General features: G+C 42.0%; 1 protein-coding gene and 1 pseudogene across 1 annotated transcript; both read right to left on the bottom strand.

The window, feature by feature from the left end:
• Nucleotides 1-29031: 29031 nt before the first annotated feature.
• LOC149467991 (cysteine-rich protein 1-like) lies at nt 29032-89153 on the bottom strand. The gene is made up of 4 exons (XM_089670895.1): nt 89018-89153; nt 40627-40721; nt 38886-38940; nt 29032-34566 (listed from the first exon to the last, which is right to left on the bottom strand). Exons 1-4 carry the CDS (start codon nt 89058-89060, stop codon nt 34481-34483), a joined length of 279 nt encoding a protein of 92 aa, XP_089527021.1. The 5' UTR covers nt 89061-89153; the 3' UTR covers nt 29032-34480.
• Nucleotides 89154-141185: 52032 nt separating this feature from the next.
• On the bottom strand, nt 141186-141301 carry LOC149467990 (U2 spliceosomal RNA; annotated as a pseudogene).
• Nucleotides 141302-144179: the final 2878 nt, after the last annotated feature.

Here is a 144179-nt window from a genome sequence, read left to right as displayed (position 1 = left end):
TGCTGGGGTCTGAGGGCTGTATGAAAAAAAGAACTGAAAAATGTGCTGGGGTCTGAGGGCTGAATGAAAAAAAAAAGAACTGAAAAATGTGCTTGGATCTAAAGGCAGTATGAAAAAAAAAGAACTGAAAAATGTGATGGGGTCTGAGGGTTGTATGAAAAAAAAGAACTGAAAAATGTGCTTGGCTCTGAGGGCTGTATGAAAAAAGAACTGAAAAATGTGCTTGGATCTAAAGGCAGTATGAAAAAAAAGAACTGAAAAATGTGATGGGGTCTGAGGGCTGTATGAAAAAAAAGAACTGAAAAATGTGCTGGGCTCTGAGGGCTGTATGAAAAAAGAACTGAAAAATGTGCTTGGCTCTGAGGGCTGTATGAAAAAAAAGAACAGAAAAATGTGCTTGGCTCTGAGGGCTGTATGAAAAAAAGAACTGAAAAATGTGGAAGGGTCTGAGGGCTGTATGAAAAAAAAAGAACTGAAAAATGTGCTGGGGTCTGAGGAAGAAAAAAATGAACAAGGAATACCAATACCACTGTAGGGTTTTTTCAGTATTATAATAGGTTAATTGAAGAGTATAAGTATTTAAGTATTACATTTTTAAAGATAAAAGTTTTTTCTTATCTTATTGCATTCTCTGTATTAAGGTAAAAAACCTTCTAATAGCAGCTCTTCCAGCCCCTGCTTAAACACTTACCTGAGTTTTGTATCGATCCAGCCATGTGTCCAGCTTCAGTCCTTCTCTCCCCTCCCTTTACTCTTACAAGCTTGGTTGAAAGCAGAGGCGGACTGACCATTTGGAAACTCAGGCACTGCCCGAGGGCCCGAGGTCAGTAGGGGGCCCCATGAGATGCCCCTGGTACCTTTATCATAGGCTTTTTTGAGTTTGGGCAAGGACACAGGGGCCCAATGATCCCCTATTGCCCGGGGGCCCCATGAGTTGTCAGTCCGCCCCTGGTTGAAAGTAACTTGAGCCATTGACTCCTGCTGCTGTCAATCAAATCCAGTGAGGAGGGAGTGACAGTAAGGCTGAGCTGAGCTGCACTGTGCTCGTCTATAGACAAACACAATTCGGCTCGGGATCAAGATTCACTCAGTTCACCTATGTAAATTTTGTTTTTTTGTTTTGTTTTTATTAAACAAACACAAATAACTGCAAAAATCCACAGATTGAGAACTTTATTGTGAACCCCACTGAAGTCAATGAAAATCAAGTCGTGAAAATTAGTTCTCTCCATTTTTTAGAGCAATAGGCAAGGGATTGTCAAAAAAAAGGGCATGGAAGACCAAGGACTGTCAAGATGGACCAATTCCAAAAAACTGCCAGTTTGAAAAGGGAGCAGCTCTTTTAATACCTGCGTTCCTGCGATCCGACTTTTGCGCAGGCACGGGAGTCCATTCATTTGAATGGACTCCCGTGCCCTGGAACACGCAGAGAAGAAGTCCCTGCACTTCTTCTGAAATCGCAGCCCGCACGGGAACCTCGGTTCCCAGTACGGTTGCGATTTCCAGTGTGGGCGGCGTAATGGCACCTGCCCGCTGGTCCGCATTCTTCTGTGCGGGTGGTGCAGCTGCACGGATTTTCGTGCGGATCCGCAGTGGCAGCACCCACACAGATGTGAACCAAGCCTAAAGAATGACAATAAAAATATACAATTACTTTAAATACCATGTTTGAGGGTGCCTAAAACCAGCCTGCGAAGTAGAGCATCTGTAGGATTTACACAAGCAAAAATGACAAAAAAAAAATATTTAAATTGCCAGCTGCTAATAACATTTTCTGGCCACTTTTTGTATTTGTAAGCAAAGAAACCAAAAATATATTTCATATATTCCAGACCCTTGTCCTGGATGAAGGTCTGGTATATATTGTAGGGAAATCCTGCAACAACAAAAAACATGTTGAGCTCCCCCTACAATTTCATACCTGATCCTTATTGTTGATGAGGGTCTGGTATGGATTTTAAGGGGGGACCACACACAGAAAAAACAAACAAACAAAAGATAAGGCTTGGGATCCCCCCTGAAAATGTATTTCATACCTAAATTAACAAATATCCAGGCCTAAATTAGTAAACTGAATTCTATGTAAGCTGGCTCTAGTCCTTTGCTAAATAAACGCCAATACAAAGTGATGCCTGCTCTCACAATACATGTGTATCATGTGCACATTTGTTCAGCAGGCAATGGACCTTGATTTGGGAGGCTGTATGTGTGTGGTGGGTGTCTGTGCTCAAATCCTACATTCTGTGTATATAACCCATGAAGTATTAAGGGGGTGGTACCATAGTTAACACTAAAGATTCTGAATGAACCCTCTGCACACTGGTACACTGGTATACAGCTTATATGTAGCGCCCTCCAGTTTAGACAGGCTTTTTGTCTGTTAGTCAGAGGCTTGCTAGAAGCCTGGGATGAGTCAGCCTGGAAATGAAGCAGTGAGGTTACCTCAGGATCAGGATGGGAGGTTCTACAGGTCAGGGCTTCTGGAGTACTCCCATTCTTCTAGAAAGCTCTGGCACTTTCTAGAAGAGGGGCGGCCGAGGGGAGGAGGCCTGGATCTGCATGCTTGAGGGAACCTGGTCAATCCCAAGGCAGGAGGCCTGGTATGATGGCTAGGACAGCCCTTAAATATGGGAGAGCCTGCACAGCAGGGTAGTCAAGTGGAAAATGGAGTGAAGGAGGATACTGGTGTCTGGAGCCAGGGGGGTGGGGGGGCCCAGCAGAGGGGGCCTACCTACAGGCTGAAGCTGTACAGAAGGATCTCCGCTGTCACACAGTCTACTATTAAAGACAATCTGTCAGCAGGGAAGGAGCCAGCCCAGTGTGAGGTCTGAAAGCAGCTGTAACCCATTAAGCTACAGGAACAGGACAGTGTGAGAACTTCTCAGGGGCGGACTGACCATTTGAAAACTCAGGCACTGCCCGAGGGCCCGGGGTCAGTAGGGGGCCCCATGAGATGCCCCTGGTACCTTTTTCATAGGCTTTTTTTGAGCTTGGGCAAGGGCACAGGGGCTCCATGATCCCCTATTACCCGGGGGCCCCATGAGTTGTCAGTCCGCCCCTGGTACTTCTACACCCCCTGGGCCAAAGAAGGGAGAGGGTGAGATCAGGTGCAATACCTAAGCTAGTTCTCCCTGAGACTACCTCTTTGTAGATCTCGGGAAATCCCTTGCTTAGGGAAACCCTCAGGACAGCTGGTGGTTGACATTTTCATCTTGGGTTTCAGAAGTTCATCAAAGGGACCCAGTGCTCCTTACAGAGGTTGTTTGCTGATTTTTGTCCATTTTTGCAGAGATGTTTGTCCTCAAAGTTGTTCAGTTCCTTGGGCATCCCATATACCCCTAGAGCCCATCCAAATTGTTAAAGTGATACTAAAGGTTAAATTTTTTTTTTTTTTAACCAAACATGTTATATTTACCTGCTGTGTGCAGTGGTTTTACAGTGGTTTTGCATCCTCCTCTTCTTGGTTGGCTCCTGGCCGATCCCTCCTGTCGGATGCCCCCACAGCAAGCAGCTTGCTATAGGGGACCCACTTCTCCATGTGTCCATTCACACATGGAGCTATGGCCTGGCCCTGCCCCCCCTCTCTTCTCATTGGCTCACTGGCTGTGTCTCAGCCAATGGGGAGAGGGAGTCCCAGGATACTGAGACTCCAGTGCACATTGCTGGATCAATAGGGAGCTTAGGTGAGTATTAGAGGGGCTGGGGGGGGGGGCTGCTGCACAGAGAAGGGGTTTTGCCTTCATGCATTAAATACATGAAGATAAAAAACCTCCAGCCTTTACAACCACTTTAACCCCTAATAAAAACAACAAAACCAAGCTCAAGGACTGTTTTACTGATTTTGGATGACAGTGCTGGAAAATGTGTATTGCCTGTCTGTGCAGAGCTTCGGGGGCCCAACAACTCAGCAGCCCTCAAGAGGGTAGCGCTACATAAATATTTCAGGTAAACATTTGCAGCAAACGTTAATTAATATGTAGTTCCAATATAATGGAGACAAACAGTTGAGGGGGAAATACAGACTCAAGTCTGGTCACTGATTTGCACTAAAGTGTTACTAAACTCCGGACCCTGCATTCACTATATCTGTTCTCCCACAGTGCACAGAACATGGAAATGCAATTATTTTAGTAAAAATAAACTGCTAAATACCTTTTAGAGCAGTCTTGTGACTTCTATCAGTGTCCAGCAGATCACTGGTTAAAGCTTGTAAGAGGAGTTTTCATTCTGCTCTAGGAAGATGCAGGACCCTGACTTCTGTCTGTACAGTGCTGATTGGCCCTCTGCTAATCACATGCACTCTCCCAAGATAAAAAAAAAAACAAAAACCTCTTTAGCAATACACACCAAACTGAGCATGTGCAGAGTGACTCCAAACGATATGTATTATCAGGAGATAAAAGGGGGGCACTGGAAGAAGGGGAGGATCATAGTAGTCAGGATCAAACAGTATTTTAACACAATGCATATGATAAACCCCTTAGGTTCCACAGTGAGTATAACAAGCATGTTGTACTGCATATATAGACTGATTTTACTGCTGTAGGTTTAGTAACACTTAAGGATGGGGCATTTTTAGGTGAATGATGTCACCAGCATCCCTGCCCCTTTGTGTGTATTCAGCTGTGGGGCATGTCCAGGCTGCAGTAGATCAAATGGCATAGAGTGAGAGTGACAGCTTCCTTCCAGATTTGGTCTGAACCAGGAAGCATGAAACCTGGGCTCATCTCATAATCTGCCCTACACTATGTAATAGAAATGGAGAGATTCATGTGATCAAATCAACAAAGCTTATCCCTAATTTTGGTGTGCATACATTGTGAAGGGGGTATTTGCGCCTTAAAAAACTAAAAGCACATTTCAGTTGTTTCTTGATCTCCACTGTGCAATATTTAATAATTAAAATCACAATTTTAGAAACAGACCTCATTTGTTACACAGCTCAAAATGTCAACTTTTCTTGCAGCTAAACTATTGCCTTTAAATGACAGTTCAGATCCACAGCATGTTTCTGATTGTAAATAAAGGGTCTGGGAGATCCCAGGTGATGTCACTGACCAAATATGACCATGAATATATTTGGTAAATAACATCATCCAGCATCCCCTGCTGGTTTGCTGTCATTCAGCAGCAAATTGAGCAACTGTCATTTGCATCTCTAGAAGGAAAAGACTGTTGGCAAGGGCATTGTGTTTGTGTTGGCGGGCCGTCAGAGCATTGTTTATTGTGATTGATGAGAGATCATGATTGCTGGACAATGTAATTGATATTGGATTAACATTGACATGTTTTTTTTTTTAATAAAATAATTTTTGTGTTTATGTGTTTATTTTGGTGTCTGTGTTTTATTTATCTTCTAGTTCTTTGTGAATTTCATTCACATGGAGTAGAAGGGCCGTTATTTTAAAAGGAGCTTCATCACACTGATCCGCACACAATTCACATGTGATTTGCACAGGAATGCGGTGTGGTTCTTGTGCGAATCACATACAATGTACTGAGTTTCATATACGTGAGCTCGGGCTCAAGATTCGAATAATCTACCCCCACTGTACCCCACATCTCCTGGATCAGGGATAAGGCCCTTGTCCTCATCAATGTGTACCTTCCCTATTGTGGTCTGGTATGGTTATGGTTCAAGGCACGGAGGGGTGCGATGCCAGGGTAAAGGCTTGGTGTGAATTTTGGGGTTGTCACCCAACGTTTTTTTTTTAATAGCCACCCCCTCAAAATCCATACTAGCCCCAATCCAAGATAAGTGTCTGGTTTGGATTTGGTGGGGAACCTCATGCCATTTTTTGTTTTTTGCATGGGCCCCCTCAAATTCTATGGCAAAATCCTATTCAAGCATGAAGGTAAGGGAAGGGCAGTGAGCATGCACCCCAACTGAACCATACCAGGCAACATGCCCTAAACATGGGGTATATATAAATATGTGTAATAGTGATGCTGGGTGCAAATACTAAAAACATGCACACAATCAACATGCAATCGTGCAAGTACTTTTAATCAGCATTTAAACCATTACATGTTCTACGCATTGTGAAAGACAAACTACCCAATGAATACCTGCCCTGGCACATCATAGCATTCACCTGGCACTTCAAGAAATAACAGAATCCACCTGCAATCCAACTGCAATATTCTTGCAATGTCAAAACCTCCACTATAATTATCATGTGACACACAGGAGGATATATCTTATAGTCATCACAATCTGCATAACACACACCAATAATAATGTGAGCATTACAGCATGAAATAGACACATCATTTGACAGCGTCACAGCATAGAATTAATACATTAACGAAGCTATGTGGAAGCTGGGAGGAACAAATCCCATCAGAACCAAGCTGTCCAGGGGGTCATGGAGAAGCCATAGGCGCGATCAGTCAATTAGCCCATATAGCTTTGGTAAAAATTCCAGCGTCAGAGCATCCTCTGGCCACTAGGGGAGCTTCCACTGGTCTTGCCCGGACCTTCACCTTATAAACCCTTTTTCTGGAAGCGGTCCAATAGTAAGTGGCACCACACCCACCACAGGAGGGGCTAGCAGAAAGCTTCCGCTAGGATTATAGTCATGTTCAACCACCATATTCGTTATCTGAAAAGTCACACTTTTGCTTCTTAGCTACCCCAAAACCTCTTTTCATCTCCCCCAGACTTAAGGATTTCTAACTTAGATGTCCTTATACAGGTTTTATCTCCTAATGTGAAGTTACTAGATGTCATAAACACGGTTCATTCCATAAACAAGGTTTTATCTTGCTCTCAGCAGAATATCTTGTGACTTTGTTCCTTTGGCTAAAGAAATGACATCATCACTTCTCATGCCCCTGGCACTTGGGTGACAATGTTTTAGAGTAAAAATTACCCAAGAAACAAAGGGTCCAAGGCCAACACATTTCATAGGCATTACAGGATGGTACTTGCTGATGGGGGACAAAGGCCTCACTCCACATGTCGGGCGCTGTGGATGTGGGGGATCTGTGAGGGGAGGAGATTAATTGGAATCTGGGCTCACCTTAAGGGAGCCCCCAAATATTTTCCTTTCCTCACATGAATGAATAGGAGGTACATATTACCCCTTGTCTCTCATTCCCCCCAAAAAATTACAAAGTAATTAAACACACAGACATCATAGAAAAAGTTCCCAGATGTAAATTCAATGTTAATTACATCATCCAGTGATGCAAGCTGTAATACCACCACTACTTATTGATTTGACTGCTGCATGTTCAAAAAAGGAGCAAAAACGAACATTTACTTTAGGAAATAACATACAATTATGTAGTTGCCTGCTAGTAAAAGCAACACACAATAATGGTCACTATAGGCTGCTTAGCATGATATACATTAAATACAATTCACATAGGTAAAACACCAGGTTATAAGTATAGCTATTTTTTTTAAGTCTTTTTTTTTAGCTGAGTACAATAAGCTTGGAATATTACAGTCACATGGTTAAATTCAAGAGCATTATCCCTCAAGCTTGATGAATGGCATTATAGAATTGGCCAGGTCACATAATGCAGTAGTATTTTGCTGTATGCCAAAGAGTGAAGATTAAGATCCGCACTCTGATAAAGACAAGCTCTTTAATGGTAGGGCAAGACATAATTTACTATCAGGCAGACAACTGCTAGAAGGGTATTACTCATCAGGTTACAACCCTCTCCTCTAGGCAAAGATTTCTGTCTGAAAAATGGAACGAAAGGAGAACACTCGAATGTAATTAGAAAAGGTTGTGTTTTATATATATATATATATATATATATATATATATATATATATATATATATATATATATTTCATGTTATATGGGACATTTAGCTTGTGGAATTGTGACTTTACTGCTCTTGAAAAACATATTCCAAAACTTAACTAACCTAGAACAAAAAAAGGAAAAAAATTACACTCTACAGAAAAAAAGCAGAAATTGTTCTTTTATAAACATGCCCAGAATAGGCCTCATGCACACAGTCCTCAAGTGCAAAAAATGTGCTTTTAGGACTGTCTGGCATTTTTTTTCTGCCTCAAAATGCTCCTCCATGTTAGCCCAAGGGTCCATGCACACACAGACTTTTAGAGATATTTAGACTCAGGGGGGATTAGAGACAGAAAAATTAAACATTTCCAGAGCTTCCAGGAGCAGCAGCATTTTGGCAGAAAAATTGCTTGTAAACACGTTACCACTAGGGGCGTAACACACTTGACCATTAATTTATTTTAATGGCCAGAATAATAATTTATGAATTATATGAATTAACGCCCAAATGCTCACTTGCCTAAACATGCCAAAATGCATTTACACATGCCAAGCGCTTTTTCCTGGCAAAACCCTGATGCCAAGAGGAAGGGCTTTTAGGAGAGCTGGGCAATGCCCTGTGTGTATGACGTGTTAATGACAAATTAAAAAAAAAACAAAACAGAAACACGATATAAACATTTTTTTAAAGCCAAACAAAAATATTTATACATCATAACACTAGAAAACACCAGTGCTGACCCCACCAACCAAAAAGACTAAGTGATTAATGCCCCGTACACACGATAAGAAAATCGGACGAAAAATTTTGCAGAACCACTGATCGAACAATTTTCTCTTCGTTGATGAGCAGGATGATTTAACCGATAACAATATTGTGAACGAAAAAATCCGGTTGAACAATAGTGAAAAATTTTGGCGTTTTGCATACGAACTACCGATTTTCTATGCGGTGGTATGACGGTCGTACGAAAAAAATCTATCAAGCGCTATCACGCATGAGTGGAAACAGAAGATGACCCGGATGTTTATGTCCAAGGAATCTTCGTAAACACGAACAAAAAATCCAAATGTTAAAAGCAGATTGGCCTAATGAGATAATGAAAGCAGAATTCTGCATATTATATTTTTATGTATCACTATTTATGTATATAGGTAATGTAATAAACTATATTATACTCATTGCTGTTAATTATTGTGTATATCGCTCGTTCTGTCCGGAAGAGCATGGCTACAATGTCACACGCACACTGCATCACTTCCACTTGTATGGAAGACATCAACACTACATATTGCCCGACTAATGATTTTTTTAGATTGGTTAATGTGTGCCACGATTTTGACCAACGAACGAACGCCTCTCGGTCGTAGGATGACCGATTGGTTGATTTTCTAATCGTGTATTCCCACCTTAAGGGTCCATGCACACACAGACTTTTAGGCTCCATGTACACGAGACGTTTGGAAGACACTTCTGAACGATGGAAACTGACTGCTGGAAAACGTAGGTTAAAAAATGTCTGTTTAGCTGCGTTTGCATATCGCGCTTATGTACATTTATGTGCATTTATGACATTTGCGTTTAGAAACGTTTTTCAAAGATAACCTCAGGAGACCTTCCAAAATGCCCAGAATGCACTGAAAAACAGTAAACAATTAACTATTTCAAACATTTTGAGAGGAATAGAGAGAGCAGAAGCAGAGAGAGCAGTATTTGTTGAGATTTGTTGTCTTTTTCTTTTTTTTTGTGGTGTTTGGATGTGTTCCAGCTCATTTCTGTGCAGAAATTATTACAGCAGTGTCTAACATATTTTCTTTCATGCGAAACCTCAAAGTATGGTGTACCAGGTCCATTTGAGTACCGGGAAAACGCTTTGCATGCACTTTTCATGGTGAAAAAAGGCTCTGGACAGCATCTGGAAATGGAAGAGTTAAAAAATGCATTTGGCGTTTGAAATGCTGATAAAATCTACTCCTGAACGCAAGTTTTTTGCGTTCAAAAACGACTGTAAACTCAACTGCCTGTAAATGACTGTAAATGTGTACATGGACACATAGGAAAACATTAGGGAGAGTTCAGGGGCTGCTGAAAAAAACACAGAAAAGCTCCTAAACGTGTTTATCAGCTGCAATGTACATGAGCCTTAGACTCGGGGGTTTAGAGACAGAAAAAAAAACATTGCCAGAGCATCCAGGAGCAGCAGCATTTTGGCAGAAAAATTGCTTTTAAACACGTGCTACCACTAAGGGTGTAACACACTTGAGCGTTAATTTATTTTAATGGCCAGAATAATAATTTTTTTGAATTAATGCCTAAATTCTTACTTGCCTAAACATGCCTAGATGCGTTTACACATGCCAAGCGTTTTTTCTGCCAAAACCCTGCTGCCAAGAAGAAGGGCTTTTAGGAGAGCTGGGCAATGCCCTGTGTGTGTGAGGTGTTAATGACAAATTAAACAAAAAAAAATAACTGAAACACGATATAAACATTCTTTTAAAACCAAACAAAAATATTCATACACCATAACACTAGAAAACACCAGTTTTGACCTTTATGCAGGCCATAGATGGGTCGAAAATCGGCCGATTTTTCGGCCGAAAAAAAAATTGGCCGATTTTCGCACCGTTAGTGGGTTAATTGGTCGGCTGTTTTTTGTGGTTTTGGCACTTTTTTTAATCAGTAAAGTTGCAAAAAAATTGGCTGATTTTGCCAATCGGCCTATTTTCCCGCCAATGATGGGCAAATCGGCTGATCGTTTTACCGATAAAAAATCTGCACATGAGCCGTGACCTGCAAGAAGAAGAAAAAAAGCAGAAGAAGAAAAAGAAGAAGAAGAAGAAGAAGAAGAGGGAGAAGAAGAAAAGGAAGAAGAAAAAGAAGAATTCCAGTCCGCTATTATATTTTATATGAAAAGTATTGTGGTTGCAACAATGGGGGGCACAGTCTCTGATGGGGTGCGGCTTCAGATTGAGTGCGGCTTCGAACGAGTGCATAGAAGAAGCAGTTAAACGCAGCAATCTAATTATGCCTTCTCTACTTTCACAGGTAAATGCTCCTTTCTCCTACCTCCACTCTTAACTCCAAAACGCATTGACTCCTGCTGCCTTCCTCCTGGGTAAATGCTCCTTTCTCCTACCTCCACTCTTAACTCCAAAACGCATTGACTCCTGCTGCCTTCCTCCTGGGTAAATGCTCCTTTCTCCTACCTCCACTCTTAACTCCAAAACGCATTGACTCCTGCTGCCTTCCTCCTGGGTAAATGCTCCTTTCTCCTACCTCCACTCTTAACTCCAAAACGCATTGACTCCTGCTGCCTTCCTCCTGGGTAAATGCTCCTTTCTCCTACCTCCACTCTTAACTCCAAAACGCATTGACTCCTGCTGCCTTCCTCCTGGGTAAATGCTCCTTTCTCCTACCTCCACTCTTAACTCCAAAACGCATTGACTCCTGCTATATTCAGAACAAATGGTGTATTTATATTTTTGTATATGTTGATCAGCTCTCACCTTCAGTTGCACCCTTTTACGACTGGTGTCTGTTTCCTGAGAGAATCATCCCCCACTCCTCATGTGATCTTTATCAGCTTCTAATTGGGGTGGAGTTGAATGCTCATTTGAGCATCTCCCTATAAATTTAGATCAGCTCATGGGGGAGATCTCTGATGGGGGGCACAGTCTCTGATGGGGTGCGGCTTCAGATTGAGTGCATAGAAGAAGCAGTTAAACGCAGCAGTTGAACTAAAGCAGGAGAATTCAAGCAGCAGGAAGACACAACAACAGCAAGAAGCTCTCCTGCACGCTGGAAGACTGCAAGCAAACACCCTGGGAAACCTCATACATGCCTGAGACCCACTCTGTGTACCTTTATATAATACACCCCTCTTCTCATCATATTACTACCCTCTGTTCCCAAATCTCATTTCCCTACCCCTCTGCTCCACCCCACAACCTGTACATCTCCCCCTCACTGCTATCATCTACCTACTACTGCTCTCTTCACCTCCCCAAAATGTCTCTTCCACTCCTCCTTCTCATTTTCCTCTCCTCCGTTCCCAAAATCCATTTACTATATCCCTCTGCCCCTCCCAAACATTTGTATATCGTGTCCTCACTGCTTCCCTCACCCCTCTATGGCACCCACCACCTCCTCCTATTACTCCTCTCTCCCACTGACCCCAACACCTCCACTAGGAGTTTCTCACGCTCCTGCACATCCTGCTCCCATGCCACCTTTCTCACCCTTCTCCTCCTCCTAGCCGCGGGGGACATCTCCCCGAATCCTGGCCCTCCACCTCCCTCACCCGCTCAACACCCTCCCACCTCCACGTCCTACTGCAACCCCCGCAACTTAGTATCTGTCCCCCTGCTCCCTAAAATCTCCCCCCCGTTTTCATGTGCACTCCTGAACGCCCGTTCGGTGTGCAACAAGCTTACCGCCATCCACGACCTCTTTGTTTCCCGCTCCCTCAACCTCTTAGCGATTACGGAAACCTGGATCCAGCCCACTGATTCTACCTCCCCTGCTGCACTCTCCTACGGAGGTCTCACCTGGACCCACTCACCCAGGCCTAACGGTCGTAAAGGTGGTGGGGTTGGTCTGCTCCTGTCACCGTAGAGCACCTTCCGAGTCCTCCCAAACCCCCCCTCCCTATCCTTCTCCTCCTTCGAGGCCCACTGCCTCCGACTATTCTCCCCAACCCCCCTGAAGATTGCTGTGATATACCGGCCTCCTGGATCCATACCCCGCTTCCTAGATGACTTCTCCTCCTGGCTACCCTTCTTCCTCTCCTCTGAGCTACCCACCATAATTCTTGGGGATTTCAACATCCCTGTCAACCTCGACAACCCGGACACAGCCCGTCTCCTCCACCTAACCTCCTCCTTTGCACTTGCACAGTGCATACAATCCACCACCCACTCCGACGGAAATATCCTTGATCTTGTCTTCTCCAACCGATGCGCTCCCCACAACCTCACTAACACCCCCTTCCCTCTCTCTGACCACAACCTGATAACCTTCTCTATCTCCTCGTCCTCCAACGCCTACCCCTCCAAATGTCACACTACTACCAGCCGTAACCTCCGCAACCTTAATCCTGCCTCCCTCCACTCTGCAGCTGATCAACTCCACGACCGCATCCTCCCCCTGTCCTGCCCCGACTTGGCTTTGACCGCCTACAACAACGCGCTCTCAACAGCCCTTGACTCACTAGCGCCTTTAACCACACGCAACATCAGACCCTGACCGCTCCAGCCCTGGCAGACTGATCACACCAAAACCCTCAAACGACAAAGTCGTGCCCTGGAGCGACTATGGCGCAAAACCAAATCCAAACAAGCCTTCACCCGCTACAAATCTGCCTTCCGCACCTACACCTCCTCCCTCCATGCTGCCAAACAGGCCTACTTCTTGACCCTCATCAAGGCCCTCTCCTCCAATCCTCGCCGACTCTTCTCTGCCTTCAACTCTCTACTCTCTCCACCCCCACCTCCACCCAGCACCTCACTCACTGCCCTTGAGATTGCCAATCACTTCAAAAACAAAATTGACACAATTCGCAAGGACATTGCCGCAACTCACACGCCCTCTCAACCTGTCCCCTCTCACACAGCTACCCCCTTATCCCCACTCCCCCTCGACTTAACCCGCAGGGATTTCGTCACTGCTCAAACTCTCTCCAACCCCCTTCACCCTCACTCAGCTACCCCCTCATCACCCCTCTCCCACGGCCCCACCACTGCTCTGACCTCCTCTTCCACCCCACCCTACATTCCTCATACTGAAGCTCCCCCAACACTCCGCACCTTTGACCTTACTACCATCGAGGAAGTCTCCAAGATCCTCTCTGATGCCCGCCTCACCACCTGCCCCCTCGACCCTATCCCCTCACAACTCCTACGACCTTCCTCCTCCTCCATCCTACGCTCCCTCACCCACATCTTCAATCTCTCCCTCTCCTCAGGCACTTTCCCCTCCCCTCTGAAACATGCACACATCACCCCCATACTTAAAAAGCCCTCCCTGGACCCCAATGACCCGAACAACCTCAGACCCATCTCCCTGCTCCCATTTACATCTAAACTCCTCGAGCGCCTAGTCTACACCCGCCTATGCTCTCACCTCAACGACAACAACCTCCTCGATCCCCTACAGTCCGGCTTCCGTCCCCTACACTCCACCGAAACTGCCTTACTCAAACTCTCCAACGACCTGCTAACCGCCAAAGCTAATGGCCACTATTCAGTGCTCCTACTCCTTGACCTCTCTGCGGCCTTCGACACAGTCGACCACCCCCTCCTCCTCAAAAAACTACACTCCCTCGGCCTCAGAGATTCTGTTCTCTCCTGGCTCTCATCCTACCTGTCACAACGCTCCTTCAGCGTTACCTATAATGCTACCACCTCCCCCTCACTCCCCCTCTCTGTTGGGGTCCCTCAAGGCTCTGTCCTCGGGCCCCTTCTCTTCTCCATCTATACCTCCTCCCTTGGCCAACTCATACACTCTCACGGCTTCAACTACCACCTCTATGCCGACGACACACAAATCTATCTCTCAACCCCCCACCTCACCCCCTTGGTCTCAGCCCGAATCACACACCTACTGAGCGACATATCAGACTGGATGTCGCTCCACTTCCTTAAATTGAACCTCTCCAAAACCGAGTTTCTTGTCTTCCCCCCAGCCCGGACACCACCCCCCATTGATTTCTCCATCACATCCAACAACGCTACCATCAAACCCGCCCCGCAGGCCAGAGTACTGGGTGTCATTCTGGACTCCAACCTATCCTTCCAGCCCCAAGTCCAATCTTTAACAAACTCGTGCAGACTCCACCTCCGCAACATCGCCAAAATCCGCACGTTCCTAACCCCAGAAACCACTAAACAGCTCATCCACTCCCTCATCATATCACGACTCGACTACTGCAACTCCCTCCTCACTGGCCTGCCTCACCGCTGGCTATCCCCTCTTCAGTCCATCCTGAACACGGCTGCCAGACTCATTCACCTTTCCAACCGCTCTGTCTCCGCCACCCCCCTCTGCCAATCTCTCCACTGGCTTCCGATTGCGCAACGGATCAAATTCAAAATCCTAACGCTGACGTACAAAGCTGTCCACCATACTGCCCCGTACTACATCTCTGACCTAATATCCAAGTACCGCCCAACACGCACACTCCGCTCCTCACAAGACCTCCTTCTCTCTAGTTCCCTGGTCTCCTCCTCCCATGCCCGCCTCCAGGACTTCTCCAGGGTGTCACCATCCTCTGGAACTCCCTGCCCCAACCCATCAGATTATCACCTACTCTCCTCTCCTTTAGGCGCACCCTGAAAACCCATCTCTTCAGGGAAGCCTACCCCACCCCCTGCTAACTTGCCGACCTCCTCCACTCTTCCTACCACTCCATCCCCCACAGCTATCTCCTCCTGTGCCACCACCCCCTCCCTCCTAGATTGTAAGCTCGAAAGAGCAGGGCCCTCGATCCCCTCATGTTTTGCATTGTATTGGTATTGTTCTGTCACATGTTCTGTCTCCCTTTGTAATGTACAGCGCTGAGCGAACTATTGGCGCTTTATAAATACTGTATAATAATAATAATAATAAAATAATAATATTTGTATCCGAATAAAAACACCTGTATCCGAAATGGATACAAATGGATACATTGTTGCAACCGCAAGACTTTTTCATGTCAAATATAATAGCGGAGCTCTCTGCAAGGGACAGAAGTAATTAAATGCCGGCCGTAGACAGGGTGAAAATTGGCCGATTTTTTTTACCATTGGTGGTAACGTCCGCCTATTGAACGACCAATTTTTTTTTTTTTTTAAAACGGACGGTTTTCGACCTGTCTATGGCCTGCATTACCAACCAAAAAGATGAAGTGGTTAAGTCCTGAAGGGATTCATAGAAAACAGCTGTGAGCAGGATTAAGTGTTTAGGCTAGTTTCACACTGCTGCAATCCAATTTCAATCTGATTTTTAGGCGATATTATGTAGTGCAACTTGGATGCAACTTACAGCAACCTTTTCCAAAATCGCCCAGCGCTGAATTGCTTTGATATGAATAGGCATAATTAAAAACAATGTGATTTCCATTGTCATGCGATTCTGTGCAACTCAAGTCACATCTGAAATGACAAGTGTGGACAGAGCTATAAACTTAAGAAGTTAAACACTAAAGCAATAGAAATTGTTACACGCAACCTCCCTTCTGTACTTATAGGCAAATATACTACAACACAGTTAAAACGTATCTAAACCCAAAAACAGAATTGTAATATATTGCATCTTACCAGTTCTTCAATGTGGCAGCTGCATTACTTTCTTAGTCTTTTTTTTTCTTTATTTTCACCTACTGCTGCAGTAATTCCTGGTACACAAATTCAATTTTTTTGTTCAATCCAACAGGCTGAACGAAAAAAAAAAATAGATCGCAGTACTAACACAAGTGATGTCACTGCAACAATTTCTCGTGCTGTGCCTTTGTGTTCTGAAAGGGGGACTACCCCCTGCCAGAACATATTAACAGTGGTCCCAGCTATTGGCTGAGAGTGCTGCTCAGATGCTGGTTTTCCAGCATGTCCCTTCAACAAAAGCCAATCCTTAGAACAGCTTCTGTCGGAAGGACATGTGTACACATGGTCCAAATATTAGATGGTTCCTGCTGAACTGGCTGATATTCGGACAGTGTGTATCCAGCTTGAGTCTGTTGTTTTTCAATTTCCTTTGACACACCAAGCTATCTAACAAAAATGGCGATAGGATGGTTCAAACAAACAATTCAAAACTGGAGACACTTACAATGGTCAGATAATATATATATATATATATATATATATATATATATATACATATATTAGTTAAACCTTTATCCCAAAAGGACACCATTCCATTATATGCTGCTTTGCTACACACATCCACAGCCAAATACATTTTGGTACTGTGTTTAGCTAGCTTCTCTTCTTTTTTTTTATTTTTGTCAAGTGTTCATGATACTTTGCTGTAGTACATCCTATAGAAACTCCACTTCACATGCAGGTTTAGGGTATCCCTCAAGCATGCTGTTTAAAGGAATAAAGCATTCTTTTCCGCATTTCAGCATCATTAACCATTTGCCCTCCGGCAGATTTACCCCTCTTTATTACAAGCCAATTTTTTGCTATACGGCACTGCACTACTTTAACTGGCAATTGTAAGCTCCAAGGAGCAGGGCCCTCCTAACCCTCTTGTATTGAACTGTATTGTTGCTATATTGTCTCCCTTTATTTTGTAAAGCACTGAGCAAACTGCTGGCGCTATATAAATCCTGTATTATAACAATAATATTAATTGCACAGTCATGCAACAATGTACACAATATATATCTATATTTTTTTTTTCAAACAAACAGAGCTTTCTCTTGGTGGTATTTGAGTATCACAGTTTTTTTTATTTTTTGTGCTATAAATGAAAAAAAAGTTTAAAAAAAACAATATTTTTTACTTTTTGCTATAAAACATATCAAATAGTAAAGTAAATAAAAATAAATTTTATTCATAAATTTAGGCCAAAATGTTTTCTGTTGCATTTCTTAAGTGTAAAATAATCAGTTTGCATGAAAGTTATAGCATCTACAAATGGTGGTATATATGCTGGAATTTTTTTTTATATACTAGTAATGGCGGCAATCAGCGACTTATAGTGGGACTGCAGCAGGCATTCTGACACTAACTGATGGGATGTGGGACCCAGTGATTAACCTCTTTCCGCCCGGACTCTGGCCGAATGGTGGCCGCCAAAAACCCTTACCTTTCCGGGTGGACCCCATATGGCGTCCTTTCGGGCATGCGCAGATTGCGCACCTGCAAAGCCGCGCAGCGGTGCGATCTGTCACCGGCTGTGTACTTCGGACACGGCCGATGACAGATCTGAGTACCGGCCCCGTTGCCGGTACCATGTGACCTGCTGTGACCAATCACAGCAGGTCACATGACAGTTGTATACAATGGATGGCTTCATTCATGCCATCCATTGTATACTAGTGTGTCTAGCTGTGAATGGTCACAGCGATCACATGCACAAGCTGGGCCAATCACAGCCCAGCTGTGTCATGTGATTAGCCGTGGCCAAATCATAGCTAAGCACAAAAAAAAAAACCCTGAATGAATCGATGTCATTCAGGTAAATACTTGCTTATAGCAAAGTAATTATTTGCTATAAGCAAATTGTGCAAAAAAAACCCCAAAAAAAAACTGATCACTTCCCCAAAGTAGTACAATGTTACTATGGTAACATTGTACTACTTTGGTCATAGTGAAATATGAAAATAAAATCTTAAAAAAAGAAAAAAAAGTAATAAAAAATTAAAAATAATAATAAAAAAAAAATATATATATTTTTTTTCATAGTCACCAGTTAGTGTCCCTGATCACCGCCATCCCAGTTATATGATGACGCTGTACTGCACTGGTGACAATATGTAAAAAGGAAATAGTGAAAATAATTTTTTACATTTTTTCATTTTCCGAGAAAGTATGACAAAAAAATACAACTTAAAAAACTCGCCATTCCTCTTATTAAGTACGTCAGACTGTCTACTCTGCAAAAAGGGGTCATTTGGGGATATCTGTACTGTTCTGACATTCTTGGACCTCAAGAAATTAGATTGGCTGTCAGTACTTCAGGATTGATCAATATTCAGATATATCCCATAGTTTGTGAACTCTGTAGCTTTCCTACAAACTAAAAAATACATCCTAATTTGGGTTATTTTCACCAAAGACATGTAGCAGAATACATCTTGGTCTAAATTTATGAAGAACAATTATTTATTTGCAAACTTTTATAACAGAAACAAAAGAAAAACGTGTTTTTTTCAACATTTTTGGTCTTTTTTTGTTAATTTAGCAAAAAATAAAAACCCCAGTGGTGATTAAATACCACCAAAAGCAAGCTCTAGTTGTGTGAAGAAAATGATAAAAGTTTAGTTTGGGTACAATGTTGTATGACCGCGCAATTGTCATTCAAAATGTGAGAGCGCTGAAACCTGAAAATTGGCCTGGGCAGGAAGGGGGTAAAAGTGCCTCTTATGGAAGAGGTTAACATCTTCGAGAGCCAATGATGGTGTGGGAAGGGCCGCTCCCCCTACCCAGAAATACAAAATTATGTAGTGTATATTTACGTGATTTTGCGCAGAGCAGCCACCTTGTAGCAGTAAAACTTCTATAAAGTGGCCAAGAAGTAATTAAAGAGCTGCTACATGCTGAAAGAAATTTAAAAAAGGAAAAACATTTTTTTTACTTTGGTACTTGTCCCTCAGGGGAGTGCCCAGCTCCCCATTGCCTGCTTTGACAATCCTTTGAATATTAGCCCTGAAAATGGCCAGAATTAAAGATTCTGCTCACATTGACTTAAAAGGGATTCAGATTAACATTCAAACCTGGAAATAACATTATGGAAATGAGAATGTGAAGTGTCAGAATGAGTTAATTCTATATTTGTTCTAGGTAAGTACACCGCATTGATGCTAAAGCATCAGAATATCCATCAGAGATGAAGCTGTTACTAAAGAAATGCTGTAATGTCAGCCTCTATATTTCTACCAAGAGGACATGCATCTCAAGCAAACTTGACAAAGAATCTAGGTATTTCACCATGGACAAGCATTAAGGATGATGTAAAATTGCAGGCTTGTTACCAGGGGCGGACTGACCATTTGGAAACTTGGGCACTGCCCGAGGGCCCGGGGTCAGTAGGGGGCCCCATGAGATGCCCCTGGTACCTTTTTCATAGGCTTTTTTGAGTTTGGGCAAGGACACAGGGGCCCCATGATCCCCTATTGCCCGGGGGCCCCATGAGTTGTCAGTCCGCCCTTGCTTGTTACCACATGTGCATGTGGCCACTCTTCCATCTTGCCTTCTTTCGTGATTCTGTTGGGTACTGTTGGATTCCAGTCTGTTGGTCATAATTTAAGACTAAAAAGTACTTTAATTTACCTGTTTGCCTATCAATCTTCTGAAAAGCAACCAGTCCAGGGGCGGGCTGACAACTCATGGGGCCCCCGGGCAATAAGGGATCATAGGGCCCCTATGTCCTCGCCCACACCCAAAAAAGCCTAGTAAAAAGCCAATGAAAGGTACCAGGGGCATCTTCATGGGCCCCCTACTGACCCCGGGCCCTCAGGCAGTGCCCGAGTGCTCGAATGGTCAGTCCATCCCTGGCATATACACTCCGTTTTAAGAAGTAGAGCACTATTGTATTATTAGAAACCACAGGCATGTTCCAAACTGCAGTCATGAATTTAGCATTTCCACCCCAAGTTTCTATGCCGTGTTGTCAACAGCCATACAGAGCTTCATCAATGGGGCAATATGGTCATTTAGATGTCTGCAAGTTAGTGCAGCCTTGAGGGACTTACAACAGCAGTAGTAAATCAGGCCCAATGGCACAGATCACTTTGCTACAAACTGTTACAAAGACTAAAACATCCTTGTAAGGCTAGGTTCACACATGTGAGGGTGGTGCCGTTGCGGATCCGCACAAAAATCCGTGCAGCCGCACGGAAAAATGCGGACCCACTGGCGGGTACCATTAGTTTTAATGGCATACCACCTGCACTGGAAATCCAAAACGCACTGGGAACCGAGGTTCCCGTGCAGGCTGTGGTTTCCAAAGAAGTGCAGGGGCTGCTTCCCTGCGTGTCCCGGGGCACGGGAGTCCATTCAAATGAATGGGCTCTCGTGACCGTGCAAAATGCGGCCCACACGGCCGCATATATGTGAACTAGGGGTAAATCTTTACTAAGCAAACTAGCCCAATCCGAGTCAAATCTAAAACTTGGCAGATTCCTTTGTCTCTAGTATTAGTGTTACTGTTACTCTTACTACCTTCTGCATGATTTCACTTAACTAGGCATGAGCTTGTTTATGCAATATTTAAAGGTGCATTTTAGGTCTAGATGAATAGAATTGAATGTAAAGCTTCTCTATGCACTTTAACAAATGCACATTAAAAAAAAAACTCAATCAGATAATGTTGGAGTAAAAGCTACAATTTTGGCTGTTAGCAGAGCATGATTCTTTCTCTAAAAACTTGCCTGTCAGCATCCATCCTCCGCTCTCCCTCCCTTTAAGCATTTTGCTGCCATGGAAACTTTTAAGCATCAAAGCATTGCAGCAATTAACTTCACTTTCTGGCACAGTGCAAGACATTTTCTTACCCACTACAGACACTAATCAGTGTTTTTCAAATGTACTGTACATCCACCGATAACTTCATTTTTTCTTGCAATTTCAAATTGTACATTACTTCAGTGTAGTCTATACAATATCTTAATTTAAAGATAATTTTTATTTATCCAAGTGCTTTAGCTTTCAGGATATAATAAACACTAATATTTTGTACTTATAAAATTGGGTGGGTAAATTGATTACTTAGTGATTTATTAAATGCTATGGAAGTAGATCTATACATATAAAGGTATTTACTCAATGCACAAAATTGACATTGATTTATTTTCCATAGGTTTACATTTTGCATTGCTACTTTAAAACATATCTAAACCCAAAACAAAAATTTTATATACTGTATTATCAGCTTATGAATCCTTAGATGTGTCACCTGCATTCGTTTTCTTTTTTATGCATTTTATCAATTATTTTCTCCTGGTGACAGGTAACACACATCCTGTCTTAGGAGGGCTACATTCACTCTTCCAATATACAGTACCTATAGAGCAGTAAAAAAGCCACCCATAGACAGCAGCACTGTCAGCCTGTGAAGAGGGTAATATTATATAGACAAGTAGATTTACATGGTCTTTTCAAAAGTGACTAACTAAAGCCTAACTAAATAGCAAGGAAGGCACCTCTAAGTGCAGTATGCAGCAGTTTATAGAGTAATAAAGGTTAAAAGCACTGACAAGATAGCAGTCAGATAAAAGCTCATCCGGTATAATGCCAGGAAGACACACAGTGAGCTGACCAGCGGTAGTGAGTGTGGTGGAACACACGGGCAAGATGGCCGCTGTACTTCCAGGAGAGGCGTGGAACACACACGCCAGAAGTAACTAGTTTTGGGCTTGAGTTTGCTATAGGCCACTTTGCCTTTAATATTGTGTGCTTTTCTATATGCAAATTAAGGTTTACATGGTAATTGGTGTTCGAGATGTGGATCCTGCAATAATAGGGGCAAGTGTTTCCTTAGAACACTTTCCATCTGTTTATGACAACTGTGAAATTGGGTAGCAAGCCGGATATCATTAGAAACAATATTCTTGGGCGGGTCCTCGTGTTCTTCTTTCTATCATGATAATTATTGACAAGTAATACTACAATAGTAAGTGGATGTGTTTATATTATGAGGCCATGTCGCATCCGCTTTTTTTCCCTGTGTTTGTATTTTTTTTCTAATTATTCTTATTTTTATTGTCAGTTAAAAAAGTTTATCTCACCTTATTATAGATACGTTTTTTATATATATTATGCACAGCCATTGTATGTATATTTATATGTACTCACTTAGTCTGTTTGTATATATACAGTATGTATGTATATATATTCTCTTTTTTTGCTCTTTACTTGTAATGCCAATGCAATTCTTTTGATGTCGGTGTGAGAACTATTTGGAGACCAATTAATTTCAATGTACCCATTTTGATTGGTTGCTTTGTTCATTATTACAGTTACCGACCCTACTTAGTAGTGGCTCCTATCTCGGGGGATCACGGTCTGAGGAAGGAGTGTCTGCACATGCTCCAAAATGCATTACCGCCCCCTTGATGTCACTTCCGGTGTGTGTTCCACGCCTCTCCTAGAAGTATGGCGGCCATCTTGCCCGTGCGTTCCACCACACTCACTACCGCTGGACGGCTCAGTGTGTCTCCCTGGTATTATACCTGATGAGCTTTTATCTGACTGCTATCTTGTAAGTGCTTTTAACCTTTACTACTCAATAAACTGCTGCATACTGCACTTAGAGGTTCCTTCCTTTTAGAGGTTCCTTTCTTGCTATTTACTTTACTAGAGTCTGCTTCCACTCTTGAAGAGCTGCTCCAGTGCACAGCGTGCTCCCATGTCATCTGGTCTCCCTTCCCTCCACTGGATGCCCAAGATCCTTTTCTCCTGGAGGTCATACGATTGCAAAGCACCCTATGAACACCATTAACTAAAGCCTAACTGCAGCTGTTACAGCACGTTGTTTTTTTTTTCTTTTTTAGGATAAAGGTTTTAACTATATAAGTAAAAGCTGAACACTGTAAGCATCCCTAAAAGTGTTAAATGGCTACTAATGGCTACTTATGCTGGAAAGCTTGGCCTGTTAATGGAGGTTGAAAATAAACAGACTTATTAACCTGTACCTGTAGTGGTAGAGGAAGCCCTAGGACAACAAAGGATGCTTGACCATTGACCTTGATACCTTGACTGAGTTCCACTTTAAAAGAATTTTCAAGAACTGAGAACAAAGACGCTTGCTACAGATGTCTCACCTGAAATAAAATGAGAATAGTCATGCATTTGTATCAAAATCCTATTTAAATCCCATTATGACCAAACTGTCTCTTTGTTATGAAAAAGATCAACTAACTTTTAAATATGTAGCATCCTGAACTTTAAAAATGTGAAGAATTTGAATGCATTTCAAAAGCAGCTGTGATTACATTGGAAAGTCTAATGATTATGGGAACAAAGCCGAGGCATGACTTGGAAGCTAGAGTAGATACCCTTTATTTGCTGTATTAGAAATACAACTGATCTTTGTGTTAGTAGTGTTACACTTTTCATTACATGCTAAAAAAATGAACCTGTTATACTACATCTTCCCTTTTTAACAAATAGAAAGGTATGTTTAAATATAATTTATTTAAATGTGTGTTTTTTTTTAGGTTTTTCAGATAATAGCAGTTAACAAACAAGTGTATTTGTCTATCATAGACATGTCAGTATCAAAGAATATAAACATAATAATTACAAAGTTACAAAAAATATTGTAGCAATGATATGTCATTTATGAGCCCACATTTACACCAACAGGCACCTTAATTAGATAATCACGTTATTCCTGAGGCATCTTATCTGTAGCATGCATTGTCATTAGCATTCAATGTCAGTGCAGATGGGATTGTTCAGTGGGGTTACCAAAAAAGGTCTCAATCTGCATAAAAATAGGCTTATCCCCTTTGGTCAAAGTAGGGGTCCACCTTAAAGACAAAAGAGAAAAATGGGAAGAAGGTATTAAAAAAGAAAAGAACATAAGCATGAACAGAGATAATAGTCAAAAGAGGAAATAAAGAGAAAGGAGTTAATTCTCCTGAGCCTCTTATGAAGAATATTGGATTAATGGGTCCCATGTTTAGTTGAATTTCTTTTTTGACTTATGCAGGTCATAGACGGGACGTTTATCGACCGAGTTGTCGGCCGATAAACGAAAAATCGGTCGTTGCTTCCACCAATGCTGCCACCAATGCTTAGAAAAAATGTCAGTTTTTTACAGATTTTCCAGCATGACCGATAAGAAGAAACTAAAAGACCCACAAAAATTGGCCGACGACATTGCCGCACTAACGGCGTGAATATTGCACGATTTTTCGTTCGGATGAAAATGCGGCCGATAAATGTCCCGTCTATGGCCTGCATTACATGGCAAACTTTTCAGCTTGTCATTAATCATGATCCAACTCAGGCTTGGTTCACACTAGTGCACCACGCAGCCCGTGTTTGCATGGGCACGGTAGCTGTGTCCATGTTTCCAGCAAGAAAAAGGTGCACCTTTTCAAAAACGCATTCTCAGGAAAACAGCATGGTCTTTTTGGCCATGTGGTTTCCCTGTGGTTCCCACACCCATGATTGCGCTGTGAGCTGAGATGCATGGGGGTACTATTCGGAATGCAATTCAGCTGCAGGTGGTTGCACGTGTGGGAACAGATGTGATCAGGGGCGGACTGACAACTTATGGAGGCCCCGGGCAATAGGGGATCATGGGGCCCCTGTGTCCTTGCCCAAACTCAAAAAAGCCTATGAAAAAGGTACCAGGGGCATCTCATGGGGCCCCCTACTGACCCTGGGCCCTCGGGTAGTGCCCGAGTTTCGAAATGGTCAGTCCGCCCCTGGATGTGATTCCTGCAGCTTGCAGGCTAGTATGAACCTAGCCTAAGTTTCTGTTTGACAAATTCAATGGACACCATTACCCTTTTCCACCTTTGGACAGCCTTAAACATAAGGGGTTTATTTACTAAAGCTGAAGAGTGCAAAATCAAGATCACTTCTGCATAGAATTCAATATTCAATCAGCTTCCAGGTTTTTCTGCCAAAGCCTAATTGAGCAAGTTGAGGCTAGGACTTGACTGGTTCCTATGCATTTTTAATATTTAGGGGTTTCAAATCTCAGAAATAAAGCAGGTTCTGGTAACTCAGAAATATTCTTGCATAAATTGTTGGCATAACATTCAGATAAGATAAGTCACAAAAGTGACTTTTTTTTACAGGTTTGTGATTGCTAAATTGACAAAGGTCTCTGTGTTTGCTTATGTGGCAAGCAGTTGATGCTGGCATGCATTTCTGGAAACCAGGGAACTTCTTGAGAAACCATTACACTACTAGACATGTGCCAGGCAAAGGCAAGCTATATGCATATTTTTTCTCAGGCAAAAGTAGCCAGCAGGTTACTGCCTTTGACAAAAACAACCTTGCCTGACCGAAGATTGCATGGGGTGAGGTATGACTTGACCTTGGGCTGCATAGCTACTGGAACATTATATATGCTTTGGGGCTCATGAGGGGTTTACTGCTGGTTCTAAGGCATCAGAGAGTAAAGCCAATGGGGAGGGAGGGTAGGGGAGACTGCATTAGCACCATCAGACAAGAAATATGGCAACACCTCCAGCTCCAATGATGTGCCCTCTCCTGTATCCTTCTTGGATGCAAGAAAATTAAAGGATAAGTTCACCTTTTTACAAAAAATAATAAATGCACATTTTTGCAGGTAAAAAAATGTGCGTTTTCAATTTTTTGTTTCTGAAGCCTCTAAAGCCGGGGTATTGAATTAAAATTCATGGAGGTCCAGTCACTAATATTTTCTTCCAGCTGTGGTCCGAATTGCATGTTTGATTCTTAATGGCACCTTAAAACATCGTCAAATTCGGCATGTGCAGCGCAATTTAAAAAAAGGGTCAGGGACGTCTTTTTTTGCATTTCTGCATGCAAGACAGCCCATTGAAATGAATAGGCTGCCTACATGCAGAACATAGGTAACAATTATGTGAACCTACCCTCAGATCCTTTAAGTCACAATCCCGTTATTACAACAGTGTTCTTAGACCCCTACCGGGAACATCACAACTCCCCTTTTTACATCACAGTTCCATCCCCTTTACATCAACATCACTCCTTCGCATCAATCCCCCCATTAATATCACCTCACCTTCACATTCCTGTCCTCTGCCTCCCTTATATCAGCCCTCTACTCCTTCACATTACTGTCCTCAGCCCCACTTCGTATCACCCCCTTCAAATCCCTGTCGTCATTCCCCCCCCCTTTGTATCACCCCCACCTCCTCTTTCATATTTATGTCCTCTGCCCCGTTTTATTACAGCCTCCTCCTTTAAATTCCTGTCCTCACCCTCCTTCACATTCTTGTCCTCACTCATCCCCATTCCTGTCCTCAGCTCCTCCCCTCTATATCACCCCCCTCCTCCTCCAGATTCCTTTCCTCTGCCCCCTTTCACATTATCCTCGGCTTCCCCCAAATCCTTCACAGAAGTGACTGTAGTTCCCTTTCATCTCCTATCTACAAAGGGCAGAAGGTGGGGAGGCACTTCAGTATACAGCTGACATTGGAGGCACTACAGGTTCAGATGTACAGTGGGAGCTGCACAACTTTATCTGATAACCAGCAGGTGATTGGTTGCTTGCAACAAATTATCTGCTGTTTAACTTGAAATGTTAGCGTGACAGTTCCCGCCCTTCATCCAGAGCCTCCAATGTCTGTTGTAGACTGATGTGCCTCCCACCGTCCATCTGGAGCTGTTTTGCCTCCGATGTCAGCTGTACACTGATGTGCCTCCCGCCGTCCATTGGGAGCTGTCAGGCCTCCGATGCCAGTTGGATGAGGATGACAGCAGTGATGGGAACTGAGCGGAAGAGTTGACTCTTAACTGTTGGGACTGCGGCTGGTCCAGAAGGGACAGTAACCTGGTCCGGATCCAGACCGCGGTCCACCATTTATTGATGTCTGCTCTAAGGCATTGCACCAGCAATCAGCAGCTCCAAACTTTTCAAACAAAGATCCAGTTTATTATCCTTCAGACTTTAGGGGGGCTAGATTGTGGCCAGTGGGGGTAGAAAACGGGTCCAGCATCAGTGAAAATAATCCTAGCCTCAGGGTTGGTGGTCAGTAGGAGGAAGAATAGTGTCCCATTATTGGTACTAATGGGTGGAATAGTGCCCCATCATTGGTATCTGTGGAAGAAATAGTGTCCTATTGTTGGCGTCAGTGGGAGTAAAAGTGCCTCATATCATTGTGTGAAATAGTGCCCCAAGGGCCAAATAGAGGCCAGCAAAGGGCCACATCTGGCCCTCAGGTCGCAGTTTGGAGTCCCTTGCTCTAAATAATATACTTTTCTTTTAGAAATTATAAAAAAAAATTTGAAAATAATGAAAAAAAGTTATTTTCTGTTGATGTTGACCATTTTACAAAAATGTAAAAGTCGAGGGGTAGTGTTCAATTTAAATTTTTTTAATTTGCCTAAAAATCAAAAAGTATATTTACCTGTTTGGTTTCCAAGTTATGGGGAAACATATACGTAGAAATTATGGCGTACATAATAGATTTTATTTACAAAGCTTTTTTCTCACACTATGACATGACACCAAAGGCCCCCAAAATATATTTAAAGACCTCAAAAAATTGCACCATTTTGAACAGAAAACTTAAGTATTAGATTGTAAATGTTTTGAACATTTGTAATTAATAGTTTTATATTAGAGTTACTTGAAATTAGAGAAAAAAAAAAAAATTGATGCTTCTAGTTTTTTTTTCAGGTTCCTATGAATATAAGTAGGTAATGATGCTATAAAAAACTTTATTCTACTACACCTATGCAGGGCCGCCATCAGGGGGGAGTCACCCGATACAAATGTAGGGGGCCCGAACATCCCGAGGGGCCCGGCCGCCCACAGGGCCAGGAGAAGGCAGGAGCGGGTGCAGGCAAGCAGTGTGGTGCACTGCAAGAGGAGAAGTCGGCAGCTGCTGCAGGTCTGTGTCAATGAGCTCACACATTGCCCAATTTTTGGCACTAAACTGCATTTACAGTGGTTCAGAAGTAGCAGGACTCGAGAAACTACCCTGAGGTGACTCTATTCTGTAAAGTAGATCCCTCAAAATTTTTGGTATAACGTATAATTTGGACTTTGAACTCTGAATTTTTCAGAATGCATTTGGCAGCAAAAAAAAGTGTAAAGGGAAAAAGTGTAAATAGAAAAACTTTCAAAACTTTCCGCTGACAGCTAAAAGAACCGAGCCTGAAGGTATCAGTTTCAGGTATCAGAGAATTTACACAAGTGCTGATTCTCGTGCAAATATTTAGTATCTGCACCGATAGTGGGACTGTGATTGTGTGGCAGGCAATCTGACAACTAACGCTGGGGGGGGGGGACTGACTAAATGACGCTCTCCAGTGACAATAATACAGTGATTTCTGCTAATAATATACACTGTCATTGTACTAATGACACTGGTTGGGAAGAGGTTTACAATTAGGAGCAATCAAAGGTTTAGATGTGTGCCTAATAATGTTTACTGTGTTTACTGTGTGGTGTTTTTACTAAGCAATGTGCCTGTTTTTTTTTTTTACTCCCTGCCTTGTGGGGAGAAAAAAAACAGCACATCACTGCTGTCCATAGAGAGTCCTGTGTTGTTTACCAACACAGATCTCTTCTGTCATTCACTCAGCTGATCAGCAGGTCCCGGCCATAAATCATTGGCCAGGACTCGCTGATCAGCATGTGCTGCAGCTAATGGCAGCACAGCTGGGGTTGCAGGCGCATGTGCATGTTCTCTACCTGGAAGAGCAAGATCACATTTGTGTACGTGATTCAGCACAGTGGGGCTGCTCTGCCGAAGTATATCTGTGGTAGGCGGTCACCAACTGGTTAAAAATGTCCTGAAAATTTGCTAAAATGCTAAATCCGTAAGGGCCAGTGACAGTCACATACCAGTTAGATTATAGTGCATGAGTTTAATAAAAATACAAATTAAAAAAAGTTGCTGAATGGATAGCAGTCCATGTTTTCCTATTTTATATATTTATTTAGCATTGACAAATCCTGCATCCATTTACAGAGTTGACCAATCATGTCAGCCCCTGCTCCAGAGGGAGTTCACAATCTATTGTCCATATTTGTACACAGGTCCTGTCATCAATATTTTCACCCAATGTTTACACAAGTGTCACCCAGGATATTTTTTAATCACATCCTCTGAGAATTCTGGGTGAAAATGATAGACTACCCCACCCAGAGTACTCTAAGACAGATACGGATGGAAGCAAATTAGCTAGCTTTATGTTTTTGAGAGGAGACAAGGGCATCAGACGGAATCTCATACAAACATATGAAGAGCATACACACTCCACTTAGAGTTCCATATATAAGTTGAATCAATTTTTCATTGCTATTTTAAAGTTGTAAAAAATTAAGTTTAATGGCAATTTTGTACTTAAAGGCCAACTCCAGCTTTTGCAACATGTTACATTACACCTGTATTTAGGGTCTAATATGTAACAAGTTGCAAAACATCCCCCAGAGTTCCCCCCCCTCAAGACAGCATGTAGGGGTTCTTCTCTCCAAAACAGATGTCACTTTTGGAATTGGCGCGCTACACACAGCTGCATCATTCAATCACAGAGATCTGTGAATAAATGAACTACAAAGACTTGTAGTTCTCAATGGAACATAAATGCAGTAATGTGCACTCATAGTTCATTGACATTTCCTCAGCTCAGTACCTGAAAGTCTGTACAGACGTGTGGAGCTAGAGGAAGAAATTGCAGGAGCCTAACATTGCACCCCACAATCCATTGATTGTGGGTGCAATGTTCTACAGGCTCCTGTGAAAAAAAAAATAATAAACACATTTTTTTCCCAGCGAAAAAATCTAAACTTAACCTTTAAGCATGCTAGTTCTGCAGCATTCTACATGTGTTTTTTCTTATTATGCTTTACATAAAAAAAATAAAGATATTAAAAATTACAAAAATGCCTTGATGATATAATGGCATGACAGTGTCGGCTTTGCAAATGGCCTTTGGATGTTAATTTTTTGAATATGTTTCTAAGCTTAGCACAAAGATTGTTATTAGCAATGTACAGTTGCCCATAGTAACTCTCAGAAGTTTCCAAAAGTCAGACTGTGATTTAAAAGATGTTCATGGGTTCCACCAGTACCCCACAAACAATGGTGTGAGATCATCTTGTGGATGTCACCTCCAATGATACTCTCTTGAGGCAGTCAGTACTTGTCTAACTGGATACTTCTTTCACGTAATAATACATAAACAAGAAACAAAACATTTGTCTTACTTATTTTATCTGCATATAAATATTTACATTTCTAAAGGATAAGTTACCTTTTAGACAAAAATAATAAATGCACATTTTTTGCAGGTAAAAAAATGTGCATTTATTATTTTTGTCTGCAGGAGCCTGGAAAGCATTGCACCAGCAATCAGTAGATCACTGATACCATGCAGGTCTCCTGCAGACCTGTCAGAATATCTGCTTGTCGGATGTATGAGCAAGCAGATATTCTGACGGGAAGATTCAATGAACTACCACAACACTCCATAGCGCCATGGTAGTTCACTGAAAACTACAAGCCCACAGCCGCTAAGGGTGCCAGGACTTGCAGTTCATTCACAGAAGTCTGTGAATGACTGATGCGATCATGTGGGTGGAGCCCCGCACGGCCGTGCTGTTTTCAAATTTGAGAGGTAGGTGTCCATTTTTGAAACTGAGAACAGCAACGAACCTGAGGATCACTGCTGATTTCAGTACATTAGTGGTTTATGAAACAGAGAAGATCAGCAGAGGACATGTTCTCTACTGATCTTCACTGCACTCAGAGAATCTGCAATCGACAGACACAGAAACGGCCAGTTTATGAAGGAGCGATGTCAGCCCTTCACTTGCTATCTGTGTGAAAATTCTCCATCCCTGATTGTCCAGCCGAGAGGTGTAATTTTTTGTGTGTGTGTGTGTGTATATATATATATATATATATATATATATATATAAATATATAATTTTTGTGTATGTACTGTGTATGTATGTATATATATATATATATACACGTGTTTGTGTGTGTGTGTATATGTCATTGTTGTGTATGCACTGTGTATACATATATATATATATATATATATATATACAGTATATATATAATTTTTTTAATTAGTGTGTACAGAGGAGAGCTGCCACCTCAGCAGAAGTAATTTCCCACTGCTTATTAAACTGACAGCTGTGTGTTTTACTGATCTCGTTACTGTGATCTCACTATATCTCGCAAGATTACAGCAATAACAGCCGTTTTCCAGAGTTCAAAGTGTTTTTAGATCGCATCTATCCATCTCTCCTCATCAGGAATATCGGTCTACACTGCTTCATAAACAGGCACTCAGAGGAGAGCTGTCTCCTCTGAGAATGCTGGAGAACATAGCAGCGTTCATTTACTGCTGCATGATAAATGTACACTGTAGTACAGGGAAACTATCTGTCAGAGGAGTGGGTGGTGGCTTGTGGCTATGGGAACATGTTACATGTTTCACCATATAAAAGGGTGGAACATGTAACATGTTCCCAAAGGTGAACTTATCCTTTAAGCCTAGATTCATATTGATGCAGTCTGATTTCGATCTGTTTTTCAGTGCGATTTTAGGAAGCAGTTTCAATACAATTGATGTGGTTCCAATGTGATTCTAATGGAATTTGGATGTGATATGGACACAAATTGAATGCAGCTGCATTTTCTTTGCTGTGTAAGGAGAGCAAAGACTGGGGAGAAAACATACTTGAATTCATATGTCAATATGACAGATAAGTGATCTGAAAGCATTTCCATTGAAGTCTGTGGCTCTCAGAATCACACTGCAATGCACCTAACTCACACAGGATCCTTTTTAACCTCTTTACGCCGGCCGAACACAAATGTGCGGCCTCCCAGCATCTGGGCCTAGATGCCGAGCAGCCGCACATTTGCGTTCTATTAAAAAAGGACATATGTGCCGAGAGCATGCGCCCTGTGCGCTCCCAGCACACATGTCCGGTACTCACGGAAAGGTCCCGATCTCCTCTTTCGATCGGGACCTTTCCCGATCCTGTGACCGTCATGATGGCATGTCACGGCGGTCACATGACCCTAAACCCCGCCCTGCCTCCCGGCTTCTGAAACTTTTCAAGGGCTGGGAGGCGCCGGCGTGAAGGGGTTAAAATTGGATTGCAGCCACACTGCATATGAACAGCCTCCATAGAAACTCATGTTATTTCACTTGTCATGTGGATTAATGTGATCTGAGCCACATTAGAAAGCACATCAGTGTGATCCAGGACTTAAAGTGAACTTCAGGCCAGGGGCGGACTGACGATTTGGAAACTCGGGCACTGCCCGAGGGCCCGGGGTCAGTAGGGGGCCCCATGAGATGCCCCTGGTACTTTTTTAATAGGCTTTTTTGAGTTTGTGCAAGGACACAGGGGCCCCATGATCCCCTATTGCCCGGGGGCCCCATGGGTTGTCAGTCTTCCCCTGCTTCAGTCAGATTTACAAGTCACAAATGAATGCAGCTCTGTAATCATTCAATGTATTTTTTTAAATGCAAGAAGTGTATGTACCTGAATTTGACTGTTGCATTCTACTGTGCAGTCTGTACTGCAGAAGGGGAGGGAGCAGCAGCAAAAGGAGTCAGTCAGGTGCAGGGGGTACCACCAGTCCTCCTGTATGGAGCCCAGGTCTGCAGGGGGGCCCAGGCAGCTGTGTGAATTGGATGTGGGCAGGAAGGGTGAACAGGGCAATTACTGGAACCAATCCCCTGTATGGCTCTCCCTGCAGTATCTCCCTGCAGCAGCTGAAAACTGGGTTCTTCTCCTCCCCCCTGGCTGGCTTTCAGCTGCTGCAGAGAGAAACATACAGGGGATTGGTTCCAGTAATTTACCACCCCCTTTCCTTCCTGAATAAACAGAATTAGTGATCGGTACTGATTACTCACCGTGTTCATTCATAACTAGTAAACTGTTTTCTTTTTTTTGTGGGGATGGGGGGGCCTTGTTAGGTTGGCTGTATGGGGCCCTGTAGTTTGGGGGGGGGCTGTCAGGTTGGCTGTAAGGGGCCCTGTGGTTTCTAACAGCAGCCCTGGTCAGGTGTGCTAGAGTACAAAGAGCAGGCCAATGGGAGGAGAGAGCAGAGTGGCATGAAGATGAGCTCATAAGTGTGCTGTCTCCCCTTTTTTGCTCCAATCACAGGATGTGGGTGTAAGGGAAGCTTGTAAGTCAGACTGCAAGAGAGATCTGTTGTTAGACAGGACTGTGTTGTGGGAAAGAGCTATGTAAATCTCAGGACTGGATGTACAGAAATACATATCCTTTGACGGATACACTGCTCTCTTAAATATATTTCAACTGTGCATTGAGCCAGTAATTGCCAACTTACAGGGTATATGGGGTATCAGATATGGCCCCTAATATCATCAAAGGACCGCATACATTATTTATAATATGTATTGCTACAACAGACTGTCAAAGAGGAGATGGTCATAGGCTGTGCTACAGGGATTGTTGGAGACTGGAGTCAAGCTGTCAGAGACTGGGGTCATGTTACTTGAAACTGCTAGCGATCAGCCTGGGTTCACACTTGTGCGGTGCGGCATATCGCATGTGATTTGCACAGGAACCGCACCGCATTCAGATGACCTATATGACTGATGACCTATAGGGGCTTTTGAAGCTTCACCTATTGGAAATTATAGGATACTGAGGTTTGTTGGCATTTCACGGACACACAAATTCGAGGTTTGACATGTTGGGTATCTATTTACTCGGTGCTACCTCATCTTTTATTTTTTTACCAAACATTTGGGTAATTTATTGTGTGTTTGCCCAAAAATTTACTTTAATGTGTTTTTTACTGAAATTTTGCGTTTCCTAGGCCTTTGTGGTAATATCATGTGACATTACAAATTTGGAACTACCGCTGTTTTATATTCTAGGGTGTCTACATTCAGAAAATGTATAATGTTTGGGGTTTTTGTGTAACCTTCAGGTCTAAAATGATTTTTTAAACATGTGCAAAAAATGCAGAAACAGTTCTGGCAGCAAAAAGGTTAAGTGCAAAGAGTAGTTCCAAAACTGCAAGACACATTATTGTTTATATAATTGAAAATGTATTTATAGTCAAAATTCCACTTTTCCTTGCAAGTAGGTTAATAAAATATGAACTATTGTCTCCATGTATCTAAATTCTGAAACAACTTAGCAACATTTGAAACAAATGTCTTAGCAATAGAGCAATAACGACAGAATAATATGACATTTACAGCCAAATACTATAAAAAGGCTTATGTTTGTTATAGTTTACAAATGTCGTTCCCTGTTATGCCTTGTACATGTTATAAAACAGAATTTATTGATCAAGACACCAAAAAAACAAAAGGAGAAACATGCTCGAGATTAATATCACAATTCTTCATTATTTGCTCTGGTTTTCTTTAGCTATTGTCGAGGAGGAAGTAGATGCTTCTCTGCCATAAGGATTTCGAGATGCTGGACCACGAGCTATAGAAAAGAAATAAAAAATATATAGATTTCTGTAACAGGCATATTGTAAAAGGATGAATTTGCATTTTACATTTATAGATTGATTTCAGTTAATAAAATTTATATATAGATACCATATTTAGTGTGTGAAAGCTTAGTAATCTGCAAGTGTAACATACAGGAATTCATTGGGGTAGATTTACTAAAATTGGAGAGTGCAAAATCTGGTGCAGCTGTGCATGGTAGCCAATCAGCTTCTAACTTCAGCTTGTTCAGTTAAGCTTTGACAATAAGACCTGGAAGCTGATTGGTTTCTATGCAGAGCTGCACCAGATTTGTCACTTTCCAGTTTCCAGCATCTTTGACAATGTCTTCCATTGTCCGTATAGCATCCTCTTTACTAAGACATCATCTGGGGTCAGCATCTACTTGCTGGAGAAAAGTCACTCCCCTAGATGGCACAATTAACCACTTCCCGTCCAGCCCATGTACATAGACGGCCGGATGGGAGTAGTGCAGGAGCGGGTTGCCATTTATAAATGGCGCCCGTATTCACAACCTGCGCATGCTCCCTCGGAGTGCGCGGCACCGCGATCCAGTGCCCGCTGTGTCCAATCACTGTATGGGTCCTCTGTGTGAGGTCCCAATTCATGTGATCACTGATTGGCCAATCAGTGATCACATGAATAGTAGTAAGCAAGATGTCACTTCCTGACATCATTGCTTACTACTCGTGAAATCTGTGAATGATCACAGAGCTCACATGGTACAAGGCTATTCACAACATCCTTGTACCATGTGACAAGCTGTGACCAATCACAGCTCTCACAGTATTTATCAATGGCAGCAAGAATGCAGTCAGAGAGGAGAAATTATTGCTTTTAAAGCCTTTATGGGTGTAAAAGCAATCAGTGTAAAAAAAGAAAACAAAATCTTCATCACCCCCCACAAGTAGTACAGTGGTGACTGCTAGAGTGACAGTATGTTAACAAAATAAATAAATAAATAATAATATAGAAAAATAAAATACAAATGTAAAAAAAATTTGGAAAATTATAATTTTTGGTTATAAACTAATTTGGGTTATTTTTTTGCTAAAAAGATAACTAAATACATTTTGGCCAAGAATTATGAAGAAAGATTATTTATTTGCAAAATTTTATAAGAAGAAACACTTTCTTCACCAAAATAAAGTTTTATCTGTCTCAAAAAAATTAATATGGGTACAGTGTTGCATGACCGCGCAATTGTCATTCAAAGTGTTATAGCACTGAAAGCTGAAAATTGGCTTGGACAGGAAGGGGGTTAAGGTGTCCGGACTTAAAGTGGTTAAGGATGAGCTCAAATCCTAGTCCAAACACATTTGAGCTATTCTGCCAGGCAATTGCCATTGTGCGCCAAGCAAGTGCCATAGGTTTCCTTTGCTCCCCAGCTGCATGTATACAAAGGCACTCTGCCTGTCTTTGTACACCAACTTATAGTTGGTCCTAATTACCTCCAGTTACTTTATCTGCAAGCTGGAGGTAATTGTATTTGAATCTGGTAAAGTAATAGCACCACTTTTTAAAGAACTACCTGAATCCGATGCATGTGTTGGTAAAGCTACCAAAACGGGTGGCAAGGATTTTTGAATCTGGTGCAGGATCTGTTAAAGGGCCACTAGAGAAATATTATTAGGGCTTTATTGATTTCCCTCCAATGTTTTTAGTGTACTGCAAATGAGACTAAATCTCTGAGCAGCAAGAGATTAATACTGCCCAAGTATTCATAGTTGAAGGATTTTCCCATGTAGCAAAGTGTTGTTTCCTTCATACAGCCAGTCAGGTTACGAGAAAATCTCATAATACTTTATATTCTAATAGATTGTTGGAACTGACAGCAGATTGCTGCATACTTAGCAAGCCACTTCCTTTGTATGAAATAACATAAGGCTCTTTTCACATTAGAGCAATTTTAGATGTGATTTGAGTTGCAAGAATTGCATGGCAAGGGAAATCACATTGTTTTCAATGGTTCCCATTCACATCAATGCAACTCAGCAGGATGTGATTTTGGAAAATGTTCCTGATCTACTTTGGTGCGATTCCAGTGTGATTTTAGCCTCATAGAATATGCAAACCACATCCAATTTGCACTACCTAATCGGGCTAAAACTTGGATCAATATCAGATTGTAGAAGTATGAATCCAGCCTACAGCACAGGCCAGTAGTTTTGGGAATGACACAAATATTCATTTTCACAAAGTCTGCTGCTTCGGTTATTATGATGGCGATTTGCATATACTCCAGAATGTTATGAAGAGCGATCAGATCAATTGCAATTAATTACAAAGTCCCTCTTTGCCATGAAAATTAACTTAATCCCCCAAAAAACATTTCCACTGCATTTCAGCCCTGCCACAAACAGACCAACTGACATCATGTCAGTGATTCTCTTATTAACCACTTTCCTACTGGGCACTTATACCCCCTTTGCGCCTAGGCCAATTTTCATCTTTCAGTGCTGTCACACTTTGAATGACAATTGTGCAGTCATGCAACACTGTACTTATGACATTTTTATCTTTTGTTTTTCATAAATAGAGCTTTCTGTTAGTAATTTTAATCGCTACTGGGTGTTTTACTTTTTGCACTATAAACAGAAAAAGAGAAATTTGAAAAGTTTGTTTCTATTATAATATTTTGGAAACAGGTCATTTTTCTTCTTCACTGATGTGCATTGATGAGGCTGCACTGATGTGCAGCACTGATGGGCACTGATAGGCAGCACTGATGAGCACTGATGAGGTGGCACTGGTGGGCATTGATGAGGAGGCACTGATGATGCTGCACTGATTTGCAGCAATGATGGTCATTGATAGGCGGCTCTGATGGGCACCTATGGGCGACACTGATGGGTGGCACTGACTGACAGCCCTGACTGGCAGCATTGACTGATGGCACTGACTGGTGGCACTGACTGATGCCACTGACTGGTGGGCGCAACTGCTGGGCGGCACTTATGGTTGGCACTGCTGGGCACTAGTGGGAGGCACTGCTGGGTGGCACTGCAGGGCACTGATCATCAGTGTCGATCTGTTCTGTGACAGCTGCCTGTTATCGGCAGAACTTTCCTCATGCTGTGACAGAGAGAGAAAGTGCTGCCGTTAACCGGCAACTGTATTTACTCAGTGATCTGCTGTGCCATTGGACACAGCTGATCATGTGGTAAAAGGCTGCTCTGATTGGCCTTTTACCTCATCACGTAATCAGCTGTGTCCCTATGACAGCAGCAGCTGGCAAGAGAGGAAAGCTGGCAGCACTGGGGCGAGACAGGGGCGCACACAGCAGGGGGAACCAAATATAAGCAGGACAGGGGGGGGGTATCAGCACTGTGGGAGTGGGGACAATTACAACAACAATGCACTGTGTGTCTCTCCCTGCAGCAGCTGAAAGCTTATTGGAGAGAGGGGAAGAAACTGGCTTTCAGCTGCTGCAGGGAGAGACACACTGGGCATTGTTCCTGTAATTGCCCCCCAGATGCACCAATCCCTCTCCTTGTCTTGTCCATATCGGATTCCCCCTGCTGTCTGGGTCCCCTACAAGAGGATTGGTGGTACCCCCTTATCGGCGGCCCTGGTTCCAGGCCTGTAGACACAACAGCAAGTGAGAGGAAATCTCTTCAAAGTGGACAGCAGTCACCATAACAAATGTTCCCTTTGGAAGATTTCATCTCTATTTGCATTGTGGTCAAAAATGTGAATTTCCCATCATTTCCTGTATTAGAGACAGTAAGTCTTCTTCATAAGAACACTGGCAGCAAAAAAACTCACAGGGTTTCTCCCAATTCTCCCCTATTCTATCTCAAATTCAAAAAAAAGTTTTGGCTTTAGATAACACCTTAAATGACACCAATAAATGAATATACATTGACCTATTATATAATAAGATCAAAGCTAAAGTGCACACTAGAGCAACATGTAGGAACCATTACAATTTTATTTCAGTGAAATCTGGTCATTGAAAGTAGAATCTGATTGCTTCTTTGGGGTTATTACATTTAGTCTTGTTAAATACAGTCCATAGTAGTGCTCATTTGAATATTTCTAATTTTCATCAAAGAAGGTTATGAGAATGCATATAGTGAGTTATCATTACTATGCCATTTAAAACACCAGTGGAGCTCTTGAAGGAATCATCCACTAGAAGACGACATAGCTGATTGCTGTCATTCTCAATGGATGAGCAATGAGCTGATTTTAGAGGTCACTTACAGGTGTTTATATACAGAGCCACACATACACTATCTCTACTGCAAGCTGTACTGTAGTATAGAATGAACAAAAATGGAATCTTACCTCGTGGTCCAAAATGCAAAAGATAGCAGTTGTTGCAATATGGCCTGTTATCATACTGAAATAAAGGTGAAAATTAGAATACATAGACAGAGCACTTTTTACATTTACATCTCAAACTGCTATCAACTTCCAACCATAGCCTGGTCCAGATTCAGATTAATTTGATCAAAAGAACCATACAACGAGAATAATGAGATCTGGCCAGGCTTTGATAACGTATATATATTCATCTACTGTTTTCAGAAGTAATTTTTTCTGAGCACATTCATTACGGCAAAGAGACATACTGCAGTACGATGTAAAACATATTTAAAGGCAAATCTATACTGAGAGAAATATGGAGCTGATATTGTTGACCACCTTCTAAAATATTAGTTGCGCCTGAAGTAATTCATTCAGCAAGTCATACGAAAGTCAGAACTCTTTATCTTCTAACTAATTCTAAGCATGTTACTTAAAAAAGAAGTGCAGGATTTAAAAAAAAAACAAAAACATACATACTCACCTAGATGACTGCACTATTGATCCGAGCTGTAGCTGTCCCCTACTGGCTCTACACTGAGAACTGAATGATCAAGAGCATTCAGATCACTGATTGCTCAATTATCAGGTCCACTCTGAGCACAGTGCACTGACTGCTCATCTCTCTGCTTTGCTCTGCTCCTCCAGCACTTACTGGAGCGCTGAACTATGAAGGGGCAGAAGCAGCTAGCTCAGGCTCTCAGCGGCACACTGAAAGGCTGAGCCAGCTGCCAACCAGGAATCTGGGCAGATCCCAGCATTATTGTTGGGATCCCTGCAGAGCCTTGACAGACTTTGTTTAGCATCTGACAGTGGACTTCAGCAGCTTGCTCTGGGGGGCACTCAGCAGGGGGGAGGGCCAGGACCACCAACCGGAAACCCGAGAAGAGGAGGATCAGTGTTGCACAGAGTAGGTACAACAAGTATGACGTTTGTTATTTAAAAAGAAAAAAAAAAGGCTGAACTTTTGGTATCACTCTAAACATGTCCCAACTCAACTTTCTAAAAAATACATTATGATTTTTCTAATGTAATAAATGTAGTATTTGCTGCAATAATCATCTTCTCCACAGCTTTGCCCACTGTGTCCAATAACTGTGGTTTCATTTCATGGTTAAATGACTTCTAGTATTACTTGACTTTAAGGTCAGCCACAGGCAGTCATGGCCACAAGCACCTGTAGGCCTCTGGACTACAGAAGGTGCAACCATCACCCAATCTGGGTGTACACACTGGATCGAAAGCCAAGGGAGGGTCAGAGGTCATGTGACCATTGCTTGGCATGGTTTAAAGATCTTCCAGCAACACTCATGCACCCTCATATAAAAAAATAAAATAAAAAAACAGCACCATGTGCAGGGAATTGGAGGGAAAGGGGTTAGCTGTTTTTGCCTGTGGTTGGAATTGGGCTTTAATGATTACATAAATGCAGCTTGCTGTTGTAATTCAAATGTCTGTCTTTGAACCAGGATTACAGATAAAAGCTAATAAACACAGTTCTAAATGTCCGAATGTAGTTTATCAGAGTAACAATGGCTGTAATTTGTTACTACCATGGTTACCAATCACCTATATATTATATGCCAGATTTTCCTCTCCAGCAAGCATAGATAATATCTGTAAAACTACAACATTTTATTGAAAATTCGAATTAACAAAAACTTTCATGAAATACGCATGTGGCTATCTTCTGAATAGAATTATCATCATGGTGACTTACCTCAGCATGTTGCCCTGCAGTAAGTTGTCTTTTACACTGAAAACATTTAAGGCAAAGGGGATGGTAATCTTTTCCTAAGGAACGCTTTCTTTCAGCTAATAGGGAAGAAAGCAGAAAATGTATGAAGTATATGAAACCATAATAATGACTAAGTTGTGCTCATAGTTAAAAAAGAAACATTAAAGTGGTGCTAATGGAAGAAACTTTTTACTTTAGCACATTTTCTGCATTAAGGTATAACCCTTCTGTATGAAGCTTCCCCCGCAGCCCCTCCTTATACTTACCTGAGCCTGATCTTTATCCACCGATGTGCTTGAGAACAGTGGCTCTCAGCCTCCTCATTGGCTCAGACACAGCAGTGGGAGCCATTGACTCCTGCTGCTGTCAATCACATCCAGTAAGGAGGGAGCAGGGGCTGGGCTGAGTCCCACTCTGTGTGTTTTATGGACAGACAGAGCCTGCTCACGAGCAAGCCTGCACAAGTTCCCCCATAGTATGTGGCTTGCAAAAGTGCACATTCAGTGAGGGAGGGTCCAGGAGCATCAGCGGGTTACCCCAGAAGAGGAGGATCAGGGCTGCTCTGTGTAAAACTATTGCACAGAGCAAGTAAGTATAACATGATTGTTATTTTTAACATCTAAAATCTAAACCTTTACAATCACTTTAACTTTTCTCATTCAAGACACGTTTACAGTATGTGGACAGAGCCCACTGCCACAGCCATGTATATTTACCCAGCCACAGTCCATCACCACCCCCATAGAATTCCTGGCAGTCAAAGTTCCTGTGTGGACTGGTGACACAGCCTAGATAGGGAATGATGCCATGGTCAAATCCCCCCATATATGACACTATTTGGCCTGGTGATTGACCACTCAGGCCCACTATATCAATTGTTAACAAGCTATACAATGTTAATTTCAAAAGGATGGGCCAATGGATCATAAAGCAAACCTAGAAAATGTTTGATCTGTTCGTCGTATGTCCCCCAAGTTACACACTAATCTTTATTGGTGCAAAGGAACATATAAAATATAATATACAAAAAAATCGACATCAGGCAACCCTTCTCAAATATGAATACCCAGATAAAATCATTTGAAATCAAATAAAAAAAAAACCTGCTCTAAGCTAAATAGCCATATCCAATTATCAAAATGCATATTCCCCCTCTGGATGTAAACCCAGGCCAAATATTTAATAATATATAAAACCAACAAAAACATATAAGAATACAAAAATGCTGCACTGTATTAGAAGTTGAGTATTGTAAAAAAAGAAGAAGTAGAAGTGTACTGATAGTTTCACAGAATAGAAATAGAGCAGTCAAGAAAAAATAAAAAAAAGGTGAAATTCAATGTGCAAGTGATATCTAGTACCCCAAATTAAACATGTAGAATATGCAAATGGCAAAACAATTCAGATATGCACACACAAATAAAAGAAGGTGTAAGAGATGCAGAAGGAGCAGTGACATGATTTAGAGATAAAAAAAGTAACACCCAAGATACTTAGCTTAATGTTAGACAAAGCCAGTAATAATGTGTAGGCTTCATGGGGACGTGATACCCAAGATCCTTAGCTTATTAGATGATAGCCAGTAATAAAGTGTAGGCAACATGGAGAAGTGATACCCAAGATACTTAGCTTATTGTTAGACAGAAGCCAGTAATAATGTGTAGACTACATCAAGACGTGACACCCAAGATACTTAGCTTAATGTTAGACAAAGCCAGTAATAATGTGTAGACTACATCATGAAGTGACACCCAAGATACTTAGCTTAATGTTAGACAAAGCCAGTAATAATGTGTAGGCTACATGGGGACGTGATACCCAAGATATTTAGCTTAATGTTAGACAAAGCCAGTAATAAAATGTAGGCAACATGGAGAAGTGATACCCCAGATACTTAGCTTATCCTTAGACAGAAACCAGTAATAATGTGTAGACTACATCAAGAAGTGACACCCAAGATACTTAGCTTAATGTTAGACAAAGCCAGTAATAATGTGTAGACTACATCAGAAAGTGACACCCAAGATACTTAGCTTAATGTTAGACAAAGCCAGTAATAATGTGTAGGCTACATGGGGACGTGATACCCAAGATACTTAGCTTAATGTTAGACAAAGCCAGTAATAATGTGTAGGCTACATGGGGACGTGATACCCAAGATCCTTAGCTTAATGTTAGACAAAGCCAGTAATAATGTGTAGGCTACATGGGGACGTGATACCCAAGATACTTAGCTTATTCTTAGATGAAATCCAGTAATAAAATGTAGGCAACACGGGGAAGTGATACCCAAGATACTTAGCTTATCTTTAGACAGAAGCCAGTAATAATGTGTAGAGTACATCGGGAAGTTACATCCAAGATACTTAGCTTAATGTAAGACAAAGCCACTAATAATGTGTAGGCTACATGGGGATGTGATACCCAAGATACGTAGCTTATTGTTAGATGAAATCCAGTAATAAAGTTTAGGCAACATGGGGAAGTGATACCCAAGATACTTAGCTTATTGTTAGACAGAAGCCAGTAATAATGTGTAGAGTACATCGGGAAGTTACATCCAAGATACTTAGCTTACTGTAAGACAAAGCCACTAATAATGTGTAGGCTACATGGGGATGTGATACCCAAGATACTTAGCTTATTGTTAGACAGTAGCCAGTAATAATTTGTAGACTAAACAAAGAACATCCTTTAAATGCTAAATGCATTTTCTGGCAAAGTCACTTCCTCAGAAGCAAAATGACCATGCACCATCACAACCTCCCCTTATAACATTCCTGCCTACCTAAGCTCCGGCAATGAAGCAATGATTGATATCAGAGCTTAGATATAATGAATATGCCCCCCCTTCATGAGGACACTGGCAATGTTGGGGGTTATGGTGAAATGTCATATTTCCTTATTAATATTGGCTCACAATATCTAAGAATGAATTATAAACCTGATTAAGGGTCCATATAAGGACATAAGTATGGCTTTACTTTAACTAATCTAATACTAAGTCAGAAATGTGCTATATTCCTTTAAAAGGTAATACTACTATTCAGAGTTTGTAATTGCTCAAATTCTACCCACTTGTCCTGTATATACTTCAGGTAAAACTTGTAAAAGTTGTTCCATCCCAGGGCTGCTTACATGCACGTACCTGGTTTTGATCATCTGTGCCAAGCCCCAAAGATGCAAGGACCCTTGGCAAAAAGGCATCTACAGCTAAGTAATATTGTGACATTTTCCAATATTACTACATTTGTTATATTCATGTGTCATTGCTTAATTAAATGTTATACATTTAAGTGTTTGTGTTATTTCTCTTTACACATCTCAAATAAAACCCCCAAAACGTACACTGTTATATAACCGTGATAAAACAGGGGCCAGTGGGAGTGCACGGCTTGGTAAGTATTCATGTCTGGGGGGGATAGGCTATGTGTAGACATTGTCACTGAATTTTGGACTGGATTTTACTCGGGTGTATAGTCCCAAACTACTCATATGATGGCAGCAGATAATATGAAAAAAATCTATACTTCCATGTATAAGGAGTGTACATATTTAGACAGATTTACTAAGAGATTTGAAAATGCTCACACAAAAAAAGAGTCAATAGTCACTTAAGTTATCCAATCATGTGAAAAGAAAACCTCTATTTACTTTTATCCGTACATAAACAGATAATTGATGTGAATCTACATGCATTTTATTGTGTGAACATTCTCAAATCCTTTACTAAATTAGCCTCATTGTGTATAAATGTTTCCTAAGTAACATTTATTAACATCAAAACAAAGTCTACCATTGCTGATCACCCTCTGACCAAAAGTCTAAAGACATGCTGGGCTGAGATTTACCTACTTACAGAAAAGCACTGAAGTTTAAACCTTTTTAGCATCCACACAGGACCACCTGGAGTCTGAAGCCCCCAAGCTTTTGCCTGTTCTGTTGCTATTATATTTAGCCACTGCAAAAACATTTGATGGCAGGGTCCTTTTAATTCATTTCATTGTGTTGTGTTCACAAATTGGCTGAAATTCATAGAAGATTTGTATTAATATAGCTTGAGAGTAGAGCATCTAGTGCAAAGATTACAATGTTCCAGAGACTGTTTCTGCCCAAATTTTTCCCACCTCTACTGAATTCTGTAACTGTAACTTGAATGTAAACTTCTAACCATTTAGGAAAGCATTACATATTTCACTCTCCAACTCCTACTAAAAAACTGAAATATAAAATATTTCTACATGAATTGTCGTACATTGTGTGCTAGCATAATTAATAGTTTCCGTGTGCTCTGGATTATAGTCTTGTAAATTAACGTGTGGGCTCAGCAGGCAGAAGTCTCAGGCAGAGATTATTAATGTATGCGCCTATAATTAGCTAATCGGTCAGGTTAGTAGGTTTTCTTTATTTTTCCTTTCAATAAAATTGTATTAAAATTTTAATATTATATAATGTAGGAAGAGAGCCACAATGGAAAAATCAACATACAAGTTTATTAACAATACATTGTGCATCTAATACAGCAGCAGAACCTAAACGTGTAAGATAAACCAGCGAGATACAAATGTTCAGTAATAGCAATTACTCTTATAGATACATAAACATGGATATCCTGAGTAGGGATAGGCAAATGTGCTTGGATTCAATTCATAGGTATGTTTAGCGTGCATCTGTCCAAAAATCTGCAAAATTACAAACATTAATGCAAACCTTATTGAAGGCAATATAAATGGTATTTAAAGTGCCGCGCTCCTATTATTGTGCATATATATCTCTAAATCCACTCTATACTTGTTAGACTCAATCAATGAGTATATAAATCAAGTGTAAATCATAATAATAATCATGAGTGATAAGCCATAAATTAATCAATGCGATAAAGTTATTACCAGTGAATTACCAATACACACATCATAACCTAGATGTGTGTAATGAAAATAGTGAAACCTTAATATAATGTGAATATTAAGTGAATATTTATAATACATATAATTAGTACCATTCTAATTATATACAATCAATCCAGTAATAATTGTGCAACTATACACTACCATGTGCACGTGCATAGGTGTAATAAGTAAATAAATTAATTAAATAAAAGTCTTTGTGAAAAAGTGCCAAAGTGAGGGTGATTCCTTGTTTCCTCTCGTCAGGTGCCTTATGGTCTTCCTATGCGCTCACCTTTATGTTTGCCTGAGAGAATTCAGGCAAATACGCTTTTTGATCCTTCCAGGATCGATGGATAAAAGCTCTGTGATATAGATGTGCCAAGGTGTGGATGTAGGTACTCCTGTACTCTCCTCTTTCTCCTTTATTCCACTGCTCATATGTCAATTGTGAGACCAGCTTTATCTCCTTATTCCCCTCCAGGGGTCATCTCCTTCTCATTTCCTCCTCTCACCCATATGCAATTTAGGGGTCAGATATAGAGAAAATAAAACAAACGATAGTGCCTTATCCTTTAAAATGATGGAAGTTTATTTCTGCCTGTAGCGGTATTACACAGCTAGATGCATTTCCTTGGTGGTACAGGGCGGCAAATAAATCATATAGAAATCTTGGGTGAGCAATGCTCAATCTCTGCTCTCCCTCCCTGCCTGCCTCTGTCTGCAGTCGGAATTACCGAGCCTCACCGTTACCACGTCGTGACGTCAGAGCCCCTCCCCTGGTAGTGTATAGTTGCACAATTATTACTGGATTGATTGTATATAATTAGAATGGTACTAATTATATGTATTATAAATATTCACTTAATATTCACATTATATTAAGGTTTCACTATTTTCATTACACACATCTAGGTTATGATGTGTGTATTGGTAATTCACTGGTAATAACTTTATCGCATTGATTAATTTATGGCTTATCACTCATGATTATTATTATGATTTACACTTGATTTATATACTCATTGATTGAGTCTAACAAGTATAGAGTGGATTTAGAGATATATATGCACAATAATAGGAGCGCGGCACTTTAAATACCATTTATATTGATTTGACACCACCAAGTGAGTTTGTGCAAGTGCCAGCGCACCATACATTAAAGATTAGTATATAATTATTATTTAAAACACCTATTGGATTCATAATAGCTCACAAGGATTCACACCATATAGCATACTTATTGAAGGCAATAGATGTAAAATCTTTAAACTCAATTTTCTCCATTTTCAAGACTAACAGACAAATAATTGTCAAACAAATGGCATGGGAAGCTGGGCAATGCCTTGGAGGGACATGTACCAATGAAAAAAATGTTTTTTTATTTGAATACTTTTATCAGGGCTTAAAGTAAAACATTAAACATTTACAATTTCTTTAAATAGCATGCTTGGGGAATGCCTTAAAGACTAATTTCAGCTTTAAGGGTGTAACATGTAATATGTTACCAAGCAACTCTCCTATATCCCACTTCCGAGGTCCCTGCTGTACTTACCTTCATGGGTGATGAGCTGTCAATGCCCTCACAGCAAGTGTAGCAGTGTAGAGGTTTTGGATCCTTGTCCTTTTACCCCTTTGTTCAGCAGGACTTCTGGGATGAATCACAGCATTTCTCTGTGCTGGTGCTGGCCAATCAGAATTGCTCTGCTCTGAAGAGGGTGTAGGGTGATAGTTTACTTTTTCTGAAAAGGTGAACTTGACCTTTAACCTATGCTATTTGAATACTGACAAGTTCATGGGGTTCTTATGCATCTTTAACAATTTTCTGATAACAATGTATAACTCTAGTAAATGCAAAGTTATATACACTGCTCAAATAAATAAAAGAACACTTTTAATCAGAGTATAACATCAAGTCAATTAAACACCTGCGATATTGATATGGTCAGTTAAGTAGCAGAGGGGGTTGTTAATCAGTTTCAACTGCTTTGGTGTTAAAGAAATTAACAACAGGTGTACTAGATGGGCAACAATGAGATGACCCCCAAAACAGGAATGGTTTTACAGGTGGAGGTCACTGACTTTTTTTCCCTACTCATCTTTTCTGTTTTTCACTAGTTTTGCATTTAGCTAGGATCAGTGTCACTACTGGTAGCATGAGGCGATACCTGGACCCTACAGAGGTTGCACAGGCAGTCCAACTTCTCCAGGATGGCACATCAATACATGCCATTGCCAGAAGGTTTGTTGTATCTCCCAGCACACTCTCAAGAGCATGGAAGAGATTCCAGGCAGCTACTCTAGGAGAGCTGGACAGGGCCGCAGAAGGACCTTACCCATCAGCAGTACTGGTATCTGCTCCTTTGTGCAAGGAGGAACAGGACTAGCGCTGCCAAAGCCCTACAAAATGACCTCCAGCAGGCCATTGGTGTGAGTGTCTCTGACAAACAATCAGAAAGACTTCATGAGGGTGGCCCGAGGGCCCGACTTCCTCTAATGGGCCCTGTGCTGACTGCCCTGTACCATAGAGCTCAATTGGCATTTTCCATTGAATGCCACTGGCACACTGTGCTTTTCACAGACAAGAACAGGTTCATCCTGAGCACATGTGACAGATGTGAAAGAGTCTGGAGAAGCAGTGGAGAACATTATGCTGTCTGTAACATCGTTCAGCGTGACCGCTTTGGTGGTGGGTCAGTGATGCTCTGGGGAGGTATATCTATGGAGGGACACACAGACCTCTACAGACCAGACAATGGCATCCTGACTGCCATTAGGTATCGGGGAGAAATCCTTGGACCCATTGTCCGACCCTACGCTGGTGCAGTGGGCCCTGGGTTCCTCTTGGTGCACAACAATGCCCGACCTCATGTGGCGTGAGAATGCACCAGATTCTCAGTGCACCAGTTTTAGTAAATCTGCCCCCAACTGTCAGCTTGATGAATTCCATGAAAACACAAAAAAGAGAAATATTGGTTTATCGAGTAATCCAAAATTCCCCACTTGGGAACCTGATTAACAGGCTTTGCACCTCTGCCCAAGGTACATATAGAAACAAAAATAAAAAAAAATCTCATACACATTTCCCCAAGTCCACAATGATGAGCAGAAAACAGAAGTAAAATATTCACTCTTCTGTCAGCAATTACACAGTCTGCTCTACATTCTCCTAACTGAATATGCTATTTAAATAGGCACTCGCTGATGTGCTTCTTACCCACAGGAGTCCTTCTATCAATTAAGTCAAATGCTTTAAAGTATTCAAGACAGAACTTTGGGAAACATGTGTCTGAAGTAGAACATGATCACACAGCATTTAAAGTCATGACCCCTGCAAATAATTGAAACGCTAAAAAAGAGAGAGAAATCGTTCAATTTGCACATAGTACGCCATGTCTTTCTTATGCTTGCATTTGACACAAAGATTTTTCAAATTATACAAAGGGGATTAATATGTACATGGGGATCTTTAGTGTGTGCATAACTAGAGCAGCAAATATTTTTTCATGGAAATCCATTGAATTAATATTAAAGCTCTCTTTACATAGAAAACTAGTTGAATGACCAACTGAGCCAATTAAAAGATCCTTTATGTTTTAAGCATTTAGCAAGAAAAATATAGACTAAGGCAGCCCACAGATGAGTCAGTTTTTTGTTCAACCAGGGGGTTGAACAAAAAACTCACTCCATCCTCTCATCCACATTCTTGATGTGGATGAGAGAATCCTCCCCTTTGAGATATTGTACTTTGACAATGAGGAGATTTCCCCACCATCAGAATACACTGATCAGCATTGCAGGCAATAGCCTGAAGAGCTGATTGATTGGGGAAAATCCAGCAGGGCGGTTGTCAGAAGTCGATCAGTAGATTGACTTTGTACAACCACAGTGCTCATACATCAATCAAAATTTGTCGTCTCTGCCGACCCAGCTGAATTTCGATCCATGTACGCCCGAATTACCTCTTGCCAAACGCGCTATAGCTGAATGATGGCTACAGAGTGGTTGTCCAGTGACGCCCTCCCAAAATATGCCCCTCCCTGCTCCCAGAGCGGCGCGCACCCAGAGAGCTCTGTGATTGCTGTGTCCTATGGACACAGCTGATCAGATGATGAGGTAAAAGGCCAATCACAGCGGCCTTTTACCACATGATAAGCTGTGTCCAATGACACAGCAGATCACGGAGTAAATACAGTTGCTGGTTATCGGCAGCACTTTCCTCACGCTGTCACTGTATGAGGAAAGTACTGCTGATAACTGGCAATTGTCATAGAACAGATCGGCACTGATCATCGGGGCTCTGATGATCAGTGCCCAGGAGCAATGCCCAGCAGTACCACCCAACAGTGCCCAGCAGAGTCACTCATCAGTGCCCCCCATCAGTGCCACTCATCAGTGCTGCCTAGCAGTTGTGCCCAGCAGTGCCACCAGTCAGTGCCTCTCATCAGTGTTGCCCATCAGTGCCACCTATCAGTGCCCATCATTGCAGCATCATCAGTGCCACCTCATCAGTGCCCATCAGTGCTGCCTATCCATGCCACCTCATCAGTGCCCATCAGTGCTGCCTATCAGTGCCCATCAGTGCAGCCTCACCAACGCACATCAGTGAAGGAGAAAAATTGCCTGTTTGTAAAATTTTATAATAGAAAAAAAAGAAAAACTGTGCTATTCCCCTCCTCTCAGCAAGGTCAGTGGTGCATTTGATTGACTATCTGTTATTTTCAAAAGTGTGGTGACCTGCAAAATTCCAAGGTGGTCTGATTAGGTTGTCTGTGTATTGGTTGGCTTCTGAAAGGAGTGGATTCCAGACAGAAAAGTCTAAAGAACAAAATACTCAATGAGGCTCTGGGAATGTTTAGATTTTGATGGGCACCCAACAGGAGCTTAAGGTTGTAGTAAACTCATTTTTTTTAATTTTAACTACAGGTAAGCTTATATTAAAGCTTACTTGTAGGTAAAATTAATATACTCTCTCTTTTCTAAAGTCGGCACATATGCTCTGAAGGAACGGCACACCCGTGCCATTCCTTCAGAGCTGTGTGCAGTGGCTCGGGACTCCCGCACGCATGCTAAGTGTATAGCTAAGTTAGATAGCATTCGTTTTTTATATACTTTTTACCATAGAATTTGGCAGCTTTCACTTAGCTATACACTGGTTGGAGATCCTTAATGGGAGAATTTCAGGCTGGTTTTCAAACTGTGATACAACATCCCTAATGGGCATATAAGAATAAGAACCATCTTGGTGGGTAATATACATTTTTATATAAGTTACTGAGGTTCTCTTTTTCATATATATGAGCTGATGTGCCCTACTACCTAAATTGCACTTAAGAATTGTTTAATTAATTTTTTCCCTTTATGCCTGTACCTAGGCATCCCAGTGTTTAGCCATAGGAGCCTATGGGTGTGATATTGCTGAGAAGCATACACATGGAAATGATGACCACTTCCATTGATTTTATGCTGTGACTGCAGGCTGTGTTGTTTCCATTCACCTATTGTATGTGAGTAATTTAACTTCTCTAGATGCATTGATTTGATATGTGAACCTGCTGTACACATTTTAAGCAAATATATACTTTTGGCTTCTTAGATGCTGCCATTCATCTGCAGAGTTGCTTTTCCCTGAGGAAGGAGTTGATTGACTTTGAAATGTGTTGGATTTGCTACAACAACTCTGCAAATGATTGACATGATGATGATGTAACAAAAGAGTAAATCTGTTGCAGCAACGGTGAAATTATTTATGTGATTGTGATTTAACCTAAACAGCCTTTTCTACATTACTTTTTTTATATTTTATGGTTTTATTATGTTACACAATAAAGATTTTTTAATTTATTAGTACTGTTAATGTCCCATTAAATTGGGGGGTTCTTCTATACACTTATCAAACTTTCATCATGGAGGAACAACCTGATAGCAATTGTTGAGCAACTGCACTCCAGAAAAGTCTAAAGGACTGAGTGGATTCATGACCATAGTGAGTCTACTGAATTTGTGTAATATGTTGAATGTTCACACAGAGTAAAGGTATATTGCAGTCTACAGTAAAAACTAAGCTTTGAGATGCATAGAGGGCATACTAGCTTACTCTCAGTATTCAGGTTTTCATTTTAATTCAGCTGTAATAAACCAATGGGACCACAGACATCAATAAAAACTAGATGGATATTCTAACCCTTTCCTACTCTATCCAAAACTGAAAAAAAGAAAACATTGCATTGATTTCTTCTTTAACCGCTTTCCTGCCGCCCTATAGAAGATATACTTCTATAGGGCTACAGGGGTGCGCAAAATCACACACACATATATATATATATATATATATATATATATATATACACGCACATATACACACGCACATATACACACACGTGATTTCACATTTCTGGGTAGGGGGCTCACACTGGCCTCATGCGTGCTCTACCCGCACACCTATTCACAGCCTCGGCTGTCAATCACTGGGTCCTGCCCGGTGATTACTCGCTGGCACCCGGTGAACGCCGAGTATTACCGATGGGGGAGAGAACTGTATGTAAACAATACAGATCTCTCTCCTGTCAGCTCCTGCACACTGCTCTGTATCCAAAGCAGTGTGATTACAGTGGAAAGCACACACACAGCGCACAGTAAAACACACACAGCAACCCTTTGATCACCCCAGATGTTAACCCCTTCCGGCCCAGTGTCCTTAGTACAGTGCCAGTGCTTTTTTATTAGCACTGATCACTGTATTGGTGTCACTGGGGATGTTAGTGACACCAAGTCAGTTCCCCCACCAGTGTCAGAATGCCGGCCGCAGTCCCACAGTCCTGCTATAAGTCGCTGATCACTGCCATTATTAGTAAAAAAAAATCCAGTATATATACCGCCATTTGTAGATGCTAGAACTTTCACATAAACCAATTAATTTACAGGTATTGGGATTTTTTTTTTAGCAAAGATATCATCTGACTACAGTAAATTGTAATCTGGTTGATACAGGTTAGTACACTATGCACATCATCTTTGTGTTTTCCACTTAAATAGGTTGAAAATAATGTCTTTATGTAGCATGCATGTCAATAGCACAGCTCTCATAGCATTATACTTTGAGAAACAACAGTACACTAAGAGAAAAAGAACTAGTGATGTTTCGTGACAGCAAGAGCATAAGGCAAGCCATAACATATCATCTACTGAAAACTGTCATATGAGCTAAAGGAGAGACTGTCTCCAATTACACTTGATAAATGTCACATAAAATCAACAAGGCATGTAATGCAGTGTATGAAAAAATACCATTATGCTGCAATGCAGTTTTGTAAATCTAAACACAAGGACAATCCCAAAGGACAAATATGTTCAGGCAGTATTATGAGTACATCTGTAGCCTGCCATACAACCTTGTTATGTGAAGCACTGAATATTCAGGTACTCTGTGTGCTACACTGCTTTTATTCCAATTACATTAGATTTATGTGTTTTTGTATTATCATGAATATCACATTACTTCATTTACACATAAATGATCTGTGTTGTTGTTCAATCTACGTGTATGAACAGTTTTTTTTATGCACAGAAAAAAAAATTATTTAGTTGCTTTACATTTCCTTTTATCAGCACCTTGTTTTTTCTGCTTTCTTGTACTATGCCATGTGCTTCAGAAAGAGTGTATATGTGTATTGCCGCCTTCTCCTCAGTTGTCATTTCATTAATTTTTTATTTTGTTAGGGTTGCATATTGCTTTTGGATTGTGTAGTGCATGTCTTCTTTTAAGTTGAGTGTACTGCAACCTACTATTCAACTATATTAATATATATTGTATTCCCTACTGAGCTCAACTGATCAATGAAAATAGGGAGCATGGGCAGAACACATTTAATGCCCATATGATTGTACCTATATACGATCTTCAAGTCTGTAAAATGCAAATAATAGGTTAGCCACAGACTGTAATGCAAATTGTATTTTATCAGATATTTTACCCCTACATCACCTCTGAATGTTTACAAATCCTGCCTATCCTCAGATTAAATAATTTACGTAATCATATTAATAAACATCTGCTTCCTTTTGGCAGTTTTTTCAATGTTAATTTTGTCTATAACCCATTCTCAACATCCCAGCTTACCCACAGGCATCCCAAAAACAAAAGGGGAGAACAAGGGGGAAAAAAAAATTCCCAGGTCTGCAATGGCAGATGCAATGATTACTTGCCTTCAGACAGTAGAGCAGAGGGCAGGAGGACACTAGGTGGGCTTTAGGGACGAAGCAGGGGATTTAGGAGAAAGGAAAGAACCCCAGGTCCACAGTCTCCCAATATCCATCATGCCACCTGACCAGATGGTGGTCCCAATCACAACATTTCCACAAAAGTAAAAGATCATTCAGATGCTGAGTTGAGCTGAGAGACCGAGAGGCTTTATGATCTATCTGCCAGTACTGTGTATGTTTACTAACAAATGCAGATTAATCACATAGCCCTAAAGTGCTGACTGTTCATTAACAAAAGTAAAAGATCATTCAGTGTTGACAGGCCTGTGTGATATATCTGTTGGCTGCTTTTAAACATACACAGCACCAGCAGATAGATCATACAGTTCCACAGCACTGACCGATCCTTCATTAGTGCTTGTGTAATGAATATAGCTGGCCCTGTCCCATATTATGCGAAAAGATGGCACCCATTTCCAGATTGTCCCTGTTGCAGTCCGTATTAGTTATTCGTCTCTTTGGCTAAGATCAAGTGTAGTATCTGTTCTTATCAGTTGTCCGGGATAGAACTCTGGCTCCTTTTGCTAGTTGGGGAGTCAGTTAGTAATCCCGGATGTAACTAGGTAGGAATGGTGAGAGTGGTGGGGGAGACTTTTCCTCCTGGGTTGATTCTGGCCTGCTGCACCAGGCTTGTCCCCAGTTGTAGGCAAGGCTTTCCCTAAGCTTTCTAAGTTCTGATGCCTTTCTGGTAGGGATGGGGCTGCCCTAGTCTGGCTGAGAAAGAAGCCCGTGGTGTATGTGCCCCTGGAGTGGCAGTCCAGGGGTGCCAAAATTCTCACGGTGAGGGACCTCACTGAGTTTTAGGCACCTTGGTCACTACACCAATCACGCTCTTTTTTGCACATTCCTCTAGGGCTGGGCCTTTTGGCCAGGACCAGAGGAATTGCTTCACTATGGCACTATAGCACTTTTCCACTTCCCCTCTCCCTTATTTTCTATGTTTGTTTGTCACTTGCACTTTTGCACAGCACTGTACACACTTTCACTTTTCCCGATTAGTAAGGTGTAGGTCCTCAGGCCTGTCCTGAAAGTCTTGGGGGGAGAGGCATATGGCTTTTTGGTCATGGGGTCTCCCTTGGGGGAGCCCCACTTAGTACTCGGGGTGGCCTCACTTTGATAGGCCTCTTGAAGAAAGGAGTTCGCCGATTTTCGGCCGGGTGGACCTAGTGAGTGCCTCAGTCCCCATCAGGAGCATTGCGCCCCGGGGGATCAGGGCTAGGGCCCTTTCTCTTTTTTGTTTCCTTGCTTGCTAGCTTAGGAACAGGGCCACCAATAAGAATGGGACCAAGTGCTCCATGCATTTAATAAAGATTTTTAATACTTGATGACTTTTCTTCTTTAACTGACTCCTCACTTACACATAAAGATCATATTAATTGAATGAAATAGTTATTTGGCATTGCCTGGAACTTAGTTACCCAGAAGCATCATTTTGGGGTTGATTTACTAAAGGAGCAGAGCATATTCACTTTGCAATTCTCACTTAGCTTAGTGTATGCGATAAAAATTAACTTTGCAAAGAATACCCAGTCATGCACAAGAAAAGGAAAACCTATTTTACTGTTTGAAGAACAACCAAACACATCTCTGTTTATCTCTTCAGCCATTGGACATCATTGATGATATAACTTGCCAGCATGTGTTCTCAAGTTACATTATCCCAACATTTGTTTGAATAATCTAGCTCCTGGCGATTTTCTTAATTTTTAAGTTCAGTTCAATTTAATGAATATGACTGGTGCTACTTTATTATTTAGAACAGAAATTCTAGAAGTAAATTTTGTACAATCTTGGTGCTTTTAACTTTTGCCTTCATGGTGGACACCACAAGTAGGTGTTTTCAACTGGGATGAAGGCTGAAAGAACGTTACTTGCCAATTCTCAGTAATCATATCTTTGTAAGTCAACATTTTTACTTGAATAATCTTACTTTCAATAGAGATTTACTCTGAAAATAAATGAGGTCTCTTATGTTAGTATCATTTAGTCCAAAAAAAATAATGTTAATGTGCACTGCCGTGTCACACACTTCATGGAGCCTGCCATCTCAGCTACAGGAGGTTCTGAGAGGAGGAGTTTCAGGAGGCAAAATCAGTACCGGAATCACAGCTTGCAGGCAGCAAGGTACCATTGAATATATAGCCATTAGAAATTGAAAGCAAACCAAAGGAATGAGCAAAGGAGAAGCTGCAATGCATGCAATATGTCCAGGAAGTGAAACAGACGGCAGAATTGACAACAAAAAATGAATTTTTTCAAGTAAACTTACGTTGGGCTGTCAAAAATAACTATCATTTGTATTGCTCTTTACATCTAAACTTGCAGAGTTCCTTTACACTGTGAGTGAGGACTCTGCAGCCGCTGATGTATAGGGAGAACTCTGGGGACTTTGATTTAAGGAAGAACACTGAGAATTCTGATTTAAGGAGGGGACTCTGATGTAAGGGGGAACACTGCAGAGTCTGGTGTAAAGGGTAAATCTGATATAAGGGGGTCTCTGGTAACCCTGTCGTACGGGCAGACAGTTTTAGACTGGCAGGAAGAATCAATGAACTACCACAGTGCTCTACTGTCGGTACTTGTAGTTCATTGATTCACAGGGAGCACTCTTTAACCCTTTTGCTGCCAGGTCTGTATGCTGCAGCCACGGGATTGTGTCTTTCAGACCCTGCATGTCTCATTAAAGAGAACCTGTCACTTTAAAACCATCACATAAGGGGATTTGTGTCCCCTATGTGATGAAAAAAAGTTAAGGAAAATATTTTTTTTATTGCAAAAAAAAAAAAGAAGTTACACCCAAGCACATGACATCCCCCCCAAAAAATGTTGAGGCCTCCCCAACCCCACAAACCTAAATGCACGTGTCTGGGTGGCTACGTATGGAAACGTCGATTGTGATACACATGTTACATATCACTGTGCATGCCAGAGTGAGAGCAATATTTATAGCACAATAATTCCTCCATAACACTAAACTGATGACCTGTAGAGGCTTTTTAAGCATCCCCTATAGAAAATACATGGTATTGATGTTTGTCATTTCACAGGGGCACACAAATTTAAAGGTATCTATTTAATTGGCACAAACTCATCTTTTATATTTTACCAAAAATTTGGGTAATTTATTGCATTTGTTTGAAGAAAAAGAACTACCACTATATTATTCTCTAGGGTGTCTTTTTACAGAAAATATATAATGTTTGATGGTGTTGTGTAATCTGTAGTCCTAAAATGATTTTTTAAACAAGTGCAAAAAAAAATGCAAAAAATTGCTCTGGCAGTGAAAGGGTTAAATTGTGTCCCCAGCTCACTGCAAAAAGGGGGGGGGGGTGGGGTGGTAATGATACTGCACATGTAACCCTAAATATGGGTGTAACATGAAACATGTTCAGAAAGGTGACCCTATCCTTTAGACTGGTCCAAGGTCATAATATAATGGATCATTAAACCTATTTTGCCATGAATATTCCATTAAATCCAAACCATCATAGCTAATTTGATCCCATATATTCATCCCCTGCTCCAATACTGTGCTGTATATACAGATTTTATCTCTCAGACACCATTGTCTGCACTCAGATACTTCTAAGTGCTATACCTGTCATAACATCCTTGCTTTTATTTCACCGTCTACTTAAAGGACCACTATATTTTAAATGAATAATCTTTATTGCATACTTTAGATTACACATGCATGTACAGAAATTGAGACACTTGATATTTTTTCAACAGCCCATTGTTTTATCAGTTTGATGACATCAAAATTATGTTCTATAGCTTTATTAAGCCAGAAATAAATTGCTTGAATGAATATATTTATCCCCACCGTATCACATTCATTTGGAATATTTTGTAGTTCAGTAATCTACTAAAATGTTTACATGTATCCATCTTGTAAATTCTGTTTACTATCTGTTTATTTCTTAGTTTCTCTAATATTATTATTATACAGTATTTACATAGCGCCAAAAAGTTTGCTCAGTGCTGTACATTATAGTGGGGGACAGGGGACATGAGACAATACAGTGACAATACAATACACGAGGGGTTTGAGGGCCCTGCTCTTTGGAGCTTACAATCTAGGAGGGAGGGGGTAGTGGTACAGGAGGAAGTGGCTGTGGGGGATGGAGTGGTAGGAGGAGTGGGGGAGATCAGCTGTTAGGTGAGGGCAGGGTAGGCTTTCCTGAAGAGATGGGTTTTCAGGGTGTGCCTAAAGGTGAGGAGGGTAGGTGACAGTCTGATGGATTGGGGTAGTGAGTTCCAGAGGATGGGGGAAGTCCTGGAGAAGTCCTGGAGTTGGGCATGGGAGGAGGAGACTAGGGAGCTAGAGAGTAGGAGGTCTTGTGAGGAGCGAAGAGTACGTGTTGGGTGCTATTTGGATATCAGGTCGGTGAGGTAGTTTGGGGCAGTATTATGAATAGCTTTGTATGTCAATGTTAGTAGTTTGAATTTAATGCGTTGGGCAATCGGAAGCTAATGGAGGGGCTGACAGAGGGGGGTTGCAGATACGGAGCGGTTGGTAAGGTGGATGAATCTGGCCGCTGAGTTCAGGATAGACTGGAGCGGGGATAGCCTGTGTTGGGGTAGGCCGGTGAGGAGGGAGTTACAGTAGTCAAGTCGTGATATAATAAGGGAGTGAATGAGTTGTTTAGTAGTGTCTGGGGTTAGGAACGTATGTATTTTGGAAATGTTGTGGAGGTGGAGCCTGCATGAATTTGCCAGCGATTGGACATGGGGTTGGAAGGACAGATTTGAGTCTAGAGTGACACCTAGAACTTTGGCTTGCGGGGTGGGACTGATGGTAGCGTTATTGGTCGTGATGGAGAGGATGGGGGGTGAGGGCTGGGGGGAAAACTAGGAGCTCGGTTTTGGAAAGGTTTAATTTGAGGAAGTGGAGTGACATCCAGTCTGATATGTCATTCAGTAGGCAGGTGATTCAGGCAGGAGAGACTGAAGGGGTCAGACGAGGGGTAGAGAGGTAGATTTGCATGTCATCGTGGGAGTGTATCAGTTGGCCAAGGGAGGAGGTGTAGATGGAGAAGAGAAGGGGCCCAAGGACAGAGCCTTGGGGGACCCCAACAGAGAGGGGGAGAGAGGGGGAGGTGGCAGCATTATAGGTAACACTGAAGATAACTCCAAGCCTCTTATCCTTACAATGCTAGCTGAATCTCTGTTCAGATACTAGTGTCCTGCTTCCACACCCAATCTTTACACTATGCTAATGTCTGCATCTTTGCCCCAGTCATACCCAGCAAAGAAACTTGTTAGGCTAAGGATAAGGGAAATGCATTTGCTTGTTAGTTTTTAAGTATGCAAGTACCAAGGCTGTCATCTTTATAATTTGGAACTTGGTGAGTCATCACCCTGGAAGCATATTTTGGATGTAGAACAAAGAAAAAGAGAACACCCTGGAGCACACAACTTTGAAAAAATGTCCCCAATTTTTATGAAGGCATTTCTATTCTGTTACGTTTCCTCTAAATCTACATTTTCATACTGCTGCAGTAGAAAGCTGGCCTTATGTGGTCAGATCTGACATACACTCTGATGGAGAAACCTTTCCAGTCCAGAATAGAAATTGACATAGGAGAAATAGGGTGTAAGTACAACCATCATATCTTCCATCCTGTCTGTTTGTAATCCAAAGGAAAATTGTCAGCTTTAAAAGACAAAATGTCTCTCATGCACTGCCTGATTATTGCTACATTAGATATAAAATGACCTGGCATATCTAATAATAGGTATATGTGTGAACATGATTTACGCTTACTAATGCTATGTTAGGTTTTGGCGTAGTCTAGTGGGCATAACAAGGAAATATTGTTACTACAAAGCTTTGTAATCTCTCACATATTATGTGTTAAGCAACAGCCCCAATGACTCCATATTCAAAGACTGAAACAATGTTGGCAATATTGTATTTGTATCTTTTCAACTTTATTTTTTCTTTCTTTACACCAATCCCCAGTTGGCCCCTTCTTTATTATTTATGATTCTGTACTATACTCTAACCTTCTGCCTGGGACCTCATTATATTTCTATCTATGCTTCCTCATAATATTTTCAAGGATACCTTATCCATAGTATCAGTTGGTGCTGTAGCATCCTCTAAAACCAAATTGAGAAGATATTCAATGTATTTATTTATTTAATGTTGTACATTATATTTTTCAAACAAGGTAAGCAGCCAGCAGCCATAACCAGACATGTTCAAAGCTTTTCTGCTGCCCAGGACTGCACATCATAGGTCTTTACACCTAAATATAAGCCTGATGAAGGGATTCTAAGCCAATGCCACCACACTGGTATATCAGTACAGCAATGTGATCAGTACAGTAGCATTAATTACATATAACTGCTGTTCTTGCATTCTGAGGAGGTATATGGAAACTGAGAAACCATTGTGAATTATTATAAAACTGCCTGATTTTGGAGGGCTCAGCCTCAACAAAAGCCTCTCTTTTGCCAAGCAAAAAACCATGGCCATAGAAAATCTGGCTAACCACCTTCTTACTTTTATGGTTTAACCTAAGCTACAGTTGCAAGAAAAAGTATGTGAACCCCTTGGGATTACGTGGAGTTTTGCATGAATTGGGCATAAAATGTGCTCTGAACGTCATCTAAGTCACAACAATAGAAGAACACAGTCTGCTGAACATAATACTACACAAACATTAGATGTTGCCATGGTTTAATTGCACATAACATGTAAACATTCACAGTGCAGGGAGGAAAAAGTATGTGAACCTTTGGACTTAATAACTGGTTGACCCTCCTTTGGCAGCAATAACCTCAACCAAACGTTTCCTGTAGTTGCAGATCAGACCTGCACAACGATCTGGAGTAATTTTGGACCACTCCTCTTTACAAAACTGTTTCAGTGTAGCAATCTTCTTGGGATGTCTGGTGTGAAGTACCCATCCTCTGCAGAGCTTCAGTTGGCGGACAGATGGTCGTACGTTTTCCTGCAAAATGTCTTGATAAACTCTGGAATTCATTTTCCCATTAATGACAACAATCCGTCCAGGCCCTGAGGCAGCAAAGCAGCCCCAAACCATGATGCTCCCTCCGCCATGTTTTACAGTGGGGATGAGGTTTTGATGTTGTTGTGCTGTGCCTTTTTTTCTCCACACATAGTGTTGTGTGTTCTTCCCAAACAACTCAATCTTGGTTTCATCTGTCCACAGTATATTTTGCCAGTAGTGCTGTGGAACATCCAGGTGTTCTTTTGCAAACTTCAAACGTGCTGCAATATTCTTTTTGGACAGCAATGGCTTCCTCCGTGGTGTCCTCCCATGTACTCCATTCTTGTTTAATGTTTTCCTTATTGTAGATGTGTCAACAAAAATGTTAGCATGTGCCAGAGATTTCTGTAGGTCTTTAGCTGACACTCTGGGATTCTTCTTTACCTCATGCAGCATTCTGCGCTGTGCTCTTGCTGTCATTTTTACAGGACGACCACGCCTAGGGAGAGTAGCAACAGTGCTAAACTTTCTCCATTTGTAGACAGTCTGTCTTACCGTGGACACATGAACATCAAGGCTTTTGGAGATACTTTTGTAACCCTTTCCAGCTTCATGCAAGTCAACAATTCTTGATTGTAGGTCTTCTGAGAGCTCTTTTCTGCGAGGCATGGTTCACATCAGACAGTGCTTCTTGAAACCAGTAAACCCAAAACAGGTGTGTGTTTTTTAAGGGCAGGACAGCTGTCAGCAACACATCCAATATCATCACACTGATTGGAGTCAAGGTTGGCTCACTCCTGGCTCCAATTAGCTCTGGGAGAAGTCATTAAGCTAGGGCCTCACATACTTTTTCCTCCCTGCACTCTGAATGTTTACATGTTATGTGCAACTAAACCATGGCAACATCTAACGTTTGTGTAGTATTATGTTCAGCAGACTGTGTTCTTCTATTGTTGTGACTTAGATGACGTTCAGAGCACATTTTATGCCCAATTCATGCAAAACTCCACGTAATCCCAAGGGGTTCACATACTTTTTCTTGCAACTGTATATAGGCATAACAGCATAAACCATAATCCATGACCCTATTGACCAATTTAATGCTAGCAATATTTTTGTTGCTTTTTCTTTTTCCTTCATATACATTTTTGTTTTTTGGATAAAAACCTGACTATAAAGCCATGGCAAATGTCTGCGTATTTTATTTTAGCTAAATGTGACATTTGTACTTGGTGCTCTGGTGTGTAAGTAAATAGACTCATGAAAAGTTAACTGTTTACACAAGAGATTGCACCCTGCATGGCATTGCCTTGAATCAATCCTTATTTCTTTCAGCACTATGTCGAGGCAGATAAAGTAAAACAGCACAGCATGGCAGATGAAACCAATTTAAAGAACTTTTCTTTCCACAACACGATTTAATATGATTTGTATTGTTGATATGGCTTTTTCATTCTAACACAAACAACATTTCTATAATCTTGCTCTAGAAATGTAGAACATGTATAAAACAAGACAGAAATGCTTCAGCTAAATGTTTTATTTAGCCTCCCTGTTGACACGGCATTGCACGCAATTGAACTTTGTGGTTTTAAAGTCAGTTATCATTATCTAGAAGAAGTCCTCGGCTGAATGGAAATAGATTTCTTTGCGATTTCTATATATGTCTGAGTGCATTTGTGAAGACATTTAGTGTTCTAATGTTTTCTCTTGGTTTTTCTAGTGTTTGAATCAGACCTTGAATGCCTAAGATTTATTTACACACTGCCTTCTGGGAGTTATCATACATGTAGCCTAAAGAATGTCCATTTGGAAAAATTCTGCAATCGAAAAATCTGATTTCACCAGATCAGCACCTAATTATAGGCACAGAAACACATCTAAACATGGTGAATCCTGTTCATAGACGCCAAGTATAACAAGTAGGGAAATTATGCAAATGATCAGACAGGGTAGCTTATACTCGAAGTTCACTTAACTAGGCGCAAAGTATTATTAGCAATAAAAAAAAACTCAAAATGGCAAAAGGGTGTGCATACAGTACAGAATTAACCACTTCAGTGCCTCCCTGTAGCAGAAATACTGCTACAGGGCGGCACGGGTACACAAAATCACATATACTGTATATATGTGATTTTTGCAGTTCCAGGTACAAAGCTGCCCAATCCCTTGCTTTGGCTAGGCAGAAATTCCATGAATTCTTTAACAAACTGCACCGCATGCTTGTAAACAGACTCAAATCTTGCGCATGCCCTACCCACGCTGCCATATGCAACCTTGGCTGTCAATCATCGAGTCCCGGTCGGTGGTTCCCCACAGCACCTGGCGATCGCTGAGTATCACCAATGGGGGAGAGACCTGGGTATAAACATAGATCTCTCCCCTGTCAGCTCCTGCACACTGCTTTGTAGGGCTATGCATAGCAGATCGCCCCACACGTTCACCCCTTCCTGCCCAGTGCCATTAGTACAGTGTCAGTGCTTTTTATTAGCACTGATCACTGTATTGTTGTCATTGGGGATGTCAGTGACACCAAGTCAGTTCCCCCCAGTGTCAGAATGCCCATCTCAGTCCTGCTATAAGTCACTGATAGCTGCCATTACTAGTAAATAAAGAAAAATTTCTAGTATATATACCGCCATTTGTAAACGCTATAACTTTCACGTAAACAAATTAATTTACATGTATTGGGATTTTTTTTTACCAAAGACATGTAGCAGAATACATTTTGGCCTAAATTTATGACAAAATTTGATTTTTTAACTGGACATGTTTAATAGCAAAAAGTCAAAAATATATTTTTTTTCCCAAAATGGTTGTTTTTTTTTTGTAATAACGCAAAAAATAAAAACCCACAGATGCGATCAAATACCACCAAAAGAAAGCTCTATTTGTGGGGAAAAAAGGACATAAATTTCATTTGGGTGTAGCGTTGCTGGCCTTAAAATGTCAGGACAGTACAAATGCCCCCAATCGATCCATTTTTGGAAAGTAGACAGCCCAAGTTATTTAGTAAGAGCCATGGTGAGTTTTTTTGAAGTTGTATTTTTTTGTCACATTTTTTATTGAAAATGAAGAAGTTTAAAAAAATGTTTTCTTTCACAAATGTGTCATTTTAACAAGTTATTTCCAAAATACAGCATTGGCATACTTACAATTACATCGTAAAACATATTCTTCTTCTTCTTCCAAGTATGGGAATAATACATATGTGAGATTTTTTTCACAGCGTAAATGCATAGAGGGTCTCAAAATTCAAGGTGAGCCTTTGGGCTTTCTAAGGGCATAAGTTAGTTATTATGAACAGCTGCACCAGATTCTCTGGGCTCCAGTTTTAGTAAATCTCCCTCAATGGCTATTCACTAGCAAGACAAAACAGACATGTCCAAAGATAAAGCAATGAATTCTCCAAATATCACAGCAAAAATGACTTTAAAGTGTAACTAGGCAAAACGTTTGTTTTTTTTATTTTTTATTTTGGATAGAGTAAGGGCGGTTAGAATCCCCATCAGTTTTTTTTTTTTTGCCATCTGTATCCCATCAGGGAGATTTCCCCTCTGTTAGTGTTCTGATGTCAACCCAAAATGTGGGATTTTCTTTCAATATCACTTTCAGTAATAAGGAGAAATAGTAGAAATAGAGGTATTGCATTTTTCTAACAGGGGCACAGATACCAGGCATAAAAACTGACAGGTGTTCTAATCCCTCTCCGCTGTATCCGTCTCAGTGGAGATGCCATGCAATAACATATTGATTGGTTTCATGAGAAAAATACCACAAATTTTGATGAAATAATTAGAGATGAGCGAATCGAAGTAGGCAAAGTGGAATTCGAGTCGAATCCGAAAAATAGCCTACTTCGGACGCGCGAATCGAAATTTTTCCTAAAATGGCGGCGGACATGTGCGGCGACGGAGCGGGGATGTCTGGGAAGGCGCGCAGACAAGGCGCGCTGACCCATAATGCATTCCTTAATGACATGTGATCGCATTAGCCAATCAGCAGCCAGCCAGCCAGCACTGTGTAATGGTCGAGCTATAAATAGCGGCCATTTTAGAATTCTTCATTTGCCTCCAGTCATTCAAGAGAGGCAGACCGCTCTGTATTAGGGACAGAGTTAGGGCCACAGAAACGTTACTTGGGGACAGAGAAACGTTACTTAGGGACAGAGAAGCATTACTCAGGGACACAGAATTGTTAATGAGGGCCACAGAATCGTTACTTAGGGCCAAAGAAACGCTAGTTAGGGCCACAGAATTGTTACTCAGGGACAGACAGAATTATTACGGAGTGCCAGAGAATTGTTACTTAGGGCCACAGAAACGTTAGTTAGGGCCACAGAATTGTTACTCAGGGACAGACACAGAATTGTTACTGAGGGCCACAGAACTGTTACTTAGGGCCACAGAAACATTATTAGGGCCACAGAATTGTTACTCAGGGACAGACAGAATTGTTACTGAGTGCCAGAGAATTGTTACTTAGGGCCACAGAAACGTTAGTTAGGGCCACAGAATTGTTACTCAGGGACAGACACAGAATTGTTACTGAGGGCCACAGAACTGTTACTTAGGGCCACAGAAACGTTAGTTAGGGCCACAGAATTGTTACTCAGGGACAGACACAGAATTGTTACTGAGGGCCACAGAACTGTTACTTAGGGCCACAGAAACGTTAGTTAGGGCCACAGAATTGTTACTCAGGGACAGACACAGAATTGTTACTGAGGGCCACAGAATTGTTACTTAGGGCCACAGAAACGTTACTCAGGGACACAGAATTGTTACTGAGGGCCACAGAACTGTTACTTAGGGCCACAGAAACGTTAGTTAGGGCCACAGAATTGTTACTCAGGGACAGACAGAATTGTTACTGAGTGCCAGAGAATTGTTACTTAGGGCCACAGAAACGTTAGTTAGGGCCACAGAATTGTTACTCAGGGACAGACACAGAATTGTTACTGAGGGCCACAGAACTGTTACTTAGGGCTACAGAAACGTTAGTTAGGGCCACAGAATTGTTACTCAGGGACAGACACAGAATTGTTACTGAGGGCCACAGAATTGTTACTTAGGGCCACAGAAACGTTACTCAGGGACACAGAATTGTTACTGAGGGCCACAGAACTGTTACTTAGGGCCACAGAAACGTTAGTTAGGGCCACAGAATTGTTACTCAGGGACAGACACAGAATTGTTACTGAGGGCCACAGAATTGTTACTTAGGGCCACAGAAACGTTACTCAGGGACACAGAATTGTTACTGAGGGCCACAGAACCGTTACTTAGGGCCACAGAATTGTTACTCAGGGACAGACACAGAATTGTTACTCAGGGACACAGAATTGTTACTGAGGGCAACAGAACCGTTACTTAGGGCCACAGAAACGTTACTCAGGGACACAGAATTGTTACTGAGGGCCACATAACCGTTACTTAGGGCCACATAATTGTTACTCAGGGACAGACACAGAATTGTTACTGAGGGACACAGAATTGTTACTGAGGGCCACAACCGTTACTTAGGGCCACAGAATTGTTACTCAGGGACACAGAATTGTTACTGAGGGCCACAGAACCGTTACTTAGGGCCACAGAATTGTTACTCAGGGACACAGAATTGTTACTGAGGGCCACAGAACTGTTACTTAGGGCCACAGAATTGTTACTCGGACAGACACAGAATTGTTACTCAGGGACACAGAATTGTTACTGAGGGCCACAGAACCGTTACTTAGGGCCACAGAAACGTTACTCAGGGACACAGAATTGTTACTGAGGGCTACATAACCGTTACTTAGGGCCACATAATTGTTACTCAGGGACAGACACAGAATTGTTACTGAGGGACACAGAATTGTTACTGAGGGCCACAACCGTTACTTAGGGCCACAGAATTGTTACTCAGGGACACAGAATTGTTACTGAGGGCCACAGAACCGTTACTTAGGGCCACAGAATTGTTACTCAGGGACACAGAATTGTTACTGAGGGCCACAGAACCATTACTTAGGGCCACAGAATTGTTACTCAGGGACAGACACAGAATTATTACTGAGGGACACAGAATTGTTACTGAGGGCCACAGAACCGTTACTTAGGGCCACAGAAACGTTAATCAGGGACACAGAATTGTTACTGAGGGCCACAGAACCGTTACTTAGGGCCACATAAAAGTTAATCAGGGACACAGAATTGTTACTGAGGGCCACAGAACCGTTACTTAGGGCCACAGAAACGTTACTCAGGGACACAGAATTGTTACTGAGGGCCACATAACCGTTACTTAGGGCCACATAATTGTTACTCAGGGACAGACACAGAATTGTTACTGAGGGACACAGAATTGTTACTGAGGGCCACAACCGTTACTTAGGGCCACAGAATTGTTACTCAGGGACACAGAATTGTTACTGAGGGCCACAGAACCGTTACTTAGGGCCACAGAATTGTTACTCAGGTACACAGAATTGTTACTGAGGGCCACAGAACCGTTACTTAGGGCCACAGAATTGTTACTCAGGGACAGACACAGAATTGTTACTGAGGGACACAGAATTGTTACTGAGGGCCACAGAACCGTTACTTAGGGCCACAGAAACGTTAATCAGGGACACAGAATTGTTACTGAGGGCCACAGAACCGTTACTTAGGGCCACATAAAAGTTAATCAGGGACACAGAATTGTTACTGAGGGCCACAGAACCGTTACTTAGGGCCACAGAATTGTTACTCAGGGACAGACACAGAATTGTTTCTTGAGGGACACAGAATTGTTACTGAGGGCCACAGAACCGTTACTTAGGGCCACAGAAACGTTAATCAGGGACACAGAATTGTTACTGAGGGCCACAGAACCGTTACTTAGGGCCACGTAAACGTTAATCAGGGACAGACACAGAATTGTAACTGAGGGACACAGAATTGTTACTGAGGGCCACAGAACCGTTACTTAGGGCCACAGAATTGTTACTCAGGGACACAGAATTGTTACTGAGGGCCACAGAACCGTTACTTAGGGCCACAGAATTGTTACTCAGGGACACAGAATTGTTACTGAGGGCCACAGAACTGTTACTTAGGGCCACAGAATTGTTACTCGGACAGCCACAGAATTGTTACTCAGGGACACAGAATTGTTACTGAGGGCCACAGAACCGTTACTTAGGGCCACATAAACGTTAATCAGGGACACAGAATTGTTACTGAGGGCCACAGAACCGTTACTTAGGGCCACAGAATTGTTACTCAGGGACAGACACAGAATTGTTACTGAGGGACACAGAATTGTTACTGAGGGCCACAGAACCGTTACTTAGGGCCACAGAATTGTTACTCAGGGACAGACACAGAATTGTTACTCAGGGACACAGAATTGTTACTCAGGGACACAGAATCGTTGAATTAAAGAGTATGTCAGACAACATGCAGAGGAGTGGCAGAGGAGGCAATGTTTTAGGAGCGAGCAGACGTGGCAGCAGAGGAAGGGGTCGAGGCAGCAGTATTCGCAGCCAGAGGCCAGTGCTCCCGGTGTCATCCAGCGGTCGTGTCTCCACCGACAACCCTGCCGTCATCGATTGGTTGGCTCGGTCGTCTTCCTCTTCCCAGGTCACCTCTGACACCTACAGCCAACGGTCGGTGGGTACGTCAGACACAACCGTTAGTTGGCATGGCCCGGGACCAAGCCCACTGAAATCACGTGTCCTCTACCTGCCCCTGTCCTTTGGTGTTCCCTCACCAAGCGAAGTATCGCATGCTGTGGGCTCAGCCCCACTGTACAGTGAGGAAGAGCTAACAGAGGGCGGTCAGGAACGGGGGGAGACATCCGCCTTTTCAGCAGCCAGGCGAAGAAGTAGTGACGAGGAGAGTGGCTCGGTAGCCGGTCTAGAGACAGGTCTGTCTCCTGACTCAGACGCAGCCGAGGGGGCTAGTAGTGAGGCGGAGACCCTACTTGATGATGAGGAGGTTGATCGCACTTGGCAGCCTCGTCGTCATCAGGCAATTTCTTCCGCATCATCAGGAGAAGAGGGTGGCAGCTTGGCAGCGAGCGAAACAGTCGGTGGGTTGCCCAGGAGGCAGCAGGGTCGCAGCAGTGTCAGTGGAGCCAAACGGCCACGGAGTAGAGCACCAGCTCCACTGCAGCCTACCACCACGGCCAGTAGTGGTGCCGGTGTGCACGGAGGAAGCAGCAGTCAGCCAGTGAGGAGTATCGGGGGCAAAGTTTCCTACTCGGCGGTGTGGCAATTTTTCGTCAAGCCGCCCGAGGAAGTAAACGTAGCCGTATGTCGACTATGTGGGCAGAAAGTCAAGCGTGGCCAGGGGGCCCATGTTGGGACTACAGCGTTGCGGCAGCATATGCAGCGTCGCCATTTGGTGGCCTGGGAAAACCGTGATAAAGATACGGCGGTTCTGCCCGCCCCAGCCCCCGCTCCATCACCCGCTCCGTTACTTGCTCCGTCACCCGACGTCAATCGCCCTCCATCAGCCAGTCAAGGCTCCAACACCTCTGCTGAGGGGAGTTGTCGCTCGTTGGCATCTTCCGCTCGTTCAGATGCTCCTTCTCCTGCTACTCCTCTTCACGGATTCCGTCAGCAGTCTTTCTTGGAATCCGTTTCCAAGAGACAACAGTTTGCGAGCACGCACCCGACGGTGCAAAAGCTGAACGTCCTCCTGTCCAAGTTGCTGGTGCTGCAGTCCCTCCCTTTCCAAGTGGTGGACTCAGCACCTTTCCGAGAAATGATGGCTTGTGCCGCGCCGCGGTGGAGAGTGCCAAGCCGTCATTTCTTCGCCAAAAAGGCAGTGCCAGCCCTGCATTCACATGTAGAAGAGATGGTGGGCCAGTCTTTGAGCATGTCGGTCTCTGCCAAAGTGCACGGCAGCGCCGACGTGTGGAGCTGTAACTACGGTCAGGGACAGTACATGTCATTTACGGCCCACTGGGTGAACGTGGTGCCGTCACAGCCGCACCAGCAACCTGGACAGGTCACGCCGCTTTTGCCTCCACGTTTGCACGTCCTTGGTCCGGCAAAGATGTCCGCCTCTACCACCTCTTCTTCCGCCGTGTCCTCAGCCGCCACCCCCGTGCCAAGTCCCATTACCCGACCGGCATATCACATGTGCAGGGCGCAACGGTGTCACGCTGTGCTGCACCTGGTATGCCTTGGCGAACGTAGTCACACAGGGGAGGAACTTCTCAGTGTAATGAACAGAGAAATCGACAGATGGCTGTCTCCGCGCAAACTCAAAATCGGAACCATGTTGACCGACAACGGAAAGAACATGGTGTCTGCTCTGCGTCAAGGAAGGTTGTGCCATGCGCCATGCATGGCTCACGTGTTCAATCTGGTTGTCAAGCGGTTCCTAAAATCCACCATCCCACTGCAAGACATCCTTAAAATGTCACGTAAACTTTGCATGCATTTCAGCCATTCCTACACCGCAAAGCACACCCTCCTTGAGCTGCAGCGGCAGAACGGAATTGCACAGCATCGCCTGATCTGCGACGTTGCAACAAGGTGGAATTCAACCCTACACATGTTAGACCGCCTTTACGAACAGCGAAAGGCCATCACCGATTTCCTGATGTTACAAGCGGATAAAGGTACTCCCCTGTGTAACTTTGATGTCAGCCATTGGCAGCTCATGCGTGACACCTGCCGCTTGCTCAGGCCCTTTGAGGAGGCCACGCTATTCGTGAGTCGGCAGGACTATGGGATGAACGACGTCATTCCTCTGTTGCACGTCCTGGAACAAATGCTGTTAACAATGGCTGGTCAGGGTGCGGTAGACGTGGCGCACAGATCTCAACGCCACATGACCCCTGTGGGGGCAGGACAGGAATTAGAGGAGGAGGTAGAGGAGGACATTTGTGCTCAGGAATTATTGAGTGAAATGGGTGGTTTTTCCACTCAGCGGACAGGAGTGGAGGAGCAGGAGCATCTAGTAGAGGAGGAGGAGGAGGAGACAGAGGACCCAGACGCACCGTGGCAGTATGCTGTGGAGATGGAGGCAGGGAGTCCCTCGCATTCCTTGGCACAAATGGCCCATAGCATGCTCGGTTGCTTGCGTAGCGACAGCCGAATAATAACCATCAGACAGAGGGATGACTTTTGGCTGTCCACCTTGTTGGACCCTCGCTACCGTTCAAAAATGGTGGCCTTTTTCACACCTGCTGAGAGGGAGGCCAAAATAACGTACTATAAAAACCACCTATGTAGTCAGTTGGTCTCTGCCTTTGTGCGCCAACGTCCATCCTCAGACACTGTGGGCCCTGTGCGCTCGCGTTCCGCTGCCATGGCAGCAGGGGAGGGGTGGGGTGGTAGGAGCAGTGGCAGCTCCACCAGCAGCGGCTGCCTCAGTCTGCAGTCGATGATGAGTAGCTTTCTTCACCAGCGCAGTGAGGAAACTACTAACCAGCCGCAGCAGCAGCAGCATCAGGTGGACCTGGAGCAGGACCTCAAACAACAGGCTTGGGCCTACTTGGACAGCACCCTGCCAACCGAGGTAGACAATCCCCTTGACTACTGGGCAACGAAACTTGACCGTTGGCCCCAACTAGCTGAATTTGCCCTTAAAAGGCTGTCATGCCCGGCCAGTAGCGTGGCATCGGAGCGCGTGTTTAGTGCGGCAGGAGGTATTGTAACTCCGCGGAGGACACGACTGTCCACCCAAAGTGTGGAGAGACTCACGTTTGTGAAAATGAATCAGGCGTGGATTAGTCTGGATTTCAAACCACCAGTTCCTGACACAACTGACTAAATCCGCCATGAATCATGCCTCAAACATGTGCCACTTTCAGGTCTCCTCACACACTGCTGGTGTGTTCCATTTTTTGTCATAGGGTGCTGGCAGATTACGGGCCTCCCATAGCTGCTGCCAGGCCCCTAATCTGCCATGGGCCCCTATACCGCCTCCTCATGCTGCTGCCAGGTCCACAGTCTCTTATGCCATGTGCCACTTTCAGGTCTCCTCACACTGCTGGTGTGTTCAATTTTTTGACATAGGGTGCTGGCAGATTACGGGCCTCCTATGGCTGCTGCCAGGCCCCTAATCTGCCATGGGCCCCTATATACCACCTCCTCATGCTGCTGCCAGGTCCAGAGTCTCTCATGGGTCCCTGTACGGCCTCCCATTGCTGCTGTCTCCATCGCCACACTCTGCCATGTGCCACTTTCAGGTCTCCTCACACACTGCTGGTGTGTTGAATTTTTTGACATAGGGTGCTGGCAGATTACGGGCCTCCTATAGCTGCTGCCAGGCCCCTAATCTGCCATGGGCCCCTGTACCGCCTCCTCATGCTGCTGCCAGGTCCACAGTGTCTCATGCCATGTGCCACTTTCAGGTCTCCTCACACTGCTGGTGTGTTGAATTTTTTGACATAGGGTGCTGGCAGATTACGGGCCTCCTATAGCTGCTGCCAGGCCCCTAATCTGCCATGGGCCCCTATACCGCCTCCTCATGCTGCTGCCAGGTCCAGAGTCTCTCATGGGTCCCTGTACGGCCTCCCATTGCTGCTGTCTCCATCGCCACACTCTGCCATGTGCCACTTTCAGGTCTCCTCACACTGCTGGTGTGTTGAATTTTTTGACATAGGGTGCTGGCAGATTACGGGCCTCCTATAGCTGCTGCCAGGCCCGTAATCTGCCATGGGCCCCTATACCGCCTCCTCATGCTGCTGCCAGGTCCAGAGTCTCTCATGGGTCCCTGTACGGCCTCCCATTGCTGCTGTCTCCATCGCCACACTCTGCCATGTGCCACTTTCAGGTCTCCTCACACACTGCTGGTGTGTTGAATTTTTTGACATAGGGTGCTGGCAGATTACAGGGCTCCTATAGCTGCTGCCAGGCCCCTAATCTTCCATAGGCCCCTATATACCGCCTCCTCATGCTGCTGCCAGGTCCAGAGTCTCTCATGGGTCCCTGTACGGCCTCCCATTGCTGCTGTCTCCATCGCCACACTCTGCCATGTGCCACTTTCAGGTCTCCTCACACACTGCTGGTGTGTTGAATTTTTTGACATAGGGTGCTGGCAGATTACGGGCCTCCTATAGCTGCTGCCAGGCCCCTAATCTGCCATAGGCCCCTATATACCGCCTCCTCATGCTGCTGCCAGGTCCAGAGTCTCTCATGGGTCCCTGTACGGCCTCCCATTGCTGCTGTCTCCATCGCCACACTCTGCCATGTGCCACATTCAGGTCTCTTCACACTGCTGGTGTGTTGAATTTTTTGACATAGGGTGCTGGCAGATTACGGGCCTCCCATAGCTGCTGCCAGGCCCCTAATCTGCCATGGGCCCCTGTACCGCCTCCTCATGCTGCTGCCAGGTCCACAGTGTCTCATGCCATGTGCCACTTTCAGGTCTCCTCACACTGCTGGTGTGTTGAATTTTTTGACATAGGGTGCTGGCAGATTACGGGCCTCCTATAGCTGCTGCCAGGCCCCTAATCTGCCATGGGCCCCTATACCGCCTCCTCATGCTGCTGCCAGGTCCAGAGTCTCTCATGGGTCCCTGTACGGCCTCCCATTGCTGCTGTCTCCATCGCCACACTCTGCCATGTGCCACTTTCAGGTCTCCTCACACACTGCTGGTGTGTTGAATTTTTTGACATAGGGTGCTGGCAGATTACGGGCCTCCTATAGCTGCTGCCAGGCCCCTAATCTGCCATAGGCCCCTATATACCGCCTCCTCATGCTGCTGCCAGGTCCAGAGTCTCTCATGGGTCCCTGTACGGCCTCCCATTGCTGCTGTCTCCATCGCCACACTCTGCCATGTGCCACATTCAGGTCTCTTCACACTGCTGGTGTGTTGAATTTTTTGACATAGGGTGCTGGCAGATTACGGGCCTCCCATAGCTGCTGCCAGGCCCCTAATCTGCCATGGGCCCCTGTACCGCCTCCTCATGCTGCTGCCAGGTCCACAGTGTCTCATGCCATGTGCCACTTTCAGGTCTCCTCACACTGCTGGTGTGTTGAATTTTTTGACATAGGGTGCTGGCAGATTACGGGCCTCCTATAGCTGCTGCCAGGCCCCTAATCTGCCATGGGCCCCTATACCGCCTCCTCATGCTGCTGCCAGGTCCAGAGTCTCTCATGGGTCCCTGTACGGCCTCCCATTGCTGCTGTCTCCATCGCCACACTCTGCCATGTGCCACTTTCAGGTCTCCTCACCCTGCTGGTGTGTTGAATTTTTTGACATAGGGTGCTGGCAGATTACGGGCCTCCTATAGCTGCTGCCAGGCCCCTAATCTGCCATGGGCCCCTATACCGCCTCCTCATGCTGCTGCCAGGTCCAGAGTCTCTCATGGGTCCCTGTACGGCCTCCCATTGCTGCTGTCTCCATCGCCACACTCTGCCATGTGCCACTTTCAGGTCTCCTCACACACTGCTGGTGTGTTGAATTTTTTGACATAGGGTCCTGGCAGATTACGGGCCTCCCATAGCTGCTGCCAGGCCCCTAATCTGCCATGGGCCCCTATACACCGCCTCCTCATGCTGCTGCCAAGTCCAGAGTCTCTCATGGGTCCCTGTACGGCCTCCCATTGCTGCTGTCTCCATCGCCACACTCTGCCATGTGCCACATTCAGGTCTCTTCACACTGCTGGTGTGTTGAATTTTTTGACATAGGGTGCTGGCAGATTACGGGCCTCCCATAGCTGCTGCCAGGCCCCTAATCTGCCATAGGCCCCTATATACCGCCTCCTCATGCTGCTGCCAGGTCCAGAGTCTCTCATGGGTCCCTGTACGGCCTCCCATTGCTGCTGTCTCCATCGCCACACTCTGCCATGTGCCACTTTCAGGTCTCCTCACACACTGCTGGTGTGTTGAATTTTTTGACATAGGGTGCTGGCAGATTACGGGCCTCCCATTGCTGCTGCCAGGCCCGTAATCTGCCATGGGCCCCTGTACCGACTCCTCATGCTGTGACGTTGCAACAAGGTGGAATTCAACCCTACATATGTTAGACCGCCTTTACGAACAGCAAAAGGCCATCACAGATTTCCTGATGTTAAAAGCGGATAAAGGTACTCCCTGTGTAACTTAGATGTCAGCCATTGGCAGCTCATGCGTGACACCTGCGCTTGCTCAGGCCCTTTGAGGAGGCCACGCTATTCGTGAGTCGGCAGGACTATGGGATGAACGACGTCATTCCTCTGTTGCACGTCCTGGAACAAATGCTGTTAACAATGGCTTGTCAGGGTGCGGTAGACGTGGCGCACAGATCTCAACGCCACATGACCCCTGTGGGGGCAGGACAGGAAGAAGAGGAGGAGGTAGAGGAGGACATTGGTGCTCAGGAATTATTGAGTGAAATGGGTTTTTTTTCCACTCAGCGGACAGGAGTGGAGGAGCAGGAGCATCTGGTAGAGGAGGAGGAAGAGTAGACAGAGGACCCAGACGCACCGTGGCAGTATGCTGTGGAGATGGAGGCAGGGAGTCCCTCGCATTCCTTGGCACAAATGGCCCATAGCATGCTCGCTTGCTTGCGTACCGACAGCCGAATAATAACCATCAGACAGAGGGATGACTTTTGGCTGTCCACCTTGTTGGACCCTCGCTACCGTTCCAAAATGGTGGCCTTTTTCACACCTGCTGAGAGGGAGGCCAAAATAACGTACTATAAAAACCACCTATGTAGTCAGCTGGTCTCTGCCTGTCTGCGCCAACGTCCATCCTCAGACACTGTGGGCCCTGTGCGCTCGCGATACGCTGCCATGGCAGCAGGGGAGGGGTGGGGTGGTAGGAGCAGTGGCAGCTCCACCAGCAGCGGCTGCCTCAGTCTGCAGTCGATGATGAGTAGCTTTCTTCACCAGCGCAGTGAGGAAACTACTAACCAGCCGCAGCAGCAGCAGCAGCATCAGGTGGACCTGGAGCAGGACCTCAAACAACAGGCTTAGGCCTACTTGGACAGCACCCTGCCAACCAAGGTAGACAATCCCCTTGACTACTGGGCAACGAAACTTGACCTTTGGCCCCAACTAGCTGAATTTGCCCTTGAAAGGCTGTCATGCCCGGCCAGTAGCGTGGCATCGGAGCGCGTGTTTAGTGCGGCAGGAGGACACGACTGTCCACCCAAAGTGTGGAGAGACTCACGTTTCTGAAAATGAATCAGGCGTGGATTAGTCTGGATTTCAAACCACCAGTTCCTGACACAACTGACTAAATCCGCCATGAATCATGCCCCAAACATGTGCCACTTTCAGGTCTCCTCACACTGCTGGTGTGTTCCATTTTTTGTCATAGGGTGCTGGCAGATTACGGGCCTCCCATAGCTGCTGCCAGGCCCCTAATCTGCCATGGGCCCCTATACCGCCTCCTCATGCTGCTGCCAAGTCCAGAGTCTCTCATGGGTCCCTGTACGGCCTCCCATTGCTGCTGTCTCCATCGCCACACTCTGCCATGTGCCACTTTCAGGTCTCCTCACACTGCTGGTGTGTTCAATTTTTTGACATAGGGTGCTGGCAGATTACGGGCCTCCCATAGCTGCTGCCAGGCCCCTAATCTGCCATGAGCCCCTATACCGCCTCCTCATGCTGCTGCCAAGTCCAGAGTCTGTCATGGGTCCCTGTACGGCCTCCCATTGCTCCCACTCTGCCATGTGCCACTTTGAGGTCTCCTCACACTCCTGCTGTTTTCCATTTTGTCATAGGTTGCTGGCAGATTACAGGCCTCCCATAGGTGCTGCCAGGCCCCAAATCTGCCATGGGCCCCCGTACCGCCTCGTCATGCTGCTGCTGGGTCCACAGTGTGACATGGGTCCCTGTACCGCCTCCCATTGCTCCCACTCTGCCATGTGCCACTTTGAGGTCTCCTCACACTCCTGCTGGTTTCCATTTTGTCATAGGTTGCTGTATGGCCTCCCATTGCTGCTGCCTCCACCGCCACACTGTGGCTCCAAACACTGGTTTTGGCCCCGTGACTGGCCAAATGAGTGAAGTGTGCGGTGATTCTAAGATCGACGGCACTCATCTGCATGTCATACTGACTGACAGTATTATTTCTCTTCCCCAGCAGACTCCAAGGGCATTTAAATTAAAGGTACAGTGTTCTGCACTAATATTAAGTCTCTCTGAAGCCTAGAAACACCCTTTTTTAAGTTAAATTCACAGCAAACATATTCGACTCGAATCGAATATTGTCCACGAATTCGCCGAATCAGTCGAATCGAATTTTTGAATACTTCGCTCATCTCTAGAAATAATGTACGCCTTATTTTACAAGCATTTTTAAGTGAATTGCAAGAAAATGTTTGAAAAACACTAAGAGGTATTTTACTGCGATCTTAAAGTGTTACTAAAACCAGGACCCTGCATTCACTATACCTGGTCTCCCACAATACACAGAACATGGAAGTGCAATTATTTTAGAAAATATAAACTGCTAAATACCTTTTCTCATCAGAAGTTAGAGCAGTCTTGTAGCTTCTATCAGTGTTCAGCCAAGCACTAGCTAAAGCTTGTAGGAGAAGGTTTCTTTCTGCTCTAGGAGGATGCAAAACCCCTGACCTCTGTGTGGACAGTGCTGATTGGCCCTGTGCTGGTCACATGCACTCTCCCAAGAAATAAAAAAAAAAAACCTCTGTAGCATTACACACCAAACTGAGCATGAGCAAAATGCCTACCATTCAGTCTGTCTTATCAGGAGATAAGAGGTGGTCACTTAAACAAGGGGAGAAATAGAGCAATCAGGAACAATCGGCCTTTTTACGCAATGCAGAGGATTAACCCCTTAGGTTCCACAGTGAGTATAACAAGCATGCTTTACTGCATATACAGACTGATTTTACCATTGTGGATTTAGTAACACTTTAAAACGGTAGATTCTGCTTTGTGAATGGAGCACACTGTCACCAGAGCAGTGTTGTGTCACTATGACACTGTACTGCTGTGGTGGTGATCATAGACAATAGCTGGCTGCACTGACATACATTGATATCAGAGCAGCCGGTCATTGTATGTCACCAAAATAGTGCAATGTCACTTTGGGGTTATTGTACTGCTGTGGCCATTGATCAGAGATACTGGTTGCTGCACTGGCATAGTGTCATCAGTGCAGCAGTCAGTGTCTCCGACCAATAGTGACATTGTACTGCTCGGAGTGTGATACATATATTTTTTTTTACACTCTGAGTACTTACTACAGCACTGATGACTGTAGTAAGCACTTTGTTTCCTCTCACAGACACTTGAGCCAAAACGGCTCAGAGACTGCAGCTGTAACTTCGACAGGGCTATGGAACCTTCTTATACAATAAGGTTGGTGCTTGGTGATTGGCCTGGTGGAGAAAGCCACATGTTCCTTCATACCAGTGTATTTGTTTTGCTACTGGCAGCTGAGAAAATGTGGGGAACAATAGGACAGGTTAGAAGTCCAGAAGTATTAATATGTTGGTTCTGCAATGTCCCCTCCCTTCTTCATTGGATAAACATTAATCATCATCAAAGTTGGTTTTTGATGGTTCAGGAGCCAAAGATGCATACATATAAGATGTGATGTACATCACCAGAGTGTCCTGTGAGTACCGTATATGCAATATATGCCTTGTTTGTCATGTAAAGGCAGCTTTATTAGTGCTAGCTGAGTCCATCTATAGAGAGGATTTAAATGATTTGTGCAATGTTTCAAGCTATTTTCTATTACTGTTCTTCTTGAACGTTAATCTTATTATTGTCATGAATGTCATGGACATGATTCTGTCACTACAAGGAGCTAACCATGATTTGGTTATAACAGCTGAAACAGATGATGGTGAAAGCCACAGAGGAGACACTGAGAGTTTAGTGTGTGAGAGCTTTTAGAAGGACTAGGGCGCAGGATCTAAGGAGCTTCCTGGCCTTCACCAGAGCTCCTACTGATGGAGATGAGTTTGTCTGCTGATGGCTCCCAAGTTGTCACCCTCTGACTCCCTCAAGCAGGCAGGGTACTGCAGAGTATGATGAGGCCAGGACAAGTTTTTTCTTTAACACAGGAATCTTGGTAACACAAGACTCAAGCATGATGCAGCTTGCACAGCATGGGGGTCACTGGAGCAGAACACAAGCAAAAGCACACAGAGTCACTGGGCAAGGGTACAGGCTACAGTGCACACTGGATGCAGGATAGTGTGCACAGGAACACATAAGGTCACAGAGAGCAGGCTAGGATGCCGTAAGTCACAAAAGGTCAGGGGGAAGCATGTTGAAAGCTTGAGTGCACAGGGTTGCACTGGAGCAGGTTGTAGGAAGGGGTGCACAGGATCTCTGAAACAGGGAGCAAACAGGAATTCACAGGGTCACACAGGAGTTAGACAGACATTGGATACACTGGAGATCACAAAGACACTGAGGAACACTAGCAGAGTCACTCAGGAACACAGGGGGTCTGGCTGCTTGTATATTGATGTAGCTTGAATGCCAGTCAACATGCCAGGGGCGGATTGACAACTCATGGGTTCCCTGGGCAATAGGAGATCATGGTGTCCCTGTATCCTCACCCACACTCAAACCACACCCAAAAAAGCCTATGAAAAAGCCTATGAAAGTACCAGGGGCATCTCATGGGGCCCCCTACTGACTGGCAGTGCCCGAGTGCCCGAACGGTCAGTCTTCCCCTGCAACATATGTACTAACCCTTTAAGACAGTACCCCATCTGTGATTGGCTATGAAATCAGTGGAAACAGGAAGCCAGTGGCTACACACAAAAGAAAAGACCCGGAGCTGGAACATGGAACAGGTGAGTGTGACAGTCATCTTTTTCCTTTAAGATCAGAAAATGGGTCACCAAGATTGATGGATAGTAAGACATCTTCGCATCCTCGAACTTGGTAAGACAAACCATAATCATTTTTTGTGGCTTGGCTGATATGAAGTAGTGCCATGTGCATGGCTAACACCATTCTATTCCCAAAGACATATATCAATAAGCTGGAAGAGATTATTATCTCTGAATCAGGAAGGCATCACTAAAATTAGAAATGAATGTGGCCATGCTTTAGATGTCATATCTTCAACTAGTGAATACTGGGGAGATTCCAGATACACATTTCATACTTTTAGTGATATTATTAGAGCAAAAGAGATTATTTCATATATCACATTCATATAATATCTTTTGAGAATACGACTGGAATGACAAAAAGGCATCCTACTGAATATATAGGACAATTCTCTGTAATGAGCAACATCAGAGCATTCTTAAGTAGGTCATGTTGCAGGAGAAAAGGTGCCAAGTGCCAACTGCTAAGCTGTTAACTCTTCTTTACATGTAAACTATTTCCTGTAATAAAGATATTGTATAGCTATATATGGTAATCAGGCATGGTATTTACAAACTAGCTTTGTTAGACATTTGTTGACACATGCCTTTTTCTCAGTGGTACTGTATGTTTATCAATTTTCTGTTTATTCGTCTGTCTATTTTTTTTATCTATAAATCTAAGCATACATATATATTAAGTCTATAGCATTACAGCAGGCCATTTTAACAGTAGTGGAGTTTATCTCAATACGTATGCTTCACTTCTTCCCCTTTTATGGGAGAGCAAAAGTTATTTTGTAAACTTCCTTTGCGACAGATAGAGAACAGAGATCAGTGTCATGATATGATTGTAGTTTGAACCCATGTATTAGTAAAGGATTATTCATCACTTGTATATTATCACCTAGCATTCCCATGCTGCAACAGAATACTGCATGAAGGGTGAACCTATAAAATGTCAGTTAATGTTTATGCTGAAATATACGCAGCATAGTTGCATACATTTGTTTCAAAGTTATTACACTGGTTTTTTTTTTGGTTTTTTTTACCAAACTTGGATTTCAAATTCCAATTTTTATGATGTTCAAAACAATCTGAATGTTCAGTTTGAGTGTATATATCAGGGGTTTTAGGAGGATACAACTGCAAAGTACTACTGAACAACATATTTTTTCAAATGTTTTGCCACCTGAAAAACTTTTGATGATTATGACAGAGTGTGAACAGAAAATTATCATCATGCGACACTGGTCTCATGGCTGAAGGCAGATTGGGGTACTCAATTGATTACTATTTTTATTAGAAAAACCAGCAACATATCAGGACAGAAAATGGCAATGACGTTCGAGTTCCTCTGAGCCAAGTGCTAATACCAATGACACATCTTGCACAACAAATTTGAGGAGCCCAGGCCTTGACCTGATCACCAATCTTACGACCAAAGTACAGTTCATACACATTCTTAACAAGTCCAATCATGGTGTGTCTTTGAGGCTTACATATGTACCCACCATAAATATATGTAGCACCCTCCTAGGTAGGTTGCTATGATGTGTATATTCTAGTTTAGTACAGTGTGGTCTCCTGTATAACAAGAGACTGACAAGCAAAACATAGCAGCATTTCTGCTTACCAGAAAGCTACAATTGTTTAGTGAGAATATCTGTGTGGTTCACAGTGCTGCTGCTACTGTATTTGGTTCCTCTCTATCCAGGAGATCTTGAAAGGTTCTAGGTGAACAGGAGTGACCCATGCAGATCAGCTGCATAAAAAAGAATGGATGCAGTCCCAGCCAATTACAGGGAGTGGTGCCCTTGAACATGCTGGGTACAAGTATTTATATTTAGTGAGCACATGTGTTCTGGGTTATTCTGCCTCTTCCGCTGAGAAGGGAATTCTAGCCAGGGGAGATGGCTGCCTCCATGGCTCATGCTGCCGAAGGCCTCAAGTGAGTGACCCGAGGGCCAGAATGCTAAAACCCAGGGTGCTTCTGAGAGGTGTATGAGGGGGATGTCTACAGATCCTGTCTGGTATCACAGAGGAAAGTGACCTGCAGCAAAGGCCATGTGAGTACAGATTGTGCTACATGGATGCTGGGACGTGTGCCGTTTAACCCCCCTCAGGATCCACATAGTCAGCTGATGGGTGTAAGCTAGAGGGCTGGTGTCCAGATGAGAAACTGTCCACTAAGTTCTGCATTTAAACAGAGGGACTTTGCTCCATTCCTTGTACAGTTGGCTACACAGATCTACTTAGAGAAAGCTGTCCTCAATTGTGCATAGTTTTATTTGGAGTAACATACAGAAGCTGTGTGCATCTGACTATAGGAAAAGCTGTGTACTTGGCTGTGGAAGAAGATCTAGGGGAAAGCCTGAGCAAGATACAAGCAGCTTCTACCAGGGTAGCGCTACATGTTGAAGAACATATCATAGCTGTTCCAGCATTAGCAAGACATTTCTGCAGACACTAGTCCTATAGCAAGTCTATAACTGATTTGTTATATAAATTACATGTACATAGAGAATAGTTTGCATTGAAACAATTGCATCAAAATACATGGAAAATGATATCAAATAAATGAGCAGTGTCTGTTCATGCAAGCTGCCTTTCCAGGCAGCATCCATCCAGCCTAAGCATGCCCAAACTGTACCAGTTCCACAGATGTCATGCAATATGTTCTGAGTGCATGTCTGGACATGCATGGGCTACATAAAGCATCTTATAATGCAAGCACAAAGTAAAAATAAAATATATACAAGAAGAAATTGCAAAAAAAACAAAAAAAAAAACAGGTTTCTATAAAGCAATACTTGATAGGTTAAATTACAAGTTATCTTTGGGATAAATAGCCAAAAATCTTTAAAGACACACCCAAAAGAGTTCTGGAAGCAACATCTTTATTGTCTAGTATTTTTGATGTATACTATAATGCATCCAAAACCTTTACATGAGAAAACTTCAGAGGTGAAGGCTATTACATTTTGGGCAAATGTCGAACAGCACATTGCTAATGAAGAACACTAGTTTAAAAATGTTTTCTATAGGCTTTAATTTACATGGATGAATGTATGCAGAATAAATGTATTCACTTCACAGCAAGTACATACAATATATGTCTATCCATAGTTTTTTTTGAGTTTCAAAGACTTTAAAAAAACAAAACGCTGGGTATATGCATGAAGTGTGCAAAATTAACGAAGGTGTCAAGTGAATAAAGGCAGCTACAAAGGCAATATAGGTTCAAGTAATGGTACTAATATAAACAGTATAATGAAAGTACAACATCAGAGTAAAGTACATATACAAGATAGTCAACAATTATTGATTGAAGTTGATCACGGTTTCCACATGTTTTCAAAATTAGTAATACTTCCGTTTCCCAAGGTTAGCGTCCTCTCGTACAGTATACGTGTATAGTGCTTTTAATTTGTTTCAGATCTCTAAGTCTAATATTAATGATTTGGAAAAGTTAACTTTATAATATGATATTGCACTGAATTGGAATAAGATCTAGTGTGCATGGAACAAGGACGTAGATTAATGAGTAGCAGGATGACATCATCTGCAAAGAGATTTATTGTATTGGAGATAGATCTAAAATGAAAGTTTGTGGGGATGAGAACGGATCATTTCTGCAAGAGGTTCAATTTATAAGTTAAAAATAGATGGGGAAAGGGGACATCATTGTCAGGTGCATACTGATTATGTGAGATACTCTACAGACCTGCTTTATGAGACCTTTCATATATGGAAACCATTATCTGGATGAGATCGAAGTTATACTAAAGGTTGGTACTCCTGTATTTGAACATTCACTATTAAAGAGGCAAATATTAAGGAATGTATACCTTTAGGGTATAGTAATGATTTTTTTTATTATATATACAGTGAGGAACAGAAGTATTTGAACACCCTGCGAGTTTTTAAGTTCTCCCACTTAGAAATCATGGAGGGGTCTGAAATTCACATTGTAGGTGCATTCCCACTCTGAGAGACAGAATTTAAAAACAAAATTCAGGAAATCACATTGTATGATTTGTAAAGAATTTATTTGTCTTGCACTGCTGAACATAAGTATTTGAACTCCTGAGAAAATCAGTGTTAATATTTGGTACAGAAGCCTTTGTTTGCAATTACAGAGGTCAAATGTTTCCTGTAGTTCTTGACCAGGTTTGCACACACTGCAACAGGGATTTTGGCCCACTCCTCCACACAGATCTCCTCTAGATCTGTCGAGTTTCAGCTCCCTCCAAAGATGTTCTATTGGATTTAGGTCTGGAGACTGGCTAGGCCACTTCAGAACCTTGATATGCTTCTTACGGAGCCACTCCTTGGTTATCCTGGCTGTGTGCTTCGGGTCATTGTCATGTTGGAAGACCCAGCCACGACCCATCTTCAATGCTCTGACTGAGGGAAGGAGGTTGTTGCTCAAAATCTCACAATAAATGGCCCCATTCATCCTCTCCTTAATACAGTGCAGTCGTCCTGTCCCCTTCGCAGAAAAGCACCCCCAAAGCATGATGTTACCACCCCCATGCTTCACAGTAGGGGTGGTGTTCTTGGGATGCAACTCATCCTTCTTTTTCCTCCAAACACGACGAGTGAAATTTAGACCAAAAAGTTCTACTTTGGTCTCATCTGACCACATGACTTTCTCCCATGCCTCCTCTGGATCATCCAGATGGTCATTGGCAAACTTCAGATGGGCCTGGACATGTGATGACTTGAGCAGGGGAACCTTTCCTGCAATGCATGATTTGAAACCATGACGGCGTAGTGTTCTACCGACAGTGACCTTTGAAACTGTGGTCCCAGCTCTCTTCATGTCATTGACCAGCTCCTCCCTTGTAGTTCTGGGCTGATTCCTCACCTTCCTTATCATCAGTGATACCCCACGAGGTGAGATCTTGCATGGAGCCCCAGTCCGAGGGAGACTGACAGTCGTCTTTAGCCTCTTCCATTTTCTAACAATTGCTCCAACAGTTGATCTATTTTCACCAAGCTGCTTGGCAATTGCCCCGTAGCCCTTTCCAGCCTTGTGGAGGTCCACAATTTTGTCTCTGGTGTCTTTTGACAGCTCTTTGGTCTTGCCCATGGTAGTAGTTGGCATCTGACTGACTGTGGGGTGGACAGGTATCTTTAAAGAGCTCAGACAGATGCTACTAAGTTAGATTACTGAGTGGAGTAGAGGTGAACCTTTTAAAGGTCTTTGAGAGACAGAATTCTTGCTGTTTCTTAGGTGTTCAAATACTTATGTTCAGCAGTGCAAGACAAATAAATTCTTTACAAATCATACAATGTGATTTCCTGAATTTCTCTCAGAGTGGGAATGCACCTACAATGTGAATTTCAGACCCCTCCATGATTTCTAAGTGGGAGAACTTGCAAAATCACAGGGTTTTCAAATACTTCTGTTCCTCACTGTATATATAAAATTTTTATTATTTATTTATTTTTTACTATATATATATATATATATATATATATATAGTGACCATAATGTTATTTAGGTTGCTTAGCTTAGCTGGGCCAATAATAAGGGTTTGTGATGTGTTAGCCTCCTCACTATAAAATGCTGGGTTCCCAGTAGTCATTTGTGCTGGGTTCATTTAGTGGGAGCTTACAGTCTGTGTAAGGTAGAGATCGTTGGTATATGGTGCTATACTCTTCAATAATGTGCTAAATTTCTGCCATTTGCAGTGTTTGCTGCCCCCAAAAGGAGAGGCAGAGGTTCTGCAGTATAAAGTGGTGATCAGACCACACCATCTAGGGGCAGGGCATGTCATCGCAAGGGCATGGCTGATAAAGCCTTCTTCTTCTGACTGAAGCTTACTGCAAAGTGGGCTCCAGCAATGAAGAGTGGGTGCATAATGAGGTTTCAGACCATCCATGGGTGCCTCTGATTAAAGACGAGGAATGTTCATAGGGAGAGACAGAACAGCAGTGAGGAAGGATTTTGTCCAAGGGCAGGTGCAGTTTGCAGAGTACTGGAGGGGGCAGCTATCCTAAACCACATGGCAGCACTTCCAACCAGGTACAGGTCACTTCTATCATTAGGACCTCTTTTAACATATCTGGTGCTGACAGCATTGTTGTGGTCTGCAGCCTCTGCTGCCAGTATATCAGCTGTAGTAAATGTGTAAGCCATTTGTGTACCATATGCATGAGAAAACACAGGATTCTGCACTACAGAGCTTAGTGGGAGCAGCACCTTAATGAGACATGTCAGCAGCAAAAGGCCTGCATGCCTCCTCTACCTCGTTCCTTACTTTCTACATCTTTGGTTTCCTCCACAGGATTCTCCTGCAGGACCTGATGGATTATCTGATTCCTCAAATGGAGAAGATGTCTGACAAAGGGTTTGGCTTGGGATATACCACATCAAGTGTGGAAAAAGGCCCTGTTGAGTGGGTTTAAGAGAAATCTTGAACTTCTGCAGGATTCTCCTACACATACAGCCCAATTTCCAGAAGCATCTTTCCACAGCTACTGGAGTGAAGAAAAAATATGTCACCAAATGAGCAACATGCCCAGCATCTTTATGCCATTTTGGAGTGCACTGGAACTCAATGTTTGCCATGCTGCAGAGGTTGTATCAGTATGCCATCAATAAGTATCTGTGCAATTCCAGTGCTAGAACAGGATCTGGGAAGCTGTGGTTCTTTTCACCACATCAGTGGTTCATCATTTAATATGCATTTTGGTAACTTTTGAAGAGGCAGAGAATATGATCCCTCTCATGTGGCTCTTGTAGCATGCTTCTTGATCTGATAGACTGGGCACTGGAGGCACAGCAAAAGGGGAAGAGGAGGATCTGCTACTGTCCTAGGACTAGCAGAACACTTTGCATACTGCCTCCATCCCACTAATCACTTCAATACTAGGCACTTTTACCCCCTTTCTGCTCAGACCAATTTTCAGCTTTCAGCGCTGTTATGCGTCACTGTACCCATATGAACTTTCTAATTTTTTTTTCACACAGAGATTTATTTTGGTGGTATTTATTCACCACTGGCTTTTAATTTTTTGCACTATAAACGAAAAATGACAGAATTTTTTTTTTTTTAAAAAAAAAGCATTTTTCTTTGTTTTTGTTTTACAATATTGCAAATAAAAAATCTTTCTACAAAAATTTAAGCCAAAATATATTCTGCTACATTGAAAATAACCCAAATTAGTGTTTATTATTTAGTTGGTAGGTAAGTTATAGATTCCACAAACTATGGTGTATATCCGAACATTGATAAATCCTGATGTACTGACGGCCATTTCTTGAGGCCCAAAACTGCCAGGACAGTACAAATTTTTTTAATGTTTTTTTTTTACTCCTGTGACCAGAGCAATACAATGTTACCATAGTGACATTGTAATACTCTGGCCAAATTATGAGGTTTTTTTTTTTTTCTATTATCATTATGATTGCTTATACCAGTGAATTGGGTTCACTGGCTGGACCACTAGCCAGAGATAGCACAGTATGTGCTGGAGCTTCTGGCTTGTGCTGGAGCTTCTGGCTTGTGCTGTCTGAGAGGGCTTTCAGCACAGCAGGAGATTTTGATATTGAGAGGGGAATCCACCTGTCCCTCACAGTGTGGACCAGCTCAGCTGCCAAATTTCTAATGTTTGCTGCAGGGTAAACCCATTGTTGTGCCACAAAGTGTAAAGCCTATTCTCCTGCAACAACACTGTAAAGGTGTTTTTGCAGTTGGGCCTAAGCTGAAAATTTTAGAATACTTCAGCAGGATAAATCTTGTGTTGTGTCTCAACATTTGCTCTGACACTGTAAAGGTGCCACACATTGTTTCCACAGCTGGACTACAGCTGCCAAATTTCTACTGCTTGCTGCAGGGAAACTCCTATGTTGTACCTCAAAGTTTGTGGCCTATTATGGTGCTCACTCAAAAATATATATGGCTTGATCTTTCAGATAATGCACTCTTAATTTCTATTTCAAGATAAAAACCTGCCTTGTATCTCCCTCTTACATTGCAACCTTATCAAACTGCTTACATAATGTAAAGCCACTGAACAATATTTGTTGCTATTGTCTCTCAAATACACTCTCATTTCTATTTCCAGATAAAACCTGCCGCTTCTCTCCCTTTTACACTGTGGCTTACCAAACTCTATTGTACATTATTTGTGGCAATCGTCCCTGCACTCTAATATACATTTTGGGATAAAACTTGCCTTTTCTCTCTTTCTTACCAAGCTGCTTGCATATTGTTTGTTTGCTGAAGAATACTTGTGGCTATTGTCTCTCAAATAATACATTCTAATTGTTGTCTTAGTAAAACCTGTCTTGTCTATTACTATTTTTGTCTATTCAATTGGTTATTTACTGTCCTGATGTTTGCTAGTTTCTAGCAAACATATGTTTGAAATCTATAATTTAATTTCTTTGTGAATAGTTGGGGATACTAGGATGGGACGGGGTTCAGGAAATGTGGGATTTTGATATGTTTTTTTTGTGCTCTGTCTTGACATTTTATTACACTTTTAAGACACTGACATGCGGTACTGTAAAAAAAAAAGAGGCTCACATACTATACTACTAAAGTGTTTGTATGAATTCCCCATTACAGTGCCCAGCTTTCCAAGCTTTTATTTGAGAATAGCTTGACTAATAGCCTGAAAATGGTCTGACCCCCATTAGATTTCAGTGGAATTTGTTGCTAAGTTTGTGTCGCCCCCCCCCATGATCCAAGCGGAGGTAGATTAATTCATTTCCACTTATTCATAATAATTACATTGACTCTTTGTAGTTATTCAGTGAGCTGTGCAGAGAGCAATGATTATATGCTATAACCCATAGCAAGCAATCAAATTTCAGATTTTTCTTATTAGAATAATTAAAAAGCTGATTTAAGATTGATCATTGTTGGCTGCCTGCCTCTGCATATTACCATAGTCCACTGCACACTTCTCCATTGAGAAAGTTTAGTATTTGGTTTATTTCATGTGACCATATAAGATGCAGACTGGGAATAGCACGTTTGGGTGATGTTTAAAAGGGCTTTTCTCATCTGTTGGTAATGTTTGGTATAGCAGCCGTGTAATTTTACCATTATGAAAGCTTCCACTTCACCTGTCTAACAGTACCACTACAGTGAATTTATTTTTTATAAAATGAGTACATTTAAAATAGCAGAGTTATAATTTCTCTTTAACAATAAAAGCTTGTATATTATTCATAGCTAGATATGTCTAATTAAGGGTATTGTACATTTGTTTACTTCTTTGTCTTAAAGATTAGCACACCGTTCCAAGTTTAATATATACATATACTGTATATAAATAAAAGATTGCTTAGTATTGCATAGTTTACCTTACCTAAAGTAAAAATGTACACATGACCCAAAATAAAGAACTACAGTATAAAGTCTTTTCCATTAAATTAAACATCAAGCACAGTACGCATGAAATGCATTTGGTTTTCACAAGCCACCCAGTGATAAAAGATTATAGTCTAAAGAAAGTATTGTAGCTGCCAAAACTACACAGAGAAGAAACAGACAAAATAACTTACCAAAATAAACAGGTTTGCCGCATATAGGACAATAAGAAATCATCTTATTCCAAGATCAGTATTTAATACACAGAGGAAGCTTCACTTCAGCTGACAGTAGCTGCTATTTCATGTGCTCTGCTATTGCAGCAGGATGTTGTGGTATGTAAATGAGATGCTTTGATATAGTTTCAAGACAATTTTTTCTTGAAGGAGATAACTATAAACAAACCTCTTATAAAAATTCATTTCTCTCCTGTGCAAAATATTCTCATTTTATAATGCTTTGTAACTGAAATAACTTAGGTATTTTAGTAGGTGAAAATTGTATGGTTAACTACCATTTTATTTTGATGCTAAAAATCTTTATACAATTGCTCTACTTTATTCCTTTTAAAACGAGGAACCTTTGAAGTCACTAAATATAATCTGCTGACTATTTACCTTCCTTTGCAATGGAAGATCAGCTTATGTTCAGGTTGGCAGGTTTCAAGCTCTGAAGGTTATTTAAAAAAGCAAATACACTGCTCAAAAAAATGAACATTTTTTAATCAGAGTATAGCATCAAGTCAGTTAAATTCCTGGGATATTGATCTGGTCAGTTAAGTAGCAGAGGGGGTTGTTAATCAGTTTCAGCTGCTTTGGTGTTAAAGCGGAGCTCCACCCAAAAGGGGAAGTTCCCCTTTAAGGACTGCTCCCCCACTCCCCATTAAGGATTGGCACTTTTGGGGGGCAGGGGGGAGCGGGTATCCGAATTTGACAGGTACCCGCTCCACTTCCGGTCCAATTGCCAAGGCGAGCGGAAGCGGAAGGTGTCCTCCCTCCCTCCCTGTATTCTTTTGGGACACGTGACAGGTCCCAGAAGACTACAGGACCATTCACGAAGCGCAGCGCTACTCGCGCATGCGCAGTGGGTACCCGGCTGTAAAGCCGCAAGCTATCACAGCCAAGTGCCCACACTGAAGATGCCGGCCTCCTGAAATACAGGAAGGCCAGTGAAACGGGCTGCAGGGGACACACCGCAGAACCAAGGGACAGGTAAGTGGCTGTTTTTTAAAAGTCAGCAGCTACAGTTTTTGTAGCTGCTGACTTTTATTTTTTTGACAGTGCAATTGGAACTCCGCTTTAATGAAATTAACAGGTGGACTAGATGGGCAACAATGAGATGACTCCTAAAACAGGAAGGGTTTTACAGGTGAAGGCCACTGACATTTTTCCCCTACTCATCTTCTCTGACTGTTTTTCTCTAGTTTTGCATTTGGCTAGGGTCAGTGTCACTACTGGTAGCATGATGTGATACCTGGACCGTGCAGAGGTTGCACAGGCAGTCCAACTCCTCCAGGATGGCACATCAATATATGCCATTGCCAGAAGGTTTGCTGTGTCTCCTAGCACAGTCTCAAGAGCATGGAGGAGATTCCAGTAGACAAGCATTTACTCTAGGAGAGCTGGACAGGGCCATAGAAGGGCCTTAGCCCATCAGCAGGACCGGTATCTGCTCCTTTGTGCAAGGAGGAACAGGATGAGCACTGTCAGAACCCTACAAAATGACCTCCAGCAGGCCACTGGTGTGAATGTTTCTGACCAAACAATCAGAAACAAACTTCATGAGGGTGGCCTGAGGGCTCGACGTCCTCTAGTGGGCCCTGTGCTGACTGTCCAGCACCATAGAGCTTGATTGGCATTTGCCATCGAACACCAGAATTGGCAGGTCTGCCACTGGTGCCCTGTGCTTTTCACAGATGAGAGCAGGTTTACCCTGACCACATGTGACAGATGTGAAAGGGTCTGGAAAAGTCATAGAGAATGCTGTGCTGCTTGTAACATGATTCAGCATGACCATTTTGGTGGTGAGTCAGTGATGGTCTTGGGAGGCATATCCATGGAGGGATGCACAGACTTCTACAGGCTAGACAATGGCACCCTGACTGCCGTTAGGTATCGGGATGAGATCCTTGGACCCATTGCCAGACCCTACGCTAGTGATGTAGGTCCTGGGTTCCTCCTGGTGCACGACAATGCCCGACCTCATGTGGCTAGAGTATGCAGGCAGTTCCCGGAAGATGAAGGAATTGAAACCATTGAATGCTGTCTGACCTAATTCCAATGGAACACCTCTGGGATATCATGTTTCGGTCCATTGATGCCACCAGGTTGCACCTCAGACTGTCCAGGAGCTCAGTGATGCCCTGGTCCAGATCTGGGAGGAAATACCCCAGGACACCATCTGTTGTCTCATTAGGAGCATGCCCTGACGTTGTCCTGCATACATACAAGCACGTGGGGGCCATACAAACTACTGAGTACCATTTTGAAATTTCAGCAAAATGGACTAGTCTGCTGCATAATTTTTTCACTTTGATTTTTGGGGTGTCTTTGAATTCAGTCCTCTGTAGGTTGATAATTTTTATTTCCATCAAATGATGGGGCATCCTTACTTTTCTAACACATTACCCAGTCCATATCAGTATTGATTATCCAGCATGATATTATTCCCCATTGAGATCTGATGTGTTTTCAAAGTGTTCCTTTAATTTTTTTGAGCAGTATATATTCTGATGGAGATATTTTCAGAATAATGAACCTACCCAAACATATCTATTATTTTAGTATCCTGACAATCTCTATCCCGCCATATAACCCAGAATAAAATCATGAAATTCTTGTGGGGTTTCCCCAGACACCCAGTCAGCAAAGCAAATGTTCATAGACTAAAATACTAAAAAACTAAAAGTTTGAAAGCCTAGTAGTTCCATGCTTTGTCAAATATTACAATGCAATTTAATCAGAACCTTGGCACTTATTAGACTGTGAAAGAAGTTCTGTTTGAGTGTGTCTGTGTGTGTGTGTCTAAGTGTGAGTGTGTGTGTTAGTTATGGTTTGATACTAAGGGAACTATATGTCATCTTTTATCACCTTTGCATGTTTAAAAGACTGCCCATTCTTGTCTCTGGGAGTAGCAGAACCATCCAGATTCTGCTATCAGTATGTGCTCTAATGGTTTAAACAATGTCTATTCTCTACCCAACCTAAATGGTGTTGTATCATTCCAACACTTAAAAAAGCACGAACACAAACATAACGGATAACTCTCCTCCTACCTTCAGATTCAACATTAAGTAAAATCTATCATTAACAACAAAGCCTCCCTACAAATCCTTGGAGTGTTTGAAAAGAAATGTCATGAAGACCCACATGCCCCTGGCCATATCACTTCTGTTTATTTAACCCCTAAATGCCAACGTTACACAAATATGCGGACTCACAGAACTGGGCTTTTATCAGTGGGGCCGCAAATTTCTCTACCTGTCTTTCTGATGGGAGCACGCCGCACAGCTCGGTCCCAGCACAAACACACAGTGTCACTGAGAGCCCCGTTCTAATGAACGGGACCTGGGACTCCCGATTCCGGGTCACATGATCACTGTGATAGCCTCTGATTGGCTATCATAGTGATCAGTCACTGTACAGCCCGGCCCCCTTGGGTTTTTTTTTTCTCTCTATGAATGGAGGAGAGGGATACATTGTATCTTTCTAAGTCCTGGCATAGAGGGGAAAATATTTTTGTAAAAAAGAAATAACTAAATAGTTAAAAAAAAGAACAAATAACTAGATCAAGGTTTGATCTAGTTCAGTGGCAGGGTAAGTGTTTGGGTCAAGGTTAGGTTCAAAGGTCAGGATTTAAAAAAAAAATTGGTGTCAGTGTGTTTTAGGTAAAAAAACAAAATGTGCACTATTGTTTCTGGGCTGTACTTCGGGTACAAACAGCAAATAACATACACTTATATGGTATCGCTGCGATCATCAAGAGCTGGAGAATTGATTTTGGGTTGTTCCTTGATAGTAGGTTATGGTAGTAACAAGAAACACACAGCTAAATTAAAAAAATTATTTTTTTTTACTATTTTGGGCCAGTTTTCCTTTGATAATAAAAAAAAAATCAGGAGATATCCATTACTATTTACCACCAAATGAAAGCCCAATTTGTCCTGAAAAAATCCAAGGTATAATCCACCTGGATGTACAAAGTAGCTGGGATGATATTTATGGTTTTACTAACACATCAACGTTGCAAATTTGTGCTTAGGCTTTTAGATTTGTTTTACCCTTAGGCGTGAAGGGGTTAATAAATATACAAATAATGATTCTTTCAGAAGATTTATTAGTCAAGAAATCACTCACTACCTGTTGTTACTCAGTACCATACAGAAATCCGAGCACAGTTTTATAACAAAGAAGAGCACCCCTGCTCCCTGAGGCCAACCTCGTATGTTTGCTATCTTTATATATATATAGAGAGAGAGAGAGAGAGAGAGAGAGAGAGAGAGAGAGAGAGAGAGAGAGAGAGAGAGCTGGGGATAGGCAGCCGGGATATATGCTTCCTGGGGTAAGCAGTCGTTCAGGCACAGATACCAAATCCAGTGAGGTTAGTGGTAAGCAGTGAAGGTGTTTATTAGTGCTATTTACAAAAGACTATATACAAACAGGGCAAGAAAATATAAAACAAAAGCCTAGTCGTGTCCCGACTCACTACACAGTAATGCAGGTCCTAACTATCAGACTGATCAAGCCTGCCACTTGTCAGCCACAACATACACAGCTAGTTTGTTTCCACGAACCTTTCAGCTCTCCAGACAGGACTTCTCTGATCCCCAGGCTGAGAGCTCTGGCTACAGGTCCCAGGTATATATGCACATGCACACACTGCATATGTTATCTGTGGTTAATTTACTAAAGACAGGTAGACTGTTCACTTTGAAAGGGAAGTTGCACTTTGCAAGGAAAATCCCCCAATCATGTGCAAGCAAAATTATTATTTTTTTATTTTTCTTACGAGTGATTGGGTAGTCTTTGCAAAGTGAAATCACACTCACTGGCCACTATATTAGGTACACCTGTTCAATTGCTTGATAACACAAATTGCTAATTAGCCAATCACATGGCAGCAACTCAATGCATTTAGGCTTGTAGATGTGGTAAAGACGACTTGCTGAAGTTCAAACCAAGCATCAGAATGGGGAAGAAAGGGGATTTAAGTGACTTTGAGCATGGCATGGTTTTTGGTGCCAGATGGGCAGGTCTGAGTTTTTCAAAAACTGGGTTTACATAGTATGGTCAAAAAAAGAGAAAATATCTAGTGAGCGGCAGTTGTGTGGATGAAAATGCCTTGTTGAAGTCAGAGGGGAATGGGCAGACTGGTTGCTGCAACATTCAGATGGTAGGGTCAAAATTTGGCATAAACAACATGAAATCATGGATTCATCCTGCCTTGTATCAACGGTTCAGGCTGGTGGTGGTGGTGGTGTAATGGTGAGGGGGATGTTTTCTTGGCACTAGCAAGGTGTACCTAATAAAGTGGCTGGTGAGTGTACACAACATATACTATGCTTTGGGAAAGTTCCCTTCCCAAAGTCAGCAGACTATTTGTCCTTAGTATACTAACCCCACTGCCTGTTGTCAGCTCACAACCAAATTTAGAAGCTGAGTGCATTTCTGACAGAGCAGCAGATATGTTTTTATACTTGAAGGGTCTCTAACCTTTTCAGCTCCCATTCTTGAACATGACTTATGGACCAAAGCAATTTTTTAAATGTCTGCTATGGACCTGTTTATTGTGTGATAACTTTGTCATTACTTAAAAGAAATATTAACCACTTGCCCGCTGCTCCTTAGCAGATTTACTGCTACAGGGCGGCTTTGCTGGGCAAAGTCACGTAAATATATGTGATTTTGTGCCGCCCTACCCTTGTTGCTATTGGCTCCTGAGGATGTCAGTCACTGGGTCCCAGCCAGTGATTTTCGGCCAGGACTTGGTGATTGTAGGCAAAGCTGAGAGGGGAGAGACCTGTGTGTAAACAACACAGATCTCTCTCCTGTCAGCATGGATGTGCTGCTTACTATCTCTCTGCACAACAGAGAGATAGTAATGAGAGCAATAATTCTAGTGCCAGTATTTACAGTTAACTCTAAACTGTTGAGCTGTAAAGGGTTTTAAAGCATCGCCTATGGAAAATCCCAGGTAGTATAGCTTGTTGCCAGTTTGCAAGCTCATGCAGTTTAACTGCCTCCTGCCTGCCATATAAGGAAATGATGGATGGACAGGCGGCGGTTCTGGAGGACGTCATATGACGTCCTCCCACTCTAACTGCCCATGCACGTCCCCGGGGGCATGCGGCGTGGCAATCGGTGGTCTGCTGTGTCCCTGGGAAACAGCGGATAGCCAATCACAGTAAAGAGCCAATGTCACAGGCTCTGTCATGTGATCAGCTGTGTCCAATCACAGCTGATTGCATGTAAACAAGAAAATACCAGTTATCGGCATTCCTTTTCTCGTGCTGACAGGGGATTCAGCTCTGCAGAATAAATCTGGGCTCCCTCAGCAGATAATTTTCTATTACTTGCAACTACAGCATACTATGCCAGCCCAGCATTTTCCTTCTGATTTTTGTCTCTCTCCCACTCTATGTTTTCCATAATGCACAAGTTGCTTCCACTAAAGGTTTTATTTCTGGTTGCTACTCATAGCTGCTTGGGCTGTACGTGGACAAGTTTCCCTTTAAGGCTAGAATACAATGGGAGGTAGATGGGGGGGAATTGATAGGAGATCAATGGGAGGTAGTGTGTTTCAGCTCCTTGATCGTGTCACAATGCTTATCCCAGTTGTATATATTACTTAGAGTACATTTTACTCCTCCCCAACTTCATAAAATGGGCTTATTGGAGGACCCTCTTTGTCCTAGGTTCCAAAGGGACCATGGGGACCTGATTAATTTGCTATAGTGTTGTCCCAAGCTACATAGTTACTAGGACACTGTCCTTCGTACAATCAATCAGGCTTATCAATTAAATGTATCTTTAGACCCTTTGTCTTGTATACTTGGTATCTTGGATCCCATGGTTCTGGATGCCATTGTCAGGGAGGTTGTCTGCAGAGCCCTCTTTCAGGCCTGTAAGGTGCTTTTGATGCACTGGAAAAGTTCTCTACCCCAGTCCCCTCAGGCCTGGCTCACTAATATGAATACCACCCTTTGCTATGAAAAAAATCATATAGCAACATAGGGGTTGCCCTACCAAATTTTATAGAATATAGGATGGGTGCCTGTTTGTTTAGCCCCTGTGGAGCTGGTTTTACACCAGATACTAGACTGAAGCTCAGTTCTTCAGGCCTATCCCCTAGACTTTATGGTATCCCTATTATGCATTTACCCCCGTGTTCTTTGTTTAATTGTATGGACATTAGTATTACTTGATTCCCACACTGATTTAAGATAAGTGGTCTGAGGTTGAACTTATACTATGCTCTGTAATTCTGGTGTTTGTTTTGTATGCTTGTACACTCAAGTGACTATAATGGATGTAGATTTACGTGACATGGATACTCTGCAGATTTTTGTGTTCTGTTCCATAAACTTTATTGTTGATTTAAACAAAAAGATTTAATAAAACAGATGAACTGTGAGGTTTTGGGGCAATCCCACACATACAGTATGCCCAGTGCTGAAATGTATTAATTGCTGCATCCATTCAACAAAAAATGTTGTAACAGCCTTTCAGACCTTTTACTAGCTCACTAAATCAAGTGTAACAATTTACCTGCCCCCCCCCCAAATCATACATGTTTAAATATATAAATAGCAGTTTTCAAGTATTTGTTGACCAATGAAGACCGTATATGAATAATTAGTATAGGATTAGTTTTACTAACAGTAGAAATAGAAATGATGAAACATGGAAAATATTTTTTGTAGCCTTAAAGCTGTAAGATATACATGATGATTAGAACACTTCTGGTAGTGTCAAACTAATGGAAAAAAGCATACAGTATATAGATCAGTGTCTGTCGCTCAAATCCAACAGCATGGAAATAAAGGAAATTGAGGTCAGCCACTTTTCAAGAAAATCTTTGTATAAGTGTTTTAATGACTGTAACTCCTTTACAATGTGAAAGCTGCAAAATATCCTTGAATCTCTTGATTGTGTCTCTTAACCTTCCAGCTTTGCACTCTATTTTGCATCTTTTTAGATATACATACCAATGTGAGTTGTTTAATGTAAACTGTTTTTCAAACTGTACTTGTATTCTAAAATGTACTTTCTCTCTACTAGCTGTTGAATAGAAATAGTACTGCATGATGAACTTGTGGTGCAATGTATCAGACAAATAATCAGACAAACAGCAATGTACTTGATGAAACTTGAAATTTACTGAATGAATGCAGGATAAACTGACAATGCAAACAAGATGGTAATGGGATTATTCAATAAGCACAGAACAAGTAATATACGTTTTAAACTACATTTTGTTACTCTTGGGGCAGCATCTCTCTCACAAGGAGGTAGACTCCGATAGTCCAGGTGGCCAACTGGAGAGTACCCATGAACTGTTCCACAGGCAACTTACATGTAAAATTGTAAGATAAACTAAGCATACAGTGCATTTATTTTAAAAAAATATTAAAAAGTCCCAGTCAACGTGCAAACATTTGACAGTTCTAATGTGAAAAAATATCCCCATCGGCATCCCCATCCATTTTCACATTGGATGCAGATGGGGATATTTTTTCACATTGGAACTTTCAAATGCTTGCACATTGACCAGTAATTTTTAATATTTTTTGAAAATAAATGCACTGTATGCTTAGTTGATGGTACATTGTCACATTTGTATTTATTTATTCCTTCGCACATTTGTTGTTTGAGTACGCAGAGTATATATATTGTTTTCCCAATCTAGGGATGTATTAAGTCATTGGGCAGGAAGGATACATTTTTGTTAGCCCATAGGGCATTGAGGCACACACACATTTGTGGGGCACAAACAAATAAGTAGGGTGCTAGATTCACTTAATAGAGGAAGCGCAGCAACTATTTATGCAGGTAACTAATGTGCCTTGATCTAAAAAGACTCTAGTTCATCAAATTAGAATTGATAACTTTTAAACCAGTATATTGTTACTAGATCCATCACTGCAGGATTTTCATTGTGAAACTACTATCTCCAAATGTGTTAGGATATATGAAATCTTGGTGTGTGAGTTGTTCTTTTAGGTCAAGCATCGTGTTTTCCAAGCCCTTATCCCATCATCTCCTTCCACCCCCATATTAAACATATCCTAAATTCAGCAGCCTTCTAGTCTGGTTCAGTGACCCCATGGGTCCTCCTTTTTCTCTCATAGTGGCAAGCGGTGTTAGTTACTTCTGGACACTATTGATGTGAGAGCAGCACACTGTCTAGAAATTCTCTTATCTCAGGTGAGCACGATGAGAAGCCCCCAAGGATCATGTCTATGTTGGCCTGTACTCAAAGGAAGTGGGTTGAATGATATTGGGCATCATTTAACCTGGTTGAGGACCAAGGATGGATCAGAGACTAGCGAGTCTGTAGGGGACAAAACTGTGATGCTGAATAGGCTCATTTTCTCTGCCCCAGGACTAAAATGCAGACTAGGAGTCAGGATATAGCGTCCAAAGCTGCTGACACTGGTATTATCAGAAGATTTCCTGATACCCTGTGAAGACCAGTGTAGTCGTACAGTTTCAGGAAAATCTTTGCCTATGCTGTGTAATGATGATTCGCTATCCTCACTATATAAATCTTCTTTCATGAGACTCTCATGCTATCTCATGATGTTGTGTTAAGTTTCACCTTTTATCAATAAGATTGTAAACTAGACGTTAAAACCTCAAATGAAATGAAATATTCCTGAATACTAGCTCATTGTAGACGTATTCTTTTGAAACATGGTAATTCAGCCTTTAATAAGAAAGCTTATTTTGCAGCAAATACACATAATGGATCACACAAAAGAGCAATAGAAGTGCTTAAAATCATTAGGCCACCTATTTTCTTCTTTGAGTCGTGATGTGGTCTAAACATTTGAGAAAAAAAGAAAGTAGCAAATGTCACCATGGTGCTAAATTCTGCTTCAAAGAAGTTCAAATGTTCTGCTTTTAGAAGTTTCCCTAATTTACTTTCTTATATACTTTACTTTGTGTTGCTCAGGAGTTTGTAAAAAAATGCCAACTATTAACACAGCTGTTAGCCACTTTGGCAGGCTGTCAAAGTTAGGCTGTCTTTAAAACATATAGATCAAACCACGTACAAAACATATGCAACTGAGACACTTAAAATGCATTTCAGTAATGCTTGCTCTGCCATATAATTGCTTCCCTACACAATGAACAAACTAAAATCAGGAGCTGTGCTGTGAGAAAAAAAAGTTTCAGAGTTTATTACAGCTAAATAGAAACACACACAGGGATAAATGAAAGGAAATATGTATTATTCTGTGGCTCTATTCAATAGAAATTAAAGGCCGCTTAAAAAGCATTTATCTCAGTGCCAATTCTGATGAATGTCTCTTTGACATAAAATGTTGTCCGGAATTAGAAAAAAATACTTTCAAATCTAGCTGTTTGTAGGATAGACACACACTGGAAATGAAGTAAAGCGCTCTGAGGTATTTGAAGAACAGCAAAGTAGATGCCATGAAACTACTTGATAAACTAATCCTATCATCTACTTTGTAAACAAGGACCTTTTTCTTTGTTCTAAAAATATTACATGGCAGAAGTCATTATGAGTGAAATGCTGAAAAACATCCATTTGGCTTAAAGTGGCTACACATGGGCAGATCCGTAGAGGATAGTAGTTTTAGAACTTTGCTGCTGATAGTTGGGGGTATTTTCTGTGTTCTACTGAATATGAGACTCCTGTCTGCATTGCCTGTATCTGTCAGATGTGGTTCTACATGAATGAATGAGTTGAAGATTAGGCTGCTTGCCATCATGTATTGGCAACTTTAGTTTATATCCTTCTTATTATAAAGGGCCACTTGGATCTTGCTGTGTCAAAATTGGATGAGCATTGCAGCGTCTTATCAGCAAGTCTTTCGAACCCTTTCTTTTGGAATGTTTTCAGATGACTCCCCCACCCCATCCAAGATACTGTAGGTGTAAACACTTAACTTGGTGCTCTAAATAGAAACAAAATAATTAATTCAGTTAGTATTCTCCAATTAGTGGTAATGTTGAGAGACAAAAAAGATCTAGCGCCCAGGAAATGCTAAGTTAAAGTGCATTAAATGTGTAAATAACTGATTCCTGTGAATTTAGCTGCTGCAGATTAAAACAAGTGCTATATAATCAAAACACTAAGTACAAAAGGTAATTTCATAAATAAACCGCACTGCTCTAAACCTTCATAAACAAAATATAAAACAAGACTATAAGTGACATGCTAAAGCAATACAAAATAACATTAAGATTTCGTAGTCATATAAACAGTGAATAAATCCAAGTAAAAAGTCTCAGATAAGAAAGTGCTCATGCAGGTGTTAACAAAACAGGTGCTCCACTTCTCATTGCCTCCAGTGTTCCCATGCAGACAGACACTCACCACAAATAGTTGACCTGCTATTGCTAGTCAGGTCAGTAGCACCTGTGTTTGGGGATATACCCCTAAGTCTCCAATGGCTTGTTCCTATGGGTCCTTTTCAGATGGTGTACTGTCATGCATGCAAATAAAATACCATGAAGTGTAAAACCATTCAATTTTATTAAAACACACAGAATTATTATAAAAAATTCACACTCACATGAGTAGGTGCCTATAAGAACTGGCACTGGCTGCATGGGGTGAAAAGGTGGCCGCAGCTGTGCATGTGTAAGAAACCAGCATGCGCTCCAACAGGAGGATGTGATGTTGCCAGATGTGACTTCAGCTCGTAGACCACACCTCGATTGGTTTCATACAGTTGGGACATCTCTTGCGTAATAGATTGCACAACAGCTCTGAAATCCAAGAGCCGTGGTATCACCTGCCAGCTCCCATTGCCCTTCCTTTTTCAGAGTAACCTCCTCTCCTCTGCAGCAGCCACTCTCAGACTCAGGCAAGCCAGAACTTCTGGATTATATGACTGCACTGGAGCAGATTAAAGAAATCTATGTACACATATCTTTTTATACAGGGTATTCAGGATAGGAAGAAGAATGGGGAGGCAGCATTTTAAGAATATTCATAGTTAGCATTATTTTCCACTTTAAACACTGTGAAATGAATAAAGATGACCAAAGACCAGAATGTGGAGCCAATCAACCCATCTTACATATGATTTACAGTAATCCAACAGTAACCACAAACCAGCGCTCAAATCTTTCTTGCTGTACTCAAAATGGAATCCTGCACTTGCTGAGGTGACGCCCTTGGTAGATCAGGAAATCTTGATACTAGCAGAAAAGAACAAAACAGGGCGCACTCTCCTTGTGCATTTCTGTGATAATATGAAATTTATTATAAAAATACAGAAACATACTCACAAGCCGAAAAGGTCATAAAAACAGAGACAAGAAGTCAAAGGATGCCAGTTGTGGACAGCATAGTTCCTCGGGTATCCTAGTATATGATTTACAGTACATCAAATTTGATTAAATAAGGATGCATACTGTTTTTATTAGAAGCCCTTCTACATTTATTAAAATACCCATCCATCCTTTCTTTCAGTGTCCACCTATCACCTGGTTCTGAAGACAATGGAGAAAAGCATGCAGCAATTGAGAATGTAATTTGTTGCACCTCCACCAGTGGCCACAGGCGCAGAACAGCGTCAGTGAAGCAGTAGAAATAAATACTATGGGCCCAGACCAGGGTTACATGGAGCTACAGCATTGTCCAATATTCAAGCTCATTATGCTGCCCATTCCTGTATTGGTAAACACAGACCCAATCCCCTTTTTCCATTGTCAAAAAACATCCCTATACAAGCTAAGCAAAACGCAGAACACTGTAAAGACTCACTGCATTTTACTGATAGTCATAAAAATACTTGCACATGTAAATGGTTTGTCTTTTCTCAGATCTCTTGTTTTCTTATAAAGTGTTGTATTCCCTTTTAAAATGAAGTGTTGCCATATTTAATCAGTACCATTTGCAAGATTAATGAGATAAGAGGCATAAGCTTAACACACGGCAGTTATGCCTGATCTCTTTCAGATTGTCATCTCCCATTTTCACCACATCCTTTTATTTGGAGAGTATAAAACAAGTCACATTGTTCCCAGGCAGAGCATTTTTAAATTAAGTCTTTGAGGAAAGAAGATCATTCAGATACCTCGTTGATGTGAATAATAGCTTCTAGTGAATTACATATTCAGTCTTTTAATATAAATTTCAGCAGCTTTTACACTGGATGTTTCTCTTGGAAACATAATAAACCCATTTACTATTATTTTGACCTCAATGGTCAGTAGTGTACTGAATTTCATGGAACTCAGTCACGCTACACAAGTGATTGTCTTCTTTCTAGCAGGAACATGCAGGATAAACCACAAGTGGAAAGACATTCCATTATAATAAAACTTAAGTAACAAAGGGAAATCTTTGGTTTCACAGTACTGTTCATAAAGGTTAGAAAGCAGTAAGAGATATGTATCACATGAAAGCCAGATATATCATTTATCATATTTTTGAATGGGTATGATTGATCCTGGGATAGCACAAAAGCAGCCTGTTGTCCAGAACCTAGAAACATATACTGCAGATGTTTTGTTGGCATGAGATGAAATTACTATGTTTCTTACATAGTAACAGAATGTATTGTGTTCTTGCATATACTGTATGTTGTATAGATAATGACAATAATATGATTAATAAGATTTATACTCCAGAACCCAGACTCACACTGATGCCTATAGGAATAAGTGGAGAGTGCAGGGGTGGAACTTGACTACTGCTGCAAACACATATATAAATGCAGTGAGAGAACAGACTAATAGTCCCCCAAAAGGGGAAGTTCCACTTTAAAGCTTTGTCCCCCGCCCCCCATTAAGGATTGGCACCTTTGGGGAGGGGGTACCCGAATGTGACAGGTACCCGCTCCCACTTCCGCTGCCATCACCTAGGCAATCAGAAGTGGAAGTTGTCCTCCCCCCTCCCTCCCCGTAGTCTTCTGGGTCACATGACAGGTCCCAGAAGACTATGGGGCCATTCACAAAGTGCATGCGCAGTGGGCACCCAGCTGTGAAGCCGGAAGCTGTCCCAGCCGGGCACCCATACTGAAGATGCCGGCACCAGGGAGAGAATATGGCCGGTGAAACCAACGGTGGTGAAGACACCACTGGACCAAGGGACAGGTAAGTGTCTGTATTTTAAAAGTCAGCAGCTACAGTTTAAATATTTAAAATAAGAATAAGGCTACATGTACATGGAAATTCTCATAGACGTTAAACTCACCTGGCAGCAGAAAAACACTAAACGAGGCAAAAACAAGTGTAAATATGCGTTTACAGGCATTTAGCACTTGGACATGTATTCATTTCATTAGCCAGAGTACTTGCCATTGAAATTAATAAACACACAAACACGCGCTTTTTTGGCCTTTTTTTGTGAAAACATTCCTCTCCTGAATGTGATTTTTCTGCATTCAGGAGAGGGAGGTTTAATTGCCCCTAAACTGTGCTGCTCCTAAACTCTGGTAAAACATGGACACACAGGCTTTTATTGAGTTGAGTTAAAAAAAAAAGCGCCAAAGCTCCTAAACTCACATTAAGGAGCAACAGTGTACATGAGGCCTTAGATTAAAAAGTCCGTCAAATACCACTGTAAAAGTCCATTAATATTTATCCAATTTGTGCTGAAAATGCTGTAAACTTTTGTGAAAGTGCTAATCCTACAAATATTCACTTATATAGCAACACGAAACTATGGTACAAAACAAAATGAATAAATGTCCTTTATGCTTTTTTTATCCACTTGTGCTGACAATTATTTTATCCTTTGTGACTGTGTCAGTTTAACTCTTAACATGCATATCACCAGTATATCAATACTCTCACCTTCTGTTTAGACCCAATCATCATCAGGTCTAATGTGCTTTCCCTTTAATTCAGATCTGATAAGCCAGGAATACTGCTCCCCTTCACTACATATGGGTCTCCTTCAATCCACCCCCATCTTCCAAAATCTCCGGCTAGAAATGTATGGGAAGCTCTTTTGTTGAAAACTGTTCCTTAGAGTTGTCTGTCTCTATATAATGATTCTTTTGATGTGTAGTTTTTACTAAAATTAAAGGTGGTTATATGCTTTTCATTCCATCATTACTTTAATTTCCCCATCTGAGGCACAAAGTTTATTCTAAAATTAGACCTGGAAGGTCGAACTGTCTTTAAGCAGATTTAAACTCTCTTAAATACTCATCTTAAAATGTCAGATAATATTTAACGTGTTTTTGTATTTTTTAAAGTTCATTTTAAATCTTTTGAAATATACGGCTTTCATTAAATGAACCTTGGGTAATCCTAACAAGAAGGTCTTTGTTCGAGTACTTCCTGTCATAGGGTGACAATGCTCTTTCAAGATGAAATCAATATTATTTTGATCTATTGTATTAGGGCCCTTAAATGGCATGGGGGTCATAGGCCAGTGCCTACTCTGCCAATTTGGTAATCCTGCACTATGCAGGTGAGAAGGTGCATATACATTTTTTCTGAATTTCACGCAGCCCGTTCATTTCAATTGGCTACCATAAGAGGAAAAAATGTACAAAACCCTTTTTTTAATTAGTACTACACTAAAATGCATGTTACTTTGTTGCCATGCATTTTGTCATGCACGAAAATGCATGCATTGGTAAGGTGTGTTGGGGTGCAATTAAGAATTAATGACACCGCAATTCACCTGCAAAAGGAATACCTTTTTTGGTACATTGTGAGCACATGTGTGTTTTTGTGCTTGTTCCGGCAAAGCACAAATGTGAACCTAGTTCAATGGAAGTTTGGGCAATTCCAAAAAATTGATACCCCAACGTCCTGTAAAAATAAAAAGCAGCTCTAGTTGCTATATTATACTCACATTTAGTAGATTGTATGAAGCACTGCTTGTCTTCCAGGGTTAAATGACACCGAGTGTTAGACTCAGAGCTTTCAGTATCCATCAGCACTACCTAACAGGCTATGTCAGACACATCCCCTCTCTTCCAATTCATTACAGTCTGTGTGAGGATACTGTAATGAGGGCCATGGCTGTTAAATATAAAAATATCACACAGTGCTAGAGTCCATAACTATGGAAGAAGAACTTAGAGTTTCCTTACTGTCTCCTTCAAAGGGCAGTGACAGAGAGATTGCTGTGTACATAATGTCTCATACTTGTATTCATGATGTCTCTCAGGCTAGAGACCTAACCAGCAAATGAAAGAACGCTGCTCTAGGTTGGTCCATACTGAGTACCCACATGCTTTCCAACAGGGTGCTCACCCAGCTTCTATGCTGCATTAGAAGCAAGAAGAATGTCCAGACGGCAGCATTCCCAACTGACACACTCAATGGTAAACAACCACATAAAATATGTGCTGAACACATGAAACGCGCCAACCTCCGTATCTTCCACTGTATTTTGTCCTGCCTTGTATCTTATATCTAATTTACAATAAAGTGAATCAGTTGGCAGTGCGGCCTTCAGGACATTCTCTTTGCTTACAGACCTAATCACATGCTCCCTTTTATAGAGGTCCTTGATCTCCCCCATCTTGTCTTCTCCCAACTTCTCCATGCTCTGGACTGTGGACTCCACCCCTTCTATATGTAGATCTATTCACTATCACCACCCGGCGAGTGGAGCAGAACTAACCAAAGCGGTAACCCCTGCTTACAAGTTGGAACCATTTCTTGCTAATTTTTAGGCACTTTTACAAATAACCTGGACAAAAAAAAGTTTGGGGGCTGACATCAGTTTTTGAAAATGCTAGTTACTAGGTTGTAATGCTGACATGTAACTGTATGTTTAATCATTAACCTTGAACAAGTATGCAGATTAGAACTATCTGAATTTTTTATCATTTCCATGCCTGTTTTTTTTTTCCACTTCAGTGATGAATCCATGAGACCAGAGGCTCAGAATAACAACCAGACAATTAGCACTTTCAGAAAGGGATCAGCAATGATTTTTTAGCTTTAAAATGGAATAGGGAAGGGTGGAAATTCTTATCAGGATATTTTTTGTTGCTGGGGAGATTTCCCATCTCTGCCTGTCGTGAAGACAACAGGAATTAATGGCTTGCCCGCCACTCTATAGTAGAAGTACTGCTACAGGGCGACACGGCTGCGCAAAATCACGTATATATATATGTGATTTGCATTGTCGGGTAGGGGGCGCGCATGTGGGCGGGTAGGGATATCAATCACCAGGTCTTGGCCGGAGATTCCCTGCGGGCACCCAGTGATCGTCGGGGAAAGCTGATGGGAGAGACCTGTGTGTGAACAACACAGGTCTCTCTCCTGCCAGCAAGGACATGCTGCTTTGCATTTCTCTGCACACACACAGCACACAGTTAACCCTTCCTGCCCAGTGTCATTAATACAGTGTCAGTGCTTTTTATTAGCACTGGTCACTGTATTAGTGTCACTGGGGATGTCAGTGAAAGTTAGTCAGTTCCCACCCAGTGTCAGAATGCCCATCGCAGTCCCGCTGTCCTGCTATAAGTCACTGATCGCCGCCATTGCTAGTATACAAAAAAAAAATTCCAGTATATATACCACCATTTGTAGACGCTATAACTATACATTTTGACCTAAATTTTGATGAAATTTGATTTTTTTAAAAAAATTTTATTGGATATGTTTTATAGCAAAAAGTCAAACATATTGTTTTTTTTAATCGGTCTTTTTTTGTTTATAGCGCAAAAAATAAAAAACACAGAGGTGATCAAATACCACCTCAAGAAAACTCTATTTGTGGGGAATAAAAGGACATTAATTGTCAGTTACACTTTTTGCTCTAGTGACAAATCGAGAATTTTGGATTTCCCCTCACTTTTGGTCTTAGTGACAAAGGCCACCAGGACAAACACAGAGGTTAATCCCCTCAGAGATAACATAGACTGTAATAAAGACTGTGATAAAAATGTGACAAAGAGTTCCCTACTCTATCCATAACTTTAAGAAATTATTAAATATCAACCACCTCCTACTCTACTAAAGTTGCCCTATAACACAAACAACACCTTCCCCTGAAGGTGTATCAAACTATATGTGACTGTGTTATTAACAAATATTCCAAAACAAATTGCAATTTTATAAACACCCACTTATTATAAAATAAATCCACTACCAATCTAAAGTCCACTCTGGTTTATATGAAAATACGCAAAATGTCCCATCAAATAACTCCAACGGTGTTCAAAATTGGTCCACCTCAAAAAAAGGAAAACTTATATAGTGTATTAACCTTTAACAAATAGACTTTATCAATACTTCCTCCAGTGAAAAATAAGTGAAAAATTAGTGAAAAAAACGTGAACCACACGTGATCAGTGAAAAACCACTTCAATGTGCATAACACTATTACAGTGCCACATCACACAAAGAACTCCAAAATAAAAGGGTGTATCCACTTCTAAATGCAGTGAGGATACCCTTACCAACTTCCTAATATAATAGGCTTTGTAGTCATCCAAGGAACACACAGACCGATCCACTCAGGAACCTCTGCTGTATCACGCAGCCACCCCACTCTCTGGATTCCTTAGACGCTTTACTCCCAGTGTCACCAAAAAAACACAGGACATAGTGTGATACCGCCAAACAATATGTAACATACACTTTATTGAAAAACTGCTCACATTGCCAAAGCTTTAAAACCGCATTAGAGGGAATACAGAAGAAATAGGAATCTCACGGTCATCCAGGGAGACGCGTTCCGTTGCTCCTGCTCGATCTCTCCCTTATTACAAATGGCCGCCAGGTAACTTCCGGTTTCCGGGAAAAACGTCTCGACGTCACTCCACCTTGACGCGTTTCGTCATCGACTTAGTGACTAGTCCTTATAGTGACACCCCTTATGGCTAAGTCGATGACGAAACGCGTCAAGGTGGAGTGACGTCGAGACGTTTTTCCCGGAAACCGGAAGTTACCTGGCGGCCATTTGTAATAAGGGAGAGATCGAGCAGGAGCAACGGGACGCGTCTCCCTGGATGACCGTGAGATTCCTATTTCTTCTGTATTCCCTCTAATGCGGTTTTAAAGCTTTGGCAATGTGAGCAGTTTTTCAATAAAGTGTATGTTACATATTGTTTGGCGGTATCACACTATGTCCTGTGTTTTTTTGGTGACACTGGGAGTAAAGCGTCTAAGGAATCCAGAGAGTGGGGTGGCTGCGTGATACAGCAGAGGTTCCTGAGTGGATCGGTCTGTGTGTTCCTTGGATGACTACAAAGCCTATTATATTAGGAAGTTGGTAAGGGTATCCTCACTGCATTTAGAAGTGGATACACCCTTTTATTTTGGAGTTCTTTGTGTGATGTGGCACTGTAATAGTGTTATGCACATTGAAGTGGTTTTTCACTGATCACGTGTGGTTCACGTTTTTTTCACTAATTTTTCACTTATTTTTCACTGGAGGAAGTATTGATAAAGTCTATTTGTTAAAGGTTAATACACTATATAAGTTTTCCTTTTTTTGAGGTGGACCAATTTTGAACACCGTTGGAGTTATTTGATGGGACATTTTGCGTATTTTCATATAAACCAGAGTGGACTTTAGATTGGTAGTGGATTTATTTTATAATAAGTGGGTGTTTATAAAATTGCAATTTGTTTTGGAATATTTGTTAATAACACAGTCACATATAATAACTTTAAGAAATGCCTTTATATTTTAGCAGTATTGAATTCTTCAGGTTATGGATCTGATTTGTTAAAATGTCCAGGTAATTATACACTGTATTGCCAGATGTATTGGGACACCCCTCCAAATCATTGGATTCAGGTGTTCCAATCACCTCCATGGCCACAGGTGTATAAAATCAAGCACCTAGGCATGCAGACTGCTTCTAGAAAAATTTGTGAAAGAATGGGTCGCTATCAGGAGCTCAGTGAATTCAAGCGTGGTACCATGACAGGTTACCACCTCTGCAATAAGTCCATCTGTGTAATTTCCTTGCTACTAAATATTCCAAGGTCAACTGTTAGTGGTACTATAACAAAGTGGAAGCAACTGGGAACAACAGCAACTCAGCAACAAAGTGGTAGGCCACGTAAAATGACAGAGCGGGGTCAGCGCATGCTGGTGCACACAGTGAGCAGAAGTCACCAACTGTCTGCAGACTCAAGAGTTAAAGACCTCCAAACTTCGTGTGGCCTTCAGACTAGCACAACAACAGTGCATAGAGAGCTTCATGGAATGGGTTTCCATGGCCGAGCAGCTGCATCCAAGCCTTACATCACCAAGTGCAATGCAGTGGTGTAAAGCAAACCGCCACTAGACTCTAGAGCAGTGGAGACGTGTTCTCTGGAGTGACGAATCATGCTCCTTTGTCTGGCAATCCGATGGATGTGTCTGGGTTTGGCGGTTGCCAGGAGAACAGTACTTGCCTGACTGCATTGTACCAAGTGTAAAGTTTGGTGGAGGGAGGATTATGGTGTGGGGTTGTTTTTCAGGGGTTGGGCTTGGCCCATTAGTTCCAGTAAAGGGAACTCTTAAGGCGCCAGCATACCAAGATATTTTGGACAATTTCATGGTCACAACTTTGTGGGAACAGTTTGGGGATGGTCCCATCCTGTTCCAACATGACTGCACACCAGTGCACAAAGCAAGGTCCATAAAAGAAATGGATGAGCGAGTTTGAGGTGGAGGAACTTGATTGGCCTGCACAGAGTACTGACCTCAACCCGATAGAACACCTTTGGGGTGAATTAGAGCGGAGGCTGTGAGCCAGGCCTTCTAGTCCGACATCAGTGCCTGACCTTCACAAATGCGCTTCTATAAGAATAGTCAAACCTTCCCATAGACACACTCCTAAACATTGTGGACATCCTTCTCAGAAGCTGGTACAGCTGCAAAGTGTGGGCCAACTCAGTATTGAACCCTACAGACTAAGATCAGGATGTCATTAAAGTGTGTGTGTGTGTGTGTGTGTGTGTGTGTGTGTGTGTGTGTGTGTGTGTATGTGTGTGTGTAGCCATCCCAATACCTTTGGCAATATAGTTTATATGGTTTAGTCCCTGTTCACATGTATCCATTTCTGCTGTCATTATTTCTTCATTACAATTCTTTATTGCTAATATTTGTGCATTTTTGCATGTTTTCATGAGTTGCATTTTTTTGTTTTAGCCAATGAAAATTATTTTCCTGTAGTGACATTATGAGGGAATGTACTTCTTAGTTTTCTGTGTCTGGAGTTGGGAAAACCTGGTTGATTTACACTGCCACAGCAACTGTTGCAGCATTCATTTTGGCTGAGAACATGGCAGGTGAATTGTGGCTTAACTCATGACATATATCCAGGGGAAGTGCTTGTAACCATGGGATGACAAGCTGCCATGTGCTCATTGTGGCGGTTGCGCGGCGTCAGACCCCAGCCCTTCTCACCAACTTGTGACTGAAGGACCAGCCGATCTCAGACCGCTCTGTCATTTGCGTAACAATGCCACTCTCAGCTGCGCCCTTCACAAAGATTTTCCAGCTCGCGGGACCACAATCTATGTGCCAGCAGCCTGAGAGTTATTGTAACTGGGTCAGGTTAATTACACAATTAACACTTCACACTGCCTCCACCACCTTTTTACAGAGAAGGAGGAAACTCACAAATCTTAGCAGTAACACTATGATATTAATATAAGCGTCTGTAATACACCCTGTCACCACAGACAGATGTATTCAGAGGATTATCACATACAGTAGCACTCTTCAGAGACAGGTACTCTTTAGTTTGCATTAAAAGCTTTAGAAACAGTTCAACACTTTTCAGAAAATAGGATTTATTACTAAAAAGGTCAAAAAGGTGCAATTAAAATATTTACAGAAAAAGATGTAACAAATATATATATAAAGAGAGTAATAAAACAACAGAGAAATAAAAGAAAGAAGTTTCAGAAGGCAGAATACTTGCAAAAGTCCTTGGTTTGAGCAGAGTCCAGTCGTCCAAACAAAAGGTTGCCTTTGCTCTCAAGATGGTTCCTGATTGATGTTAAAGGGAGAGCTACCTTTTCTCCAGGCTGTCAGTCTTTTTCTATTATCTCAAAGGGGTGTCTCCTGAGAACAAATAGCCAATCACCTCATTTGGGGATGGGTGTTAGGCTGTGACTAAGGTTATGACCAAATCCCTTACAAGTTCATACTACGGTCAATAACCTTCAATAGGTACAGGTATCATCCTAGCACCTGGCAGATTAATATTTAGAATTATATTCCACTCGCAGAGATACCAAACTTTAGCATATCCTGCCACTCCGGATAAAAGAAATTGCTTTGTACCCTCTTGTAGGCGCTACTTAGGGATGTAAGGTGTCATGTGACTCATATTAAAATGACCTATCCAAATATATACTTCATATTAATGTGCCCAGTTCCTGCTGAAGTTTATGAATTTGTATGAAAAATGACTCATGTGGAATGTACGTTTTATGGCACACTCTGCTCTAATGGCCCAACAGCTCATGACCGACTGAGTTATGGTTTTACGACCGGGCAGATGAAAGTGGTTTTTCAAGCAGACCTTCTGGAACCGGGCTAGGGGTTTACAGCCATGGAGCTTATCCAGCTGTGCATATGCACTGTTGAACTCAGTTTACTTACAGACTCACATTCCATTCAAAAGGGAGGAGGGAGGATCTGGAGAGACAAAATGGCTGTCAGTGTCCATGTCTCTATGTGCACAATTGTCACACTCATCCCCAATAAAATGCATAAAATAGCCTGAAAAAGCACAATATGTGCATTTTCATGGTCGTCTATAGCCTTCAATGGGCCAGAAAATGCATATAAATGCATCTAATATTGGACAAGCCTCATTTTTAACAACACAGTACAATACAGCAAACAGAGGTTAACTTCTCTTTGAGTTAAAAGTTTTTTGTGACACATGAGTTTCATGCATTTTAAAATGCTCAGAAAAATTTAAAGATTTGAACCAGACCTTTATAAGCAGATGTTCAGCCCAAATGTAGTATGTTTAAAGTGGTATTAAACCCCAAACCAAAAATGTAATATATTTCATCTTATCAATCATAATATGTAGCGGCTGGTCATGTGGCCAGTAACACACCTCCTGTATTATAGTGTCTCCACTCTGGATGAAGGCGTACAGGGGGTACAGCAGACAGCAATAATTGTCATTCTTGGCGGAGGGTAGTGTTAAATATACTAGTATATTTAAATATACTAACAAATTGAAGCCAAACTCCAGCTCACACTGCAGTTACACAAGCAGTTACACATACTGTTTTGTTCCTTTTGATATTGTATACGAATAAATAAAAGCTGATCATTGTAAGAACCCCTGTCAGTGGTAAATTGTTTGTCTTAACTGCAGGAGAGCTTGTTCTGTTGAAAAACAACAGACTTACTGGCCAGATCCAGGTGAAAATAAAAAGAAAGAAAGTCTAATAAAGAAAATCAATGCAACCGTCACATCTATGCATTTGTATGCTGCAATATAATAAATGTTTTCTTTTAGGTTTAATACCCCTTTAATGTTCGGAAAATGGTTCAAATATCATCTATGATAAAAATATGCTTATCCAATAAAAAAAAAAACAAGTTCAGTTGTAAATAGCATACCAGTCACAAGTGTTATATGTATCAGTAGTTATAATAATATTTAATTCATTACAATAATAGTCCTTAGCGTATTCCTTTATATGCAGATGTTCAGCAAAATATGTTATGTTTAAAGAGCTATTAAACCCAAAAATGTAATATATTTCAGTTTGTCAATCGTTATATGTGGTGGCTGCATTAGTGGCCAGTAACACACCTACTTTATTACAGTGCCTCCACTCTGAATGAAGGCGTACAGGGGGTACATCAGACAGCAATATTGTTATTCTGGGTTAAATATACTAGTAAATTTATATACACTAACAAATTGAAGCCAAACTCCAGCTCACACTGCAGTTACACATACTGTTTTGTTCCTTTTGATATTGTACATGAAAGAATAAACGTTGACCACTGAAAGCAGCCCTGTCAGTGGTAAATTGTTTGTCTAAATTGCAGGAGAGCTTGTTCTGTTGAAAAACAACAGACTTTCTCTGGGATGTTTTACGCTGCAAGTGTCTATTAGTTGATTTTGATGGAACCCCCTTTTTAGAGTTCTTAGCTTTTTTCCTCCCTCCCTCTGCACACCCAAACACACATCCTTCCACAGATCCAAACACCTATTGAAATCTCCTGCCATGATCAGACTGTCTACCTTAAATTCCTTATTTTTCTCCAACAATTCTAGGAGGGAATCCTCCGGATTTTTATTTGGGCAATAAATATTTACCAATGTATATTTTTGTCCCTGCATTTTCCCTTTTAAACCTAAATACTGACCCTCTGGATCCACCAATTTTCCCTCAACCTCAAAATGTATATTTTTAGCAAATCCTATTGCAACCCCTTTGCTCTTCTGTAAGGGTGAATCCGCATAATACCAGGTTGGATGGTACCTCGAATATAGCTTCACATTTGTATCATGAGAGAGGTGTGTCTCTTGTAAGAAAACCACCTCTATAGAATGTTGATGTACTTCCCTAAGTATCTTGTGCCTTTTAGTCGGAGAGTTTAGACCTTTCACATTATAAGTCATAATATTAATCAAACTCATATCTGATAACTATTTCTCTGCAATTCCATTTACAGGTAGGGAAAAAACGACTATTCGACTCATGGACAACAACCCTACCCCATATTTCTCTCCCCACTCCCCCTCCTCCACCAATACCTCCCTCATCCCTCCCCCCTATCCCACCCCAACCATAAAAACCACCTGGCCTGTATATTGCCCTAGAATCTGACGTGGGACCCCGTGGGTTTCCTATATTGGGGTATGACTCTGAACATGCAGACCGTTCTTGGCCCCCTGTTGTCAACATGAGGGCTTCCTTTTTTCTTCCTCTATATCAAAACCTAAGAGGGCTCCAGATGCCCCACCATTACTATGGTATCTTACTTACTCTTCTTCTAAAACAAACAAGGGGCGAATGGGCAAGTAAATGGAGATGGGGCAAGAGAGAGAGAGAGAGAGATTAATATTTAAAATTTCCGATTTTACAGGATTTATCTTCAAGTTTGATATTATCCCATATTGTTTTAATTCTTTCATTAAGTTAGGTAGTGTTATTCTAGGATTAGCCACATAAAACAACATGTCATCTGCATAAGCAGCAACTTTATGTTCTATTTCTCCTACTTTTATCCCCCTTATGTCCTTACTTTTCCTAACCCTCTCCAAGAGTGGTTCTAGTGACAACACGAACAACAAAGGGGAAAGGGGGCATCCCTGCCTGGTACCATTATACATTATAAAAAATTGACCTTTACCGCTGCTGATGGGTTCTCCTATAATCCTTTTATCCAATTCAGCATTTTAGGTCCTATCCCTAACATTTCTAGAGTATCAAACATATATCCCCAGTTGACCCTATCAAATGCCTTTTCTGCATCGATCGACAGTAATATCGCCAGTGTTTTTTCTTTTTTAGTTTTTTGTATCAATATCAGGGATCTCAGGCCATTATCCCTCTCCTTTCTCCCTGGTACAAAGCCCACCTGATCCAGATGTACCCATTCAGATATCAGGTCCTTCAGCCTTGTTGCCAATACCTTTGCATACAGTTTGGTATCTACATTTAACAATGAAATCGGCCTATAGCTTGCACATTGAGAGCTATCCTTCCCTTCCTTCAAAATGAGCGTGCTATATACACTTGAAGGGATTCCTCCCTGATTTCTAAACCCTCTCCTATCGCATTCATATATTTGCATATCTTAGGAACAAGAAACTCTTTAAATTTTTTCAAGTACCTTACTGTATAAGAAAAATAAATAATAGCGCCTATGGTCAAAATTATATAACTTACTAATAATGTACCAGCTGCAAAAAACCACCATATATAAAGTGTACCAATTAATAAATAATTTGAGCTAGTAAATGTATATAAATATATAAAAAATATATATATAAAAAAATATATATATAAAAAATCATCAAATCATAAGTCCAGAAAAATATATGCCAATACCACAAAAAAGTGCAAAAAAACCTTTAAAGTGCAAAAAAACTTTTTGTGCAAAAAAAGTGTCTAAACTTGAAGAATTTCACCAAAAACCTTGATAATGTGATGGCAGATCATCCATAAATATATTTTCGGAAACGAAAACTCAGCAACACACCGATCCTCATCGATCAAATAACAGGATCAGAAACTTTGTAATTTAATCGGAAATCCACTTCTCCAAAAGAAAAGACCACCTTCAATCGTGTCCATGGGGGGAATTGCCAAGCACTCGGGAGAAACAGAAATACTTCATGGTGCAATATTATAAAAACCAATTCCTTTATTAGGTACTCATTGCACTTACTCAAGAGGTGTCCCAGCCGACACCAGCATCAACAGCATAACAGCAATCACATAAAAGAGCCTGGCTACTCAGCACATGCGCAATAGCTGGCAGCCAAAAACGTAATGACGTCACATCAATCAAGCTCCGTCCTACGCGTTTCGTCATCGACGTCCTCACGGAGCGGATGGATGTGAGACGTCTCAACCTCATTAAATATTCACTTCACAAGAAACGAACAGCTGACATCAATGGGGAATCACGCAAAGCAAGCCGCCCCATGGATGACAGGAGTCCACAAAGGGTATACAATGTACAAAATATATATTTGTCATCACAAGCAAAAAACTTTACAGAAAAAAGGAGATTTAAAAGAAACAATAAAAATAAAATAAATTAAATAAATAAATACATAAACGAACCAGTACCCTCTAAGACTGTCTCTCAGAAAGGGAACTTAAAGGGCCAGTATCACATTAAACACAAATAAAGGGAAACTCTAATAATAATACAAAAATAATACAGAAATTGTACAAAAACCATACAATCTCCCATATATCGTCTTTAAACAATTGTCTAAGTAGAAAATATATTTAAAATAATTAAAAATTAAAAATTTGTGAGAAAACAATTCAAATCTATATCGACATTCAACCCAAATGGTTGCAACGAATTTAGTTCATAAATCCAAAACGTCTCTTTCTTGGAAATCTCATTAACCAGATCCGAGCCCCTCCAATGGGGTTTTACCATCTCAATCCCATAAAAGGTAAGTAAGCTCGGATCGCAATTATGTACCAATTTAAAATGTTTGGATACACTATGTTTATCAAATCCTTTTACTATGTTTCTTATATGCTCTTGTTTTTAAACATCTCCCAGTTCTCCCAATATATCTCAAATGGCACGGGCATTCTAGAACATAAATCACATGTGTGGAATTGCATGTAATCAATGATTTAATATCATATTCTTTTTTGGAAGATGAGGAACAAAATGACTTTCTTTTTTTGTTATTCCCAACCTTTACAGTCCTACAAACTTTACACTTCCTGCAAGGAAAGAAACCATTTAAATTTGGAAACAGATCGAACTTTTTTGGGGGTTCGATGACATTTCGGGCCAATCTCATCCTAAGAGACTTATTTTTCTTATAAATAAATTTAGGGGTTTTAGATAAGAATCTATTCAATATATCATCCTTTAGCAAAATGTATAAAACCTTACTGTATACCCATCTGGCCCAGGGCTTTTACCTATTGCCATGTTTTTTACAGCTAGATTAATTTCTTTTGGGGTGATAGGGCTTTCTAGATTTTCCAGTTTTTCCTGTACTATTCGTGGTAGTTCTACCTCACTTAAATAGTTCTGTCTTCTTTTTATCTCCTACTCCTCACTTTCAATATGCTTTCCCCTCCTTACATTATACAGTTCCAGCAGTTCTTTCAACTCATCTCTTTTTAATATTATCCTCTGATATTTATCTATCCCATTTTTTATTTTATGTATTTGTTCCAGCTTTTGTGGTTCTTCCATAACCTGTTTTATTTTTTTTTACAAATTTACAAAAAAGTTTTTCCTTTTTCTTGGAGGAGAAATGAAATATGATATTTTGGTATCTCTATTGCCAAGCAGCTTGGTAAGAAGGTGACAACAGTTGGTACAATCATTCGCAAATGGAAGAAACACAAAACAACTGTCAGTCTCCCTAGGTCTGGTGCACCATGCAAGATCTCACCTCGTGGAGTGTCAATGATCATGAGAACAGTGAGGAATCATCCCAGAACTACACGTGAGGATCTTGTTAATGATCTACAGGCAGCTGGCACCACAGTCCCCAAGAAAACAATTGGTAACACACAGTGCCTGCAAGGTTCCTCTGCTGAAGAAAGCACATGTCCAGGCCCGTCTGAAGTTTGCCACTGAATATCTGAATGATGCAGAGGAGGACTGGTTGAAAGTGTTGTAGTCAGATGAGACCAAAATCGAGCTCTTTGGCATCAACTCAACTCGCCGTGTTTGGAGGAGGAGGAATGCTGCCTATGAGCCCAAGAACACCATCCTAACTGTCAAACATGGTGGTGGAAACATTCTGCTTTATTATTATTATTACATCGAGTTTATATAGCGCCAAAGGGTTTGCTAAGCGCTGTACAATAGGGGGGGGGACAATACATGGAACAGTACAACAATAACAAACAACGTACGAGGGGTAAGAGGGCCCTACTCTTTCGAGCTTACAATCTAGGAGAGAGGGGGTAATTGTACAGTAGGAAGTGGCTGAGGGGAATGAGGGGTGGGAGGAAAGAGGGAGAATGGCCGTTAGGTGAGGGTGGGGTAGGCTTCCCTGAAGAGATGGGCTATGAGGGAGCGCCTGAATGTGAGGAGGGAAGGCGACAGTCTGATGGATTGGGGCAGTGAGTTCCAGAGGATGGGGGGAGGACCTGGAGAAGTCTTGCAGTCGTGCATGGGAGGAGGAGACCAGGGAGCAAGATAGAAGGAGGTCCTGTGAGGAGCGAAGGGTACGGGTAGGGTGGTACTTGGGGATCTTTAGGGGTGTTTTTTTGCTAAGGGGACAGGAAAACTGCACCGCATCAAAGGGACGATGGACGGGTCAATGTACCATCAAATCTTGGGTGAAAACCTTCTTCCCTCAGCTAGGGCACTGAAAATGGGTCGTGGATGAGTGTTCAAGCATGACAATGACCCAAAACACACTGCCAAGGCAACAAAGGAGTGGCTCAAGAAGAAGCACATTAAGGTCCTGGAGTGGCCTAGCCAGCCTCCAGACCTTAATCCAATTGAAAATCTATGGAGAGCTGAAAGTTCGAGTTGCCAAATGTCAGCCACCAAACCTTTATGACTTGGAGAGGATCTGCCAAGAGGAGTGGGCCAAAATCCCTCCTGAGATGTGTGCAAACCTGGTGACCAACTACAGCAAATGTCTGACCTCTAACTCATGTTTTGTGAAGGGGATCAAATACTTATTTTCCTCATGAACATGCAAATCAGTGCTTAATTTGTTAGACATGCATTTCTTTTGAATTTGCTGTTGCTATTCTGTCTCTCAGTGTTACAATACACCTAACATTCGATTTTTAGACTGATAATTTCTTTGTGAGTGGGCAAACATTCAAAATCAGCAGGGGATCAAATACTTATTTCCTTCACTGTATATAAACGCTCTAGGAGAGGGTACGAAAAGTAGAGAAGAACGCACATAGAAAAATTATTCTTATAGAAGGGAAAGATAGTTCACAATGTGCTAGTTATAGACCCATATCATTACTAAATACTGATACTAAATTGTTTGCAAAAGCATTAGCTACCAGGTTGAAAGACATTATGCTGGAATGGATACATCTAGATCAGGTAGGATTTATTCCAGGAAGGGAAGGAAGAGAAGGAAGAGAATGGTTTAAGAACACTTCTCCTTTTGCAAAATGCAAAAAGAAGCATGCATTCAACAATTAGTCTGTCGATAGACGCAAAAAAAGCCTTTGATAGGGTAGATTGGGGATTCATGATAAATATGTTGGAGGCAGTGGGAATAAGGGAAAAAATGTTGAAGTGGATAAAAGGGCTCTATATTGGCCCAGCAGCAGCAGTGAAGATTATTGGGTCCCTGTCTGGGACCTTTAGATTTTATAATTGAACCAGGCAGGGATGTCCACTATTCCCGTTACTATTTGTACTATCCCTGGAACCACTTCTGGCGTTGGTAAGAGAGTATAAACATTACAGGAATTAAGATAGGGGGTGGAACATAAAGTAGCAGCGTATGAGGACAATATGCTGTTTTACATTGTGAATCCTAGACTAACACTGTCTAATTTAATGGGGCTATTAAAACATTATGGAGAGATATCGAATCTAAAGATAAACCCTACAAAACCTGAGATTTTAAATATTAACGTGTCTAAAGGCAGAGAGGATGAATTTACGAGAAGACGTTCCATTTACTTGGAGGGAAAGGGAAATAGGTTACTTGGGAATAAAGTTAACCCCCAATATAAAGGACCTATACCAATTCAACTATATCCCATTAATAAATTAAATCAAAGATGAGTTGAGAAGACTCTCAGGGGGATTGGACGTATTAATCTGGTCAAGATGGTAATTGTTCCAAAAATTCTGTACAAGTTTCAAATGCTTCCAATAAATCTACCTAGATCCTTCTTTAGGATAATAAGAAAATTGATATTGAGATTTATATGGACTAATAAGAAACCAAGAACTGGGTATGAAACTTTATGCCGTAATAAAGAGAATAAATATGAGGAAGTATTACATGTCGGTGTTGTTATCACGAGTGGTTGACTGAACACATAACTCACGAGAGAAAAGTTGGGTTAAAATTGACGGTATAGTAAGACACAATTAGAGAAGATCATTTGGATCCGACGTAAGTTTCGGGGTTTAGATGCAAATAGTAGTACACTGACACGGGAGGTGTGGAGAATGTGGGATGGTTTGCATAAGTCTGTGGGGTGGAAGTATAATTTACTACTGTTGCCGTTGGTGGACACATATTTCTTTCTCCCAGGGAGAGGGAACGTTTTGGGGAAATGGTTTAAAGACAGAAATGCACTTGCATTTGGGAGACAGTGGATAGAGGGAAATTATGCTCTTTTTATGAGTTAATGAGTAAAAAGGATTTATTTTTAGTATTAGATGAATTGAGATATTGTCATTTAGGAAATTTGTCTCAACACTCCCCCAACCATTGAGGACAGCGGAGGATATGCTTCCTTTTGAAAAAATGTTGAGCTCTAAGATAGTATGTAAACATATAACCTCTAGGATTTATAAGATCCTAAGTGACCTGATGGGAACTGAATCTCCGTCATTCCTGGATAAATGGGAAAGAGAATTGGGTACAAAAATAGATGATCAACAGAAGACTAAAATGTTTAGGTTATTGCACAGTGTGGTGAATGTGAACACAGTTGAAATGAATTATAAAATCTTTGTCTAAATGGTATTGCACACTAAGTGTGGCACACAGACAATGAGGAGAAATATCACCATTATGTTGGAGGGGATGTGGGGAAGTAGGGACAATGGCCCACATTTGGTGGGATTGCCCAAAAGTACAGGTGTTTTGGCAAGATATAATCCAATATAAACAACAAAAGGTATACCGCTCAGGCAAACAATCCAGATCAATCCACAACAGGCGCAGGCTCTGGCTCGCTACCACACACAATGCAACAGGAAGAAGGGTCAGCTGCACACCGGAGGATAGATGAATATAGTGTGTATTTATTAATCCATAGGACACACAAAACACCAGGACATGAATACAGGACTTGTTAACGCGTTTCACACGATCTCGTGCTTAATCATGTGTGTCCTATGAAGTAATAAATCCACACTATATTCATCTATCCTCCGGTGTGCGGCTGACCCTTCTTCCTATAATCCAATATATATATACAGAAGATCTGGGAGATATCCATTCAGAAAGACCCGTGGGTATGGCTTTTTTATAGGACTGAGATGACAATGAAGCATAATAAAAATGGTATAGTATACCATCTGATTAGTGCGGCAAACAGTTTGATTCCTAAGTTTTGGCAGGCCCAGGACCCTCCAACATTGAAGGACTGGATAGATAGAATTGACTATATTAATAGGATGGAAGAATTACGCCATATAAAGGAAGATAAAATGGAAGAATTTAGAAAGGAATGGGGTAGGTGGTATGGATTTAAAACATCTGAAAAATATCTAAAAGTGAGGGGGGCCCTGGTAGTAGAGTTGGAGAATTAAGTTGGTAAAACTGGTTAACTAGATTACAGAAAATAAGTTCATAGATATGGGTTGATAAACAGGAAGGAAAAGAGATGGTAAGATTCAATTGGACAGGGGTATGGGGTTAATGTGGATATATATGTTGTGATAAAAAAATGTATGGATGTTTTTTGTATTGTATAAAATAAGATTTAATAAAAGATATAATATAAAGAAAAAAAACAACAGATTTATTGGCCAGATTGCCAGGTGAAAATAAAGAAAAGAAAGTCTAAAAAAGAAAAATGAATGCAGCCATCACATCTATGCGTTAGTAAGCTACAGTATAAAAAATGTTTGCTTTTGGGTTTAATAGCCATTTAAGGTTTGAAAAACAGTTCAAATGTCATCTATGATAACAATATGCTTAGCCAATTAAGAAAAAAAAGTTCAGTTCTAAATAGCACACCAGTTACAAGTACTGTATGTATCAGTATTTATAATAATATTTAATTCATTACAATAATAGTTCACTCCTCAGGGTGCTAGCAACAAATTAAAGTGTTTTAAATACATATGAGCACTATTGTATGACTGAAGAGTTCATGCAGCGCAATGCCATTAAAATGTCATCAAAAGAAATTATATTTGTTTTTCGTTAAACTTGTCAGCATTATTGACTGAACAAATAATGATGTTAAATTAATTGGCTAAGTAAAATAGAAAATGATCATTAATATATTTTCAGTAGTAATATGTTTATGCTTATGTCTTTTCCGATTGAAATATGAATTTGCTTTTTGGATTTCAGGGGAAGAGAGTTAAGTAAAAAGTCACATACAGTATGCTGAGCTCTTACTGAAAATTTTGACATAAACAGCATTTTGTTACCTACAGCAAAATCGCTTTCTTCACTGTAACTAACATAAATCTATGGGAACTGAAAGAGTAACAATGTGTGTGTCCATGTGTGGATCATGGTATATGGGTACAAAACACCACCAGCTATCAGAAATTGTATACAACCAGCTATTTATACCTCACCACCTTTAGAATCTTTAGGATGAAACATTTATTTATTGGAAATTCAGCAAATCTAAAAACAATCTGCTCTTCCATACCTTTGAGAACGTGCTTTTGCATGAAACGCATCAGTGAGGAGCCTTGTCACGCTGATGTCACGCCACCGAGGCCGCATGGTAGGCCGGCGGCCATCTTTACTACTGATTCACATTGCTGCATTTGCTTATGCTGAACAATACCCATGTAAGCTTACCAACTTTACCTAACCCTGGTAATTCTCTTTACCAATAACAATAAAAATACTACACTATTTGAATACCTTTGTTTGGTGGCTTGTTTATGAGCCAATTTAGGTGGAGTATTACCATTCTGGGCTATCAATTTCTTGGTGGCGATGCGTAGAAGGAGCTGTCCCTGTATGCTGTGAGCGTCCAAGCTGTGAGGTCTGGAGTGCCTTCCTGTGTGCTGTGTGTACCAGTGGAGCCCCCTGTCCCTGCCAGAACCCCGATGACCACCAGTGTTTCCCAGATACTTATATTACATGCGCATTAAAATTGCGCTTGAAGCATACTTCATTCCTTTATCACGGAAGTCACCAGCACGGATATTTGATACATCACTTCTTTGGACTGCATATATTTCAAGAAATCTAATTTACTGCGTTAATATCTCCAATTTGACATAATATGTATTCCAGTTGTGTTCTTTGGTCTTTACTTTGACTATTTGATATTTATCACCTCATGTGAATTGGTTCACTTATACATCATTCATTCACCTATTTATTTGTCACTCACTGGTGACACTTGTGTTACACTATTTAGCGCATTTATTTGCGCTTATTCTCATGCACTTGTCACTTTCTTAATATTTAGCGCTGCATTCTATATTATTTGTTCATACGAGGATACAGGGGTTCATCCTTTATGCCAGCAGCTGATTTTATTTGAGTGCTCGCTTGCCTTATGATTTTAGCATCTGCTCTTTATTTCCTCAAATTGAACCTTTCCAAAACCGAGCTCCTGATTTTCCCCCCAGACAGTGCCCCCTCCCCCCCACCCTCTCCATCATGACCAACAACACCACCATCAGTCCCACCCCACAAGCCAAAGTCCTAGGTGTCACTCAAACCTGTCCTTCCAACCCCATGTCCAATCGTTGGCAAACTCATACAGGCTCCACCTCCGCAACATCTCCAAAATACATTTGTTCCTAACCGCAGAAACTACTAGTTCACTCCCTTATTATCTTACGTCTGGACTACTGCAACTCCCTCCTCACCGGCCTACCTCAAACACAGACTATCCCCGCTTCAGTCTATCCTGAACTCAGCGGCCAGACTCATCCACCTTACCAACCACTCCGCATCTGCCACCCCCCTCTGTCATTCCCTCCACTGGCTTCCGATTGCCCAACGCATTAAATTCAAACTACTAACATTGACGTACAAAGCCATTCATAACGCTGCCCCAAACTACCTCACCGACCTGATACCCAAATACCACCCAACCCGTACTCTTCGCTCCTCACAAGACCTCCTACTTTCTAGCTCCCTGGTCTCCACCTCCCACGCCCGACTGCAGGACTTCTATATAAATCCTGTATATAATAATTTACTATTTACTGCCCTGGGTAGGGAGTTCAGCCCACACTCTGGGCTCACAGAAGAATTACATGGCACCACTCTCTGCAGCATTTAGATTCACTCACTGACGATGGGAGAAGGGGTTTAACCATTAGCCACCCGGCCAATGGCCGTTTGGCGGCTTCAAAAGTGTCTCTGCACTCCGGGTGCACACCATTTGGCGTGCTCCCGCACATGCGCAGTTTGCGCTAATGCAGAGCAGCGCAGCAGTGCGATCTGTCACCGGCCGTGCACCTCGGACACGGCCGATGACAGATCCGAGTACCGGCTCCCGTTGCTGGTACCATGTGACCTGCTGTGACCAATCGCAGCAGGTCACATGACAGTTGTATACAATGGATGGCTTCATTCATGATTCCATCCATTGTATGCTAGTGCCTAGCTGTGAATGGTCACAGCTAATCACATGCACATGTCATGTGATTAGCTGTGACCAAATCACAGCTAAGCACAAAAAAAAAAAAAAAAAAAAAGCTTAATGAATCGATTTCATTCAGGTAAATGCTTGCTTATAGCAAAGTAATTCTTTGCTATAAGCAAATTGTGTAAAAAAAAAAAAAAAAAAAATACTGATCACTTCCCCAAAGTAGTACAACGTTACTATGGTAACATTGTACTACTTTGGTCATAGTAAAATATGAAAAAAAATTCTTAAATTTTTTTTTTTAAAAATGTAATAAAAAATTAAATATAATAATAATAAAAAAAATATATATATATATATTTTTTTTTTCATACTGTCACCAGTCAGTGTCCCTGTTCACCGCCATGCCAGTTATATGATGACGCTGTAATGCACTGGTGACAGTATGTAAAAAAAAAAATAGTGAAAATAATTTTTTTCATTTTTTCATTTTCCGAAAAATTATGACAAAAAAATACAACTTCAAAAAACTCGCCATGCCTCTTATGAAGTACGTCTGACTGTCTACTCTGCAAAAAGGGGTCATTTGGGGATATCTGTACTATTCTGACATTCTTGGACCTCAAGAAATTAGATTGGCTTGCAGTACTTCGGGATTGATCAATATTCAGATCTATACCATAGTTTGTGAACTCTATAACGTTCCTACAAACTAAAAAATACATCCTAATTTGGGTTATTTTCACCAAAGACATGTAGCAGAATACATCTCGGCCTAAATTTATGAAGAACAATTATTTATTTGTAAACTTTTATAACAAAAACAAAGAAAAATGTGTTTTTTCTTCAAAATTTTTGGTCCTTTTTTGTTAATTTAGCAAAAAATAAAAACCCCAGCGGTGATTAAATACCACTAAAAGAAAGCTCTAGTTGTGTGAAGAAAATGATAAAATTTTAGTTTGGGTACAGTGTTGTATGACCGCGCAATTGTCATTCAAAGTGTGAGAGCGCTGAAACCTGAAAAATGGCCTGGGCAGGAAGGTGTAAAATTGCACGGTATTGAAACGGTTAAAGAGCACCCATGACGTCACCTGACCCAACAGCAGACACCTGGAATAAAGGTATGTATAAAGTGTTTTCAGGGGTGTGCAAGGTTTATGGGTGTTCCAGTTGGTAAGAGGGGAAAACAAGCAGAGTGGTCTGAGCACAGAGTTAGGATTTAACGACCTTCTGGGGAGAAGATTACTCTGGTGCCAGGATTGTCTTGGCAGAATAAATGACAGTCGGTCAAACACAAATATCACCCAACTATTCAGTCATTCCACCGAAAGCGACTTTCTGGAGATGTTCACTGCGTGCTGTTATTTACAGTTAATGAACAATGGTGTTGGTTCAATTTGAGATGCTTTTGAGTTGCTTCTGCATTTCTTATGCATTATAATTTACTTGTCTGTGGAAGAAGACTAAGAATATACAAAAAATGTGTGTTTCAGAAATATAATTTGCATCATCGGTGTTTGGTATGTATTTGAAACATACAGGATAAGGGAAATACATGACTACATGATAGAAAAGAAAAAAAACCTCAGTTTAAAAAAAAACACTTCAGACAACAAAACCACAAACGTCTTTCAAAACCCACTGCAAATCATTTTCCTGTTTTCTATTCTGATGTTTTTTAGCTATGCAAAGTACAAAAAGTAAATATTGATTGTATGAAATCAGTAAGCTAATATATTAAAGATTGTTAACTTATTAAAAGATGTATGTTTTATTATTATTATTATTATTTTTTTTATTGTAAGTTTATCATGCAAGAAATTACAGTAAACATTCAATACACTTTCATATGACTCATTCTTACTTCTTCAACTAGATTTATGAAATGAATAATCAAATCACTAATATGCACATAAGTGTTTAATTTTGTGAGATAACCACATCCCCAATTTGTCCTAAATGTAGTCTACATAATATTAATTAGTGGTACTTATTGTTGAGCAAAATTAAAACAAAATGGATGAATGCTCTGGACAGAGTTCCTTTGTGGAATAAAAGAGCATATCTTAATCCAGCTTTAGCCTTGAATATCTTTTATAGCCCAGCAAATATAGGTTACCCAATATTTTGAGGGGCCTGGATATGGGAGACATGGTTATGATCACATATAAATCATAGTGATTACAATGGTATAGTTTTTTTTTTATCCACTTGGCCACCAGAAGGTTTTACCCCTTTCATGACCATGTTTTTTTTGCTATTTAGCACCGTGCTACTTTATATGGTAATTGCGTAGTTATGCAACGCGGTACCTAAATAAAATTTGTATATTTTTTTAAACAAATACAGCATTCTTTTGGTGGTATGTGATCACCACTGGATTTTTTAAATTATATAAACGAAGAAAGACCTACAACTTTGAAAAAAAAATACTTTTTGCTTTCTCTTTTTATTGGATATGTTCCTACTAAAAAACTTATCCAATAAAAAAAATACAATTTCTTCATAAATTTAGGCCAAAATGTATTCTGTTATATGTCTTTGGTAAGAAAAAAAAAAAAAAAACCATAATAGGTGTATATTGGTTTATGTGACAGTTATAGCATCTACAAATTATGGTATGTATACTGGAATTTGTATTCATTTTTTTTTATGCTAGTAACGGTGGTGATCGGTAACTTATAGTGCCACTGTGATAGTGCGGCGGGCAGTCTGACGCTAACTGATGCTGGCTGGGAGGCACTCTAATTGACTAAGTGACACTGACATCAACCAGTGACACTAATATAGTGATCAGTGATAATACTATACACTGCCACTGTACTAATGACACTGGCTGGGAAGGGGTTAACCTCTAGGGATGATCAAAGGGTTAACTGTGTGCCTAAAAATGTGTAATGTGTGCTACTTCTTACTAAATATCTGTTTGCTCCTTCTCCCTTTTCAGGGCAAAGAAACAAACAGATCGTTCTCTCTGTATATAGCCCTGTGTATTTCTCAAGAGAGGGCTCTGGGCTGTGATTAGACACAGCCAATCAGCAGGTCTCAGCCATTAATCTTTGTCTGAAACCTGTTGATAAAATCCTGCTGTGTCCAATCACATAGGGAGTTGGCTAGGGGGGAAAGGGGGGCACGTGAGCGCCTAGAAACCGGAAGAAGGTGCCACGTGATTGTGCCTGTATGAGCTGCCCACCCACAGTAAAATTATTGTGGGCAGTCACCAAGTAGTTATAAATAACAAACATGTCTTTACTTACCTTCTCTGTGTAAAGGTTTTGCACAAAACAGCCCCAATCCTCCTCTTCTCGGGTCCCCCATTGGTGCTTCTGGCCCTTCTCCCCTGCTGAGTGACCCATAGCAAGCCGCTTGCTATGTGGGCACTTGTGCCTGCTCGCTAATGAGCTAGTTCTGTGTGTCTATAGGGCACAATGGATGTGGGTGTACAGTCAGGTCCATAAATATTGGGACATCGACACAATTGTAACATTTTTGGCTCTATACACCACCACAATGGATTTGAAATGAAACGAACAATATGTGCTTTAACTGCAGAATGTCAGCTTTAATTTGAGGGTATTTACATCCAAATCAGGTGAACGGTGTAGGAATTACAACAGTTTGCATATGTGCCTCCCACTTGTTAAGGGACCAAAAGTAATGGGACAGAATAATAATCATAAATCAAACTTTCACTTTTTAATACTTGGTTGCAAATCCTTTGCAGTCAATTACAGCCTGAAGTCTGGAACGCATAGACATCACCAGACGCTGGGTTTCATCCCTGGTGATGCTCTGCCAGGCCTCTACTGCAACTGTCTTCAGTTCCTGCTTGTTCTTGGGGCATTTTCCCTTCAGTTTTGTCTTCAGCAAGTGAAATGCACGCTCAATCGGATTCAGGTCAGGTGATTGACTTGGCCATTGCATAACATTCCACTTCTTTCCCTTAAAAAACTCTTTGGTTGCTTTTGCAGTATGCTTTGGGTCATTGTCCATCTGCACTGTGAAGCGGCGTCCAATGAGTTCTGAAGCATTTGGCTGAATATGAGCAGATAATATTGCCCGAAACACTTCAGAATTCATCCTGCTGCTTTTGTCAGCAGTCACATCATCAATAAATACAAGAGAACCAGTTCCATTGGCAGCCATACATGCCCACGCCATGACACTACCACCACCATGCTTCACTGATGAGGTGGTATGCTTAGGATCATGAGCAGTTCCTTTCCTTCTCCATACTCTTCTCTTCCCATCACTCTGGTACAAGTTGATCTTGGTCTCATCTGTCCATAGGACGTTGTTCCAGAACTGTGAAGGCTTTTTTAGATGTCATTTGGCAAACTCTAATCTGCCCTTCCTGTTTTTGAGGCTCACCAATGGTTTACATCTTTGTATTCACTCTGGTGAAGTCTTCTCTTGATTGTTGACTTTGACACACATACACCTACCTCCTGGAGAGTGTTCTTGATCTGGCCAACTGTTGTGAAGGGTGTTTTCTTCACCAGGGAAAGAATTCTTCTGTCATCCACCACAGTTGTTTTCCATGGTCTTCCGGGTCTTTTGGTGTTGCAGAGCTCACCGGTGCGTTCCTTCTTTTTACGAATGTTCCAAACAATTGTTTTGGCCACGCCTAATGTTTTTGCTATCTTTCTGATGGGTTTGTTTTGTTTTTTCAGCCTAATGATGGCTTGCTTCACTGATAGTGACAGCTCTTTGGATCTCATCTTGAGAGTTGACAGCAACAGATTCCAAATGCAAATAGCACACTTGAAATGAACTCTGGACCTTTTATCTGCTCATTGTAATTGGGATAATGAGGGAATAACACACACCTGGCCATGGAACAGCTGGGAAGCCAATTGTCCCATTACTTTTGGTCCCTTAACAAGTGGGAGGCACATATGCAAACTGTTGTAATTCCTACACCGTTCACCTGATTTGGATGTAAATACCCTCAAATTAAAGCTGACAGTCTGCAGTTAAAGCACATCTTCTTTGTTTCATTTCAAATCCATTGTGGGGGTGTATAGAGCCAAAAATGTTAGAATTGTGTTGATGTCCCAATATTTATGGACCTGACTGTATATACATGTGCATTTTTGTTGTAGTTATCCCATCAAGATCGCTACACATAGGGCCTCAGTTATGAGCAGTAGATATTTATATAAAAATATATCCTGGTGTAAAGCCTTCACTTGGGTAGGTCTTGGTTCTAATAGGGATCAGCCATATATCCTTAGATGTTTAATTGTATACAAGTGAGTTAAAAACTCTTAAAATCTTCAGACTCCAGGGACCCACAACAAACTAAACACAGGGGAAACTGCTAACCAATTTCCCCTCTTTTCTGTAAGTGACGAACCTGAGTGCTATCCAAAAGTCACTATCGCAAAAATTAATTAATTAATGTATAATATTGCTGCCACTTTTCTCCCAATACAAGATATAAACCATATAGTATCACCCCTACTCAAGTGACCACAAGTGACGCATAACCTATACCATATATATCAATAAACTCTAATTAACATTCATATGTGTCATTTTCTGTCTTCATCAATGCCCCTGTAACACAAACATAATGTGTAATTTAGGTAAATATAAAGTGACTGTAAACATAAAAAACAGTAATGTTCCATATATTCCAATGTTAAAAAATTCCAAAATTAAAGTCCGGTGTTGAAATAAAGCTCAGTGATAGAAAGTATATAAACGTGTTGAAAAGATCTGTGCTGTGCCCGCCATGCACCCCCCACTCAGGTGTGCACTCACCAGAACATAGCCTTTAATAGCATAATCACAAGGATATCCACTGTTGGGATCAAGAGGTTCCTCCAATAATCACCCTTATCATGAATGGTTGCCAGGATCAAAATGAAATACTCCACTCCATCATAACATAGAAAGAGAGAATAATTTGCTCCAATCGTGTATTACCCAAGGTAAACAACTTTAATAATCCAAATATTGCACTTACAACAATAAAAACTTCAACAAGCCCAATGAAATGTTCATATTAGTCACAAAGATGCCGCATGGTGCTCTCACCACCTACGGAACTGCCAGACAGAACAACGTCAGGTCACTTCCAGTTACGGATCTGCGTCACTTCCGTTCTGCCGCACCGTCACGCCCTGAGGCGTTTTGTCATATGCTGGCTTATCCATAGGGGTGACGGTGTGGCTGATCGCTTATATTGGAGGACCTTAATTGAATCACCAGAATGATAATTATGCTTGATTGTTACACTCCCATCTCTCAGGAAGCTAGTCACTCCATCCCACAGGAAGTGATACCATTTACTGGAAACCATTAAACTCCATACATTATACAAACAAAAACGGACATTAATCCTATTATCATTGCCCGTAATGCTTAGTATCCAACTATTGTTAAACACCACAGTATCGCGCTCAATGAAAAGCCTGCAAATCTTCAAATATCATACAATTTGGACATACAAGGTTAACATATATACACACTATCAACATGATGTCCATCCATAAAGATCAATTAAAAAACCTATATATAAAGAAAAAAATTTTTTTTTTATATATATATATATATATGCACATAGATAGATAGAGAGAATATATATATATATATATATATATTTTTTATTATTATTATTATTATACAGTGTTTATATAGCGCCAAAAAGTTTGCTCAGTGCTGTACAATATAGTGGGGGACAATACAGTAACAAAACAATATACGAGAGGTTCGAGGGCCCTGCTCTTTCGAGCTTAAAATCTAGGAGGAAGTGGCTGTGGGAGATGGAGTGGTAGGAGGAGTGGAGGAGATCGGTTGTTAGGTGAGGGTGGGTAGGCTTCCCTGAAGAGATGGGTTTTCAGGGTGCGCCTAAAGGTGAGGAGGGTAGGTGACAGTCTGATGGATTGGGGTAGTGAGTTCCAGAGGATGGGAGAAGTCCTGCAGTCGGGCGTGGGAGGAGGAGACCAGGGAGCTAGAAAGTAGGAGGTCTTGTGAGGAGCGAAGAGTACGGGTTGGGTGGTATTTGGGTATCAGGTCGGTGAGGTAGTTTGGGGCAGTGTTATGAATGGCTTTGTACGTCAATGTTAGTAGTTTGAATTGAATGCATTGGGCAATCAGAAGCCAATGGAGGGAATGACAGAGGGGGGTGGCAGATGCAGAGCAGTTGGTAAGGTGGATGAGTCTGGCCGCTGAGTTCAGGATAAACTGAAGCGGGGATAGTCTGTGATGAGGTAGGCCGGTGAGGAGGGAGTTACAGTAGTCGAGTCGTGAGATAATGAGGGAGTGAATGAGTTGTTTAGTAGTGTCTGGGGTTAGGAACGTACGTATTTTGGAGATGTTGCGGAGGTGGAGCCTGCATGGAGTTTGCCAGCGATTGGACATGGGGTTGGAAGGACAGATTTGAGTCTAGAGTGACACCTAGGACTTTGGCTTGCGGGGTGGGACTGATGGTGGCGTTGTTGGTCGTGATGGAGAGGGTGGGGGGGGGGGGGCGCGGGCTGGGGGGAAAATCAGGGGCTCGGTTTTGGAAAGGTTTAATTTGAGGAAGTGGAGTGACATCCAGTCTGATATGTCATTCAGTAGGCAGGTGATTCGGGCGGAGACTGAAGGGGTGAGGCGAGGGGTAGAGAGGTAGATTTGCGTGTCATTGGCGTAGAGGTGGTAGTTGAAGCCGTGGGAGTGTATCAGTTGGCCAAGGGAGGAGGTGTAGATGGAGAAGAGAAGGTGCCCGAGGACAGAGCCTTGGGGGACCCCAACAGAGAGGGGGAGAGAGGGGAAAGTGGCAGTGTTATAGGTAACGCTAAAGGAGCGTTGGGATAGATAGGAGGAAAGCCAGGAGAGAGCAGAGTCTCTGATGCCAAAGGAGTATAGTTTATTAGGGAGGAGGGGGTGGTCAACTGTGTCGAAGGCCGCCGAGAGGTCGAGGAGTAGGAGGACTGAGTAGTGGCCATTAGCTTTGGCGGTTAGCAGGTCATTAGTGATTTTGAGTAGGGCGATTTCGGTGGAGTGTAGGGGACGGAAGCCAGACTGTAGTGGATCGAGGAGGATGTTGTCATTGGGGTGGGAGCTTAGGCTATTGTAGACTAAGCGCTCGAGGAGTTTGGATGAAAATGGCAGCAGGGAGATGGGTCTAAGGTTGCTCAGGCCGGTGGGGTCCAGGGAGGGTTTTTTTGAGTATGGGAGTGATGTGCGCATGCTTTAGGGGGGAGGGGAATGCGCCAGTAGAGAAGGAGAGATTGAAGATGTGGGTGAGGGAGAGTAGGATGGAGGAGGAGGGAGACCGGAGGAGTTGTGTGGGGACAGGGTCAAGGGGGCAAGTGGTGAGGCGGGCTTCTGAGAAGACCTTAGTGACCTCTTCAGTGGTGGCAAGGCTGAAGGACTGGAGTGTTGGTCAGGTTTTAGTGTGCGGGATGTTAGGTGTGGTGGGGGTCAGGGAAGTTGAGAGGTCAGAGGAAGGGAGAGTTGGAGTAGGGAGTTGAAAGTGGAGAAGAGCCAGTGAGGACAGGTGGAGAGGGTATTGATGAGGGTTACGAAGTAGGCTTGTTTGGCGGCATCGAGGGAGGAGGTGTAGGTGAGGAAGGCGGATTTGTAAAGGGTGAAGGCTTGAGGGGATCTGGTTTTGCGCCATAATCGCTCCAGCGCGCGACTGCGTCGTTTATGATTTTTGGTGTGGTCGTTCTGCCAGGGTTGAAGCGGTCGGGGTCTAATACTGCATGTGGTTAGGGGTGCTAAGGAGTCTAAGGCAGCTGACAGCGAGTTGTTATACGCAGTAATGGCCAGGTCAGGGCAGGACAGTGGAAGGATACTGTCGTAAAGACGGTCAGCTGCAGAGTGGAGAGGGGCCGGGTTCAGGTTGCGGAGGTTACGGCTGGTATATCGAAGGTATATATATATATATATAAAGAAAAAAATATTAAAATAAAAATGAAAATAAAAAATTAAATTATATAAAAATAAAATTAAAATACTATGATACTATAATAACAAATATTAAAACTAAAATAAAAATGACATTTCTCAACAAAATAGCAAAAGTGATTCACCCTTAAGGAAAACCCTAAGAGAACATAGTATAATACAGAGGGAATTACAGATTATAATATATTCCTAGACGTCACTGATAAAACAGTCGATGTCTACCTCAACATTTAATCCTCCTGGCACTAAAGACTGAAGGGTATAAATCCACTTGGTTTCCCTTTTAGAAAGATCTCTTATTCTATTGGAACCTCTCCAATTTATCGGGATCCAATCAACACCCCAGAATTCCATTACTTTAGGATTCTTATTATGGAATTTGGCAAAATGGTCTGACACATTATGATACGAATATCTCTTTTTAATATTTTTTATATGCTCAGCAATCCTCACTTTCAGAGCTCTTTTAGTTCGACCTATGTAAATAAGATTACAAAGACATCTGATGGCATATGCCACATAAGTAGTGTCGCATGTTATAAATTCCGGTATCTTAAATTCATGTTTATTAACCTTGAAAGATCTACATTTGACTATATTACTCATAGCTGTTTTACATGCCTTACGTTTTTTGCAGGCTTTAAAATCTTTTTCCATTGGAAACATAGAAACAGATTTTGGTACATCTAAAATTTTCTTAACAATTCTCTCCCCCATATTTGGAGCCCTTCTATAGATGAATTTAGGTCTGTTCGGTAATATCAGTCCTAATATCTTATCCATCAAAAGTACATACCAATGTTTTTAAAAAATATGTTCAATATCTTTATATTGTGAATGGAAAGTGGATAAAAAATTCCACTGATGCATATTATTATCATCCTCAGGGGCGGATTGACAACTCATGGGGCCCCCGGGCAATAGGGGATCATGGGGCCCCTGTGTCCTTGCCCAAACTCAAAAAAGCCTATGAAAAAGGTACCAGGGGCATCTCATGGGGCCCCCTACTGACCCCGAGCCCTCGGGCAGTGCCCGAGTTTCCACATGGCCAGTCCGCCCCGATCATCCTTATTCTTGGTGCTAAAGCATGACGCTATAGGGACATTTAATACTTTCTGTATATTGTGTTTCAAAAACTCCTCTGAATAACCTTTCTGTACGATTCTATTTTTTATAATCTCTGACTGTATCTTAAAGTCATCATCCAATGTGCAGTTTCTTCTCACCCTCATAAACTGCCCTCTAGGTATGTTTTTGAGCCACATTAGGTGATGACCACTCCTAGTTGATAGGTAACAATTCCTATCTGTTGGTTTGAAATATACTTTGGTGATGATATTGTTATAAGCCCTTCCTATGGTAACATCCAAAAAGTTGACAGTATATGTACTCATCTGATAGTCTAATTTAATGGCTTATTGTCATTTAACTTCGCCATAAAATTACACAATGTAGTATTTGATCCTTCCCAGATTAGGAGGAGATCGTCTATGTATCTTTTATAAAACAACAACTCATGTGGACGATGAAGGAATACTGCTTTATCTTCCCATTCTGCCATAAATATGTTGGCATACTTTGCTCCCATAGCTTCTCCACTACATTGTTGGTAAAACATATTGTACCAGAGGTAGCTATGCAATAGACAGAAATCAAGGGCTTTACCAAGAAATAATTTATTTCTATGAGGAAGGTCTTCTCTTTGGCTTAAAGCCCAATTCAGGGCTAACATAGCATCATCATGACTGATGATTGTATGTAACGAATTTACGTTGGCGTTACAAACCAGATGTCTTTCCTAGTCGCTAAAGCACTGTTCTGCAAAAATGTATCAAAGTATTCCCCTAATCTAGCCATTACCGAACCTATTCTATTCACTATAGGGCACCCTGGGGGCTGTGTGGCATTTTTATCTTTTTCTTTATATATATATATTTTCACACTAATATATATATATATATATATATATATATATATATATACACAGTTTCAAGAAAAAGTATGTGAACCCCTTGGGATTACGTGGAGTTTTGCATGAATTGGGCATAAAATGTGCTCTGAACGTCATCTAAGTCACAACAATAGAAGAACACAGTCTGCTGAACATAATACTACACAAACATTAGATGTTGCCACGGTAATTGCACATAACATGTAAACATTCACAGTGCAGGGAGGAAAAAGTATGTGAACCTTTGGACTTAATAACTGGTTGACCCTCCTTTGGCAGCAATAACCTCAACCAAACGTTTCCTGTAGTTGCAGATCAGACCTGCACAATGATCTGGAGTAATTTTGGACCACTCCTCTTCACAAAACTGTTTCAGTGTAGCAATATTCTTGGGATGTCTGGTGTGAATCGCTCTCTTAAGGTCATGCCACAGCATTTCAATCGGGTTGAGGTCAGGACTCTGACTGGGCCACTCCAGAAGGCGTATTCTGTGCTGTTGCAGCCATTGTTTTGTTGAATTACTTGTCTGCTATGGGTCATTGTCCTGTTGCATCACCCATCCTCTGTGGAGCTTCAGTTGGCGGACAGATGGTCGTACCTTTTTGTCTTGATAAACTCTGGAATTCATTTTCCCATCAATGACAACAATCCGTCCAGATCCCGAGGCAGCAAAGCAGCCCCAAACCATGATGCTCCCTCTGCCATGTTTTACAGTGGGGATGAGGTTTTGATGTTGGTGTGCTGTGCCTTTTTTTCTCCACACATAGTGTTGTGTGTTCTTCCCAAACAACTCAATCTTGGTTTAATCTGTCCACAGTATATTTTGCCAGTAGTGGTGTGGAACATCCAGGTGCTCTTTTGCAAACTTCAAACGTGCTGCAATATTCTTTTTGGACAGCAATGGCTTCCTCCGTGGTGTCCTCCCATGTACTCCATTCTTGTTTAATGTTTTCCTTATTGTAGATGTGTCAACAAAAATGTTAGCATGTGCCAGAGATTTCTGTAGGTCTTTAGCTGACACTCTGGGATTCTTCTTTACCTCATGCAGCATTCGGCGCTGTGCTCTTGCAGTCATTTTTACAACACGACCATGCCTAGGGAGAGTAGCAACAGTGCTAAACTTTCTCCATTTGTAGACAGTCTGTCTTACCATGTACACATGAACATCAAGGCTTTTGGAGATACTTTTGTAACCCTTTCCAGCTTCATGCAAGTCAACAATTCTTGATCGTAGGTCTTCTGAGAGCTCTTTGCTGCGAGGCATGGTTCACATCAGACAGTGCTTCTTGAAACCAGTAAACCCAACACAGGTGTGTGTTTTTTAAGGGCAGGACAGCTGTCAGCAACACATCCAATATCATCACACTGATTGGAGTCAAGGTTGGTTCACTCCTGGCTCCAATTAGCTCTGGGAGAAGTCATTAAGCTAGGGCCTCACATACTTTTTCCACCCTGCACTGTGAATGTTTACATGTTATGTGCAATTAAACCATGGCAACATCTAATGTTTGTGTAGTATTATGTTCAGCAGACTGTGTTCTTCTATTGTTGTGACTTAGATGACGTTCAGAGCACATTTTATGCCCAATTCATGCAAAACTCCATGTAATCCCAAGGGGTTCACATACTTTTTCTTGCAACTGTATATATGTTTTTTGATTGATCTTTATGGATGGACATCATGTTGATAGTATATATATATGTTAACCTGGTATGTCCAAATTGTATGATATTTGAAGTTTTGCAGGCTTTTCATTGAGCGCGATACTGTGGTGTTTAACAATGGTTGGATACTAAGCATTATGGGCAATGATAATAATAGGATTAATGTCTGTGTCAGGAATCAAGGAGTGACCAGAAAGGTGTGGACTGACACAGGGAAACGCAGGTCTCAGGTACAATATAATACAGTTTATTATTAGCCACCCAGATATATATCTATATAAACGCACAGTGAACAAACTAACCTTCCACTAATCTTAGGAGGTGCAGGAACACAGGCGTAGTCAGGGCTGGAGAGGTGGAATGGGCAGGCCGGCCGTAGGGTTCTGTAACGACTGCCTGGTGGTACCTCTAGTGGTCCTCAGGGCAGGATTACCCAGGGCGCGGAGTCTAAGCCCCAGTCTGCCTTTTCACCAGAGCCCCTGATGGTGGGGATGGACTTGGCGCAGGACTGAGACCAGGTCGCGGCCCCTGAGTACACCTGCTAGTGGTAGAGGGATCCGCCAGAGGTATGTGCAGGTACGGCTGGATCCGTGCAGGATGGATGGATGGCAGAGTAGTTAGCATGGTCAGACAAGCCGGGTCGGTAACGGTGGAGGCAGATCAGTACAGAGCAGCAGGCAAAGAGTAAACGGGTCACAAGCCAAGGTACAGCAACAGGAGGTCAAACAGCATAGGAGTAGGCAGAAGAATAGTCAGGGATGAGCCAGTAGTCAGAACAGGAGACGGTCAACAGAGATCAGGATCAAGCCGGGTCAGCAACGAAGCAGGAACACAGGATACAGGTACAGGTACAGAGGCTCATGGGAAAACATACACCAAGGCCCAGAGCACAGGCCTGGTCATGCCTTATATACACCTTTCTACAATCAGCCCCAGGTTTGGCTGATTGTGAGCTTCTGGCTGCTAAGAGCACCCGCTGGTCAGCTCTGGTACTGCAGCCCACACGGCAGGTGAGTTCCACCACCAGTGCTGAGAGCACCCGCTGGTCAGCTCTGGTACTGCAGCCCACACGGCAGGTGAGTCCCACCACCAGTGCTGAGTCCATTCCTGACAGTCTGTTTTTGTTTGCCCAATTTTGTATAATGTATGGAGCTTAATGGTTTCCAGTAAATGGTATCACTTCCTGTGGGACGGAGTGATTTGCTTCCTGAGAGACGGGAGTGTAACAATCAAGCATAATTATCATTCTGGTGATTCAATTAAAGTCCTCCAATATAAGCGATCAGCCACACCGTCACCCCTATGAATAAGTCAGGATATGACAAAACGCGTCAGGCGTGATGGTGCCGCAGAACGGAAGTGACGCAGATACGTCACTGGAAGTGACGTGACGGCGTTCTGTCCGGCAGTTCCGGAGGTGGTGAGAGCACCATGCGAAATCTGTGTGACTAATATGAACATTTCATTGGGCTTGTTGAAGTTTTTATTGTTGTAAGTGCAATACTTGGATTATTAAAGTTGTTTACCTTGGGTAATACACGATTGGAGCAAATTTTTCTCTCTTTCTATGTTATGATGGAGTGGAGTATTTTATTATGATCCTGGCAACCATTCATGATAAGGGTGATTAGGAACCTCTTGATCCCAGCAGTGGATATCCTTGTGATTATGCTATTAAAGGCTATGTTCTGGTGAATGCACAGCTGAGTGGGGGGTGCATGGCGGGCACAGCACAGATCTTTTCAACACGTTTATATACTATCACTGAGATTTATTTCAACACCGGACTTTACTTTTGGAATTTTTTAACACTGGACTTTCAGTTTTTCTTCTATCACGGGACTATTTTTGTATTCTATTTTCTTTTGGAATATACAGTGAAGGAAATAAGTACAGTGAAGGATCCCCTGCTGATTTTGAATGTTTGCCCACTCCCAAAGAAATTATCAGTCTAAAAATCGAATGGTAGGTGTATTGTAACACCGAGAGACAGAATAGCAACAAAAAATTCAAAGGAAATGCATGTCTAACAAATGATGCACTGATTTGCATCCCCTATCATTCAGCAGGATTTCTGGCTACCAGGTGTCTTTCATACAGGTAACAAGCTGAGATTAGAAGCAGTCTCTTAAAGGGAGTGCAGCTAATATCTTTTTGTTACCTGTATAAAAGACACCTGTCCACAAGAGCAATCAATCAGATTCCAAACTCTCCACCATGGCAAAGACCAAACAGCCGTCAAAGGATGTCAGAGACAAGACTGTAGACCAACACAAGGCTGGACTGGGCTACCAAACTATCACCAAGCAGCTTGGTGAGAAGGTGACAACAGTTGGTGCAATCATTCGCAAATGGAAGAACACAAAACAACTGTCAGTCTCCCTAGGTCTGGTGCACTATGCAAACTCTCATATCGTAGAGTTTCAATGATCATGAGAATAGTGAGGATCATCCCAGAACTACATGTGAGGATATTGACAATGATCTCCAGGAAGCTGGGGCCACAGTCACTAAGAAAATAATTGGTAACACACTACGCCGACAAGGATTGAAATCCTGCAGTGCCCGCAAGGTCCCTCTGCTCAAGAAAGCACATGTCCAGCCCGTCTGAGGTTTGCCACTGAACATCTGAATGATGCAGAGGAGGACTGATTGAAAGTGTTGTGGTCAGATGAAACCAAAATCGAGCTCTTTGGCATCAACTCAACTCGCTGTGTTTGGAGGAGGAATGCTGCCTATGACCCCAAGAACACCATCCCAACTGTCAAACATGGTGGTGGAAACATTCTGTTTTAGGGGTGTTTTTCTGCTAAGGGGACAGGACAACTGCACCTCATCAAAGCGACGATGGATGAGGCAAAGTGCCATCAAATCTTGGGTGAGAACCTTCTTCCCTCAGCTAGGGCATTGAAAATGGGTCATGGATGGGTGTTCCAGCATGACAATGACCCAAAACACACGGCAAAGGCAACAAAGGAGTGGCTCAAGAAGAAGCACATTAAGGTCCTGGAGTGGCCTAGCCAGTCTCCAGACCTTAATCCAATTGAAAATCTGTGGAGGGAGCTGCAAGTTCGACTTGCCAAATGTCAGCTACCAAACCTTAAAGACTTGGAGAGGATCTGCCAAGAGGAGTGGGCCAAAATCCCTCCTGAGATGTGTGCAAACCTGGTGACCAACTACAGGAAATGTCTGACCTCTGTGATTGCCAACAAGGGATTTGCCACCAAGTACTAAGTCATGTTTTGTGAAGGGGATCAAATACTTATTTCCCTCATGAACATGCAAATCAGTGCATCATTTGTTAGACATGCATTTCTTTTGAATTTTTTGTTTCTATTCTGTCTCTCAGTGTTTTAATACACCTACCATTCAATTTTTAGACTGATAATTTCTTTGTGAGTGGGCGAACATTCAAAATCAGCAGGGGATCTAATACTTATTTCCTTCACTGTATGGAATATCACTGTTTTATGTTTACAGTCACTTTATATTTACCTAAATTACACATTTTGTTTGTGTTACAGGGGTATTGATGAAGACAGAAAAATGACACATATGAATTTCCCCTCTTGTTGGCATTTCCCTGAAATCTCTCAGCTAGGGCTGATAACCTCTCAAAAGGAATGAAAATAACACCCCTCCACAAAGTATCCTTAGCGCCTTCTACACCTCACAGATCTGACTAGCAGATAAAAGGGTTATCAGCACTTCTATAGCATGAAAAGGACACTTTTTTTTTTTAAGTCCGCAAACGTGCAACTATAACGAAAAAACCCGTAAGTGTTCACAAAAAAAGTGCAAGTGCAAAACACCACACGAAAAAGTGCACTTAGGGGTGTGCTGTGTCCTACCCCTAAAGGGGCTTGGACCGCTTACCCTGATCCCCCGAGGCACGAAGCTCCTGACGGGGACAAGGTTCCCAATTGGTCCTCCTGGCCAAAAGGCCTGGTGGACCACCATTCCCTATGCCCAGCCGAAGCCGGACATCCAGTACTAGGCAAGGGGACTCTCCCGAAGAAGAGTCCCCTAGGGATCAGGGGAGGAAGGAACCGTATGGCCACACATCCTCCCCCTAGACTTCAGGGTAGGCCCGAGGACCCACACCCTCCATCCGTGAAAAACACACACATAAGAGCAAAAAAAGTGACAAACGTGGGAGTGCATTTTAAATAAAGATAAAGAAAAAATAAAAAAGTGGTTCCGTGCCGAATTGTGCACAGACCAGGCCCTGAGGCCTGTAGCAAAAATTGCCCTGGTCCTAGCCAAAAGGCCTGGTCCTTAGGGCGCTGTGCAAAAAGAAGTGAAAAACAGTGGCCATGTGTCATCTTCACACCGTGGGGTCCCACACCCAAGTGTTACTAGTGACACCCCTGAGAGCGTCTTCCCCAGGGGGCACTGAGTTTGCGGACTTTTTGCGTCCCCAGCCCCAGGCCAGACCAAGGTAGATCCGTCCGAATCAGGAGGTACTGGGTCTTTCCAGCTTCACCAGAGGAATTACTCCCAAGGCCCCAGAGCTCATCATGGCGCTCCCTGGTTTCTGTCCCTCCGGTTCAGCCTTCCGGACCCCCATCATACCAGTGAGGGTACTATACAACAACCATCACCGCAAAGCTAGAATGGTCGGGAGCACCCTCACTGGACACTGATAAGAACAGATACTACACTTGATCTTAGCCAAAAGGCCGAGAAGCATGAAAAGGACACTTACACTGTCACAGGCAAATAATTATTTGATTGGCTCTCTAGGTTTCCAGTCTCTGTCTCTCTCACTGGCTGACAGTGCTCCAGAGCTCAAGTTAGGTAGACTCTACCCTCCTGTGCACAAGTTTAGTTGTAGCAACACTTAAGGGCCTGTAGGGATCAGAGGGGTAAACAGGTGGCTGGGAGGGGATCAGAGGGGTAAACAGGTTCATTCAACCTAAAATCCGCTTTATTCAGCACGAAACACAACATAGTATCAACCACTTCCTCAGGAGGTTTTTTTTTTGGGGGGGGAGGTTCCCAAGCCAATGAGCTTTTGTTCACACAAGTCCCAAAATATGGGGCAGTCTTGCCCAATTAGCAAGTCATGAGGCAACCCCAGGATCACTCCAACTCTTAATGAAGCAATTCCTGCTGATGTAGAGTTACGCGTACATTGCATAGTCTTTGACAGCCATGTACCGAGACCACTCCAATCTTTTCCCCAGGTATCAGCTTTCCCTGCAACCTGTCAGATTGAAGCAGGATAATGCCCCTCCCTGAGTCAAGGAGTGCTACAACCTCTTGACCATTAACCTGCACCACACACACTCAAGCGGACGGAGATTATTTATAGTAATAATGGCAAAAGCATATGTGTCATATTTCATTCCATGACCCAGATAGTGGAAGGACCAACAGTGAACCTCACAGGGTTCCTTTTTCCCCTGCCGACACTCAGGCAGGTTTGAGGCTGGGGTGCTTCTGGTGGGAGGATCATGATAATGAACAGACACTATGCATTCAACAGGTGCCATGTTGATGTTGGAACATGCCTCCTTGGTCTGGTTGCAGAAGGGTGCTCACATAATTTTTCTACACAGCTGTACCATTCTACTATGGCAGCCATATCATCCAGGGACTGGGGCTCTGACTGAGGCGCCTATTGGTGCAGGTCCTTGGGAAGACCATGCAAAAATCGGTCTAGAGCAACTCGCTTCACAATCTTAGTGGGTGTCACATCCTCAGGTTTTAGCCACAATCTTAGTGGGTGTCACTTCCTCAGGTTTCAGCCAATCCTGGAATAGGTACATTAGATGATACAACTGCGCACGGGCAGGCTTAGCCTTATCAAAGCCCCAGCCATGAACTCAACTCGCTCTCAAAGCAGCAGTCACCCCCTTCCTGGCTAGTATTCCCATCTTTTAGCAGTTTATAGTCCAGTGCTGAGGCCAAATCGCAATATGCCTGTTGAGGATCTGCAGTCAGGAAGAGGGCCAGCACATCCACCTAGTCTTTCTGAGGCAGACCTTCCCTTGTTGCAATCTGCTCAAACGTTGTCAAAAAAGTTTCAACATTATTTGTGGCCATCATCTTTTTCAAGGTCCACTGCACAGCCTTCAACGGTTCACACTGGAGCCATTTCCAATCCTTTCAGCCTGCTGGGTTGCTGCCTTCTGGAAACCCGCTATCTGTTCAACCAGTCTCTTGTTTAGTTGCGACTCTCTGTGCCAAGACCTGCCCTGGAGGGCCTGTGCCTGCGTATTATCCAGTATTAGTTGCTTAATCAATTCTTCCATTGCCTTTTCAGATATTTTTATAGCCCATGCAGCTTTAACCCAGGACATGGGATTGGCTTACACCCCTCAAACTGCCAGAGACCTCCACCAATTGTAGGGATCAGAGGGGTAAACAAGCTGCTGGGAAACAGTTCATTCAACTTAAAATTTGCTTTGTTCAGCATGAATTGGAAAAACAATGACAGGCTTGTCCTCAAATTCAGTTCCCACACACACAGTAGGTAGAACTTCCTTTCAGCACAACACTGGCTTACAGGGTTCTAGCTACAGTAGATGCAATAGAGTCTCTTTTACAGGCCAGCTCACCCAGCAGGTCAAAGTCCACCTATGGTGACTTCCAGACCACATTCAGGTTTCCTCACTACTGATAGTATAACAGCCTCTCTGACCAGCTGATTAATAAACAGGTCTGAAGGGAAAGTCCCTGCCCTCTACAATTAACCCTCTCTTACGCCTGTTGCAGGCTGACTCTCTGCAGGCCCTAAAAGGGCCATACATTTGTAACTCTACAAATTCAGCAAGCCAAATGTAAAAGGCTACTTTAGATGCCTATGAGGTGCTACACATATGCTTGTCTTTAACAAATAGATATAATGAAACAAAAAGACATGAGAAATTGTTAGCGCTTGATTACACCTGCGTTGGTCTCTGCAAAGTGATCCACAGTGGATCACTTTTCACAGAGTGGCACAAGAGCAGCTGACAGGTATTCAGAAGGCAACAGTATTGACTCCTGAATGCCTGTTGTTTGAATGGGGATATTGCAAAGCAACAGCAAGTCTAGCATTTGGCTCATGGTTGTGGTGCAGCCCCATTCACTTAGATGGGTTGCATTCAGTGGCAGTATTATCTGCTGAACATGGGGTCACAGTCCCACTATGTCACTGATTGCTACCATTACTAGTATAAAAAAAAAAAAATTCCAGTATATATACCATCGTTTATAGACACTATACCTTTCATGCAAACCAATTAATATATGCTCATTGGGATTTTTTTTTTACCAACATGTAGCAGAATACATTTTGGCCTAAACTTATGAAGATTTTTTATTGGATATGTATAATATCAGAAAGTAAAAAATATTGTTTTTTAAAAAAAATGTTTTTTTGTTTATATAATAAAAAATAAAAACCCCGGTGATGATCAAATACCACCAAAAGAAAGCTCTATCGGTGTGAAAAATAAGGTTAAAAATTATTTTGGTTACACCATTGCATGACCACACAATTGTCAATTAAAGTAGCGCAGTGCCAAATAGCAAAAGATTGCCTGGTCATGAAGGGGGTAAAACCTTTCGGAGGTCAAGTGG

The sequence above is a fragment of the Staurois parvus genome, unplaced genomic scaffold, assembly GCF_062004578.1.
Source record: "Staurois parvus isolate SC_StPar_1 unplaced genomic scaffold, SC_StPar_1.0 ptg000096l, whole genome shotgun sequence".
Taxonomy (NCBI): Eukaryota; Metazoa; Chordata; class Amphibia; order Anura; family Ranidae; genus Staurois; species Staurois parvus.
This window is presented reverse-complemented; position numbering and strand designations above follow the sequence as displayed.

Coding starts and splice junctions, on each gene's coding strand:
- LOC149467991 (XM_089670895.1), bottom strand. CDS start 89,060: ATGATTTCTTATTGTCCTATATGCGGCAAACCTGTTTATTTTG. Junction 40,722..89,017: donor CGGCAAACCTGTTTATTTTG/GTAAGTTATTTT, acceptor CTTCCCTATTAG/CTGAAAGAAAGCGTTCCTTA. Junction 38,941..40,626: donor CTGCAGGGCAACATGCTGAG/GTAAGTCACCAT, acceptor CCTTTATTTCAG/TATGATAACAGGCCATATTG.